The sequence below is a fragment of the Labrus bergylta genome, chromosome 18, assembly GCF_963930695.1.
Source record: "Labrus bergylta chromosome 18, fLabBer1.1, whole genome shotgun sequence".
NCBI lineage: Eukaryota > Metazoa > Chordata > Actinopteri > Labriformes > Labridae > Labrus > Labrus bergylta.
Genome location: NC_089212.1, coordinates 16,820,387 through 16,964,565, shown reverse-complemented (window position 1 = coordinate 16,964,565; position 144,179 = coordinate 16,820,387). Strand labels below are relative to the sequence as shown.

At 40.2% G+C, this 144,179-nt stretch overlaps 1 protein-coding gene and 1 long non-coding RNA gene across 3 annotated transcripts; both read right to left on the bottom strand.

Annotated features, from left to right (window-relative positions):
- Positions 1-43,923: 43,923 nt before the first annotated feature.
- Positions 43,924-104,149, bottom strand: LOC109977896 (protein jagged-2-like). 2 transcript variants are annotated; one of them, XM_020627535.3, is made up of 26 exons: positions 103,782-104,138; positions 102,523-102,846; positions 83,875-83,932; positions 74,865-75,119; positions 74,021-74,081; positions 67,294-67,424; positions 66,583-66,702; positions 66,312-66,425; positions 65,877-65,990; positions 64,148-64,261; positions 62,824-62,870; positions 62,166-62,339; positions 61,918-62,068; positions 61,625-61,789; positions 61,121-61,234; positions 60,109-60,222; positions 59,592-59,705; positions 59,288-59,404; positions 57,821-57,848; positions 55,175-55,260; positions 53,847-53,960; positions 53,289-53,404; positions 52,872-53,135; positions 51,551-51,682; positions 47,977-48,136; positions 43,924-47,234 (listed from the first exon to the last, which is right to left on the bottom strand). In XM_020627535.3, exons 1-26 carry the CDS (start codon positions 103,848-103,850, stop codon positions 46,720-46,722), a joined length of 3,771 nt encoding a protein of 1,256 aa, XP_020483191.2. In that variant the 5' UTR covers positions 103,851-104,138; the 3' UTR covers positions 43,924-46,719. The 2 variants fall into 2 exon arrangements, with proteins under 2 accessions (XP_020483191.2, XP_065822454.1); XM_065966382.1 differs by lacking the exon at positions 64,148-64,261 and having other exon boundaries at positions 103,782-104,149.
- A 362-nt stretch (positions 104,150-104,511) lies between these two features.
- On the bottom strand, positions 104,512-109,443 carry LOC109977384 (uncharacterized). Its single transcript, XR_002277398.3, has 5 exons — positions 109,074-109,443; positions 106,842-106,997; positions 106,251-106,394; positions 106,086-106,157; positions 104,512-105,826 (listed from the first exon to the last, which is right to left on the bottom strand). It is a non-coding gene; the product is annotated as an uncharacterized lncRNA (long non-coding RNA).
- Positions 109,444-144,179: the final 34,736 nt, after the last annotated feature.

The window sequence follows — 144,179 nt, the reverse complement described above, 5'->3', positions numbered from 1 at the left end:
GCACACAAACACACCGAGCGGAAGTTCTCACAATTTAGCCACAATGCTAATCATACAGTTTCTCACTGTATAGCTGTAAAACAAAGTGACAATTCTGCTTTGTGGTGATTTTAGATGTGTTTGCAGGCTTTACACCCACACATGGTTTCATAATAGATGCATGCTGTGTTATCATTGTTCACATGCTGAGAATAAAACCAAAAAAGCAAAACCCTATGAATCAAATGCACATACAAGGTTGATACACAAACCAAAAACACCCCCCGGTATGCAGAAACTTTTTTGTATGCACATACAACGGGAGCAAAGAACGCACATAAGATTTGTGTTTATGCTCCTAATCCTTCATTATAGACTTTATAAAACATGGACACATTCTAAGTTGCGTCACCCATTTGTAACTGAAGCAGACTTTTAAAGCTGTTCTCTTTATAACTCTTTCAACATGTTGCTATGTGTGAATACTTTCAGCAGCGTGCCTTGGAGCCTGTAGCAGTACATTTCAAATCAAGCTACTTAAATGTCATCATCAACACTTTTGGATTCTAATTCTGATTAAGAAATCAACAAACTCCATGAATTTGTGATGAGGTCACCCTTGTGAAAGAGAAAAAAGTGCCACTTGTTGGATCATTTTTGTTCCTTTAACATAATTTTTTAAAGCAAATATACACTCATGGATAACTATTTTAAAGCTGCAGCACTGCTTTCAATTCCTAGTTCTGCAGTGCAGCTAAAAGTCATCACAAACTGAACCCGAACCACGTGCAGCCCACAGCTGAGAGTGAACTCCAACACTTGATGATATCTAAGAGGATTAGTGGGAGGAATTTTCCTTTAAGCGAAGTTTCCACCCACGGCGGCGCTCTTGTCACATCCCACAGCCTCACACCGTTTTCTCTCCGAGCCACACAATCAGCTGTGAGAGCCCGGACACTTCACACAGCGTCGAGAGGGAGCTATTTTCAGCCGGCGTCAGAGGGGAGCTCTCTCGAAAATGTGTACAGTGTTTTAGACCTGTGTGTGTGTGTGTGTGTGTGTGTGTGTGTGTGTGTGTGTGTGTGCGCGTGTGTTAGGGGGAGCACATGTGTTTGTGTGCTTTTATGCTTGCTTGCACGTTTGTAAATGTGTACACTTTTGTGAATGCATGCATGAGTAGCGATTGTGCATGAGCCTGCAAGCATGCAGCTTGCTTTGATGCAAATAAATGTGTGAAGGTTTAAACAATAAAAACATTTGAAAAAAAAATAAAAAGATTTACAAAACAGAATTTGTTTTGCAACTTGTTGGGGCTGTAGCTGGTTAGTGGCTTCTTCCATCTGGCCTAACGCTGCACTATGACCAGGAAGTAAACAACAGGACAGTGGACGAATAGCATCTCGTAACATGGCCCAGTTTGGTAGTATTTAGCATTTCAGTGGAATGAAGATAAAGTTATATGTGGGCTGTGTCAGGTTGAACTGGCATATCGACCAGAGCAAGGCATGTGGACGTAGGACTAAATGCCTGCAAGGAGGACTAAAGGCAACACAATTAGCAACCCTCTGCAAACCCATTTGCCTGCCACGGCAAACAACTTCCACAAACCACATCTGTCCACTAGCCTTTCTTTTATGTCTTCTATGTTAGTTTGTTTGCTGTTTATTCTGAAATTTCCGGCCAAATTTGGCCCACAATGCACTGCTGCACTGCACAAACTCAACTCTGGTGCACTTGGAAGTGAACCAAGTCTCTTTGGTTTTCAAGCGGCACGGAGTTCGGTTCTTTGGTCTACACGAGAGGTTATTTTAGCGTTCACACCGCCCCAAACCAAAGAAACTTTTAGACCAGCCACACCACAGTTGGTTTCAAACGGACCAAACAGCTCAGGTGTGAATGCACCCTTATACATGTATATCCTGCTTGTGAGTGTGATTTTTCAACAATTTGTTGTCTGAATTTGGTTTTTGCCTTGAGAGTTCAACACATTTTTGGTGTTTCTTTTTTCCTTGGTGTGAAGCCTAAGCCAAAGCGGTACCTAAATTTTAAGGTAATTTTCTTAGGGCCCACAAATCAAGTTATTGTGTGTTTGGGATAAGACTTTAAGGCCAAAGAACTTCCAAAAAAAGTTTATACCACCAACAGGTTCATGGTTTGTGACTTTTCCTGCTTTATTGTTGTTCCATATCTCTGTTGTCATGAAGTAACATAGAAGGGGTGATTTGTATGGTCATTTATATCCCAACAAAGTTTTATGAACCTTGAGCACCAGTGAGAAAACTTTTTCAGGAAGGGAGGGAAGAAAGGAAAGTTATTGTGTCATGGAGTTTCTGCTTGAAATATGGAGTCGGCATAATCAGGATGAAAAGCTGACCTGTGAAGTCAGCTCAGCAAGTGGGAACATGCTCAGTGGAGGAACTACTCAGCAGAAAGGCCTGCAGAGTGCATTACTGATGTTAGTGCATCTAACTTACAAACAGCCCTGCTGTCATTAACAGCAACCTGGAGGCCTTACAACAGACAGGACTGCAACGGGACCCATGAATTGCAACCTGGAAAAACATGACGTTGCCAAAAGATTGTTTACACGCATTGATCTTCCAGTAAAGTTGTGTTTCCACATGTCTACATGGTGGTGCTGTTTGTCTATTCGAAGGACAATGCGTGCATGCATTTGTGTACCCCCTGAGTGTTGCATCCAAACAAGTGTTTAATTGTTCACTTCCTGCATTCAGTGAGCTGAAGAAACAAACATACACAAACAGCTGGTCCCACATGTCCTAATAAGAGAGTGGCTGACTGGCAGAACATCCTTTCCACCCCACCGCAGATTAGATTACACTCCTTCAAGGCTCCTTACTATGCCAGGCAAAGGCCTCCTCGTCTGATGACTCCATCTACTACAGCAACTGCTTCTAAGAACTGTCTGGTGGTTAAAGGGGAACTCTACTGAAAGTCTTTCTTTTGATATTTAACATTCATCACCTGTAGCTGGGAGGAGGATGTCTTATAGCCTGGGAGCCAGTCAATCCTGACGATTTATGTTTTCTTGCCCGTGGAAGATATATCTGGTCCACATTCCATTCGGACAGATTTCCATCCAACCTGGATCATGGCAGGGCAATACTCAATATATAATATGAGGTGGGATTAGAGCACCTTTGAGGTGTTAATGTAAAGAATGGCTTGCACTGATGCAAAAGCTATTGAAACTGCTGTGCTACTCGATATTAAAACACTAGTCAGTAGTTCGTGTAACATATATGATAAATGTTTGCTCCTAAATCAAAAAACGCCAAACATCTGTTGAACTAGAAGTCATATGTTACAGGTCTCAAACTGAGATCTCATGCAGACAAGATTTGCTGTATAAACAGAAGAAAAGAATGAGACGGGCAACTGTGCTTCTTTACAGTTTGATCTTGGAACTATCTAAGATTGGCTGTATTGTACAGAGGCATTTTGTATCCATTGCTAAGCCCCTTGAAGAACCAAGAGGTTTCAGACTCATTTGCATTTAATAAATTGGTGTGGCCATCGATGCCAGGCTAAATAACGTGTTTTAAAGTAAGAAAGATTCCACATAAAGATGACGAAACCAACAAGGGTGGTAAGAAACTGCAAAGAACTCTTCTCAAGGAACGTTTGCTTAGTTTATTTTACAAATCAAGTAAAATCCTTCTGAAAGAAATCCAAAAAGTCAATTTGAAAACATAATCAATATAGCAGAATTTTGGACCAAAAGAGGAAGATGGTAACAGTTATATTTCCATAGCCAAACTTCTAAGCAGCTTAAACGTAAAGTCAACCTTGGTATCCAGGTTTAGTGTCAATCTTGTAACGGTTTTACTCTCAATGGGCCTCATTCACTAATATATGCGTAGAAATGTTCTTTCTCTGTGCATAAAATAAGCGCATACGCAAAATCAGCGTCGGATTCAGGACACGTGCGTTCCCGCCAATTTTGTTCTCACCACCTGGTAGTGAATCAGAATCATTCTAAATCGACGTGAATCTGCAATCAGAGGCGCTGCTTGTCAATAGGCAAGGCAGGCAACTGCTTTTAATCAGCATAGTACCACGACCTCAATATAAGGACATCCGATTGGTGTATCAGAACAAGAGCGGTGAGGTGGAGACACAAGAGAGGGCCCCAAAAGACAAAAAAAGCGGTGTGTCTGAGGGCTTAGATGCCGTTACGGGGAATTACAAAAACATATATCATGGGATTGGTCATTTATCAATAAATTTAGATATTTTAATTTAAACATTGTCATAAAATTGTACATATTGCACGTTTAAATGGCCATCTCTAAGTCGAAGAAGACAACATTCTTGATTCGGTTTCTAATTAAACCTCAAACCACCACTCAGAACTCAGAACTCTACTTATATTGGGTTTCCTGTTCCACATGGATGGAAATATCTTGCTATAGCTGTTACAATCCCTGTTTACTTTTGATTGTATCGGATCTACTGATACACTTAACTTTCGATATGGCCACTTTGGCCATCTTGTGGTTGTGATGTTCTCGTCTGCTAATGTGTTTTATCCAAGTGTGCTGCTTTTTCTTGACTGTGTATTGATAACGATTTCTTCTTTTTTCTGCTGTTGTCTGTTTTGATGTCATGTTGTAAATGTGTCATTTAATAACAAGATGACACATCTCAAGGGGTTTATCAAAATGAAATGCTATGTCCAGGCTATTTGCTGCTCCTTAAATTTGGTCCTCATGACTTATTGAACCTGATAAATCACAGTTACAATAAACCCTTAATTTAACCCCCATGTGTAATTATTACCCACATCAAGTATTGTGACGAACACAAACCAAACAAATCCTTACGCAGTTCAAAAAGAAAAAAAAAAAAGATTATCTAAGCCAAGGTTTGACATGCTCACAGCTTTTTTATAATGATGACAAGTACAAGTAAAGCATGAACAGAAAGGACAGGGAAGCATGACGGGTATAAACAGATACAACTGATTCCCAAAGAAAGAAGAACAGGGTAATGTCTAAATAAAAGACTCCAGTGTTTGATGGTGTTAACTGATCAACAGAAACACAAGCATGAAATGGTGGGAATTGTTGTCTTAATGCTGGCAAAGAGATTGAAAAATCTCAAAGGCAAGTTTATCATGGCTCAGAAAAACGTAATTTTCATGAACTGGTTTCAGTGATCGAACTAATAATTCAAAATGTAAACAGAAATGGGAAGAAAGATTTAATATTTAACACAGTTTTGTTTTGTTTTTAAATATATATTTTGGGCTTTTCTGGCTAGTTTTATAATAGGACAGCGCATGAGAAACAAGAAATGTTGGAAGAATAAAGTCATGGGCGAGATGCAGCAAAGGTCTGTGGGCGGATTCAAACTCACGGCCAATTCGGCAAGGACCATAGCCTATAGAGCTTAGGCTATCGGGCGCCCCAAATGTTTAACACTGTTTCAGACCTAATTTAGGCGTATCTGTCTGAGCCATGACCTAATTGGTCATATCTGTAATCAGATTGAAATTGCAACACGTGTAGAGTTATTCAATCTCTATCAATCTCTTTCTTTCTGAAACTACCTCTTTAAAAGTCTGGCAGTCTCTCCTTGCCACTGTAACGTTGCTAAATGTTGCCAAGTGCTGTGCTCATGCTGGGTAAATGTTTAGCCTATTGTGTATATAATATAATAAAGAGTCTAGACCGGCTTATTTTGTTAGGTGTCTTGAGTTATCATGCGTTATGTATTGGGACTATACAGATATAGATGAATTGATTCATCAATTGATATGTTAGCTTGTAATCAAGTACTTATTGTACACTCAGCCCCTGAACATGAATATAGCAGCAAAAGAGTGTAGTGAGTATACACTCTGAACAATACTGGGGTGGACACCTGTTCATTCATATGGTGTCTGGTGGTGTGTAAGGGTCTAATGTTATGCATGTGATATACTGTAAATCTGTCACTCCCTGCTTTTGAATCTATTAATAAGCCACATGCTGTTATGTCAGAGACACGTTTCCATATGTTGTCAATGTAATGGACAATAAAGCTGTCAACTCTGCAACCATTGGTGGATGAATGATGGAGAAGAGACAGAAAACGTGGTTAGAAAACTAGATTTTTACTTTACTTGTGAGGGTTACTAAAGAACTGTACAAATGATGGACTTCTTCAAAGAGTTAAGGATTTTGATGCTTTGAAGTTAACTTTTGAAGGTTATAAAAAAAAAATGCACACCCCCCCCACCCCATAATCCTTTCTACGTTGCTTTCACACCATGTTTGCTCCCACATTTCTTTTGAATATCAGCACCTAATAGGTTACTGATCTTACATCTTTCTTTAATAAGATTTGACATTTAAACACTTGTACAATCTTCCAAATCCAACCCTGACTGACGTCGCAATGCATCATTACAGGATTAGTTCATGAAGAACTCCAAGATTGCAAACTTTACCCTCTTCAATGCTGAACAGCTCCCAAATCTGGCCCTCTTAATGAAAGTCTAATCATTTAATTTGTTTTAATGTATTTTGAATACCAAGTCAAAGATGTCAAGTATTCCCTTTGAATGCTATAGGAATGGCCTAAACATCTGCTGGATCAAAAAATCGCATATAAAGCCTTTAACTCAATAAAGGCTCAACAAATCACACGTTAAAAAAAAAAAAAAAGCTGGTGAAAGGCCCATTGTTTAGTCGATATGGGGAAGGTGTTTCACCCTTAAGTGACGAGGCAAACTTTTACATTCCTGCCAAAAATCCATCAAAACCTTTTGCTTCATTTAATCCTGACAGAATGAACTGACAAATTGTGCATTCAAGATGTCTGATTGCATGACATGAACAAAATTAGCCAACAGCTTTCATCACCAAGAGTTTGAATTGCCTGAAATAAACATCACCAAGGATACTATATGTCTTCATGATGGACAACCCCGATAAGATAAAGGACAAGAAGGTGCCTGCCAATGTTTATTCTGTGAGAGGATGTTTGAGTAATCCTCACAGTCCGTAAGATTTCTATTCAGAGCACCAATCTAGCTCACTTTTGCTTCTGCAGAGAACGAACATGCTGTCCCCACCACCATGCAGCTACCAAGGTCTGGAGGACAGTGGATGTGTGCCACCTCTCTGGAGGGTGATTTTGGAAAGGGCGGGGATCGGGGGGGGGGGGGGGGGGGGATCTGCTGATGTTCTGTTGACAGTGTGTTCAGGAAAAAGGCAGCTGGGAATGCAGAGCCAGCGCTCCTCTGTGTCTCCCTAATCAGGCCTGTCCTGTTGTTAGCTGCTACCAGTCAGAGCCGCTTTGATTCTCTCACGAAGCTTTGGTACAAGAAAGTCTAATGTCATGCACATACACTATCACAAAGGAATATGACCCTTTTTTGTGCAAGTGCTGTTTTAATATTACGCCCTTTGCTTATTTGCTCTCTTGCATATTTCCATGTCAAGATTTATTTTCTTAATAAGAGGAAGATTCAAAAGGATTTTCCACCAATACCTTTATACCTGAGACAACCACATCGTGGCCATTCTTTTACACAAAGCATTACAACTGATAAGAATCCAACCAGCAAAGGGTTGTGGGTGTCTTCGCCATGTTACGGTTTCTACCTTAACACACTTCAATGCAATCCGGAGTCATATAATTCAAACATGATGAGCATTGTACCCAAAAGTCTCAGTTTTAGGGAGTCTTATCGGCAAGCCACAGAAATGGCTGAGCCCCTGAAAGGCCCAGTTAGTGGGCCCTCCCCAGATGGGATTTAACATATTGGATCCGTAGCTTTGGTTCTTGCTCTCAGATCATCTTTTGGATTGGACAGAAAAAAGTTTGTTAACTTTTTATCATTGGGCTAAAATGCCCCAGCAAGCGCCTTCCTTTTCGTGTCATTTCTTTCCCCCAGTTTTTGTGCAGCTCCTTGCATTGCTCTGAATAGGCCGACATAACTAGCCCAACAGTCATGTTCAATCAGGAACGTGACTGTTCAAAAAGGGCTCATACCATTGTCAGAAGAGGGGTTTACATCTGAGGCCAAAACAAGCATGAATAAAAGTGTATTACAGTAGTAGTGCTTTGCTTTGCTTTGCTTAAACGGCAGATTAGTGAGCACACAAGGCATCAAACTAGCAAAGTGTTCCAGTTTAAGATGAAAAATGTAGAAGTGTGAATCTTGCCACTGGTAACAAAAAAAAAAAGCTTAGAAAAAAAAGGCCTCAAACAAAAAAAGGTTTGGAGACAACTGACTTACTTGATTTAATAATGTGACATCATCAACCTCAAAACAGTGGGAAGACCAGCGAAAGAAAGAAAAAACACCATCAATGATAGTAGAGCAGCATTAATACAGCAGTAATGCTGTATAAAGTGAGGGGGTATGAGGGCACTTACATTTCTGACCTACACATTTAAGTTACTAGTTTCAACTATTGCATATAAAATAACATCCTGTCATCTACATAACATCATTCCTCACATATGACAACTTCTTATTATTTTTCACTTCTATCTGTACCATATAATGTTGTTCATTACGAGATAATATTGCACCTACAGAAAGGCACAAGTAATGAGGCAGTCCCTCATAAAAAAAAAAAAAGAAGCTGAACATGTACCACTGCAGTGCAGCAGAACATCATCTTTCATTTTAATTAGTCTGGCTTACAAAAGATCTTTGCTAATGTTCCAGTCAGACACTGCAGTTATTGTTGTACCCAACAGGCACAACAAAACACAGGTGAACAAACAGGGCTCAACCTCTCCAAAGCAACTTGAGTGCAAAGATATTTTTTGTTTCTGTCTAAGCCGCTGTCAAACATGATCCTGGTGCCTGGAGACCAAACCAAACACTGCAGATTTAGAGAGGAACAGAGGGAGAGAGAGAGGAGCCCTCCATGTGTCTTCATTAATGCATAATACAGTTTAAAGGGTTATTTAAGTTGGCAGACAGAGAAAGAACATATTCTCACTTCCAGTTATGGCCGTAGGGGTAAGAGTAGAGGCAGGAGGTGAAACATGATTGGTCCCTGGAGAGAAAACAAGTCAATGCAGCAACCACATTAGACAAGCCTTGATACAGTGCAGCAATTAAGAACACATAAACAAGACAATAAATTAAAAGATGTAGGGGTTTATAAACACTAGAAATAATTTGCACGGATACTCAAACTATATTGTATACATTATTTTAAATAAAACAGGGTGCACACTACAAGATAATCAGGCTGATTTTGTGACCGATTCTCCACAATCAACAAAATTAATTCAAGATTTTATGAAGGTCCTCAAGATTATCTTGCCCGAATTCCTTGTGCTGTTAAGTGTGTTAAAGGGATAGGTAGGTCTTTTTTAAATTGGGTTGTTGGATCTTCTTGTCAATAGTAAAGGGTAAAAGTATGTATATTATACCAGAGATGTTGGTCAGCTCAGCTCCTCTATTATGGAAACGGGCACAGAAGCTAGGCTATATATTGTAGCAGACGTGTACGTTTGTTCCACGTAAATTGGCTAAATTTAAAAAACAACTTCTGGGTTAATGTGTGCTACATTGAACACACCACAAAGATGTATTTCTTTTTCCTGTCACTTTACACAGTTGCTACCCAAAAAAGGCAAACTGCCTGTAAAAAAGTGTTAAAAGAAAATTACCTAAAGGGTAACTGGCAGATCAAGTGACAATTTTGGTTAAGGGAGTTATTTGATCATCATTATTTACGGGTTTTAACAATTGTAAGTTTCATCAACTTACACTTTTCTGGCATTCATTCCTTTATTGCATTTTTTCATTCTCATTCTCTGTTCTTCGATCATTCTTTGTTCAGAATGACTTCATGAAAACTTCCAAAAGTATATACGTCCTTCATCATTGATTTATTGCCTAGAGAGAGTAGGACGTGTGGGAAACATTGAATATATGAAAGGAGATTTCCTTCCTTTATATTCATTATTACAGACTGAAATACTGTGTGTAACAATTGAAAGCTACATGCATCAAACCCACAACTGGTAGACAATCAAAGTCCGCCCACGTGTTGAAAAAGACTGGGATTGAAAAAGAAAATAGAACAAGTGGCACTGGGCGGAAACCTCCTTCTGAAGTGTATTTCCTGGTTTATATAAGGGTCCTCCATGTGTCATAAATCTATTAATACACCGCCACCAATTTGAATCCAACCGGGGCCTTCAAATGCACCATTCCCCCCGCAATGCAACTCAACACAGCCTGTGTTGCACGTACACACGCAAGAGCTTTGTGCTTGTGTTTGTTATCAGCAGGAACCCGGGTCTACATGAGGGAGGAAGTGTTACTGGTTCCCACCATAACTCAGCACAGGCCTAATCAGTAATGCTAGCTTGATGAATGGAAGGCTACAGTACAAACAGGCCTTTTGTCGCGAGCCATAAACAATGAGTCCGACTGGTATATCTAACAATTATAACCACTCTTCAAGGACTTCTTAACATATCTAAATGTGGTCTCTACCCCTCCCCCATCTCTACACCCCCCCCCCCCCCTCCTTTTAGCACCAGTCATGTGGTTTTGTGAAATGACAGGCTCCACGTTCTCACACACAGTAAATCAGATACACACACAACCATACATCACTGTTGGCGTTTACACTGTGTGACCTCCACCAAGTAGTTCACGAATGTCAGAATATGGAAAGAAGCAATGCGACAATCTACAGTAGTAAATGATAACCTCTAGGTTCTCACGCTTTGTAGTCACACACAAAGGACTTCAACGAGCCACTTTTGACTGACAGTGTTTTCAAACTCAAAAGGCAAAAAAAAAAAAAGGTTGTATATTGGTCTATATTTAGCTTCAAGTTCATTTAGCAGAATAGCTTACTGTCCAAGAAAGAATTTGAGAAAAAAGTCACTGACAGCCTAATAGTATACTAAGCGATTGGATTAATAGCAGCTAACACCATTGCTAATGTGCTTCATGTGTTCAATCATTTATTTCAGTTACTCCGTGTGTTGCAGTATCTGGAAGTAGTTTGCCGTACAATGGGTTCGATGCCTTCAGTGTAATCATGCACATAGCAGCTAACAGTTATTAGTAGTGTTTCTGCTACTTTATTTCAGTTGATGTGTGTGTTAACATGCTAACTTAGCAGCTAACGACTACCTGTATAGCTATATAATGTGTAAGATACTTTACTTCATGTGTGTGAAAATGCAGCTTTCTAGCAGCTATTAGTTGTGAGCCTGTTAAATGGTGTTAGCACAGAATTAATAAATAACTACATACTGACTGTACTTGGTACTTTGTGGAAAGCCTTACAATAACTAACAGTTAGATTTGTAAAGTCCTGGTTCATCATCTTTTGCAACCTGATAGAGTCACGTATGGGCCTGCTGAATTTACCTGAAGTGAAAACTAAATCAGGTGATGGTGCATTTGAGATCTGTAGAAATTTGAATTTATTTGTAAAAGTGGTCTTAAAACATTGCTTTTCTCTCGTGCCTCTATTTGTTCTTTTTTAATAATAATAGTTTGTATTGCGTTTTTTTTATTTCTATCTTCTGTAAAGCACCTTGAGTTTACATTTGTATAAAACAAGAAAAGAAAATTTGATTTGAATGGAACTTGTCTGAAAGCAGAAAGATATTCATTCAGAGATGTCATTGATATTTACATCAAGTTCATAAGTACACTATGTGCCTGAACATAATCGAGTTCAGTCAGAGTCTGCATGAGAATGAGCACTCCGGGGGAATTTTGGTGATTTGTCCAGGGGCTGGTAGGCCTGGTTGTTAAGAAAAAATAGTTTTTGCCGTATAGTTAATTCAATTTCAATAGAAAGCTCTTTGGAAATAATATTTCATAATTAGCTTCTGAGACACAATTATGTAAACGACAGCCCTTTGACCTCATAATGATGAGGGCAGGCATACTGTATTCATCTCTGACATTTTTATATAAAGTGTGACTCCAGAGAATAACATGTTTGGGTTTATGATTTTATATAAACAATTTTACCCCCTTACCCAATTGCCTTATTTAAAATAAAATCAGAAAATGCATTATTTGGTTTACAAGATCCATTAGATATATGGTGAAACAAGGACCAGCAAATAAAAACATTTAAAATCTTGGTAGAATTTTGAGGCACTGTAATCTCTTACCAAACCTCTGTTAAAAAACACACACAAAAAAACTATAATTTAACAGATTATATAATTGAAATCTCAATTTTTTCATTGAGAATCAGATTATCAGTTAGGATGTTAAAATCAAGCAATCATTCAAATATCAACTTTGAACCTAAGAAGTCTTAAAAAGGCAAATTAATGGAATTTTAAAATTCAACAACTCCATAATAACTCCAACACACTTCAAAGCTGTGCATGATCATGTGATTTAATCCGACTCTTTCGAAGAGTTTTCACATAGACCTTATGATGGGATTGCTTTGTCAACAACATCAAAGATGACGTAATCTATCGAGAAATACAGCTTTTTATTCATGCAAGACATTTTGATTAGGCCTTGTCTCATTTTTGGCCAAGGGGCACTGAAGCCTATGTCAGCAGTCACTGGCCTTTGAGAAGGTTAACAGCTTTTCTAAGAACTGAAGCAAATAGAATTAAGAAAATGAATACTCAACATGGACGCTCATTCATTTTATGTCTTTCTATAGTCTGTTATATTGATGCAGCCAGTAAAAAGCTAAAAGATAAAAATAGGAATAAAAACTACATCAAGATTACTATCAAGGGTGGAATCAGTATGTGGTAATTCTTTGCAGAGGTCAGGACAGAGACTTTAGGAGACAAAGGGGACATATGTGGTAGTTATTGTATTAGCCTCAGATAGTAATGAGTATGCTGTGCTTTGGTCTTTTCTCACCTAGCGTTTGGTGCCAGAGAGCATTGATAATGAGAGGGAGGAAAGGGTGTGTGAGTGTGAATAGGTGCTCTAATGAAAGAGAGTTGTGTTTTCATGTGTGTTTGTGTCTGCATGTGAGGCAGTGGTGCAGTTTGGTGCAGACTGGTGAGGTTGTTACATGTGTTAAGGTTCATGTGCATACCTGTGTATGCATATAGTGTCTATGTGTGAGTAAGGGATGGGCATGTCTAGCATTAGGAGCCAGTGTTCAGTCTGCTCTTCAGAGACAGTCTGGAGCTGTTAGGCGTAAGAGGAGTTTTGTTGGCACGCTTAAAAAATAAAAAATCAAAAGGTAATGATTTTATATGAGTTTTTACTGCCTACCGCAATTTGTCTACAGGGCATTGCAGGAATGTTGATCAAACATTAATTGGTTTGTTTTGGAATTCCAACACTTCACCAAACTCCCAACCTACCTGTTCATGACAGAGGTTGCAGCTTCTGATAAAAAAGTCTGCATCACAATACATTCCAAAATTGCTTATTGTTCATTATGTTCCTTGTCACATTGCCGCAGCTACTCTTCCTGGGGTCTGCAACATAATTGAAAATGTTTAGTTGGAGTGGTGATTGATTGGAAGTGATTCCTGTGTCATCTGTACGCTAATTTGCAGTCTGTTCTGTGGCGAAGGTACTGTGCCAGATGTTGAGAACAGTTTACTACATAATTGTAATTCCTTTGACATTTCAGATAGACAACATGGTCAGTCTTTTTTCCTCAACACTTGCAACCTATATTGGCCAATTGTATTGTTGTTATATATATATATATACACACACATATTAAAAAAAAAAAAAAAAAAAAAAGGTTAGCATGTGAAAGTATGTATTTAAATCGTAAGTTAGTTTGCATCATTTTGGTCATAAACTTGCATAACTTACATTACAGATTGGGAGAGACCACCCAAATTGAGTATTCGTTTTATCTCTTGCATGCAAATTCTACACTTCATGCTATCCCTGTTTAGTCTGAATATTTACACACCGAAGTGTTCTAACCTATTTGCTGGGATTATTTCCATATACTGTATATCCATGAAAAAATGCTTACAATGGCTATGCTGTTCATTTGTTTTTAAAAAGTCCTCACTGTCAAATAAAACAAACTTTCAAAATGCCTCTTAAATTCAAAAGGTCCTCATTCTGAAGCTGTTTAATTAGCATGTATCCCCACAAAGATGACTAAGCGAGTACAGTACGCGAGCACACACATGCATGCAACCCAAGTAATTTTGGGCTTTTCCAAGGAGAGCTACTGTATAATAATCTGGATGACATAAGAACAATTTACCACTTCCACACCTGTTGTCCACACTTGTGTGTCCCAACTTGTGTGTTCCTATAAAGATAAGAAGGTGAGTACAGTACATAAGCGCAATGCACACATGCACGCAAAGTGAGTCATTTTAGGCCTTTTAAAGGACAGCTACTGTAATCTGGATGAAATAGGACCAATTTACCACTTCCACACTTTTGCCAAAATGCACACATACACTAACATACACAGAGACACACAAAAACTTGTATCCCCTCCCTCTGGCTCTGTGCCAGCTACCCATCTTTACTAGAATTAAGACTCACAGAGAGTTTGAACAAATTATGCAGTAAGTGGTTATCAAACACGACGCTTAGCAAATCTTAAGAAACTGAGAGGTGATGATTACCAACCAAACCACTGGAAAATGCAGGCACAGCATGCTCAACACTTTATGTTGAAGGAAGTGCCTTTTCATTTTCTGAGCCAAACCAAAGAGAACATGTGAGAACAAGAGTGGAGGAGACCATTACAGAGCAGAGACAGCTCTGTGAATCCCGCCTGCACAAAGGTGGGAACTTTTCCACTGAACCACACGGCTGACTTACTTTATCCCCAGAAACAAATCCACTTCCTCTGGGAACTTCTAGTCTGGACTGAATGACAGAGACTGAGGAACAATAGTGGTAAAGAAGATGTGATATCTAACATTTTAGCTTCAGTAGTCCTATATCAATAACACATTTACCATGACTTTATAATTGATCTCACAAAAGACATCCTAGGAAATCTCCTCAATTACTACAAACTGAAGGGGGCACTGTTTTATCAGAATGACCATACACTGAAAGACATTTTTTTCTAATCTCTAATCTCATTGATGAAGATAAATGCCAGAAATCGATTCCACAATTCCACCTCTCTCTTTTGCCCACTCAATCAAAGAAAAGGGTTTGGAAGGAGTTCTTTCTTAATTCTGAGAAACATTATTACTGTTACCGCAGATATGAGATAAGGGCTTTTATCAGTACCAACAATTGTTTCTTTTGTTTAATGTAATTACATCAGGGTTGCGCAATTCATTTTTTTTAATTGAGATTTCAGATTGCATGTCTTTTCCCACCTGGGCGTCTCTGCAATGCATGTTTATCTTAGCTTGCCAATATTAATTTAACTCTTCAGATACAAAGATCTTCCAGTGGAAACAGGATAAATACATGGAAGACAAAAGATTTAAACCGTGATTGAATGACTGTTTCCAAAATTAAGAGAACATTGAAAGGTGAGCTTATCAGGCTAGAATTGGAGCCTAGATGATTATGTTGTGTTACAGAAAACAAAGACATGGTAGTCAAAAGATGTCCCTTGGGCATATGGGCAATTAATACTTCCTCACTATTTGCTTGTTTGACAGATTGGAAAGTTATCTGTTCGGCATCTGATATCAAAGAAGGTATGTGCAAATGCAACCAACAACTGTTACAAACAGGTTAAAATTCAATTACTCAAACAACCTCAAGAAGCAAACTTTATACCTCTTAATTAACATCACTTATTTGTTCATTTGGTGGAGTGATCTGTAAAAACCTCTAAAAGCTCTCCCCACAAGGACGATGTGACAGGAGCAAAGCAGATCAAGCTGAGAAAGTACTATATGCATCCAGAAAATAAACTTAACTTTACAAAGAAAAAGTCTCAAATAAAGCTATTATAGGTCATAAGTCTTTTCTACATCCTTAATATAACAATGGACATATTTGTTCATAGAAAGTCAACTTAATTGGTTTCTATTTGAAAATCTAGCAGTATCTAATATTTAATATAGCTCAAAATACATAAACAAAAAACTTCAGGGCACAGTGCTTAGGGTTGGTCCATTGAGGAGACATAGCTCTTTAAGCCTTCCTTTGTTGTCTTTGTCCAAATCTCAGCAGAGCTAAAACTCTAAGCTAAAATTCTTTTAAGAATCTACCAAACCAAAAGACTTTATCTGAACCATCAGATAATCTTGTGACTCTTCACAGATGATAACACCCTCGAAGAGGGAATATGCCGATCGTTTCATTTTAACATCTCTAAATGCCATGGGTATTTGAAGAATTTTTTTTTTTTCCACCAGTCATCATAAAGCAAGATAATATCTGAAGAATGAATAAAAGGATTATGTGACCTTTATGCAGCTTAGACTTATGTCAAGGCAAATGAAAGGTCAAACCATTTAAAAGCACTTTGCTTTTATTCTCTTCTTTGGCATCTCATTCCTTGTAGGATCTTTACAGGAAGTTGCCAGTGAAACTTTCAGAGGGGCGTGCCACCAGTAGCCTCTCCTTTCCTTCAAAGGCAGAGAGAAAAGCCAAAGCACCCACTCATGCAGGTTCTCTTGTTGAGTCACACCAAACAGTGCAAGGGCCCCTGTGGCTATGTATAAAAGATGTTTATTCTGTGCCAAGGTATTTCACCTATCACTGTAACACACTCGGTCTCAACGTGCTCGCCTGCTGTTTGCCCAGACAAGCACAGGTAGGCACGACGAAGGCGACGTGTTTAGGCAGGGAAGAGGGTTAAGCTCGCTGACAGTAATGTTCAAAAGAGGAACAAAGCAGCACACCTCAGATTATTAATCACTCTAAGTATCTGTCACACTGACTTGTCCTTCTCTTTCATTGGGGATCAGCTACCAAGAGAGCAAGTGGTTTTCATTTGAATCACTGCAGGAGTCCATTGGCTGCAGCGGTTTTGTGTTGGCAGGTATTCATGAGGGTAATCACCAGATTAATACTGACTCCATTGAAATATGAAAATATGCTCCACCTCCCACGCGCGCTTCAGTTGTTGACATCCTGCTCTATGGATGCTGACAGAAAATATGTAACTGGCGGATTTCCAACAATTCTTCATAGCCCCAGGACGTCTGCTTTTTCTCTAGGACTCTCCCTTCAAAACGCTCACTGTCCACTTTCTATGTTTAGATCCAAATGGAAAAGTTTGACTTAGTTGCATTTATGTGTTCAAAATTCATTAGCAATTAATGTCTATCCATGTCTGATAGAGAACACCGAGGATGGCCGAGCACGGACTCTGTGAATTGTCACGTGGAACGGAACAATAGCCAATAGGGAACCAAGCTGACTGAAGCAGGAAGCACAACAAACATTACCATGGCGACAACAGCAATCGCGAAGCATAAAGTTAAATGGATGTCATGAATTTAGGACCAACTTGTTAATTTGTGGCAACAACATGAGTTTTCTACGACATGTCCTGTAAAACAAACCACAATCCAACTGACAAGGACAGGAGTTTGACCAAAATGTTTACCATAATGGATGTACCAGCTAAGAGCTAGCCACATTTAGCTTGCCCGTCATGTTTGTTTACTCTTAAATCGCGTCTGACCGCGCGAGATTACACTTTGTGATAGTCGAGATTCTGGTTGTCGGCGAATGATTCGGTTAGTGTGTGGTGTGCCGAGTTGATCGTCTCGTTGCACACCACACACTATGCGATCTGAACTGTTAATCGGTCAGGATTGTTGTCATGTGTGGGGTCTCTCACATTATGAAAATCGTTTAAGATTTTAAAAATCGTGTAGTGTGTACCAGGCTTAAGGTGTAGGCAAGCCGCATGTTCCAGAATGTTTCTGTGAGTCTAATGGGAAGTAACAATCATTGCAGTCTTGTGGGTTGGAGGACTGGTTGAATTTTTGGATTGCCCTTTTCTTTTACATGGAGATTTCAAATGTACACACAAAAAGTGCACATTTATCTCCCCTGTTTTCATGTATTTAGTATGGCCTTTGGAATTGTTGGTTAGGAGGAGGCTAACTTCTAGACGTTCTTCTTGGATCTATACTTAGTAAATCATAAAAGTTGAATCAGATTGTTTCAATTTTTTGTACTCTCAATTGGTCAAAGAAATTGGAACAAGAAATGAGTCAATGTAGCATTCAAAGTTCACCATCACAAGTTTAATAACCAATAAGTTGGCCAACAGCTGATTAGTAATGCCTGATCATATTCAAATATTTGTAGGACAGCCTGACCAGAAAGTATTTATTCATTGCTGCCAACATCAACTGCTGCTCCAGCTCCCTCAACCATCTCAACATCCATCTTATGAAAACGTGTTCCAGAGCATGCTTTGACTAAAACAATTCAGCCAAAACTCATAAAAACATAGTTATGATCAACTGACAGAATGGCACACAGCACCTTCTCCTGCTTATAATCATAAATATGGCAAACACAAAACAAAAATCTCCTCTCTTTACCCTTATTTCAGTGATGATGGTTCAAACCAAATTCTCAAGTTTGTGTTGGAAGGCCACCAGCTTGGGAAAGGATAATCATTAGATAAAGAAAGAGAATACAAGTATCCTGCATTGAGTATCATCTCTACCAATCTGAAATGTTAGTGTTCTAGTCTAAGGCCATTTATGAAGAAGGAAAAATAAGTGGATGCAAAGAGCCATTTAGGAAACAACAAAATCATGTTCTCTCGTCTAAAGATGGTTAATGAGGTTTTACAAAACCAAGAAGGGTGATTATGGGGCTTTTGGTGAATTCCTTGGGAAAGTTTAATGTGGGAAATCTGGTGAAAAGAATACATAAATTAAAAAGCTGGTTCCCACATTGCAGATTGCCAAACTATGCTTATGTCACTTAGGTTAGATGTATCATGACGCAGATTTGTTTTGGCGAGCCTGAGCAGTAATTAGTAGATAAATAAATAAGGACTTAAAAGAGCAATTACTGGATTAATGTAATATAGTTCCCATGATAAATTATTACATCAAGACACAGATATTAAAATGAAGTGTTTGGGAACTGGGCAACATCTGTTTAAAAAACACAATATAAGCACAACATTAACTATCAAAGTCATTTTAAATGTAATATTTTTTTAACTTGTGATATTTAGCAAAATAATGTAAAAGACAAAAATGCATATTCATTTTTGGACTTCTTTGAACTAAAGACAAGACAATAATATACAAAAAGAGATTTAAAAGCAGCGTTTGCTAAATCCAAAGTTCATTAAAACATGACAATTGCATTAACATTATAGAATGTAAACAAATGCCATTAAAAACTCAAAGTAACCATTTACAACACATTCCTGGACAAGAGAGCTACACTGAAGGAGAGCTCAAGGTTATGAATTGTGTACATTGGAGAGGTGTTCAATAATTATATACAGTAAAGCATGAGGTAGCAGGCTGAAATAAAAGTGCCCTAACTGATCAAGATGTATAACTGTTGGGGTACTGGTGGTGCAGTGGTTGGTGCCCCCATTTATGAAGGCTATGGTCCTCCAAGAGAGTGGAACGGGTTCAGGTCTGGCCTGTTTCTCCTTTCCCGCATGTCATTTCCCATTCTCTCTCTCTTCCTGATTTACGACTGTATCCAGTGTCCACCTCCAACAGAGGCACAAAAAGCCCAAAAATAAAACTTGAAAAAAAAAAAAGATGTTTAATGGCAACTGGGGGAAAAAACTTCCCAGTGATCAATATTTTTCTCTTTGCACAAGGGACTCTGTACCTAACCGCAGCTAAACATGGTGACTTAATTGTTGGATGTGGTGATGGTTATATCAGAGTTTATGCATGCAAACCACATCAGGACTGTTTTAAAAAATAATCACTTTCAGGAATTCAGGAAGCGGTGCTATATGTAGAACAGAAGAAACGTTTACTGTCTGTTATTATTCTCTGACATATCAGTTTTTCAATTTTATAAAGCTGATTTGCAGAGACGGAGTCAATGGATATATTAGCCCTGTAATGTTTCCAAGAAACAGATCCAAACACAACCAACTAATCTGCTCTCTGGGAAGTGTGATGTGAGAAGGGATTAGTGGTGATACGGCCTCTCACACTCAGGTCTTGGTTTACTGTTTGGTGCACAGAGGTCACAAAACCAAGGAAACATCTCATGCTGCAATAGAGAGGATTTTCACTCGTACAACATTGGATACATATTGCATTTATATCCTGAAAATTAAGCACAACTAGGTTACTTTACATCAGCTTCTGTTCTTGCAAGAATAAGACACATTTAGACTTTCCTTTTATCTTTTTGTCCTGCCGTCCTTGAATGCACCATGCAACAATAGAGTTGGGTTGATGAAAATGTGTAGCAGTGTTCACTTTACTTCCCGCACAGGAGTTTTACACATCTGCACATTGGTTTTTTCTTTTTTAAACATCATAATCACAAGTCTGTGTTCTTTGCACTTGTCTTTTTTGGGCAGACGTGTGCAATGTTTAGATGAGTTGTGTCTAGTCAGTGTGTGTGAGTCAGGTCATATTCAGTACAGTAGGTTTTTAAACATCACCACAGACAAACTGGAATGATTACACACACACACACACACACACACACACACACACACACACACACACACACACACACACACACACACACACACACACACACACCAGAGAACAGCTGCTGCAGACCTCAAGTCTTAACAGCATGAATAATCAGGCATGGTATGCCCTGAACACACACACACACACACACACACTCCTTTTTAACTGGTATTGAGAGGTTTCTTTCTCTCAGCTTGGTATTTATGAGTTATCACACGACTAAATGGCCAAAATATTTGAATAAAGCAGTTTTGAAAATGAATTGTCAACTTTATATAATAAATATTTTTTGTACTGTTAAAGTGTTGGATTTTGGCATGTCCTCTATTCATTAGAATGTTCTTTATCACTTTAGTGGTCATTTTGAAATGGACCCTAGCCTTTGATGATGAATTCACCTTTTTTTGTTATCGTCTGTACATCTGATTTTTGTCCCTTTCTTAATATTTGTGCCTCCACTTAAGTCATCTTTTATTGTGTGGTTTGGTGGCCAATGTTGCCATTTACTTGCAACTTAGCAGGGACTGGAGAAAAGAGTGCAACTTCCCTCTCTTGCTGACCAATCAATGCCTCTTGGGCCTCTTTTTTTGTGGATTGTAGACTTGACACTCAGTTTTACCAAAGAATAGAGTGGCTCAGCTGCAATTTCTAATGTGAAAAATAATGTGTAAAAGAAGAAAATACCAGACATTCACCTGAGCCCTTTTCAACTTGACAGACACATAAGCGTGTACTGACAAAAGGAGTGTAACACTCCGAGTCTGCTGAAATCAGCTGCCGCGGCTCACCGCTGTAAGAAAACAGGGGTGTGTGTGTATGTGTGTGTAAGTGGAGCTGAAAAATAGCTCAGGGAACTCTGAGGTCAAAGTGCAGCACATTAAATGACCTAAAAAGAAAAGGACAAATGATGACACTTGACGCTAACGCTCGGGCCTCCAGCTGTTCCTGCTCTCAGCATCAGAGAAGGTATGCAGCCATCACGGCTTGTATTGTTTTCACTCCGCACCACATGGATCTGGTAGCTATTTCCTGTTTGACGGGATTCACACATGGAACAATAAAACGCTATGATGTTAAATCTGTGAGATCAGAAGCGTCTAGCATTAACAAGGAGGATGCTCAAAGTTTGAAGTTACATCCAAATTCAAGCAGTTTTACAGCCTGGTACAGAATGCAGTTTTGTTTTTTACAGCTTATTGTCAGGCAAATAATGTCTTGCTTTGCCTCTCATTTAAAAAACACGCTGTTGAAAAGATTTAGCATACCACACATAGACTAAATAAAACATCAACAAAGTCTCAGGTACATCAGCCAATGGTTATTAAAGCCCAACAAAAATAGTTGACAAATTGGAAAAACTGATTCTCCCTCAATTTCTTTCAATCTAGAAACAGACAAACAGGGGGAGTTTAGACAGGTGTCAGTCAAATCAGCCACACCCCTCTTTATGCATATATCTAAGTCTTTATAAGATCAAAATAGAATAGATAGCCTTTGTACAATTATTACCAATAAAGGAATGAGCTTTAAAGACCAAAACTGGTTTTTATACCGATCTATAAACCTGTTAATTTTTTTACTTAAGTGGACACTCAGGGAACTGCAGTTCAGTCCAATCTGAAATGAGATGGTTCGGTCGAGCAGGCTAGTTGTATACACAAAAATCTCAGTGAAAATAGATATTGGTAACTATTAGAAAACATAATCCAAAAACTGCCTACTTTGCAGCTCAGGTCATTTCACAGGACTGTGAGGGTGTGGCAGTTCACTTACGTTAATCAAATGTTTCCCCCATTCATTGTGTATTTGCAACTGCAAATCCAACGCAAGACAAGCTGTCATCCTCACCAATGGATGTGCAGCCAGGAACGGCACAAACTAGCAAGAGGACTGAGCGGTAGGAGGGCAGTAGTTTTGTTGCACTGGAATGGACGGGGCATGTGTTTATGTTTTTATTATTGGTTATTGGTACTGGTATTTATTGTGTAATAGATCTCTGAGCTAACACCGCCCACTTAACACCCAACTTCTGAAAATGTTCAAAAACTTAAATGACAAAATCTCAAAAACAGTTGGAAGGTAACTTCTAATACGTTTAGAAAGTTGATATTATGTACATCAGATCATAAATGCCACAGTTGGAATCTTGATGTGGATTCAGGTTTCCAGTTATGACTCCAATGGCTGTGTTCCTCTTCCAAACACTCTCATGGACTGGTCCTGCAGGAGTAAAGAGGATGTTGCATGTTGATGTGTTGGCACACAAGATGGATTATGCAGGGGTGTAAAGCCGATCACATCTGCCCATTACATTTACATAGAAAAGTAAACTGCTATTTGTAGGGAGAAGAAATGCTGAGCTAATGTTGTGCGAGTGTATTGTGTTCTTAAAAAAGACATTCAGTTTGCATGGTGGGAAACTTAGTTGTGAAAATGAATATCACACTCGTTCCAGGGCATAAAAGCCATGAGAGTTGCCATTTGCCAACCAAATCCTCAAACATTTCTGGAGCATTAGATCATCGGCATCTTTGAAGTTTTGACCAGGCAAATTCCTGAAAACAGATCAGGCTTTGAAATAAAAGCTTTCATTTTCTCTCATGAGTGGATCCAGCCTTCCTCTGTTGTGCACGTTTCTCTGAAGGATCACTGGTGCAGCATGTGTGTGTGAATCAGAAGCAGGCGTGTGTGTTCGCCTGGTGGAAACACTGCAGAGCTCGTGTCCGCCTCTATCTGAAAGGTGACTGGTGTGGACACCTGAGATGCTGCCGAACAATGTGCTCATATCGGATGGTGCTCCAGGTTTTCTTGGTTGCTAAAAGGTGTCATTGAAACTAGTGTAGGCAGCATTATTAAGGTGCTAATCACCCAGAGTATTGATGGCAATCCCTTGGACTGGAAAAACGGAGGCAGCTGTTTATACTAGCCATGAAACCCAAGAAGGCTGTCTTGTTAGAACAATGGTTTAAGTGGTTGTTCCTTTAAGCCCAGTTATTTAATCAGACAAACAAATTATAGAAACGAATCAGCAGAACCAACAATAGCTCATTAAAGTGCCATTAGGTGTTGCAGGATTTCTAGGTAAAGGATAAATTGCTTTTTCATGTCAAGACCATTGAAAAAGTCCTGTGAGTAACTTTTGGTTTGTGTTGATTATGGCGACCCCTTTGGACAATGCTGAACATCTTATCTTTCTGTTGATATTTTCCTGTACATTCTAAGAGTTTCACCAAAAAAAAAACCTCCTGCTCTCTTTGGGGACTAAGACATATCACTCACTGTGAATCTTTGCAGCAGAAAATTAAAGAAAATAAGGAAGTTTTTGCAGTGTGCTGTTAATTCAATTCAATTCAATTCAATTTATTTTGTATAGCGTCAACTCATAACAAGTGTTATCTCAAGACACTTTACAAAAAGCAGGTAAAATACCTTACTCTTTGTCTGTTAACATTACAAAAGAGCAGGTAAAAAGACCTTACTCATTGTTTTGTTCCAAAAAGCAGGTAAAAGATCTTACTTACTGCTATATTATTATATTATATTAAGACCCGGCCTATCCATCATGAGCATCATGTTAATCACTCCTCCTGACACTTACCCCGCAGCAGTAGTTTAAGGCAAAGGAAATTACTATACAGAAATAATGGATTTTGACAGTTGGAATGTTATTTGCTTTTCAATGTCAAAAAGAGGCACCAGTAATGATTTCAGTACAATTCATAACCAGCTATTAACATGCCACAGGAGCTTTAAAGGACACGCAGTCATTTAAATGCATCCTTTAGATCACATTTATGTACATTTTACCAAAGATCAAACACACTAAATAATGTAAGTACTGACGTGCAGTTTAATATTAAAGGGGCCATAATACGATTGTGTTATTTAAACCAAAATGAACCACCTGCGGTATGTGTTTTAGTTCTAAAATATACTGCATAAATAATACAATAGGCATAATGAAAACGGTTGTTTATTAGTCATGAAATACATTGAAGAAAGGCAGTTTGATAGATCAGATGGTAAAATGGCCAAAAATGGATGTTTGTCTTAAGGGAAGTCATCACAAAGACAATCATTTAACCTCTGTTACAATGATTCTCGAACCTCCACTACTTCATGGAGCGGGAAGAAAGAGAAATCTGATTGGCCACCCCAAAAATCCTAAACTGAGATTGGCTTTTTGCCCCCTCAGAGGCAGAACTTGAGTAAAAAAACAACTATTGGGTCTTTTTTTTGCAAAGGCTGCTAGTATTTTTCGTCTTATAACAATCTCTATTTCATAAGACAGGTGCATGGGAAAGTATTGCGCCCTGTCTAACTTGCAATTAACTAACTGGCAAAACATTGCAAGTTAGACTGTGAAGGAGTTTGCAATCTACTTAAATTGTGACTTTCATCATAAACCTTTTTGTGACTTAAAAAATTAAGCTAATGTTGCCACTATATTGTGTTATTAAGCAGACATGATTGGTGAAGCTAGAATTTGTTTGTATTTGTGTGCACATCACGCTTTAGGCCACTCCTCCATAAGTCAGTGCCCTGGTTGGGCCACCCCAATCAGAAAAGTCTGGACACACCCCTGATCTCTACCAAGAATGTGCACTTACAGTTCGACTGGCAATGATTGGTGGCCAACAGTCAAATGTGATGGACACAGAAAGATTTAAAAAACATGTATTTGGATTGTTTTTATAAGATTAATAAAGGTGTGTGTATTCCTGCTTATCAGCCGAATTTCCACTTCTACAAATTTGGCAGAACTACTCTACAGGTTTCATAGACTGACAACATAAAAGGTGAAAATATGTATAATCCCAACCCAAGTCCCTGCAGCCATAGCTACTGCCGCCCAAAACGTACCAATTATTGTATTATTTACAGAGGACTAATTGGTTACGCACATCTAAAGTTCACTTGTGTTCCAGCAAAGTGCATTAAAAGTGGTAAAGGCAATGAAAATGTATGCTTGGTTTGGAAAGCAACCAAAAATTAAATAATGAGGCAATATTTACCATCCGCATATACCTGCAGTGAGATTTTCATCTCTATGTTAAGAGCTTTACTATCCTGGTATTGCGATAAGAATTATGATTGACTGAGTTGAGAAGTATGTGAGCTGTCTGTCTCTCTGTGTTCTAGCTTGTCAGATATTCAGATCCACCTCCTGGCTCTCTGCTGGACTTCCACTAGAAGCATTTGGGACTCTAACTCTGTCTTTGTCAGATTTTGGTTAATATTAAAGTTGAGGTACTTTGAAGCATGAGCCAACGCACTAACCTGCCTGAGGTGTAGGATAGCTCGGGGGGGGGGGGGGGGGTTGGATCAGACAGGAAGTACAGAAATATGCTCTGATTTACATACTGCCTGTTTATGTTCTGTAACGCTCCACTGCTCTGTGAAAACTGGGATGTTCAGCCTCCACATGTTGAACGATTACGGTCTGATGATTTATGTCACATGGATCCCTTCACAGGAGGCATTAAAATACCATTGCAGTTGGAGGAGGAACGTTATTTATGTGCATAGCAGCAGTGAAACATGGTTAAAAACAGTATGGGGTTTTTTCACTCTGGAAACAAACGCTGTCTCCCAAGTGAAAGTCCTATCTCTGGTTTTACCCTTCCATCCAACCCAAACATTTGTTAACATTTCTTTCATGTAAGTACTGGATCATAAAGTAACATTTACTTACTGTAAAAGTAAACTCCCCCACACAGTCTAACTTGCAAGCAAACATTTATTGGCAACATGTCCGTACTAGACCTAAATCAGGGAAAAAGTTTGTTAAAATGGGCAGGCTATCTTAAATGAAACCTGATTATCAATGTGCATGCCTTATATGTATTAAAGACTGTCTGGAACTGGAAACAAAAAAACCTGTGATATAATATTTGTATGCCTGGTGTAGGTCTAGTGCCAGAATTGCCATTAAATGTTTTTTGCAAGTTAGACAGTGAGTGGGAGTTTATACCTTTACGTTTTGATTGACACATTGCTCTCCTACGCACCTGTCTTATAAAATGAATGTGTGAAGGTTTTTTTCTATTCTGAAGCAATAGGCAAAAACAAGACAACATGCAAATGACTCATAATAATTGCTCGTTATTCATATTCCATTTGGGGAGAACATGCTGAAACAATTGCTGGATAAAACTTTCTCCAATACTCTTCTGCTGATGAAATGCATCAAGAGGAAGATCATATGTTAGAAGGTTTGACATTCCTGCCTTCAACAGAAAGAGAAGGGTCTACCCCCCTTCTGTCTGTGCTGTGGTGGTCTGGAGAATGGTGGTATGCCTCTGTTACAGACCTGATGTGTATCTTGAGATCTGACCTGGGAACTCAGGGGTGAAGTGGCCCATTAACCTCCGTCTGGATGTCTGGAGGCCTCTTCACAGGAGCCACTTAGCATTGCTGCTGTCGTCTCAGCTCAGCTACCTCTGAGGAGCAGTGACTCTCTCTTTTCAAGAGAAGTCATCCATCCCACCCTTCATCCATCCATCCATCTATCTGTCCATGACCAGGAGTGGTGAAGAGGACAACAGGCCTGCTAAAAGGTGTTCAGTTCAAAGGCTTTTTGGAAGTGTAGGTCAGCAAAAAAACAAGTCCGCAATGACCTCCTGAAAATCCACTGAAGTCTTTGGTTTCACTTACAGGATGGAAAAACACAGATCTGTTCTGTTGTGGGACATCAAAGCCCAGGCCCTCAGAGGAGCAGATTAATATGCTGGTGGTGTTCCCCTGTCAGGTTAATCCATGTTTATACATGACTTTTTCTCTACTTTGACAGCTGCTGTGGTCAGAGTTATAGATTATACAAAAGCTTGGCAAATCTACAGTAAGAGTCCAGATGCCATGTTAGTAAAAAGAAACAGCAAAGAACGTATGAACCTCACCTTAAAAGCTACCAGTCAGAGTTGGTACCCAATGACTCATCGTTTTTATGTGATTCCTCATGAAAACAATCATGATGCTTGATCCCGTCCCCCTGAGAGGAGTCTGGCAAAGTCAAACTTCATGATTACGTGTTCATACCACAGTAAGAAAATCACAGAACATTCAAGGGCTTGCCAAACTGATCACCTATGACACCTCGTTCATACCCGAGTGAATCATCAAGTATGATACACGAAAGGTTGCATCATATGTATCTCTAGTATGCAGCCTGAAATATTTGAAACAATTTCAAGAGATTTGAGTTTGAAGGATAGTTTAAGTCCTTTAAATACATTTCTTATTAAACTGTGATATAGCAAAGGATCAGAATAACAGATGGCTTCAGAGGGTGTTGCATGAACTAACACGTGCTACATACTGTATGACAACTCCAGAGAGCAGTACCAAAAATGTCTTGGTGCCTGGGCTCTCCAAATTATTGACTGTTGCCAAAATGGAACAGCGGGTAGATTCACAAGAGTCTTAAAGAACATTTTTTTCCCCAGTATGTTCTCATTCCCAAGATGTCCTATACCTTCCATTTGTCACAACCTATGATGCATCATTAAGAGGTATAATGCACCCTTGAGCTTCTGTATTGTACACACCATGTATCCAGGTGGCCGGTGATTGAGTGAAACAGTTTGAAATGCTGTAAAATTATGGGGAAAAACCCTTGGAATTTCTAACCCTTCTAACCCTAAACCCCTAATAGTGTTTTTCGTTGTCTGGCTAAACCCATAGACTGTATTAAACATGGACAGCGTTTCAGTGATGTTGACCATTGGTTTCTGAAGAGGCGTTTTGAAGCTGAATGACGGGATCGCAATATTGGAGATGCTATCATCCATCCATCTACCAGTCATATATGTATACAGCTTGACCTGTTCGGGGTCACAGGGGGCTCGAGCCAATCCCAGATGTCTTTAGGCAAGAGACGAGGTCCACCCTGTACTGGTCGCCAGTCATTGACAGGGCTGAACATTGATGTTCACATCCAAACCTACAAGCAGTTTTGAGTGTCAACCTTGTGCATCTCAACCAAACTTTAAAAAGGGAATCTACCTTTTGACCACTTTTGAATGATCGATAAATGTGAGGGTAAGGTTGTCACAATTTAAGATACTTGGACACTTTTTGGTAAGTATAAAAAAAAACTTTGATAGCCAATATTAAAAATCTCAGTCATTTTAATGATCTATAGTATCGAAAAGGACCAAATATTTTAGAAAATGTCATGTGTGTGTGTGTGTGTAGGAGAGGAATGATTCCAAGGAAGCACCTGCACAGCCTCTAAATTACACAGCTACATTAGCAAAGTTATTTCAGAATTGGATTCTTTGGAGAAAAAAAAATTGATGCCATGGTATATAGACAGTTATCAATAAAGTCAGATTTTTATCAGTATTGTTTATAATTTTTTCATCTGAGTATCATGTCACCTCTACATGAGGAAAATGAAATGGAACAGGAACACAGTACTAAGGGCATTTAAGCACCATAAGTCTGAGTGTCACCAGCTTTTGATTCACTTCTTGTCTCACTAGCTCCTGATCTTGTACTGATCTGTACATGTTGTAGTACTTTACTTGTAGTACTTGTGTAGTACAGTTTGTTCTTTGGCAGAGCTGTCTGTGTGTTTGCAGCATGTCCCAGATGGGCACCAGAGGCATACATACAGTGTTTCACATGTTAATCATCAGAAACCTCCTGTTTATCATAACCCTGTGTGGTTGTGTATGTGTGCAGAAAAGTCACATCATGCATGAATATGGATTTGGCCAGTGTTACGACGCTCCGAGGACTGAGTCCAATAGGATCAGGGTATGAACGTAAATAGAAATAAACATGTGCTGGTGATCAGACAAGGCTTCTTACAGTAATCCGGGCAAGGTCCTCATGCCTGTTGTGTAACTTTGACCTGCTGGTGGGTGACAGTACGTACAATATCTGCAAATATATATCCTGCTGTTTCAAATCAGAACAACTTTCGTCCCTGCTGTTGGGCTATAGGCCTCTTTCTGTAGCTGCAAAATCAGGACTTTGTAAAAATTGGATTGACAGCCATGAATTTGTTCAATATCTTACAGAGCATTCAAACAAGTTGATCAGCCAGAGGGTCAACTACTTATTGAACCCAAAGACAAATTAATTCTTCATTTCAAGCACAAGCACGTACAAAAAACATCTCTAAAATTGCCCTTGTGGTGTTTCCCTCTGACAGCTGCTTTAAAGTAAGTTTCCTCACTTCTTGAATATTGCCTTTCATGTTTCTCTGTATTCTGAAGCAGGCAGATCTCAACGTGTTTTATTCCAAATGCCAATTCAGCTCCTCCAAAATCCTAAGGGCAGCAGAGGAGGACTTCTAATGAGTAGCTCAAGTTACAGAAAATAACTTAGTTTATCATTTAATAAATCTTTGATCATATCGCGTTGCACTGCAACTAGCGCTTGTGGTGTGGCCCCAAGATGCAGGTATGATTGAAATGTGCACAAGAGTCCAAGACAATGCTTTGGTTCACCAAGGATGGCATTAAACAAAAGAAAAAAGGAAGGCAGATTTATTGAGTGTGGCCTGGCACAAACCAAATCTAGCAGTGGGAGAAGGAAGGTTGGAGTCTGATGAAAGCATGATCAAGGCAAGAGTGAGCAGAGGAGAGAAAACTGGTGCTATGTCATGCAGAAATACAGAGGGATGTTTCAGGTAAGTTGGGATTTTTTGGAGAGGAAGTAAACACTTTTATGGAGAGGTGGCGACGAGGCGTTCCATCAAGGGAGTCACCACTCCAAAATTCCAAGCTCAGACCTTGTCCAAACACCACAAATCTTTTGAATATTCGACAAATAACCCAATGTTCTCCTAATTGAAAAAGAAAACGTAAAATCTGGTGTACAAGACAAACTTTGAATACCTATTTCTTCATCTAAAAAGTTTGCTGTGTCATACACAGCGATGCAACCAATATACCAGTTTAAAACACTGACACACATGCCATCATTACTGCGAGGGCAGCCGCCACCATCACACATCGCACGCCTACTGATTATGCAGACCAGGCTGGCAGCGGCGCTTTATGTGACACTATGAGTTACCCAAAGTGTGCTAACATAAGCCTGCTAACACAACCACGCAGGCCACAGGCAATTGCAGCTCAAGCAAAGGACACGTGTGTCCGCCGCTTGCGCTTAATGGTGCTCAACTATTGTGGGTTCTAATCGATAACTCCTTTGTGCGAAAGTGAGGGGAGAGGGGTTGGAGCAGAGCGGAGGTTTCAGAATGTTGGAGTTGTCGCCAAACAGCAGTTTCTTGTTTTGTTTTGTTTTGATGCTGGGGCTCAAGGACGACGTCTACTGGATCAAAAAGTTGCACGTTCTTCCTTTAACTACTTTTCTCCCTCATTAGGTCTTAACCATGCATTTGTAAGGAAATGGTGGTATGTTGGTAAGTGAATTCACCTTGTGGAGTGCTTGTTTGATTGAAAAAACTCAAAGACTAAAAGTAGTGGCAGATCAAAAGATTTACAACTTTTAAGAATACTGGGTTATAATTTGACTGACAATTGCTTGATATGGCCCTTCTACTAAATGAAATTATATTATTTGAATAATTATTCAATATTTACCGGCAATGAACTTTTCAATCGCTGTATGCAAATGATTACAAATCACATGGAACATGTTTAAACTCATAGATAGAGTATCAGACATGGCCTCTGGGCATAGACATTGAAAAAACCTACCACACATCCTCCAGCAGCCAGAGACCTACTTATAAAGAAATGCTTTTATTTCAAGTTGATTTGTGGATCATTACAGTCTTTTTGTGTCCCTGAGATTAATTGGCACTATTTGTGTGTCTATGTGTGTGTCTTTGTAGGAGTCTATTCGAAGAAGATTTTTGCATTATAGTTGTTAGCATCTTATAGTTGTAAACCTTTGTGCCAAAGGCCTTGTGCCTGGTTTTTACTCTAAATAATGAATCAATAGTCAAAGTCCATGTCCAAAGAAATGTTCTGTGAGCTGCTGCTACTGTCTATGTCATAAAACTTGGAACATGAAGATTGGTTGCTGTAAATTCAGCCTTTGATTTGTTAAAGTGATTCTAATGGGAGCAGAGGGAGGAGATCGCAGCAAAAAACCACAAACTGGAACAAATTGTGCCTAAAGACAGAGAAGGCTTTCACCTTCAAACTTACAGCCAAGGTTACTGAGATGATGTTATATGAATAAATATATAGAAGGCAAAACTTATCTTGATGTCAAAAATCATAAAAGGTCTTGACATGATGTTCACTACCAAAATAAAAGCGTATTTTACACCTACAGTGGAACCTCTGAACCAGACATTACATCAAACTGCCACACAATGGCAATACTACCCTTGTATTACATTATACACATAAAATACAAAGCTGAGTTTGAATCCAGCTGGTTTGACACTTCCTTTAAATATCATCCCAATTATGAAACTGACAGAAATGAGTCGTAATGACAGAGAACTTTACTCCCCATATAACAGCTGTTACCTAAAGGTTCAGACACATATTTTACTCATTTTTATCGGTACCGGTAATTCATCTAAAGCAGATGGCCTTATTGACAGATTTTTCCCAAGACTGAATAAACTACGCATCAATCTAAGCATTACAATTTGAATAAACAATATCAACATTATCTTCACTAACTACATAGTTACAAGCCTTCATACCAGTAATAAAACCTTAAAGCTCCTTTGCATTTGTAACCTTACAAGCTTTTAAACAAATGCACATGACTCAACAGACATGCTTAAAAAAAAAAAAGAAAAAAAATAGTAAAGGACAAACATGTCTGAGAACTATGCCATGAAATTGACCAAAAAGCTATAAAGTGTAAAAACACACAATTCCCCATGAACAGGCCTTCAGCGACTGAACTGGATACTGTAAAAGGTTACAACAGGTTACTGAACACCTTGGGTGCTGAATTATTTACTCTTACATGGATCAGTTGATCAGACGACTTTCTGCCCAATTTAACAACATGGCAGCAAACATAACCACAACTGTTCCCCGAGCAAAGTGGAATATTAAGAAATAAGACCAGCTTGTGGAAAAATGGCGACAATGAGCGTGCCTTTATACTGTCTTATGCAGCTGAAGATGCCCATCGTCCTACATGTCTGCTTTTCCTCTGAAGTCATGTTTGATCACAGTTTGGGATCTCGTGTCGGGCTATATTGTCTAATGCAACGGTTCTGGACTGGTGGGTCGGGACCCAAAAGTGGGTCACAGGGCTGTTTTCTGTGGGTCGTGATTATGTGTCTGGTAAAAAAATTTTGATTTAGCACTTTTTGAAAATGTTTTTTTTTTTGCTCCAAATATCAATATATCACGTTTTGTACCGTCTGAGGTCCAACCTGCACAATTTTTCATGAATCAGTTTTTGGTGGGTCCTGAGGCTAGACCAGTTGAGAACCACTGGACTAATGTATATGTTCAGAGAATTAAAAAGTTAAAAATCTATTAAAACTGTCCTTATGTCGGTGATCTCCAACGTTTACCACCACGAAAAAAGGTTCAGAACTTAAAATATTCAGCCTCTAATGAACAAGGCAGTGGTGCAATCCAAGGCATGCTTTCCTAAAGAAGGAACAGTCATTCAATTATCATCTCAAAAGTCATTTTTACTTTTCATAAACCATCCTCTGTGTATTCAACAAAGCAGATGTTAGAAGTTTCTTAACTTGTACAAATTGAAAAAGTCAGAGTCAAATTAGAGAAAAGCTGAAATAATAAACAAGCAGCAGATCCATTTCAAAATGTGACTGCAGGGTTGATTTTTAAAAAAAAGCATTTTGGCACTTTTACAATCTGAAGAGTATCTGAAGGATTGTGGGATGGTGGAAACCTCCCCCTCAGGCTCCGTTTTTTTTCGACAGTCAGTCAAGTTGAATGACAGCAAGTACTTGAAGGCAGCACCGACAGAATCTGCTGACTCACGTTGAATTGTCGCATGTTGCAGCGTCGAATAATTCAAAAATACAGAAGCTGGCTAATTACTGGAGAACCGCTGAAACTTGTGGATTCACAGTACGAGTTCAGAAGGGGGGAGGGTGGCTGTGAGGGCAGATTTGGATGCAGGCTTCAGTTTTCTGAAAGGGAGCCACGCTGCACTCACGGTTGACGTGCTCACTCATAATGAGAGCTGATTTGGGACTTAATCACGCATTAAGCCTTATTGTTGCACCTCCGGCCGACTGATGACACAGTATTCCGACCAGCACGCTGTCTCAACCGAGCCGCCCCGGGGCTCGACCTCACAGCGTGCAAATGGCATGATGTCAGGTCCGTGTCATGTCTGTGTGTGTTCGGGTGTGTGTGTGTAACAGTGAGTGAGGAAGTGTGAGTTATATGGACCAAATGAGAGAGGGGAAAGAGAGGTCAGAAAGTCAGTTAGTAGTCGGGTTCTCTCTTCTGTAGAGAAGACCCAACAGTATAAACAGTATATCTAATTAGAAATCACATATTATTAAGGGTGAGGCTTTATATTAGGGTTCTGACAATTAAGGCGTAACAAGTTATAAGATAACTTTAATGAAAGCTGTTTGTGGATCTAAGAAACACTCTAAGTCCAACTAACTTAAACCTTAGTCGTTCCCAAACTGCCGAGCAGGTAAAAATATTTTCAACACATGCACTACACACTGTCAGTCGGGCTCTTTGCTTACGAATTCCGATATTTTGGAGCTTATCTCAATCCTTGGCTGCAAGAAACAGAATAGCAACTTTGGTGTGACAGCTAACTGAAACTAACCAGGCACTTTTAAAGAAGAAGCAGTTCAAAGTGATACTGTAACATGAAATGTCCATTCATGACATCTGGTGTACTTTCATTTTTCAGCCTTACATTTACCTGGAGGTCCTCCCACTAAATGCTCCATGCTTTGCTAGCGGTGAAAGACAGTGTGCATTGTTGTCCTTGAAGGACACCCTGTCATACATCCAGGCCTCTATAATGCCCCAATTTGGGAATCATTGCATTAGAACATAGTTATATTTTAACTTTCACTTTTTCTAACTGACTTGTATAAATTATTACGATAAATACTTTTTTTTAGATACTTGTGCCCTAATAAGAAGGATGGGAGTTCCCATACACACACACACACACACTCTGACCTCCCACTTTCATCAGTGAAGAGAGGAGGGAAGAAAAGCTGTGAGAAACAGGGTAGAGAAGGAAGAGCTAGGGGGTGAGAAGCCAGAGTTCACCTCGGCCCACTCCCCCATTTTCATGAGGAAAGAGAGAGAAAAGAAAAGAGAATAGGAAATAACTGGATTTTTTTCTTATTTCAGGAGTTTTGTGCAAGTGTGAAAGCACTATTACATGCAAGCTTGAAATAATTACCTTCACTTAATAACTACATAACTTTGGCTGTCACAATACATCTCTGCACGTTGCCTCATTAAAAGAATGAGTAGGTTTTCAGTAACTATTTTCAGAAAGTAGAGTTTTACCTTGATAACAAATTTCTTAATTTTATGAAACCAGCCTGATCTAATGATTTAAGTTTGCAGTAAGAATAAGAAAACAAATCAGATCACCTAAGTATTTCAGTCAGGAAGTTTGAATCGCTTCAATGTCTTTTGAAATGTGAAGAGCGACACGCCTAGCTTACATGCACACCACCCAAGGCTACACATTTTAAAGACAAGCCTCGACTCAGAAAGGAACGCCGTAATTCCAAATTTCATCCACCTATTCATCACAACAAATGGACTGGATCTGTTTGAGTTTTACTGCTCACGCTTCAATGAAAGCCGAGGAGACGCTCAAACAGGAAGGGGGAAAGTGGATCCTATTGTGTTACTGTAAAACACATTATCTGGATATGCTGACATGGTTATCTGTAGTGCATACAGTTCATTTGTCAAATAATGTGATAAAGCAACAAAAACATCCCAGAGGTGAAAGGAAGAGTTCAGCTACAGTTGATTAGCTGATGCTCAAAAAAAAGTCAGCGTCTCACTTTCTGCCCTCACACACGCTGATGTTAAAAGCCTACTTTTAAAATGAATTAGATTTAAAGGGAGTAGTTTGAAACTACTAAAGTGAAAGTAAGAGTCATCAGATGTAACCACAGTTGGTTATAGAAAAGGTGAGAAAGATTGTTAAACATAGCTTTGACTTCCTCCCTTGTCTTTGTCTGTGCCACAGCATCCGAGCTGTCCAGTTCCAGCCTGATCAACTCCCTTCTGTCTGTCTGCCCTTCCTGTACAAGTGTTGAGAGCCTGTTATATATATATTTTTAAATGATTTGGACCAAAGTATGATTTACTAATCATTCAACCCATTTCATAAAAATGAGTTAGGGGCCGCGGTTGGCCTAGTGGTAAGCCAACGGCCCACGTATTAAGGATAAAGTCCTAGAAGCTGGGGGGCCCAGGTTGGACTCCAACCAAACATTTACTCCCCCACTCTCTCTCTCCCTGATTTTGTACTCTATCAACTGTCCTGTCTCTCAAATTTGATTGTCAATATCTAGTCGGGTATGTCATTGTGCGTGTTTTTCAAGCTGTCGCGGACATAAGGTTCTTTTAGAGGAGTGGAGTTGCTGAGGAGTGAGCCGTCTCACATCCTGTCCATCTCTGCTGAGAGTTTTAGATGCAAAACCGTCACCGGGAAATGACTGCTTCACAAAACATAGCTTAATGGCGGCGGTTTGATGCAATACCTTCCCATCCATAAAACGTCTCTCAAGTTTGGGAGGATTTCATCCTCAAAACTGCAACGTGAAGGATTGCTTGTGCAAGATTTGTGAAGCTGACTTTCATGCGTTTCATGTGAGTGTGTCAGTGATGCTTAAGCAGTTGAAGAGAAGGCTCGCTGGACGCACAACTTTCAAAAATCAGCTGTGACATTCAACTTAACTTCAGTTCTTCATCTTAAAACCTTCTCATCATACTTTCGTCTTTTACATTTTGCTATTTAATGCTGATTACCTTTGCCCTCTGTTGTAAGCTGCTGTAACAACCTAATTTCGATAAAGGTCATCTCATCTTATCATGTATTTCTTGACACCACTGGCATGCTGTGAAGCAAATTCTATAAAAATGAGTCAAACTGTCCCGTGCATGTACGTACAATCCAGAATGGATGAGATTATTGAGAAAAGGATGCGGGTTGGGCTGAGAGTATTTGTTGGACTTTTCTGTATTCATACCCACAGGACATCAGCTATTCTGATGAGGGGCCCAACCCACCCCTTACCTTCCTAAATCATCAATTCAATCTGCACACAAACACACACACGCACACACACAAACACAAACACAGAAGTTTGAGTCTTCCCTCTCTGTAAGGGCTGGTTGTTTTGAGTCCTCCTCCCCACTTTGATGTAAAGGGGTCAAGCGGAGGCTCCCTCCTCGTCCTCAGGGAGAGGCGAACAGCAGAATATTCAGTGTCAGGAACATCTGGGAGAGCGCTGCTAAGCAGGGCTTACTTGGCAGGCGGTTGGTATTGGCATCGACAACCTTCCTACCGGGGGCCTTTCATCTCCGTTTGAACATGTGGACATGGCCCTAACCCTGGGAGGAGTCGGAGGGCTCACCGCCAGCAGAGCGTCTAAGGCGTGGTTGCTCCGAGGAGGAATCCGGCTCTCCTGCTGTCCTCACGAGCTCCACTGAGCATTCCTGCTTCCCTCCCTGTCTCTCTATCCATGTGCAAGTTTCTCTTCCCCTCCTCCTCACATGCTGTCCAAGCGGGGCGCTATCTGAACACATCCGATTGGTATATTCGGTGTCAGATGTTGAGGGACAGTTACAAAAACTCATACGGCTGTCATGGTCACAAATCATCTTTCAACATCAGAAACCTGCACAAATTAAATTCTTTGAGGGTTAGCAGCTCCTTGAGGCTAGTTGACTTAAAATGAACGTAGAACACTTAGATGTGATGAGCTAGGGAGCCCAGCAGGTATGTTGTTCTGTAAAATGTCTCATTTTTTGAAGCCAAATACCAAAGTCAAAACATGTGAAAGTGGCAAAGTACTTAGTTCACCCACCAATAATTTGGTATTGTGTTTATGAAGATAATAGCAACCAAAGCTATCACAAAGTAAACAACATGGGAGTTATAGGATGTAATAAGTCGTACTTAAATTGTGCTTAAAGGCCAAACCCCAATGATTTTCACGGTCCTACAACTTTATTTTAAAGAGCCAATATTATGCCGTTTTTGGGGTTCGTATATATTTAATTTATGTACCTACTTTTGTTCACAATAACTAAAGTTCGAAAAAAAGTGTCTCTTTTCATGTACTGCTCCTCCTTGCTCCCTCTACGCTCTGAGTCCGTCAGCTGCACTCTGTTGAGCCCACACTGTTAGACCCCACGTGGGCCAATTCTGCTCTGATTGGTCTGCCGATCCGCTCTGTTGTTATTGGTCAGTTGCTCAGCACGCTTCTCGGAAATTTCAACATGAGCTGCAGGGCTTGCCACAACGAGCCAATGGGCTTAGATCAGTGATCTCACACTGACAATGACGCCGCACTGACACATTTTTTATCGAGGGGGGCTAGAACCGAGCGTTACATGCAGCTAATGCTACAGCTAACAGGAGGACGTAGGAGAAGCCGCGTTTCCGCGGACTTTGAATTTTTGCACATAGATGTGCCTAAACATGCACAGGACACTTGGAAAACACACTAAAGAGCATATAAAACCAGAAAAAGCATAATATGGGACCTTTAAATGATCCATACAGTACTTTTCATTTAAGAGTTGTGTGCACGGCTGCTCTCTGTCAGTGATGTAAACATGCGCCGTCAATCGTTAAGATCAGCGTTGATTTTTTAAACTACATTTTTAATGTGGAAAAGATTTGAAAAACGATTATCGAAATATAACTTGAGCACCAGTCTGTGTGTTTATTTATAGACGATGTGGTCTGGAGCAGTGTCTGGACGTGAGCAGGATACTGACACAGACACTCGCAGGGACCCGGTCCAGCTGCAGTGGTTGTCGCAGTATTTCATCATCACCCACGGGTGTGTGAGACTAAAGCACGCCGATGGCGATCTGCTGAAAACAGGTGTGTGTGTGTGTGTGTGTGTGTGTGTGTGTGTGTGTGTGTGTGTGTGTGTGTGAGGTCTGTGCGAGTGTCGAGACAGGGTGTGTGTGTGAGAAGCAGGAGGAGGCAGGGGAAAGTCATTGAGCCTCCCCGCCTTCATTATATCTGGCTCATTGTGTTTAGAAGCTGAGTGGCGCCAGAGCAGCAGGTCAGGGAATACCTCGGATTTTACTGCGATACCCCGACAAGGCTGGCACCGCACGGATACCCGTGTGAGGGTGACCTAACCTCACCCACTGCTGCTATTTCAGCGTACTGTTTGAGGTGTTATGATGAGGTGTTAGCATTTTATACAACTGAAAATGTTGGGGTGTGATAACCCATGGACAGACACAAGAAAGCATTATTAAACATATTTGAAGTATTAGTACTTGCATTCCCTTTTATCCCATAGTGACAGTACATGCTTTCTCTTGGTAATGCTTTGTACACGATTCTGGTGGGGTAGAATAATTTGTGTTTTATTTGACAACGGCAGTTTCCTTTTTTTTTGTTGAATCCCTGAAAATTCTGGTTTACACTTTGTTAATGAGAGACAAGCTTCTCACACATAGGCCTGAATCACACACATACACAAACAGAACCTGTGAATGTGCATTAGTGGAGAGATGTCAGAGTGGGGCTGCTACACACTGCTAAGCAGGGAGCACACCAGAGTGGTTAGGGGTTTGGTACCTTGCTCAAGGGCACCTTCGCTGTACTCTCCAGCTACCAGACAAACTTCCATTTTATGGTCTGCATCAGGAGTTGAACCAGCGACCTTCCAGTTCCCAACCAAAGTCCCTATGGACTGAGGTACTGCCGCCCCCAACAGACCTGTTTGTCTGTTAAGAGATCCAAGTTCTTGCATGCTACTGGTAAGTAAACTTTTTTCGATTTCAGTGTTGCGTTCTAACTTTGTCTCAAGTTGAGGAACAAAAATGATAAGATTGTCAGTTATAGCTGTTTGGAGGAATTTTCTTGATTTCTTTGGTCTTTTTGGACCTGTGAGAAGACGCTCCTGCTATATTCAGTGCCAGGATAAAGATAATGCAAAAGCATATCCACTGTTTCCAGCCTTGTAGTTTTGTTTAGCAGAAACTTTCATGGAGCAAAATTTACCCATGGTAATCAATTTATAATTCATTGAGATTTTTCTGTGAATTATTACTGAAAACAATTTGAGCTTTATAAATGCAGCAACCTGACTGTTTAAAGGTTCAAAGGTGTGTTACTCACAGTGAAGCTACTATTCTTTGCTCTGGTGGTGAACAAGTCTTACCTGAGACCAGGTGGCTCCACTGATCCATGCAGTCTTGGTGATTGAGGCATGGCATCCATCCATCTTCTGGGGAGATTATCCGCTGCAGTGAGTCGTCTGTCTGTCTGGATGCAGAAGAAGTGAGATTCTCAAGTTAATCATCAAGCTAAGCATGTATGTCACTGTGGAGACGGCTTTGTTTCAGTTGTTTAAATTTCCCAAGAGAACAAGCATCAATGGAGCGTGAAAACCATAATGAATCTTTACACTGCAGTTGGTGTTGTTCAGGCATGTAGGTGGATTTAAGGATGAAGGGGATGGGGTGCTGGTTGAGCTCAGTTGCCCCATATACAGAGGCTGCAGTCTTCCACACATCGGTTGCAGGTTTGACTCCCAGCCCATCCAATTGATACATGTCTACCACCAACACTCTGCTCACATTATGTCATGTCTATCTTCAGCTGTCGTGTCCAATTAAGGCAAAATGCTAAAAAAGTAATATTTGAAAAGAGGAAGGCGAACAGATATCAATTCTAAACTTCTGTCACGTGTTAACTGTTCCACTCCAGAGGTCTCCTACAAAATCTATATATGTAAATTTACAGAAATAGCTAATGTAACAATTATACAATTGGTGGATTAACCCATACAGAGCGATCTTGAAAGAGATAAAAAAATTACCCAAAAATAATACGGAAAATGATCTTAAAATACTGTTTACTTTTGAAGACTATTGATTCAAGAGCATATCCAGACTTCTTTTTAATGAGGTGGCCAAACTGGGAAACTGACTTGTGCAGTTTGTGCACACATAGACACACTTTTGCTTCTAACATTATATAATCATAAAGTTTTCTGTTCACATTAACAAGTTAAGCAAGAGCGCTGCATCATATTAATCTTTGAAGCTTAATTCTTCAAGGACACAAAATATGAATTTCCATAGTCACAATTTAAAGTACTGACAAGGGGAAATGAACCTCATTGAAATAAAATGAAAGTAACACCCTGGCAAAGCAATAACCAATCATATTAAAGGATTTTGGGGTAGCTCCTGGGTGGCCAACCAGATTTCAAGGATGGCCGAGGCCACTCTCTGCATCCACCCATGCATTAATTTCAGCATTTTATCACTTTACATCAGTAAAATCAATCATCATGTGTTTGGTAGTAAATACAAGCACCAGTAAATAGTAATATAGTTTGACACAATAACAAGATTGGTGATTCATAAATCCAGTAAAACCACTTTAAACACCCGGTATTAGCTTAATTGCTATACATGTGTTTATTTAGCCATGCACATCAGTAAAGTTTAGCCTGATTTTCTGTTTACACTTTTAGAGAATAAACAAAGAGATTTAGCCAACAGCACCAAACTTGGACATTTGGCAAAATCAGAAGAGGGCTAAATGTATCTTTCACCTGACAAGTACCTTCAGTGGATGAACACATGTTAAATGTTTGACCACTTCAATTGTTCATAGACACCGATGTTTCTAAATTTGGTAGCGATAAAACCAGAAGCAACAATGTTAATAGTGAAACTCGCCTAAGTGAGCAAATTGTTTCTCCACCTGTTACATCGCAGATTTTCAGTGAAATGCACAGCTCAGCTCCACGTACATTTTTTAAAACATTTTTGCTGAAATAACTCCAAAGAACATACTTCCTGATTTCTTTCATCTTTTTGTTTAGACTTTTGATGCTTATTGGCTGAACTGAAGCCACGTGATCCACAGACAACCAATGAATGACTGTCTGCCATTTCAAACATGAGCTGTGCTGCATTCAAATGTAACTGATGAGGTTGTATTTTTGAAAGGGGTCTTTGGCCTAATGCAAAAAAATGCTGTTAGTGAGAAACACAATAAAAAAGATACTTTCAATTTGTCTAAGCTTGGCCCTTCAACATAATGAATATTATACAAACTGAAATGACCAGAAAACCAAAGTTTGTCAGTTGTAGGCCATCAAACCAACAACCTTTATGGGTGAAACGCTTCGTATTTTTGGTATTCTTAGCATTGAGGATAGGTGAAAAATGTTAAAATCTGTCTTAATTCACCACTCCTTATCAAATGAATATAATTCGTTTGGTGTACTTTTTAAGACAGTCTTTTCCTTACAACAGGCAAACAGGAATACACACATGACTTGACATGCTTAGACAACTTTAGTTTCTGGTTAGCCTCGTCTGAACTTTAAAAATACTAACTTTTATACCAACAAAATAATTTTGTCAAAATTTCGATTTGAAAGATTTCCAAAGAACATGTATAAGTTCTGGACATCAGCTTAGTAATATCTTTTAATCTTTACAACAAATGTGGCTGTGCCGAGAGGTCATGAGATGTAATGCAATGTCCCAATATGAATGAGAACACCTTAAATTGTCCTACAATAACACATGTTTAGATATATAATCAGGCTCAACTTAGTAGCATCAAAAAAGGCTGCTTAATTTACCTTAATATGATATTTATTCCTGAATATGAGTTGTGTGCTCAAATGCTCAATGCTTTTTCCTGCTACTATTTCATTGTTTCATTGTAACACTCTGTGATGTCCAACATGCAGCAGGAAAAAGAACCTGTGTGGACAGCCTTCACTATAACCAGCTCCTGTAGGAATCTGGTATCAGCTTACACATTGCATTGTAGAATGACACGCGACCCCAACGCTACCACTGGCCCTTCCTCCTTCTACTACTCTACCATCTCCTTCTCCTTCATTGTTCCTCTCTCCAAGTAGGTCAGCCATCATGCACTGTACACGCATATGTGACCCGAGCGCCTCGCCATCCATGATTCCAGACACGTTTCCCATTCTTCCCCAAACAACTGCCGGGTTAATGAACACACAGCACGGCACATAACGTCCCACCAAGCATTATGGATATCCAACACAGCTGCTGGAAGGCTTTCATGCAGAGCGGGCTAATGTTAATCATTTCCAACAGTGTCATTAAAGGGGCAGATGGAGGCACGCCAAGGATTCACCTCATTGGACTGGCGCTAAATTAGGCGGGAGGCAGAGAGCAGGCTGATAGGCTACCTGCAGACTACACAAGATATTCAGAAATTATTTTCAAATTGAAGCATTATATTTAGTTAAATTAATGTATTTTTTCTCTATTTTATTTTTCTAATCAAACACAATACAAACAGAGTTGTTGACTGCTGAAGTGAAACAGCTAATAGCCTATATGTATGACCAACACTGTACCCCATGCACAGCCAACCTGTGTAATCTCAGGTGCCAGTTCGTTGCAGGAATATACAGCACAATTGGAAAACTATTAAATAATTTGTTGAAAATTACTTTACTGGGACTTATTTGCAAGTGAACTAAGCATTTTGCCCGTTGCTTCCTCAGGTTTGCCCAGTAAAGGGGCGACACACTAATGTACGAACCCATGAAATGTGCAAATATATTTGTTGCTAACCACATTAGCATTAACCAGGCGTTAGCATTTCTGCTAAGGCCAAGAGTTTGCATTGAAAGCTACACATTATCATTATCAGACATCGGGACAGTTGACTTTGAATAAAACACTGGTCAGAACTGACACTTTCTTACTTAAAATGCAGTAAAACCCAAGCCCAGGATGCTAATATCAGATTTAGGCTAGCTAGACGTTCTGTCCTTCTCTATACTAGATAATTTCCAATTAAGTTTCCTGTAAAGTTTACCTGTTATGATGTTTCCAAGTCAGTTATTTGTCCTCATTTTTAAATTGTTTCATAAACTAAAAATAACACATCGTTTGAAGCTACCACTAAGTAATCAAACTGGGCAGAGATGAAGTTTGGGTTCACCTTTTATCTGTTAGCTTGACCTGCTATATAACACTGTGGTGGATGTTGGTTCCTGTATGTAACACATCAGTATTTAGAACCGTTCTCATGTGTCTGATTGTCATTATGACAGCTGTAAACATCAAAAAGGAAGCTAGAATTGTCAACCAATTGAACACAAAGCCGACTAGAGATTAGCTAGCCAGCAGCAAGTAAAATAATATGTGGCAGCAACTATAAGTCACTGTCACTGTGTAAATGAGTTTGAGCCTCTGTCTGAAACCAAGCACCCATTATCTTCAAAGTATTAAAAAATTCTGTTGAAGAATTGACACGTTTTTATTGTCACTTTACATTTTCGAGGGTCTAATGAAAGCTTGACAGGCATAGCAACATTAGCCCCGCTAAGAGGGGCGGGGCTTATTTAAGGGGGCCTTACAGGGGTCAATGCTAACAGCCCCAAAATAACTTTTGTCTCATAATTATGAACATGAAAAGGACAAAACAAAATAAACTTTGGTATAAAATACTTTAATAAATAATAGGATTGTTCTAAGAACAAACAAAAAAAAATTCCACTAACAAACCAAGACTTTTACCAAAGTTTGTACAAAATAATTACAATGTTCTGCACATTCAGCCCCTCCTGTGGGACTAACACAACGTAAAAGATGAATTTTGGGCTTAACATGATTTGCATCAGTATTTTAAACAAAAGCATAACATATTGAAAACACAATGTCATCCACATATAGTGACAATATCTGACCTAATTTCCTCACTACCACTGTGCAGGTAATGCTGAACTTTTCTTTCTTCCTGTGTGTTCTTAGTGCAGAAACAGACTCTTAACAAACACTGAACAACAACCACAACAGTCAACAACATCAACAATAACACAACTTGTTCCCTTCATTAGACCAGAATAGAAACACAAGGAGAGGCGGGGCTAACAAGGAAACTTAGAATACACACTCATCCACTGCGGTTAGATTCTCATTCAAAACACACACTTTTGATTGTTTCTTTTATGACGGGGTCAGTGTCTTGCAATCAGGGGGGGGGGTGTCATGACAGGGTTTTCATACTCGCTAAACACTGTGCTGCCCTGTGAGGCACCTCCACTGTCAACAGACTGTAAAATTTTGAATTTATAACTGAAGTACAAGTAAGCTAAAGAGGGACAGTGCTTTTAGGTGGTTTGAACCCTGTGATGTGTTTATAAAATGGTTTTAAGACCTGACTCGCCAACGCAGTCCAGGGATACTTTATTGTGTGCCATTTGGAGTCCCTAATTAAGAGCAAGTAGTGGATAAGGCACATTAGCAAGAGCCCCACAGAACTTCTGATTTTAACAGTTAAGAGTCCCAACAAATGAGGAGGGACAGAAAATGGTAAAACAAACAAAAATAAGGACAGGCATCTATATTTAAGCAACACTGCGACTATCAGAAGTGGCAAATATGAATTAACCCCTCATAAATCTTAATATGTGGCTCACTGTAGCGTAGCTAACTGTGTGTTTAATGTTCAAAGTAAAAAAAGAAATAAATTCTCGAACAAAGCTAAAATAATCTCCCATAGAATTGTTGAACATAAAAGCCCACATAAATTGAATTTGTTGGTGTAGAGGAGCTCTTGAGACATTTTAACACACGGGAAACACAAATAAAGTGAAATGATTAACAATCAAGGTATTATAGAAGTGTTCTTTTTGCAAGCAGTACGACCCATGTTAGATATGGATTTGTAGGTGAAGGGGGAATTTTTGAGATAGTTGAACCCTTAGAGAACTTAAATTAATAATTATTAATTAAAGGGGAATTCTTAGAGGTGGGGCAGAATCCCCAAAAGCATCAAATTGTATTCCTAAGCCTACAATCAAATGAACAAGGCCATTGGACAGGAGGTTCCTAACAACCACCCACAGTGTTGAAATTCTTAATATCTCTGTGTTTGGATTCTTACAGCCTGAACAAATGGTCATAACACATAAAGACAAACAATCATTATCTGTTTGCTGTTGAAACCGATGTTCATGATTCAGTGAAACCTTAGAAACAGTCTGAAAATCTGTAAAAAACCTGTCAGAGTGTCAAACAGACACAAATAAACGGAATGACATCATTAAAAAAAAAAAGCAACAAGCTCAAAAACAGTCTTATTCTTTAGAATAACTATGATACAAAGCATCACTTAAGTTACTAAATTCAAATATAAACAGCCATTTTTTTCATATTTACAAATGTACATCGCAAAGAAAATAACCTTTCCAGGGGTATGAAGAGTTAGTACGAGGACATCTTTCCCTTTATATGTGATTTGAATCTGCATAAACTCTTAAGGAGGAGGAGAGAAAAGGAGAAAAATAAGGGCTGAAGGCACTTTCCTACCAAACAAAATAGTGAAAAATTATCCTGTAGACATGTAGGAAGAGTTCTCTGAAAAGGATTTACGTAACCTTTAAGCCTGAACACAAAATGGAAAAGATCTTTGTGAATGTAAACAAAAGATGCTCATGCCAGCTATCAAACAGTGGATTCTCTGTTCTAACTTTCAAGGACTTGAATGGATATACATTTTTTTTTTCTTTTTTATTAAGGTTTTTTGTTTATAAAAAGACAAAATGTGAAGACAGTGTAGAAAAGGCCCGCAGGTTCGGGCTAAGGCAGACAGGAACTGAATGCACCAAACAGTAGAAACAATGTTAACAGCTGCCAGCCAATGACGGTCAGTCAGATCTCCAAGGTCCAAAGAGAAACTAAAAAGGTTAGTGTTTGTTCTTTTAAAAGGGGAAAGCTGAAAATCAGTCCGTAAACAGAAAAATAATCAAGAGCGACGGGAGAGAAAAACAAAAGATCTTCTTGATTCCGAACGTGTGAAACTGAAATCCAGAAATCCAGCAGTGTTTATTGTTGTTGTTTTTTTCTGTAGTTTTCTTTGTTTTATAATGTTTTTTGGTAAAAGAAGCCTCCATGCTGAAGATGAAAAAATTAAATAAAAGTGTGACAAATTAAAATAGAAAATTAAAGCATCTGTAATCTTCACTTTTGGTGCTTTTAAGATTCAAAAGTCAGTGACGTTGAAGACATTGAAGTTTATTTTCTTTATCTCGGGTGCTCATACATATTGGTCTTTAACGTCCTCGCTGAGCTTGGCGGCGTTCAGATTTTTACACCGGTTGTCTTTGGGGCTGTACGCCGTCCGGTGCGGTGCCTTGACTGGTCCGCTGCGTGACGTGCAGATCACCCCTACCTTACCCATCATCCCCCTGTCCTGCACTGCCCCAGCTATGGAGCACCTTTGCGGCGGGCACTTCTCCCCCATGCCCAGCGCCCTCTCCTCGTCTTCCTCCTGCTCCCCCTCCTGCTCCCCATCCTCCTCGCCCTCTGCCCCGTCGCACGTCCTGTCCGAGGGGCCCATCAGTTTCTTGCATTCGTACTGAATGTCTTTGTCGCGGTTGTCCTTGAGGGCGTTGCTCCGCAGCGGCTCCAGCTGGTTGTTGACCGTGGTGTCCTCGGATCGGTTCGCTCTCTCGCGCTCTTTCTTTCTCTTACGGTTCCACCAGACGCAGACGACAATGCAGAAGATCCAGAGGATGCTGAAGACCACGCACAGGACGGGGACCAAGTAACCTTAAGGGGAAAGTCAAAGGACACGTTATGCCTGGCACAAACTTGAAGATTTTTTAAAACAAATACAGAAGTTCAAAACTTGAGAGACCCTACACCTGGCAAAAATAATAAAGGATATAACACTTTTGATCCTATAGTCTGTGAAGAGAAACAACATGACCCACAACTCTAAAATCTGGATATATCGATCTAGATAAAGTAAACAAACATGGACTACTTGGTGATATTTTTTGGACTACTTTTTACGGAGAATTCACAAGGAAAAAAAGTAAAACTATGGATGAAGACGTGGAGATTACTTGAACATGGGCTGTACATGTTACAGTGCACCTTTGAGGTGAGTAAAAAATAGATTTGCTGAAGTTGTTAGTTGTTAGTGCTTCCCTCTTTTGTCAGCTCGCTTCCCAATTGGCTATCGCTTTGTTCACATGACAATCCACTGAGTGGCTGCTTGGCTCTCTGTCAGGGTTCCTCCAACATAACTGGATACTGGATTTGAAATTGATTTGCCCGAGCAGATTGGAACAGTCTTAACACAGCTCACAATCAGCTCATTATGTTGAGGTGTGCACCCCACTTTAGAGAGGCATTCCTGTTTTTTGTTTTTTCTTGATATTATATATATGACATAGTTAAGAGATTTCCTACTGAATGTGAAAATTAGAAACCAAAAATGTGACTTAAACTGCTACTCCTTTTACCCACTTTTCCCCATTAAACAAACATGCAACATTCGACTTACCAACAGGCGGCGACTCCACCTGCGTCTCTACTTTGACCTCCACCACGGCCAGCATGACGGTGCTGTTGTGACGTTTGGACAATGCGCCAATGATGGTGCTGGCTGCTTTCTGGATCTGACCACGATCGCTGTCCTTGGACCGCCCATCCTGCTCAAAGGACTGCACAGATTAAGAGAAAAGAGGGGAAAGAAAGATGGAGGTCAGATGTCAGTTTGTTTTACCCAAACAATGCATTTAACATGTTACTAAAAATCAACTTTAGTGCATCCACTTTTGATATTTAAGAAAGCTGTGGGTCATAACGGTCTGGACCTGGTACGCTCACCCTCAGAAACAGGACTTACTTTCATTGACTCAACAATCACATATTATTAACATGCAGTAGAACTAATCAAGAAATGGAAAATGAGATGTTGACCCTGCTATCTCACCGGGCGGTTCATTTAAAGCTCCTGTGAGGTGTTTTTAGCGAAACAGACTGAGATTAATATTGATGCGTCTATCTTACCTACAAAAACAAACAAGACCACCAGAGGGACGATTGATAATTCATGCTCAGTATTTTTTTTATTCTCGAAACCACTGCTGCAGGGTAGGTGTGGGACACAGTGATTAACTATACGCTTCAGAAAAATACTTTTTGTTCCATTTTTCCACAGCACAGTTTCACAATGAATGATTCGTTCAATGGTTAAAAAACGAAGGATGACAATTATCAGCAGAAAACACCACTTAAAGAAATAAAAATCAAAAGAGATAAGAGGTATCGTTTTGACCACAGGGAGCGCCAAAGTTCACACAAACCAAAAGTCCCTCACAGGAGCTTTAACTATTATGAGGATATAAAATGATCCCTTCAAATCTGGAAAATCAGTTTATATTTGTTGCTGGGCTGTGATTGGTTGGGTTCAGAGACAACTTTGCACTTATTATCAGTTGACACCATCATCCAATGGGGACCTTTTTTGAGTAGTTCAAGGATAATCAGACAACCGCTGTTAGTTAAATGATTCAAGACTGAATTCCCAGCTACAGCTACAGAAAAAATGTGACATTCAAGTCAATGGTTCCATGAAAGCCAAGATTATTATTATTTTTTTTAATTAGGGGAATTTTACTTTAATTTGACTAAATTCTTTGACCATTTGAGAAATGGAAATGTAAAATGTAAAGAGCAGCTGATTTGTTTGAAATTGGTGCAACCTGTGGAGGCTTAAAGATCAGTGAAGAAAAAAGACAAACCGGATTTAACCAGTACAGTAGAGAAAGAAAATAAGTCCCCATTTGCCAAATGGTCAGAGCCGTGCTCGAGGCGATTCAGGATAACAAAAAGGGAGAGAGAGAAAAAAAACACACATTCATGAGTCTGAATAAAAGAGATTCTCATCCTAACATCTGGCAGGCTGCGGACCCTCCTGCTGAGACCACAGAGGGTGGAGTTAATTGCCTAATAAGGTGCTGAGGGTGAGAGCAGGGAGGTGATGGGGGGGAGCAGAGGGGGATTAGCAGTGTGCTGTGCAGTTCAATTAGGACAAACAATAGAGAACAGGCCAGCTGTGCTCCCTGCTCAGCCCGAGACAAACACTCCTCTTTTCTTCTCCTGAGGAAATCAGCAGCTCATTCACACACCTCTAACCCCGCCCCCGAGGTGATTGACAGACCGCATCACAGCAACACAAGGCTGAGTATCCACCTCTGAACTATAGCATTCAAACGTATTCCCACATGCTATGCATTTGCTTTGTTGTGTTCACTCATTCGTGTTTTTAGGAGTATTTCATATTTGCTTTGTTGTTGTTTTTTAATAGCTGATAATCTATGGATTTACAGGACACAAGCAGAGAGTGAACAAAGAATCCCATGATGACTCCCTAAGAGTTCAGTTTGCTTAAAACTCAGTGTTTGGCATCTGAAAACTTTTCCTCCCACACCTTTCTGACATCAGAATTTGGTGTCTCTCCAAACATTTTGTTTTGTTTTGTTAGTTTCATCTCTCTTTGACTTGGTCAGACTGGAAAGTATAAAGGATTGAACTCTCTAACTTTCACTTCTCATTCTTGATAGAATTTATTCCATAACTATTAAAAAAACAACTTACTAACAGTTCAAAATGGTGCACTATCATCCGCTTGTGATTGATGGTTCAGTTGAGCCCGTCCCTTCTTTAGGTGTGGCTATTCCACACGAGTCTACATTGACCGTCAAGTTCTGAATGAATTCTTTCATCACATGTTGAAACAGCTGAATTATATTAAGTAACTGAATCAAACTTTTAAGCAAGCTTTGGGAAAATATAGAAAAAACATCAGCATCAGCTGTTATTATTCTATTAAACCTGCATGCAAAGCTATTTTCTGTTATGCGTTTATTTTGTATTTTGTACCGTTTCAAGCATAGTTTGCTTTATTTACTGGTTGGAAAAAAAACATGCAATCCGCAGAATTAACTATACGGTGAGCAATAAGGGACAAAAGTGTCACGTGATTAATACAATTTAAAATAATGAATGCGTTTTGGACCATTGCGATTTACACGTTGATGCTTACATCCCTAATATAGACACAAGCTCATATTTAAGTTACATATTTATAGGACGCTCTTCAATCAGACGAACAAAACCCTCCTCTATCTCTCCCACACAGACACACACACACACACACACACACACACACACACACACACACACACACACACACACACACACACACACACACACACACACACACACACACACACACACACACACTGAGACATATTGAACCACTTGTTTCCCGCTCAGGTTGGCGACCTCGCAGCAGAGCAGCCCGATGATCAGCTTCAGGGATTTAAAAACACACCCCGAGCTTTTCAGTGAGAATAAACAGGCACGGCACAGCGGACTGGAAAGTGGCTACACTTAACGACATTACAAAGATTTTACCCACACTGGGAAACAAATACTGGCATTTTTCAGGAAAACGCGATGACAGCTAGTGGGAGTGTAGTTTATGTTTGAATTAAAATGTTGTTTGTAGGGTTTGGGTGGATGTCACGTTTGCCACTCCTTTTCCTGTATCTGTCGCTCAAAACAAGCCTGCAAACATCAGAGTAGCATGAAGTAATCCCCTTCTATTAAGAGCTTAGAGCCCTGAAGTGACTGATTCACCCCCCACCCCCACCCCGAGCCTGGGTGGCCGAGAGACACAGAAGGAGAGAGAAAGATGAAAAAAAAAAAGAGAGATGATTGAGATGGCTGAAAAAGACAAAGATAGATAAAAGAGTAAAGAGGAAGAGACTAGGCAGCAAATAAGAGCAGGAAACGTAAAGTGTATAGGGCAGGAGAAGAAAAAGAAAAGCGGAAAGAAGATGTCAGAGGAAGAAGAAGAAGAAGGAGGAGGGAGAGCATAGACAAACATCATCAAGGTGTCCCAGCAGAAAAAACAAAATCTCATCCAGATGTTGTTAAAAGCTTCAAACGCCCCTCCCTCTTCTTTTGCTCGCTCTTGTTTCTTTTTTTTTTTTTTACAAATAATACACGATAGTGTTTGTTTGTAGGTTAACAGGTATGAGTGTGTGTTTGGATGCAATAATCACCATGGCAACCTCCACAGCATCACCGTTGGTGTAGGACAAGTCACAGAGGATAAGCAGCCCTCGCTCCTCGGCCAGCGTCTGAGTCACGGGGAGGTACCTCAGCTCTGAGCAGATGTTCTCCACAGTGGTGCCCTGTGACACACACACACATGAAAACACACACATGAAAACACACACAGAAGCGTGGATGAAACAGATTAGTATCTGCACTGCTGGCGAGGAACAATCAGCTTCTAATTCCTCCTGAAGTCTGTTTCAGATTCAGACAATCGGAGAGCTTTGCCCAGCAGGAGAGGGTTCAGGCTCAGATCTCAGATCAGTATCTTGTCAGGGTAATAGATTCATTTCCATTCATAAAACTTGATCCAGATCCGCTGCAGGGGGGGGGGTTCAGGTTTCATTAGACAGTAGTAAATAAGGACAATTTGATGGGTCAAATCCAGGCTTGTTTTAGGACAGAGCATGTCTGTCAGGCTGAGTGAAAGTTTACTGACTTTGTCTCTCTTTGGAAGTCTGGAATTCTTTTCTTTTTTCTGTTTCCATATATGAAAAGATTCTGTTTAATGTCTCCTTAAGATTGACACTTTTTGCAGAGTAAAACTCCTTGTCCATTCTCATGGCATGCACCCTTACAGTCTATAATTGATATTCATTCTTTACGTACTCTAGGTACAAAGAGATTTTTAAGACATCCAAATTAGAGAATGTTTGAGTGTTTAATGGTCATCAAATCGCGGTTGGGGGGGGGGATATCAGTTCAAACGTATTGTTTCTGACTTCACTTCTCCACAAAGAGGGAAAAGTTGAGGATGACATAAAGACGGCTTGCTGGTGTTCTTAACGGTCTTCTCAGCAGCAGCTCCTTCAGGGCTGATAAAATGTCTGTCTGGAAATTCAAAACAGTCCCCCCACCCTGTGCATTAAAAGTCATGCTTTGATATGTGATATGAAGACCACAAAGAGTCACGTCTCCAGTGTCATACTTTAAATATAGCTGTAAGTGTTAAAGCAGAGTGTGCCACCCATCATTTCCTCTACAGCTAGGCTCATTTTTTCCTCTTCTAATTATCCAGCATTTCCTTTTTATTACCCGAGGAGGTGGAAGAATTAACACAGTCAGAAACTGTGACTGTGGCGCTCAATCAGAGTTTCCCTCTGTGCAAAACTCAGGTTGAAGTGCTCAAACATTTTTCTTCTTTTGTTTTGTTTTGTAAAATATTTTGTGTTAAGAAAATCCAAAATACCAAAAGATTAATTTTCAATTATACATCAAATACTCTTTAAACTCTTTAACATGATGTAACCATAGAAAGGCCCTCACCTGCGGCACTTTGTCTTTTTTGAAGATCAGCGTAATGCGAGCGCAGTTGTTGTCAAGGTAACCACTGTTGGGCTCACACTGAGTGTGCAGAGGTGTGGGGGGGTCCGGCGTCGAACACACACCCCACTGGTGGCAGGGCGGCGAGAAGCAGGTGAGGAACTGATGCTCCACGCACTCGTGACCTCCGGGGCAGGACGAAGGGTTTGCGTCCGCAGGAGGAGGCAGAGCTTTGGGGAGGAGGCAGGGTCGACGACCACAACGCACCTGGAGGGACACGGCTTTAGTGATTAGTGAAACATTGATGCCATCAGGAAAAAAACAGGAGATGCACAAACTCCTCCTGAGAGTTGCAGATTAGCAGGTGATGGGTCATCGTTGTGCATTCGGTCAAATTAAGGACTTTTATGTGAGTCTGACCTTGGAGCAGCGAACGTATCCGTTGACACACTGGCAGGCGTTGCAATCCTCCTCCCAATGACTGCCGTGAGGAAACTGCAACCCGGCATGACGACACGACTTTCCAAGACCGATGACTGGAAAGGATAAAAATTAGGTTTTCAGTTGTCAGTCTTTCCATCTAATACGCCTTAAAAACCACAACACTTCCTCCAATATGACTTCAATGTTTATTATAGATATTTAATAGTGCCTTTAAGTAGTTTTTCTGTGCTCACATTAACTGCGACCACACCACAAGTTCTGTTGTCACCTAATTTAAGGTGCTGAAAGGATCTTAAAACAAGCCGACATCTGCTTAAATGGCTAATCTGATCTCATAACTTATGACGGATATTCTGAAAATAAAAAATCACACCAGCCACTGGAAGGCTGCATCAAGTGCAGGTTTACAGAAATACAAGCAGCAAACCTTCTGCCATTAATTTACATCTTGCAAGGTAACATTGGTTTTACTCGAGTAAAGTGAATAACACAACAACGGCAGCCAAACCAAGCATTCGGTTTAATGGCACTCACACTCGTGGCAGCGAGCTCCAGCGTATCCTGGAGGACAAACACAGCGGTAGCCGTTGATTTCATCCATGCAGGTGGAACCCTCGGCACAAGGAGATGACTGGCACTCGTCTATGTCTGTAAAAGAACAGCGAGTTATTACGTGTCACACCTGCAAATGAGTTTCCAGAGAACTAGCAATGAGTTTCCAGGAAACTCGTTGCTAGGGTAACTGGGAAACTCATGGCCGACACCAACACACATTTAAAATAACTATTTAGTCGATTGCTGATCCTGATCTTTCTTTCATAACGTCTTTGTGTTTGGTTTTTCAAGTGAGCTGTGAGCTTGTATGTATGTAAATCGGTGTGAGTAGTCCCTCTTCTTGTAATGTCAATGGAACATGTCTCACAGACTGCATATCTCTGATAAATCCCAGAGACGGTGGAAGACTCCCACACTGCTGACCTTTTCTTTCACGTTTGAGTCATTTTTCACATATATATGTGCTCCTGAAAATTTCTAGAGAATTTCAAGAGGACTCTTCCTGAAATCCTGCTTAGCTGGCTGTTTATACATGCACCTCACAGCAGGAGACCATCCCTGTCAGACAAGAGAGGGGGAGGGGAGGGGGCATCTTCTTACAAATGAAAAAAACTTTTTCTGAATCAGCAGTTTGGTACATTAGCTTTCAGCTACTGACAACTGCTGATGTCAACAAGGCACATTATAGCCGATGGGCTGTGGTGGTCAACAGGACCCCTTTGTGTAAACTGATACCTCATTGAACCCCTACTTTACATTTTTTTTTTTTTCATATTTTAAGTGAACAAACTGACTTTCTGTACCATTCAAGAGACAGAACTATCTGGATTCCTCCTAATTTAAACATTTCACAGGTCTTACTTGAATTCTTTGTATCTTTGTATGTTTCTCTTTCTTAAGCTTCACTTAAGCTGAGAAAAAAAACTGAGCCTTGAGAGATTTGAGCGTTACATTCAAACATCTTCAACAAGTGATGGAACTCTGAGAATCGATTTCTGCACAATGGCGTTTTTAGCAGTTTGGTCCGAAACGCTTCAATCGGATAACACTCCGCTTCTGAAAAGGCCTTTCTGAAGAGATTTCTCCCAGAAGGCCACGGGAGAGCCCGCTGACCCGTCTGACGGACCCCAGCTCTGACCCGGGGCTCAGCGTGGAGGGGAGAGGTTAAGACCGTCTTCCTAAAAGGCTTCCTAATCTGTCGCCCTGAAACAATCGGCTCACGCTCCCCCTGCCACGGCCTTTCACCTCTGATCCCCCGCCCACCTGACCCCTCCACACGCCTCCCCCTCTGGTTCCCAGGGACTCACTGATGCGGCAGTCCGGTCCGGCGAATCCTGGAGCGCACTCGCAGCGAAACCAGTTCACACCGTCGACACAGAGGCCGCCGTTGTAGCTGCAGAAAGGAGAAAGAAAGAAAAAAACATGAATTCACTGCAGAGCTGAGAGAGGATCAGGGAGAGGCTGTAAACAAGAGTGCCTTTTGATGTTTCTTCAAATTTCTTTCCTGAGGGGAAAACATTCTGTGTCTGTATGCAGGTGGCCACGTGCAAAACGATAAATCAATGAAAGTATGAAAGGACTAGCGGTGAACTGTATCAACAATGTGAATCTGTGTATTGACTACGAGTGAAAACACGTCATCTCAATGTCATGAAAACAATCACGGAATGTCACAATGTATGGTCAACATGATCAGAATGATTGTGCAAGTAATGCAACAATAAAGTAGTTATTACAGCATCATTGCACCACCTCTGCTGGGAAGAAAAACTCAACAAACTCAAATGTAGTTGCAGCTACATCATTTCTTTTCTTCTGACTAAAACGCAGCTCATGGGAGTTTTGTTTAAAGCATAACTGTTGTCTTATATGCATATTGGTGGCTGCTAGATTCTTAGGTTACTTCCTTCAGCCCTGAATCTGTCTCAGTTTGAGTATATATTTCATTCTGATTTCATTTATTTGTCCCATAGGCTCCAATATAAAGGTTCAAAAAGGTTTCATTGTGTAAAAAAAGGCTGCCAAATGTTTGAATTGTCAACCCAAAATCCTGCAGAAATTCATTAAAAATTAAACCCTTAACCGCGTCTCATCTTCTCCACTAAGCTACATTAAACTTGAACATACAACCACATTTTTGTAATTTCTTTAATACAAGTGTATATGGTAATAAGAGTGTACGTGGTGACGTAAAATATCATGTGACAGTCTCTTCACACGTGGGCCAACAAACCACTACCCACTGGCGCCCCAGGATTTGTGCAATTCAGTGTGCAGGAGTTAGCTTTTAAATGTCCTAAAACTGGATGCCTAGGACTATTTTTGTTGCCCGGTATAAAAGCAGTTAGAGGTATCCTTTGATTTTTTTGTTAGTATTGTATATATGTTCAATATTCTGGTATTGTGTGGCCGTATCAGCTTGTTGTATTTTTATTGAAAAGTAAAGAAATCCCCTTTTTGGTGACTTTTGCAGGTTCTGTCTTAGTTTGTAACTTTACAGTATTTTTCTTCAACATGTCAACATGACTTTCAGGTTTTTCCGCAACCCTCCCAACTACAACTCACTACAGACATAATACTACACTGCTGTACAAATAGCTGTGAGGCCATTTCATTGACATCTTTGGTGTCGGCCTCAATTTCTTTCCTCTGAGGTACAAAATCTGAGACTTTTATTCCCGCAGAGTTTCCAGAGGCTGTGAGTGTCAGCAGGCTGAGGCTGATCCCAGATCAATGTCCAGACTTCATATGTAAATCCCTGCTGACCACATACTGAGCCGTCGCCCCCCCCAAACACCTCCACTTCTCACAACAACCCCCAGGTCGAGGCCGGTGAATAGTGAGAGGGGCGTCTCTTCACACTCTCCTGCCCCCCTCTCCTAAAACCTAAACCACCGCTAATCCACCTGTCAGTCATTGTAGAGGAGGGTGAGGAGGACAGAAGGGGGGGGGGACCCTTTTGTCCAGGGTAGCTTCTGTGATCTAGAGAAGCTGTCAGGACACCGTGGATTTATTCAACAGAGTTATTTGTGTCATGTTTTTTTCAATAAAATGTTAAAAAACTAAAAAAAAAAAAAGAAAAAAAGGTCACAATAACTCCAAATGATGCATTTAAATATCTTGTTCTGTCTGAACAACAGTTCAAAATCCCTAAATGTTCCAATACAAAACTTAACAATTAAAAGATCAGCACACACAATAACAAAGATTCACTCCTACCCATGTACATGTTGAAGTACACACACCTGCACTGACACTTCCACACACACAGTCTTCTAAAGGAAAATCCGAAGCATCAAATCAGATTCGCAGGACGACAGCAAAGTGTGGGAGTGGCTGGGAAACCCTGTAGCTTCTCTGACACTCAGATCGAAACAATGCAGCACAAGTTGCTGGAGTTTATCCCGAGTTACTCAGAAAATATGCAAATGTAAACCGAGCTAATGTTTCGAGTTCAAAAAGGAAGGTGAGGATCAAAGCTGCCACCCCCAGCAGCAAGAGGCTTTAGAATTGAAGGCTGTTCAGCTGAGTCAATTTTAAGCTCAAGTGAGGTCATGTTTAACTAACAATTACATAACAGAGAAAAAAGTCCATTTCAGCACCAAAACAGACAACGAACTTCATGAAAAATGTAGAGGGAAATGGTTTCATCTTGTGGAGATGCTTTACTGAAGGCCTCAACATCCAAAAGATCAATCAAAGATGGTCGATATGCAGGCTATAAATGGTGAATCCCAAACACTATCATTCAAAAGGTATGTTGAAAGTATCTACAGATTGTTTCAACCACTCCACAAAACAGCATCTTCAAACTTTAATAACTGTTGGGCTTCTTTTGAACATGCACTGGACTGTCCACAACCAATAGTGGCCATAAAAGAGGAAAAACGTTCCTTTTAAAAAAATTAAAAAAAGAATCTTTCAGTATGACAAGGACAATAAATCTTTCTTACCAGGGATGTGGGTTGCAGTCGTCCACATCTGCAAGAGAGAGAGAGATAATGCATATCAAAATATATCAAATTTCACTTCCTGCTTTACTGAAACCAGGTTGGCAGCCATCTTATTTTGCTGTTTACTAATAGGGCTCAGCAGTGTACAGTCATGGTAAATCTGCCCCATGTGTATAAATGGTTGTGATTGGTTGGACAAAGCCAACATTGATGAAAATCTGACTGAACTGGAGATGAGAGCCATCGCCTGGAGAATAAGAACACAAGCTTATAGGTTTGTCTTCTTCGCAGGCTACTGATATATCTCCCTCCAACACGAAAGAATAAGGTGCTGAAGTCACCATAAGTCCTCTGTTTTGGATTGGGGGCGACATAAAAATGTATTACAGGCAAAATCCTGCTAACACTTCAAACTAAAGATTTACTTTCCCCAAGAGACACAAATTAAAGCCATTTTAAAGCTCCTGTGGGGAACTTTCATTTCCACTGTAGATAAGGTGGTATGTCTTTTTTGTCTTTGTCTTTATTTCAACAAGTCTCACCCTGCTTTTTTAACACTCCAATGTATGACTCATGAAGAATATTTGCTGTGGAGAATGTTAAGACATGTCTGTTTCAGCAGCATGACACCTACCCCCTGCTAGCTGTTTCTGGCATTAAAAAAAATACATTAATTAAATGTAATCAATCTTGTGGCTATTTTTTTTCCTTTTGTGTGTCATATAAAGACAGTAGTTTCATAACCAGCTAAAATTTCTGCATAGTAGCTTTAACATTTAAAGAGATGGAAAGCAATGCTTGTATGCCCGAGCACTGAGTGTCTGTTTAGAAAGGAGAATAAAGGCCTTTGTCCACAGTCAGAGTTTTTTCCGTTTCAGAGGCCTTCTCACCAGCGCTCATTGGTGCTATGATCCAAAAGTTCACTTCTGCTTCCCTCGATATTGGACATGCGGTCTTACTAGGTAAGATTTGTCCCGCTGTTGATGTACTGTTTTCAATTAATTTTCACCGAATCATACAGACGGGCAGACATTTCAAAGGTTTCCTTCACATTAAGTCCACATGACTTGATTTCTGAGGTGGAGAACCTTCAATTGATCTGGAAGTTTCAGGCCTTGTTGCTAACTAGCGAGCCACTTACAGCTCATGTTATTCTCATGAAATGGTTAAAGGCAAACATCTTGTAAGAACGAAGACGCTGAGCAAAGTAAGCAGAAACAAGGTATACTAATAAAGCAGCAAGGCTTCAGTAAACCTGTTAATAGTGTTAAAATCAAGCCATTCATCGGTTTGTATTACTATTTTACTGATCAGAGGCCTCGCGTGTCAATGCACTCAAATCTTTATCAATAAGATCGTTTACTGATTCAGAATGGATACTCGTTACATCACTGTTTTTTGCTCAGATGTAAATATCAGATTTTTTTCCTATCTCTACCATCTCTTTTGATAAGAACAATTACATACTCTGTGCACAGGTGGGACCCTCCCAGCCGTCTTTGCAGATGCAGGTGAAGGCGTCACCTCCTCCAACACACGTCCCACTGTTCTCGCACGGGCCCAAGTCGCATGTGCTGTTTTTGGCTAAAAACAAACAAACAAAAGGAAGGTTCCCTTTTATGAAACTGTTTTTTTTCTCCAACCAGCCCTCAGTGGGATAGCTGCTCTTTGGCCTGTGGTCCCAGTGTGACAGGTCGTAACAATGTACTGCCACATTGTTTTATCACACTGTCATTATCAGAGCCGTAATAGCATAATTAGAGTGCCTGACCTGTGTTGCAGGTGCTGCCACCCCAGCCTGAGGGGCAGCTGCACAGGAAAGAGTCTCCGTGGTCGTAACATGTCCCTCCATTACTACAGGTAGTGGAGTCGCACTGGCTCTCACCTGCACAGAGGAAGCATGGGAAGAAAGATTTCAAACTTTTGACTCCGTGCCAGTGTTTTGTAGCGATTACTTAAGCTGCAAAAAGTGAGTTCAGAGAAGCCGTCAGAGGGTAAAACAAGCCAGCACAGCAGCCGGTGAGGGCACCATGCATCAAAAAGATTAAGAGGTAGTCAAAGAATATAAGACCTAACATGTTGGAGAATGAGGAAACTGAAGACAAATACGCCATTCATAAGGGTTCTGTAAGCCCTACTTGAATTTTTGTCCTCTCCATTATTTGGGACACCAAAACAATTTGAATCATCTTTTTTCAAACTGTTGAAGAATTGTTCGAATTAATCGTCATTAATCTAAGCCCAACTTAAAGTCACAGATGTCTTACACACAGAGACGTTTTACTTACGTGAGTGGCAGGTCTTCCCTTTCCAGTTGTCGACACAGTTGCAGTAGAAGTCGTTAAATAGATCGACACATTGGCCTCCATTCTGACAAGGGTTTCTGTTGCACTCATTCACATCTGGAACACAATCAAACGATTAGTCAGCGCTGTTACTGTAGATACTGATTTTTATTCATCGCTGATAACACGTATTGCTCAATTCTACAAATTCCAGGAAGCATAAAAATGACTAAAACTGTTTATTGATGATGCCCTGAAATATAAATCACCTCACATGTAATTGCTCATACAAATACATACTCATACATAAGTAAAAAAGTAAAAAAATAAATACATTTGAAGAGGCATGGGAGGGAGACAAACAAGTACAAACTTATTTCAAGAAGAACTCTACATTTTGACTTAAGTCAAAACAAAAGCAAAAATGTATTAACAAAAACAAACAGCTATAAGCTAAGAAAAGTTATAAGCTATAAAAAATATGAGCTGTTTTCTTTGTCAAAAAAACATTCTTTTCAACATTAGACTACCCCTCGTTGATAGTAAAAAAGTTTAGGGTTAAAAAATTATTCTAAATTAAGAATTAGAAAATAGTCCATTTGTTAATTTAAACTGAAAAGAATGGTTCATGTGTATTCTGTTCTTTCTCTTAATAGTAATATAAGTAAGAGTATCATCTGCAAATTTGCACACTGACCAATCTAAGTAACTTTAAGAATATGGTAGTTGAAGAACAGTTTTAGAATCAGTCAGCTGTTTAAGTTACCACATTTCCGCCTGCTTTCATCTCAAAAACAAACCCCCCATTGTTTTATCTTCCAAGAGATTTTCAGACTGATGACCGTTCCTCTGCTGCTGTTGGCTTTTCATGGATTCTCTCAACACTATATCTGACTCACAGACAGTATGACTTTGCACGGCTTTGACATAAATCTTGTATATCTTTTTTGTCGCTCACATTTATCCAGATTTCTCAGTTACAAGAACACACTAAGATGGTTAAACACATACTCACCAACATCACAAAGACTGCCCTCCCAGCCGTCTGGGCAGAAACACTGGAAGGAGTTGATACCATCGATGCATGTGCCTCCGTTCTTACAGGGGGATGACGCACAGTCATTAATATCTGGAGGCAGAGAGGGGAGAAAGAGAAATGTTTAGCTATTAACTCCCTTATTTTTTTACTTAAACATACAACTTTTAAAGAGGCTTCTGAGAATCAGAGAAAAAAAAAATCAAGTCATGTGGACATTCAAACCAAAACCACAGTGTACTTGGAAGTGAAAGAATTTCTCTGCACAAAAAACAATCTCTCTGAAGGATTTTTCCTGCTCATATCTTTCCCAGGATTTCCTTTTTGATATCTTTCCCTTTCTGCTTCGACTAGACTAAACTAAGACAGTGACGATTAGTGGAACTGGAGTCTGCCTTACCGTAAGAATCATGTGCTTCCCAGTGAGGGTAACTGATGATAAATATAGTCTATGTGTTGTTCGTAGAGCTAATAACAACTCACTCTCGTGGCAGTAGGTGCCAGTGAATCCCGGCTCGCAGGAGCAGCTGAAGTTCCCGGCAGGAAGGCTGATGCAACGTCCGTGGGGGCCACACACATTGGACGAGATGTGCCACACCCGTTTCTGGGTATCATTGGTTGCCACGGCAACAGTGCAACTGTCAATCACTATGGTAGAAAGAAGAGACAGCAACATCAGGAGGGCAGAAACTTTGGATTTAAAAGATATATATTATTTATTAACAGATTTCTTTTAAAATATATATTTATAGAAATAAAAAAAAGTGTTGTGTTACCTTGACACCTGTTGGTTTTGCAGTGGTCTTTGAGCTCTGAACAGGTTTTGCCCTCGTAATCATCTGGGCAGCTGCAGTAGAAATCCCCCATGAGGCTGTGGCACTGAGCCTTATTGTGACAGGGGTTCGGGCTGCATGGGTCATTCTGCACCTATAGATGGGAACAGGGATGTTAAGACATGTTATTCTTGCCAATATTAAAAAATAGCTGATGTGAATTTTGAATAGCTTTAATCATCTGGTCTCACCTCACAGGTTGTGCCAGCGAAGCCCTGCAGGCATTCACACACGAACCCATCCAGCAGGGCGTGGCAGCGGCCACCGTTCCTGCATGGACTGCTCGCACAGCGGTTTCTCTGAAGCTCACAGTGACGACCAACGAAGCCTGCCTGGCAAACACACTGGTAGCCTCTTGTCACCTCCTGGAACAAAATGGGAAGTTAATGAAAACTCTTCAAGATCTGAGTGGCAGGTTTTATTTTAGGAAACAACAATACATCCTCAATACAGTCGTATTTTCAAACGATCTCTTATGCACTTTGTGTTTATGATGATTTTCCAAATCAATTGAGGTGGTTTTATCCACATTTTGTTCAAAATGTTAAATAAAAGTCCTTAACATCTCAGATAAAGTATCTCAGTTTAATTTGTACTTGCTCACTTATATATATATATATTAAAAACACAATCAGACAACGCATGCTGGTAATGTTTCACAACCATAATACCCTTAAGCTTATTCTTTTATGTCCTGACAGATACTTGGAGGATCAGCACTAACTTTGTTCCATCTCTATTAAAGTGTCATGTAAGCAAAAAAAAAGGTAAACTTAACAAAGACCTTGGTGTTCTTGAAAAGCTTTAAAAAAAACCACACAGATTAATGTGATATTTTCTTAATCTTACCTTGCAGGTCCCTCCGTTCAGACACTGTCCGTGGCAGCTGTTCATATCTGAGAAAAAAGCAAATAAAAATCACTCAGGTTTGAGTTTGACAAATTGGGGATTGGAACATGCATTGGTGCCGGAATATGTAGCAGCTACAGGAAAGTGGTGGATACAACAAAAGATAAGAGATTCATGATAGATGAAATGTCAGATGTAGATTTAAAGGTGCAGTTAGAACATGCAATGAAAAAAAAACGGCAGAAGTCGGAACTAACCCTTAAGATATTCTCTTAAAGGTATACAACAGAAAGAAAGACAGTCGGTTTTAGTCTACTAGCTTAGAAGAGTGAGGCCAGGGTGTGGAAGCTTCTAACAGCCATCTCAGGAACAAGAGAAAGGAATGAAGCGCTAAAAGCCTGAATCTTTTCGCTAGCTAGCCTCTGTTCCACAAGTAAACTAATATAATAAATTTTCCTCTTCCAGTTGCAAACATCATTCTTGTTGGAAGCCAAAATGTTTCTGTGGTTTGTGATATATTTTCAGATACGCTGGTGAAAACCCTGCATGGGAAAAAACAAAAACCAAAAAGTCCAAAAACTTTGTTGATAGCTTTCAACAAAACTGAATTTTAATCGTTTCATAGGACTGTGGCTTACTTAGTCTCGGTGCATTTCATAGGATTAAAGAATGAAACTGTTGCTAAATGTTTTATTAGAATAAAACAACAAATTTGGTAGCATTTAACCATATATTGGCCTATAAATGGGTTTAAATCATTAGTATAATACCAGCAACCCATGGAAGCTGTAACATCAATGAATGTGTGACTGTACTGCAGAGCACATTTGAGCATATTAGCATTTTCAGCAAATAAAGCTTAAATGTTTTGCTAGTCCTGTGCACCACATGGATCTTAGCTATTAGCTATTTTAGCAAAGCTCCATAGGAGCTCCTGTAATAGCCTTTAAGCCCATAAAAAAGATCCCACGGTTCTAGAGAGTCTAAATTAAAATCTAAAACCTTTGAAGAAAGGATTCATCTGACAATGATGTCCTGAGAAAAATGTCCATACTGTCAAAGCCTCATGTCCTCATGTAGGAAAATGTGATTTTGGCAAGTAGCTTTCCAATGCTTACATTATAGGAACTTTTTCAGGTAAAATTTTAAAATGTTCAGGTCTACAGTCTAGTTCAATATTGAATTCATGTCAATATGATTGAGAAGTGAGGGTAAAAGAAGCTAGTGGAACAGAAGCTAGCTAGCAAAGATGACTTCGGCTCTACCAGATCTAAAGGCAGGTTGGAGAGGCTAAAGTCTACTGATTTGCTGCGTTGATACTAACTTATGTCACAGTTCTGGCCCACCCATCCACGAAAGCAGGCACAAAGATATCCACCAATCAAGTTTTTGCAAGTGTAAGCATTGAGGCAAGGCTTCCCCGAGCACTCATTAAAGTCTGCAAAATGGAGACGAGACACAAAGACAATGAATGAGAAAGCTGAGAGCCTTCTCAGAAACCCCATCACCAAGCATAGCTTCATATCAGAAAAAAAAAAAAACAGTTTGAAGATGATTTGTTGTTTATTTTCCCTTCACCTGTCACCATTATTGTTTGGGGTTTTTCAAACAATGGTCCCAATTACAGAAGTGTTCAATGGTGACTGTTACAGACTGAGAAGAGAACCATGACTTGATCCATGACTCAATTTATAATCATGATTAATCCTGGGGGGATATCTCATCTAACACAAGGAGAATATATTAAAATGATATTATAATAAAAACATTTCATGGGTTATTTGATTCATTTTCTCATAATTTTGAAATCATCATTAAATGAGGAATTTATTGTGCAGAACATTTGAAGTCTCCAATATCCCTGCAGTGAAGTGAAGCCTTTCTCAATTAATGTGGCTGGGTTTAATTACATTACTGGTTGGATTGCTTTTATGAATTTTATGGGTAAACGAATAGGGGTCCTCTCTATGTGAAACTGTGCCAGAACATTTACAGGCTAAAATCCACGTCAGACAGGGTTTAATTTCTTGCACTGCTTTCCATTGGCAAAATGTTTTATCCCCACCCTCCTCCATATGGGTTAATGTCTCTCTATTGCATTCCCTAAAGCCCAACCTGCAGAATTCCGAGTGGTCAGTTTCAGAGGCAGCTATCCCCGCCCTGTCATGCCGCCTCGCTCACTTTAAACCGACACAGTGCATTAGTACTACTCCCAGGAGGTAGGTGGCACCTGTTGGACTGCTGAAACTGAACACCCCCACCCCTTCCCCAAAAGCTCAACCTTCCCCGACAACCACCACCCAACCCCTTCATCTCACACTCTTCCAGGTACCACCCTACTCCATGAAAGGGGGGTGGGGGGGGCTCTCTGAGTATCTGTTACACAAACCAAAGCTTTTTGGTAGCATGTTTACAGGTTATAAAGAGTTTCCTGGCTGTAGTTGAAGGTGGCGAGGGCTCCGCTAAGCCGGGGCATCGCTTCAACGTAGTGTACATACTCCCTGGTTACGCCCAGTCTGGAGCCAAAGATAGCCCCCCAACAGAGTATATGTGCTCTCAAGGCTAGCAGTTGCCAGGCGGGAGGTTATTTTTAGCTTTACTCAAGTCACCTGGCTCGAGTTGCAGATGATACCCGAACGAGTGTCTCCGTTGGGCGTGCATATACACAAATACACACACACACACACACACACACTGAGTTGAAATTAGTGGCCCTCCTGCAGAAATACTACTAGTTAAACGACACGGCAGGATAAACAAACAGACAGGTATGCTGTTACGCTGCAAGCAAATGGGATTCCTGGAACGTATTCATACAAATGGCATACGCAGTAGACACATACAGCCACACCCAAAACACACCAGCTTTATCACTGCAAAGTATCATCCAGCATGCATCAATGTTTCGCATCAGGGCAAAAAAAATAAGAAAATAAAAAATAAATTAAACTTGATCAACACATTTAGAAGATTCCCTCAAAAATGTTCAAAAAACAAAAAACAAAGGACCTACAACCCTGCGATATCAGCGAGCATGCACAAGTGACCCTTACCTATCTGGCAGGTCTTGCCCGTCCACTGTGGAGGGCAGAGGCATTCAAAGCCGTTCTCCATGTCGATGCAAGTCCCGCCCTGAGCACAAGGGTTGGATGCACATTCATCTGTGTCTGAGATACAAGTAAGAGGATTATTTAGACCATTTTCACTTGGAAACTTGTGCAGTCAGATGTATATATCACACTGTATTATGTGGGCTATGACCTATATACTAACTAATATATTAAATGCTGTGACATGTGCTGTTATGAACGAAGTGCAGCCGCCACCCTCACACACTGCATACTACCTAATTGGTTGAAAATGTGCCCTTATTTATTGTGGATTCATGTGGTTGCTTCACTGTGCAAAATACGCCGGGACACTTTTTTTCCCCCTCATTACGTCATAACTAGCATCAGTTTACACCTCTTTTCCCGGTAAGTAGTCACCTTGAGCACAGGTCGGCCCAGACCAGCCAGCAGGACAGTGACACTCAAAGCCAGATGGGACTTCATGGCAGGTCCCCCCATTGGCACAGGGGTTGGACACGCAGGCATGCTCAGCTAGAGAGAGAAATAAAGAAGACAAAAGTAGGAGTAAGAAATCTGATCTATCCGGTAAATTTATCCCATTCCTTAGAACTTTGCCTGAGACCTGACCTGGCACACAAAGCCAGATGTTAAACCTGGTTTTTCCAGTGTTTTTGATTGAAAGACTCACCTATCTCACAGTTCTTGCCAGAGTACCCGTCTGGACAGGCACAGTTATACTCGTCTGGCTCTGGGTTCATACACGTTCCTCCGTTCTTACAGGGCCGGTTGGTCCCGCAATAGTTCAGATCTGCAGAGCAAAGAATACTGATATGACCTACTCTGTGTTTGTGGATGTATATCACACGGTTATTTAATGATGCACAACTTGAGCCAAGGACATCTCAGGGAAGGTGAGTTTGAAGGGTTATTTTTTGTACAAAAACATCCCTGAATACAAATGCTTCTCATTGCAGCTCAATACTGTTTGCCGTTAAAAATATAACAGCCGTACACAATAACATTTTCAAAAAGGCTCTGTTTCCTTTGATTTTCTTACAAAAGCTTTGATTGTGGGTTACAAAGAAAACAAAGTAAGAACATATTTACAGAAAGTTTAATTTTGACTCTGGTTCCCTGCATGTTGAACAATGACAGTGTGTCTTCATCCAGTGATTTCGTAAGCCCCCTATACTGGAATTCTGAAACACTTAACAATTACTCAACTGTTTTGCAAATCATACAGTAGTGTCCTTCGAGGCCAACCTTTTTTTCACTCTTTTCAAGTTGAGAGATGAATCACATTTCTAAATCAACATTGATATCTACAGTGTTTTTTTTTTTTTTTTTGGTTTTTGTGAAACATAATGAGAGATTCAAACATCACTTTAAGGCATCTGACCTTTGTCGCACAGGAGGCCTCCCCAGTTCTTCTCACAGGTGCAAAGCCAGGGCTCACTGCAGGTGCCGTGAACACAGCCGGGATACGGCAGACATTCGTCACAGAGCGGACCCTGCCAGCCATAGTTACACCTGTAACACACAGTGGACAAGACTGTCAGCTTCATGTATATTTGTCTTCTTCTTTCCTTTCCACGGTGTGCGTTTCCTTTTCTACCACCTCTGTACTTCATTTGCATTCTTCTTTCTAACCTTCATTAGCTTCCTTTCTTCTCTCCTGCTGTATTCCCGTTCTTTATGCCTAAATGTTTTCTCACTGGTTAAGGAAGTCTAGCACCTTGTACTACAGATAGATACAGGAGTTGCGCACAAACAAAAGCAAAAGTGATCTCATCCCTATGACAGTATTTTGCGTTTACTAAAACATGTTTAATACACTTCAATGGGATTGTTTGCTAGCATCTTCATTGCTTTCGTGGCAGTTAAATACCTCAAGAATTTGTGCCAGCTATGATAATCCAAAAACTGCACACAGAGAGCACAGTTCAGCGGGTGCATCCGGGGGCTGACGAGGTTTGATTGTAAAATAAATACCTCTTATTTCACAAGCACAAGTGATGTGTTCTTTATTTACAGCTTCAGCCTGAGGGACTGTCAGGGATACAGATGCACTTACCTTCTCACTCGGTGGGAGTCAGCAATGGAAAACGGTGATAGTTACATAGTGTTAACAAACAAGTGATTTAATACGTGTACGATTTGTGAACACACAGAGGAGCACGTGCCAATTAAATGCCCCCTGGTAAAGATGAAGAATGCCTTTAAGTGCAAAAAAAAAAGGAAATACTGTATCTACTATAACACCAGTTTAAAAAGATAATAGAGGACTTTTTAATGCAAATGTTCACAAACGAAGTCCAAAAACACAACAAAACGTTGCTAGAGTTGCAGTTCAACGTCTTCATTAAGATTATGTTAGGACGCAGAGCAAAAGTGACATTCCTGAGTGTGTGTTTTTGTTGTGTGTGCGTGCCTGTGTGCGTCTCATCATGCAGCTTACAACACATGCAAACATTTGTGTTCATTTGTCATGTACTGTACAAGTGTCACTGTCAGAGACTTTGAAAAGGGCTAGTTTTACACTCGTCAAGTAGGTGCAGGGCAATAACAAAAACAGCAGAGAGGGAGGAGATATTCCCGTACACTTTCTCAAATTACACAAAAAGGTTTGATTCATCCAAACGTTTTTGACCTTCTTAAAGGGATAAATTCTGGTCAAAACGTTGTGATTAATAACAAGTTTTTTGTAGCATTCGAGCAAGTGTGCAGGCATATCTTCTCCTCTCCATCGTCATTGACTATGCATAAAAAAAAAAACAACAACACATTAAGTCATTTTTATCTTAATTGACTCCAAAGAAATATCAACCCTGAAGAGTTTTTCTTTGCATTTAAAAAACACAAAGTCTACCATTCCCAAACAAATGCATCGACACATGTCTGGTAAAAATCATCTTGCTGCAATAATTTTCCAGCAGTGACTTTTTTTTTTAATCTTGCTACAACAAAGTCCGTGTTAGGATGAAGGGGAATTTGAGAAGTGCATGAAACTAGCTACTTAGGAATGGATACATGCTGCAGTGGCAAATCTACCGCAGCAGATGACAACTGTCATTAACAATTCACCCACACTGCAAAAACACAAATCTTAGCAAGTGTATTTGTCTAATTTCTAGTCAAACATATCTCTCTTAACATAAGATAGACCTATGTCTATCTTCATGTCCAAGATCTCAGGTTAACATTCTGAATATGTTTGCCATTTCTTTTCTTCTCATCATGTCATGTGTCATGTCCTCTCCCAGCCCTCTTCCCGTGCAGTGAGCTCTCTCTCGAGGTCACACTTGGAATGAGCGGCGAGTTTCTGGAACGAGGGTTAGTCGTCTCGAAGGGGAGGCCAGAGAAGGGTTAGCTAATCTGTTGGTTTATGGCAGCACTCTGTTATTCCAAGGCCAGCGGTAACCTTGCCCCACCTGTCCTGTCATTTCTCCGTCGCGCCGCTATTTTTAGGGAGAACACGCCCCTCCCCCCTCCTCCCCCTCCTCGCCACCACTAAGACCATCTTCCCCCTTCCTCTACGGCCCACAAACACTTCAAAATGGATGCCAACCAAACCCTTACCAGCGGTGATTTACTTCTGTGTAGTGAGCTGTAATGTGCTGTGGTAAAGTTACTCTGGTAGCTGAGGACAGTGACAGACTGATGATTTCAGGCTGGTGCAATTGTGCATTCAACCTCAGAGGTTTCTTGGAACCATGTGTGACTGTGGCACTAAGAACTATAAACTTTCAAACACAAACAGTTAAAATAGAGTGACTGATCAGACTTGCAGTCATACAAATCTATTATCTGACCAGTTCCTCATTCATAACAAGATTTTAGCAGTTTATCAAGGCAGATACTTTTCTCATAGTTCATTGTTAAATGTATTATTTTGGTGTATTTAAGTAGTCAGGTGTAATAAGTATACACTTAAAAGCTCCTGTGTGTAGATTTTGGCACCCCTGTGGACAAATTGGTACATAAGCTGATGTTGTCCTTTGCATGTGTTTCTGATGAAAAATCACATCAGTCAAACATATTAATTGTAATGGGAATTAAAAAAATATATATATTTCTTCAGGTTGCCTTAAATCCACTCGTGTGACACCAACACATTTAAAAAATAACCACACAAGAAAGTATCATTCCTCTTGCTGATGGTTGTATTTGCTTTTGTATGTCTTCAAGAGGCATCAGCGTTAATATCAGTCTGCTTTGTAACCAGCAACAACAAAAAAAAAAAACAAGGGATGAGGGATGAATATCATCTTGTAGAAGCAGCGTCGCTCGGCAGTATTTTGATCCAGGAAATTGAACCGAACAATGTTTGACCACGTTTAGCACAAATTATGTGGGTGTTAACCTACAGGGAGGACGGCTGGTGATGCTAGCACTGCTAACGTTAGCCACACTCGGCTGTTCAAACTGCATTGTTTACCTGCAGACAACTTTAAAAACATTGTGCTCAATTTTGACTTATTTTCTGAAAGTTTTCTTGCCTTTAGACTAGTCAGTTAGTCGGTAATTAATTTTCCGTTTAACCAAGTTGGAAATTAGTTGCCTGGAAACATCCCCACTAAAAACTCCTTGTAGCGTTAAAACCAAGACTCAGAGTCCACAGAACATGCTAGCTAGAAGCTCTGTGAGCTAACCACTAACATCTGCTGGCTAAATTTGTCAAAGTGCTGATGCTACAAGAAACTCTTTATCTTTCACTATGTTGTTCTAGCCTGTTGATATGCTAAAGTTTGAACTTTTGCTTTAAGGACAGGATGCAGCTGAAGATAACCAGAATGTCAGTTTTGCAACAAAGTACTGTACAAATTGAAACTCTGACCTCATGTTGGCACTGGATGTAATGTCAGGGGATCAAACAATCCAAAAAATTTAACCTCCGGGGTCCATGAATGTTTGTGGCTTAATTTGATTGCAAAACAGTGAAGTACTTGTCCCAGCACTCCACACTTTTTACTCATATTAGTGACGCAAAAGGTTTATTGATGCATTGCTTTTAAAGTTGATACAGATTAGAATCCTGATTAAATACTTTATCTTTAACTGACTCATTTTAAGGGGATGATCCATGTAAACTCGTCTTATTTTATAAATATGCCTCTGAACCTTTAAAACATTCATCCAGAGCTTTGAAATTCATTAAAGGGCAGATACTGACGAGAAGACTTGCATAAGAAAAATGCAGCCAGGCCCGAGTTCCAGTGGTGTTAGAACATGCACAACAATTTATAGTTTACGCACAATTTCTAAGCTAGGAAAGCTTTAACTGCAGGCACGGCCTCAATAACTTTAATCTGATTTCATTTGGTGAGTGAAGCCCGAGAAATGTGAGTGTGTGAGTGTGAGGGATTTTGTGTGTGTGCGACAGTGCTGTGTATTGTTTACTACAGTATGTGTTGTTGTCCAGCACTGCGGTTGCCAGCGGTGCCCTGCACACTGTCAGCCGTGCAGCCGTGGTGACAGCGTGGACAGTCTGTCTGGCTGCAGTGTGGGAGAGCGGGGAAAATGGTTTCAGGCAGCCACAGGCAAAGGGTGGCATTACCCACAAGCCCCGTCGCCGGGCCCGCTGCCGTCCCATCAATGGAAGGGGCCATACGGAGCTGAAAATATCCTGCCTGCCCACAACCCCCGCTCAGACAAACCACACCCTGGGGACGGAGCAGTGGGCAGGGGCAGAGGTAGAGGGGGCTCAGTTTGTGTGTGTGTGTGTGTGTGTGTGTGTGTGTGTGTGTGTGTGTGTGTGTGTGTGTGTGTGTGTGTGTGTGTGTGTGTGTGTGTGTGTGTGTGTGTGTGTTTTGTTTGAGTTGGACCACTGAATTATTTACAGGCAAGCCTCGCACCCAAATCCAGTGGACGGACTTAGCCCGCTGTTGCCTAGCTACATGTTTAGTAGTGTCACATGAGGGAGCGTAGGTTGTGAATGCGCTGTGTGTAAGAAACAAGATACCAAACACACATTTTTTTACTTTTCCTGTGCCAGCCTCAGATGATTTTTTCTCTCTCTCCCTCTCTTTTTCTCAGTGATTCCTTAAATCCTTCATTCTCGGTTTGTTTTTACCAAGTTTGCTTCTCTTGTGCACTTAAAAAAAAAAAAAAATTCCAACCCTTGCTATTAAGTTTAAGATATCACTTTGATTTGATTGTTTTTCATGTCCCAATTTTATATTTGAGGCCAAAATTTCTATCAGGTCTAAAAAACGTAATATTTGGTGTAGATAGAAATTGCTAAATATCTACTTTTTTTTTAGATCTGACTGCGACCTTATCCCCTTTGTACCTAAATCATTCAGACCCACTGCGACCTCTGTTGCTAAATTTTCATCACATTGGCTTGTGTTTTCGCTTGCTACACATGACCCCCCATGGACCCATATAATTTGCTACTTCTTCCTCTCCCCCATTGGATTATTAGGAAAAGGGATTGCAATACAGTTGCAATGTTTTCTCTTATTGATGGTGCAATTTGATTGTGTGAAATGATTTTAAAGTTGTTTTAGTAGGAGTTGACTTGTTGAAACGCTGACATTTTATGTTGCAGCTTTGATTTATGTGGACTGCCCCCTTTAAATCAACAACAAAAGGCTTTTATTCCCTCCTATTGAATAGATGTTATCCATCATCTTCCTCTTTCTCAACAGTGTGTGTACTGTATATATGTGCGAGAGAGTGTGTGTGCGTGTGCGTGTGCGCCCTTGATTGCGATGAAGCTTCAAATCACATGTTCAGGCACATTCCAGGGTGTTCCTCTTGCTTCCATTCCTCCGGCCATTACCAATGAAAAATGTTTCTCCTTTTTTACGAGATCTTTACTAAATCAAAGTATTAAACCTCAGTATTAAACCCTCCCCTCTGCCACCTCCTCTTTCCTAATACTTGTTACTCTGTGTATTTGTGTGTGTGTGTGTGAGTAGTTTCCTTTTTTTTAAAGCTTTCATGCTGCACTGTGTCTAAATGTACAGATGATTTCCACATATAATCTAATCAAAATTTCTCTCTGCTTCACATAACTGCTATACAACAAATGTCTGCTCAGCCTTTTTTTTAAATGCTCACAGCTCGCTGTGCAGAAATATTACAGATCTGTGTTGGCTGTCTTTTTTAGCAGCCTGTTTGTGGGGGAACAGGCTGCATTATTGGGGGCTTTAAATGGTTGGGACAGCTGAAGACTGACACTTAATGTGGAGAGAGAGTGGGGGATGACATGCATTGGGGCGGCTGTGGCTCAGTCTTCATCTCTCAAGCTGAAGGTTGAGAGTTCGAACCCCAGCTCCTGCTACATGTCCGATGTGTCACATAACCTCGATTTGCTCCCGCTGCTTGGTCGGCTGAGTATGAATGCGGATTTGTTTCTTCTGATGGTCTCACTACATAGCAACCACTGCCATCAGTTTGTGAATGGGTAGGTGTGACATGCAGTGTAAAAGCGCCTTGAGTAGTCAGAAGACCAGAAAAGCGCTAAGCAAGCTCAAGTCCATTTATTGAATAGTGTCAGTATCCTGAGTCGAACCTGCAGCCCGCGCGAAGACGTTCATGGGGCATGTTCTGCATCCCTTCCTGCCTGTTGTCTGCAGCTTGTTGGATGGAATCTACACAAGAGTTGCAGCCATAACAAGGCTCTGGATAGGAAGAGGTGATGTGGGCTGCAGACATGAGGGGCTGTTTGGAGGGGACGGGGGACAGGGGGGGGTACACAGTGCCTCTCTACTGCTGGTGGTGGAGGACGAGGAGGAAACATATAGCAACAAAAACAGGCCTCTCTATCTCTGTGTGTATGTTTTCGGTTTGTGTGTGCGGGCAAGAGCAGGCCAGCTTTAGAACAGGAAGCAGAACAATAGCTTCTGGATCAGAGTAGAGCTGAGGGATGGAGGAGGAGGGATGGGGGGGATGTAGGGGGTTAGCATGCTTGGTATGTTATCAACAATGCCCTCCGCCTCCCACAATGCCTCATCACTTGGTTGTGTCACCACTGTTACCCTTCTGAAACTCTTAAAGGGGGTCTCCATACAAAAAAGCGCATTTTACATCACATACATCACTCGACAGCCACATTGTACTGCGAACACAAAGAAAGAAACTTACAATAGTTAAAACACTGAAGGGAAGTGACTTACTTGCATTCTCCCGGCACGCTACACGTCCCATGCTGGAGGCTGCATCCTAGTTTGCAGATGGCTTTGTGGAAAGCAAACAAAAAAAAAGTAACAAGTTTGTGTTAGTTCCTGTCCAAAATTCATCATCATTTCATCAGCTTTTTCTAAACAATAACATCAAATCTTTTACAAGTTGCTGTCTGGCACGTTGTGTTGCAGGTGTTGATATCATTAAAGACTCATTTCCTGTTTTTTTTTCCTTGTTTGTTGAGCGGCAGAGAATCTCTGCAGTGGTAACAATGGATGGTAAAGTTATTGCTGAAAAATTAAAGGTGACGAGAGTTTCCAAACATTCTTTGAATTGTTGCGAGGTGACACTTGACATGCACGTCAATGAACTCTTCAACTTTTCCAGTAAATGGCATCAAGGAGGTAAAAACACAAAAGCTACATCAATGTGATCCCACACATAAGAAAAGTGTTGTGTTCATTTTGTCTGATTTATTTATGCTTTCCTTAATCTTATGGATAATAGTTTTCATATGAAGAAATTTCAAAGTACAAGTCTTGAAAGAACAAGGGAAGAATATGTTTTGGAAGTTAAGGTAGGCTTTTTTTATTTCACTCATATGAAGCTATTGTTTTTTGTTTTTTTTACTAATTTATAATTTTAACTTATCAGCATTTTTGTAAGTTTATTAGGATACATACATAGGAAGAATTTGTAGAATTGAAATATAATATTTCAAACATCTTCAGTTTGTCGCTTACAAACAGTTAATGTGTAAATGATGGATCCTTATTCACATTTTTGGTCTTTGCATTGCTGCACATGTTTACAGAGTGACTGAAGTCTTCCTAGTACCTGTTTTGCAGTCGGGCCCCGTCCAGCCCTCCATGCACTCTCTGTTCCCAGACTGGTCACACACATAGTGGCCGAAGTAGTCGTCTCGGGGACGGCAAACTTTGTTGCACTTGCTGCCGTAGTAGTGTTCGTTGCAGCGTACACGGATGGTGTACTCAAGTCTGGCTATCAAGCTTTTGTACTCCACCGGCTGCTTCTCCTCTCCGGGGTTGATCATCCCCTTGTGGATGCTTCGCTCAATTAGCAGCTCCTCATCTGGACATGAAAGGAAACAAATTGAAATGTGTTAAAAAACAAATGTCTGACTCAGGTAAGTTTTAAAATGGTTTGCTTAGTCACAAATGTTACACCTAATAGCTTTGTAGACTAGCATAGCACATATAATGTCATATGCTTGGAAGTGAAAATCGTTTTCAATGATACAATGGGTCTTTGTGTTCCATCAGAGGAAGATAGAAGAAGCAGTTTAATTCTAATTTACTCTTTGACCAAATTCACCTGCTAAAAATGACACTTGTTGACCCACGTTAGCTAATTCGCTAATTTTGCGATCATTTGCAGCATGATTTAAGAGAACTCTGTTGATGACTTATGAAGGGTTTTATCTGACTTTTTGTGCAACTGTTCCAAGCTTGATAGACATGCCGTGCTAATGCTAGTTACAGATGCTAATCTATAATTGGAAAATCTTTCAGGAGAGGGGTTAGTCAAACAGTCAACTGACTTAACTGCTACTTTTTCAGCACAAAAGAAATAATTTAAAGAAAGAACACAACACTCGACAGGTCAAGTATTTGGGTCAGCTTGATAGTAAATTGTAAAAAAACAAAACATCTCTGAATGACATTCCATGGAGCAGGGCTGAGTGTGATTACGGGATTTGACCCAACAACCCCGTGTTTAGCGAGATAAGACAGTCTATGCCTGTTGTTAACGCACATCAGAGGGAAGGTGTAACCTCCGGTCAAACATCCATCTGCTGCACACACCAAGAATGTGGAAGAAGAAAAAAAGAAGAGGAAAAAAGATGGGAAAGAATAGGAAAATTTAGCAAGACCAAACAGAGGGTGTAGATGTGAGGTCTGCGAGGGCTTGATAACCAAAATGCTTTTTCAGTTTTCCTGCTTGTTGAAATTCTTTTCTGTCCTTCACTCCCCCTCCTTCTTGCCACCCCCTTCTCAGGATATCCAGCCTCGACTCCATCGGAGCCAGGCCGGAAATAATAAGAGACGGGGAACAGACAAGGAAGGGCGACATAGGAAAGACCCTTTAGCTTGTTCTCAAGGAACAGAAGAACCGTGACCGAGCAGGCTTTGCTGCTGTGGCTTTAGAGAGCTAAAGTGTGACCTGGACATGACAGAGCTGGAAGGAAGTGCTCATCGTCATCGCTCAAAGCACCAACACAGCCAGAGTTCTAAGTTTAAATCCAATCAGGATAATGCAAGAGAAACACTGTGGCCAGTAAATTCTAAAATGCTATACTACAAATAATATGTTGCTTCTGCATAGCTGTATCTATCTAAAGTTGACTAAAGTTAGCTATGCTAAAACATCATTGCACTAGCACAGAAATGGTTTACATTAGCTGATATCCATCAAGAGTTTTTGTCAAAGTTAGCTGACATAAGCTCCGTAAGTTGGTTGAAAAAACTGTCTCAGGCAGACAATTGTTAATTGTAAAACTTAGCAATTAAGTAGCAACGGTAAAAAAAATTCAGCTAGCTTCAGAGTGACATCAGTTTGAAGTTTGCTAATGTTATCTTACAACAGCCAACAGTAAGCTACTGAACATAGCAAACAAAGTCGGGCTTGTATTGGTTTAACTTTTTATGTTTGACAGAGGATTTGTTTTTTGGTTTAGAAATGAAAAGTCTATATCTTGAGCTGAATATGCATAAGACTGTTTGCATTATAATTTAATTCTGGTTAAATGCTCAAGCCTTTTATCTTATCAGTTCGTACTTTTCTTTTCATATTAGGCTATTTGCAGCTCATATTTGTAGCATTTTTACATCCATTTCAACGTCTTTATTTCTTTGTTTTGAGTGAGTTTCTTTTTTTCCTTGATATCAAAAATGTTCAAAGTCTCTGTATCAATCAGTCAAGCTAACTACCTAAACCCTCTTGCATACTTTAATATTCTCATACAATAGTTACTAAACTTTTACACAGAATGCAGAATGAGAATCCATTTTCACTCTGTCCTGATTTACCAAGTCTCTCTGCGAGCTAACACACTGCCACAGATTTCAGTCCCACACCCACCACCTGAAACACCCAGGCACTCACTCACTGCTGTTCATCTCCAGCAATTAGATATAAAAATATAGACCAATCATGAGCTCTCTCTGTACTGGAAGAGAAATGCGGAGAGGCCGTTGTTACTAGGGAGAGCAGGAGCGAGTGGGCCATATAAAACTGGCTTATATAAACAACGAGGGGCTTCAGATCTGAGCAGCTGATCGTGTCAAGAGCTGCATGATTGTCCGTGTGAAAAGAAGATTTATTTTTTCAAACAAAGTGTGACCGTTTCTTAGTTTATAGTTCGAGGCTGGAGTGTTTTGTTAGAGGGCTCTGACACTTCTGCTCTGATCTTTGACCTTCTTACAGCTTGTTGCTTGTAACAGTGGTGATCTTTTAACTGAAGTCAAGGCCGAATTTGCACTACGGGTTAAAATATTCCAATTCAATTTGCTTTACATTATATGAGGGTTATCAAAAATATGCAGAGTCACATTTTAGATGCCATCTAGACGTAATGGGTGCTTTCTCAATCTGCAACAGGTCTGTTAGAAAAATTCAAGTTAAGCATCTTAATACTTGTAAATGGTAACTGGACTTGAGCTTGTATAGTGCAGATCAAACCTACCCATTAACACACCTAGAGCAGAGGCTGCTATGTAAAGAGTCCATCGGTATTAACTCATTCATACACATTCACACGCTGCAGACTAAGCATGTGGAGGTTGTTCTTGCCTTGTGTCTTACTTGTTGGACATGAGGCTGCAGGAGCTGGGGATCAAACCCCTTACCCTCTGGTTGAGAGACAACCAACTCTTCCACTGAGTCACAGCTGCCCCTTATTTTAAGAAATATATGCATCTAGTACAAAGGCCATTATTTAACTTTTCTTTAATTGGCAATTCAATTAAGTGTGGCTTGGAGCTTTGAGCTGTTCAACCAAAAAGGGATTTCTTTTAATTGACTGAATTGTTTTGGTTACATAATGGCTTGCTGTGTAAAATAACCAAGAAAAGCACACCTGGAATGGGCGGCACTCCCAGAAAATAGGGCTCACATAAACACGGATGATAACATGGTTGTCAAGGAGCTATCATGTTTTGGAACTCATCTTCCTTCAGGGGCTCAGCAATACATAACTACATACACTTAACGCATTGTCAAGCTTTTTTTTCCATAAAAGAAAGTCGGTGGAGTTAAGTGCATCAAACACTTAAAAAAGTGTCATGGAAATTGTAAGGAACAAAAATTGCACTTAATTAACATTCAAAGGCTATCTTGTGATTGCCAAAACTTTATAATAAGTAATTCTATTGCTTCATATAGTTTGGCACACAGTTGCCCTTCAGTAAAGCAAATTACTTAATTTCCTTGGCTCACGTCAACCTTCGTCATTATACAGTCAGGGTACCACTTTACATTTTTAATACCCTGCAGATTAGAGTTGTTAGTTTGTGGTAAAAAGATATTGGTCAATATTTGACATAGGGCTGCATGGTTATTTTCATTCCTATGATGCGGAAGTGATTAATGTAAAAATCGAGATTTTTATCTTCTGAGATTTTAAATAGATTAATAATTTCCAAAAATATTCTTTTTTTGGCTAATCAGTCACTCCCTACTAAGTGCTAAGTGCTAAATCGAATCTCCAAGATTCTACTACTCAATGTTGCTTAATCATTTCCTGAAGAACCCATTCACTTCAACGTCTTAACTCAAATCAGTTTAATCTGTGTATTTCTTGGGAAAGAATTTGATTAATTTGTTAAACAATTACATAATTTCTAGCACAAGTTCATTGTCTGTGAGATAAATAAACTACAGGGTGTATGGTCATTGTTTTCATTTTTTGGGGGATAAAATGGAGCTCAAAGACACAGTGATATAACACGTAGTATCAGGCCTTAAATAGAAATACAATACAGTACTTGTTGGTAAGATCAATAAAATCTTACATTTAATCTTTTCCTCAGGAATGCAGAAAGGATCGTTGTATAAAATCGCCTGACTTTTCCTTTTACCATTGTTGTCTGATTCCCTCAGGATTCTCACATACAGATGTTTCACTGCTATCACTGCTGCTTCACCTCACACTGTCTGGCACAAGACCAGTATCGGTAAATCTTTACCCTCCAGTGTATCTTCATACGAGCCAAAAATCCACCAACCCACAGAGTCAACAACAGCTCTGTCCTCTTTTCTTCTGCCATTTCTGTTTTGTTTTTTAAACAGGCGGGGGCTTCCTGAAGCATAAACAACCTTCACAAAGCCTTCTTTTTCCTGAGGCCTCTCCAACCTGCTGCCCAGACCTGTTCACACAAAGCTCCTGCAGCCCTGACTGTAACTCAGGGCAGGAAACTCCAATCACGGCGTCTCGAAACATTCAGAAGATACTCGGAGGGAAAAGAACAACTAGGTTCACTTTGAGCCATTTTGCTGTAATCCCATAATTACAGTAGTCGTTATTATGACGCCATGTTTTCACTTTTTTGGCACTGTAATACTTATAGGGCAGTCCTGTGCTACTGTCAGGGCTTCTTAAAAATGCATCAGTTTACAGTTTAAGAAAATGATTAATTGCAATACTGTGAAAAGACAGGAATCAGTAGGACACCATCGTTTAAAGTTGTACAGTCAGAGAGTTAAAGCACATAAAAGTTTTTGACCATTATCAATACCTTTCATCACAAAATTGTGCCAAGAACCCAAGGTGATGTCTTCCAATAGCTTATTTTTCTGTGGCAGTCTGCACCTTTGACATATTTCAGTTAAAGTGATAAAGCGTGCAGATATGAAACAGATGAGAGGAAGAAGAATTAAAAATACTTAATCGTCTACTCCAATCTGACATAGGTTGATCGTTCAGCAAAAATCTCTTTCAAACCTTTCGGCCACAGTTCATGCGCACAGCAGCCCTGCAGACCTGCTCCCCGTGGGCACCACATATAATACTTTAGGAAACAATTTTTCGGTATGCAGAGCTGGTAAACTTAAGAGTATCGTTGCATACTTGTATTTAATGTAGAGCTTAGGTGCATTAAATGTGTACTTTACAGCTGATGTATTATGCATGAAAACACAGTAAAGTTGACTGAGGACTTGGGTTGGCATACAATCAGATAACTGAAAATGGGCCAAGGGGAAAAACCAAGTTTGATTGGGACATCCCCAAAACTTATTTTCCTATGCACACCTGGTATTGAACAGAAGACAACTCTCTCTCTCTCTAATTACATAACAGTATCACTAATACTCTCTGATACTTGGAAATGTATGCATCATGCATAAATATACAGGTAAAAGTAGATATAAGGAGAATCAAACTAACATTTAACCCCAAATATCTACTGACCATGACAGCAGATAATCCACAGAGGGGTTTAGCTCATTATGAAACTACATTCATGTTTTTAAACTTATCCTGCATGTCTTACAATGAAGCAAGCAGGTAAGGTTTCACTTTGACAGGACACTTGGCTGCAGACAGACTCACTGACAGATTAAGGGATCATACTTGTAATCACGCAATGAGAGAAATACTCAGTCCAAGCCTACAAGACGGGACATGGCGGTCGAGTTGTCAGCACTTCCTCTCAGTACCACCCAGCCTCACCCCTTAGAGGCGTCATAAAAGCGTCCCCTCAAAGCCCTCACACTGACACATGTACAGGTGGTCAAGGAGGCAATGACTTAAGTGTCCCACCACCAGAGCTGTCATCCAGGCCGAGGCACGGCAGCCTGAATGCCAACCTGTCACAGTGTTTTAGGATAATGAAGTGGCGTGCGGTAGCCGGACAGCTGCCATGATGCTAATTAGGAGATGGACATCAGAGGAAAGAAGAGGGGGTACAAAAAGAGTGCCATGGCCCATAATTTAATGGCTTAAAGATGCAATGTTCTCACAGCCTTGATATAGAGAAGGGTGCAGCAGAGGGTGAAAGGAGGGGTAATGAGGAGGAGCACAAATAAGCTACCTGTCATTCATAAGTCAGCTCACTCTAATGTTCAGTCCGAACCTCAGCTCATAGTTTATTTTTCTGTGGTTGTTCAGGTCCTAAGACGTCAATGTGAGAGTGACACGGTAGCTCAGGGCAATGATCATAAAAAATCAAAAAAATGGTAGATGGCACACATCTACCATTCCTTTCATTTTAGTCAAAGCATTGCAGGTGTTCGGTATCATGAGTAAGGTTTACTGCCTGGCTTTCCGTTTCTTCTGGTTCCAAATCAGCTGCAGCTGTTAATCTGCAACCTTTTGCACAAAAAGTGAAGGCAAAGGTTTAGTTGTTCCCAACAGCCACACTTGAACGTGTCAAACCTTAGAATAGGGGTAGCACTGCAAACCTTCATACAAAGTATTATTGGGGTATCACCATGGATTGTATAAAGAGAGGGAAAAAAGCCAACATTGCGTTGAACATTTTTGCCATGGCCAACTTTTTCTGGAACAAGATATGAAAATATTTGGACAAGAGGGTTGATAAGCATTGCTATGCCTCTATCCTGGTTGAGATGTATCGGTGATAGCAACATGTCAATCACAGGTAGCCACGCCCTGCAGCGTTACCCTTACTTTGATCAGGGCCACATTCTACAAAACCTACATGTTGTATTGAATATGACTTGAAACTAGTGATTAGGAAAATGTTGACTTAAGTTATAGGTCAAATGAATATAAGGTTACTCAAATATGTATATTCAATTAAACTTCTTGTGGAAACCAGTCAACTCTTGCTGGCCTGCTTTGGCAGATGGCTGTTCACCAAGGAGGCCGGTTCTGTTCCAGGTTTCAGTCTGTTAAAATTAAATTTTCACTGCAATTTATGCCAAGAACTTGCGCATGGTGGATTATTGTTGGGTCTCTGTAACCAGTGAAGCAAAGAGTACAGTCTACACCTGCCCTGTCCTTGAAGTGTTGTTGGATAATATTTGTTTTTTAATAAAACTGACTGATGGATTTGAAAGAATAAAAATTAAGGGCTCTGTTGCATTGACTTCATATTTGAAACTGGAGGCGACATCCTTTTATAAACATGAGATAGAACACAAAAAGTGAAAAAATATGCTGTTATAACGTCTAACAAGCAATTCTCTTATGGTTGGTAAAACCTTAAGTTTATCCAACCCCATTCCCCGTATGCAGCTTCTACTAGTTAACTGATTAAATTTACACATCAAACCTATGCCACATGAGTTCAAAACACAAACTCTGACATTGATTTATTGCCACGCAGCTCTGACGCAAAGGGAGATCAGGTGAAAAGCATGACAGTATCATATCAGCCATCAGATGTGACTCAAGCCATTATCAATCTTTCTCGCTTTCAAGCCAGGCTGATCCTGAACGAATCTGGAGGTATTTTCGTAAAAGGGAAAGTTAGGTGCAAAAGGAGGCTTCAGGATTTGCCTTTATAGAGGCATATATTTCTTCGTTGGTGGTAAAAAGACAACAAAAGAGATGTCAACGGCGGGGAGGTGAGCCTTAACTCAGCTTGTATGAAAAGTGAGTCAACAACTAACAAAGCAAATGTGGCGTTGTCCTATCACATAGATTACATCCCTCAATTAACCTTTCTTCCTCCCAGCGGTATTGGGGGAAAGTGGCCAGCACAGCGTGTATAAACAGGATACAGCTGCAACAAAAGACGTCAGTGTGCAGGCAGGTTACAACCAAATTTGTTGGCACGGCTGGTTAATCTTACACCCTAATTCACTCATTTAACACGCGCTACGACACAAGATATGTTCTCAAATGTTATGACAGGTTTCCATGCCAAGCCAACCGAAATACCACCTGTGCAATAGCTTATATTGATCTCTCATTCTGATTTTATAATGGTCATGTATGCACACCTACAATCTACAAGGGCCACTGAGTTCCTCTTGAGCAAATTGGATGGATGGAGACTAGATTACAGGACAGCCAACTGTCTTGCTGAACTTCATAAGTATACAACTGCCTCTTTCATGATGGCTTCTAATTTAATGTTCAGTGGTTTTGGTTATAGCAATTCATAGCTTCCTAGTTCCCCAAAAATCCTGGAAGAAAAGTGATAAGCACTCCATTGCTTTACTGTTTGGTGGTTTATTGGTGGGAAGTTACTTAATTGTCTTTTTTGCTCACTTCAGCTCATCTGGCCTCATGATGATGTTACTTGTTTGGTCCATCCATCTATTACTTGCATACTTTCCACAACCTATCTGCCTATCTATTGGCCGTATTGACATTTTCTGGTAAAAAAATATAAATTTCCAAGGAAGCAGTATAATTTGAGTTACATTCTGATCTTTCCTTTGGCACAACTAGTTCTAGCTTTGGCATAACCAGTTGTTGTCATGGTTGCTGAAGACATTAATGCTCTTCAGAGATTCTTTCTTGATAAACTAACACAACCAACGTAGCCTCTATAGTTTAGTCCTTTACACCTGTTGACAATGTATATAACAGAATTAAGTGACGAACCAAAACTTGCAGTGTGAACCATAAATATCTTATGGTGAAACCTGAAACACTGATATTGCCAGCAATTACTCTGAACTTGGCACAGTGCACAAACTGATGGCAGCGTAACCTTCCTGACAAGCCAAAATGTAAGACAAAACCTAGACTTAAACATTGTCACATACAACTGTACTTTGATGTGTTAAGAGCAAGTTTAGCTTTTGAAAGCAGGAGGGGACTGAGTGCAAATCAGATAGAATGTGATAAAAAATAAAGTTTTTTATCTGTTACACTGTGTTTTATACATTACAGAGGGGTGATCCTTACCATTGCTGTGTGTTCCGTTGTCCCTGTCCCACGCCTCCACTATCACAGTGTAAGCTCTCTGAAACAGAGACACAGAAAGAGGGCAGAGGTTACCATGGTGCACACTTATAGAGTAGACAGCACTCAGAGAAACTCAGATGAGGCCACATCAAGGCATGGAAATGCACATTATTTGGCATTTACATAAGAGACTCAGATCTGACCTGCAATCACTCATAAACAGACACACGGCTGCTTTCACAACACACACACTCACATTTTGCATGAAAGGTGAGTAACGATGGGAAAATAAGTCTTGTTCCCACGCTGCTGTCACTGATTAGCTTCAATCTGCCCGAGGCTGGTTAACAAATGTTCTATCAAAGAACCAAACATTCACCTGAAAACCAACAGAACACATTTTTCATATTTCACCAGCCTGGCCTGATTCTTTATGATAACATGGTTCAGCGATACCAAATCCAGCTTTCCTCTGTCACCCCTAGATCAGGAAGAGAATTATTCCCTCAACCACCTTTTCTGTGACACTTTATTGATCCCAAAGGACGAAGAGGTTCATCCTTTCTTGACTCCACAGGGAGGTCAGAACCCTGTCAGGGCAGGGATTTGATGACTTGATGACTTGCTTAAGGGCACTTTTTGTGGGTAATGTATTGATTTCCAATGTGGGAATTCATTTTTCCTGCCTTTTCCACAAGGGATTTCTTAAGAGTGGCTTTTGAGTCAAATGGCAGGGGAGACATTTGCGAGGATGGAAGCGATACTGTTTCTTGAAGAGTATAATGGCCTAAATAAAGCCTGTATCAGGTAGCTACTAAAGGAATTATAAAAAAAATTAAAATCCTAATAAGTGTCTTGGAATACTTGCTTTTTGTATATACATATTAAGGGCCACTTTGTAGGAATGGGACTAAATATATATAGAGTAATAGATATTGTCATTTCTGACCTCTGTGGTACAATAATCGAATTGTTGACCTAAACTTGGCATTTTGACTCACCACATTACCACTTCACGAGTCATGTATACTAGGAATGAGGGAAACATTATACAAAATAAATTGAAGACATAGATAGGGGGATAAAAGAAGAAGAAGACAGCAGTGACAAGAAGTGTGAAAAACATGATAAGAATTACAGTGAATAAAGGGGCATTTGTATTCCTCAGTTCATCAGAAATCGTGATGCATTATTGTAATACTGTCTTGCAATACATCAATTATCCCAGAATCGCTATATTGTGATAGAATTGTTGTCTTATCGTGGGCCACATATCGCATATTGTATCTTAAAGTATCATGAATTACCCTGAGATTCCTACCCAGGCTGTTGTGCATATTTCTAGTCATCAGACAATCCCATCTGCTATCATCTGACAAGGATTAATCATTTTGAGTTACGGCCGAAATGTTGCGGTTTACCCGAATGCCCAGCAGTTGTCATAAAAATAAAGTGACATTAGGGTCCTTTCCAAATCTCTGAGCTGCTCATTGCATAGTCTAGATAGCAACCTGAGACTGACAAAATTGTGTTGGAGTTCAGAGATGAATCAACAACGTGATTGTTATCTTCACTCATATGCAGACACTTGTATTAATTAGGCATTGGAATTGGTGGGTAACTCACAATACGAGTTATAATTCATGGCACATGACAACAATAATACTACGCTACACCTGTTCTATGATAACAATCCATTGCATGACAATCACGTAATATCTGATTAACTGAAGAATACAAAATGCCCCTAAAAAGGTAAAGTGTATATGTTTACTGCAATTTGGCTCCAGTTTCACCTCTTATCACTGTGGATACTATCTCACTGACTGCTTCGTCTATCAACTCATTTTTTGGCCAATTAATTCCATTCATGTTACCCTCATTCATGTCATAAGCACCACCATGTGAAGTCATGAAGTGGTGAGTCAAAATAATAATGGCATTACACAACCAAAAACTACGATACACTCTCATATTAATCTGTTTTGTCCCAACTCCTTGTACATATGAATTCATAAAAAGCTAAACTGTTGTTTGGTGATTGCCAATTCAAAGAGCTCTGTCTCCTTCATGCTGCACACAGACTCTTTTCCTCCATAAAATCTTATCACATTCAAATTAGCCTGTTCAATATTACTCAGAATATGAACTAGCAACCAACAGAAACTAGAACACTGATGTCAAAATCTAATCTTGATAAGAATACAAACATTTTAATTATTATACAATATTCAGTGCTTTGAGTGTTAAGTGGTTATTGTGTGGAAAAGCCCAGCATGTCTGCACACTATGCCCTAGTTTCAAGAGGAGACAGACTCCGCCAACAAGCTCCAACTCTGAAATTGTTTCAGGTGCAAGGCATTTTTTCACGGGCATCAGCAAACAAACCAAAATGGTGCTCGCTGTCTGTCAACTGCATGGGGCCGGACGAGCAGCTGTGAGTTCCCATGACCCAAGTGTGACTCAGAGTGACTGAGGGCTGCAGGGAAGATTACAGGGGACGCTACAAAGTGGTGCTGGGAGAGATTAGAGGCAGAGGGAACACAGAAACACGAAACGAAAAGGTAGAGAGTTAAAGTCCTTTATGGCACTGCGCAGGTCATTTTATGGCGTTCAAATTTTGGGGTTGAGGAGTTCACAGTTTGGACGGACATGAAAAGTGATAAAGGAGAGAAAATCATGACACAGATATGAGACCATGTAGCCACAAGTATTTGGTGGTTGCTTCAGGGTGCGTTCACAACAAGCAGGTTTAGGGCTTTTGTATCCACATTTGGCAACATTTACTTCTTTAACTTTGTCTTTGATCAGTTAGGAAAAATGACAAACAAATAAAACTATCGGGACAGATGCATGAAAAATGCAGGACTTAATTGACATCATTGGAAGGCCTTTTGTTGTTAATTTTGTTTGCAAGTACATTTTAGATTATTGTTTAATTTGGGGGAAAAATCTCAACTTTGAGCTATTTTTCAGTTTCGCTCGTGTTACTTTTATTCCCAAACCATAGTTTCCTTGTAGTTTGGTACTGTGTGTGAACAAACATGAATCAAAGTGCACATAATCACATTTCTTTACTGAGATTTGAACCAATCAGATAAGCCGAAAAACCATTTCAAACATTTACAACTGAAATTTGGATGTTACAAATCTAATAAGCTCTTGGTAAAACCTTTCATTATAGAGTGTAGACTCCTCTCCAGCTTTACTTTTAAGGAGGTTTGAGTTATTCCCTGTGATATTTACTTGGCTGTTTTGGTTCTGAGGGAGATTATGCAGCTGATATGTTACAAAAGAGGGAACAAGCAGCAGGACAAGATCTCCCAATAAGACTTCATGATTCTGAAAACAAATTGGATCTTCATGAACTCGTGCAAGCTGAAGTGCCTGTTCTACATCCCCTGTTAGTTACAATGTGAGGAGACACTCTAATGGTCACACAGTCTGTTACAATGGCAACAAAATGTGGGACACTGTATCCAGTAAGATTCTTTTCAGATTGTTTTTTTTTTTTTAGCTGGAGTCTGCTTCCAGAAGGACAGAAATGCAATCTCATGTTTTAACCATCCTCTTCCCTCTGACAGTAAGAACATATTACACCATCAACAAGTGAGAGTCGGCCAAATCTGAGCAGTTACATCACCAAAAACAAGAACATAAGAACACTTTGGTCTGCAGTGACAGCTTCAAACTTTTCCTCTTCAAACTGAACTGCACTTAACTAAACCGTCTGTTGGCAGAGCTTCCTTCTTTTTACATCCTAAGACTATAAACTGAAGCAGTTCAATTCACGTAGTTCTGGCAACATCTGAGGAACAGAACTCCAGAGGTGGGCCATAATGCATTGCCTCTGTTTCTTCTTTCATGGCTTCTTTCAATGATTTCAATATTTTCAGCTGGAGCTCAGGAGCTGATACTGATGCTAGTTTGAGGCACCTCCAAACAATGCCAACATCGATCTTGATAAGTCAACCAACAATATGTGAACAATTATAAAGGAGTGACCTTTTTTCAACATCAATGCAGGTATAAAGAATTTGGCATCTTTACTGGATACAATAACATTGTGTAGTCATGAACACAGACTTGTGCTATGATCAGCCACAGCTATCTTACATTGGACATGTAGCACTGATTTGAATACAAATAAGTGGAAATGCAATCATATATTACTGCATACTATCCTGCAAATAAAGGCTCAAAGAGTCTTCCCGCAGCGCAGGTGTTTTAACTATTTTTCCACCTGACTCAGTTGTCTTTTTCTCACCCAGCACCCACGTTGTCTAAATAATCCGAATCAGAAATGGACATACAGAAATGAGTTCTCGACTGACTTCCACACTCTGCCATTAGACAAACGGGGGGAGGACAGCAGCCTAAATTCACAATTTTTAGGGGTAAAACCGATCTGTCAACCTAGAAATGAAAAAAAGCTGTTTTTAGATTTATCATGTCCCAGAATCAGAGTTTGAAGTCCTATACTGTATTCAGAGTACAGCATTACAGAAGTATATCAATTGGTTGGCACAGAAAGAAGGTGAGGGACCTATGATTAGTCAATTTATAAAGTGAGAGTCAGTGTTAAAAGTATGTTTAAGCCTTACTACCAAGGAACTTAAAGTCACCAGGCATAAAACCGCAATTGAAAAAAGTATTTGCTCCAAACATTCTTAAATCAGAAATCATGAAGACATCATGAGGAAGATCTTGTCTACAGCTTTGGCACAAACATCAACAGCAGCCGCTTGACCAGACTGAGGCTCTTTCTCCATCAGCTGGAGATGACACAGCAGTGATTTATGAGCTCAGCGAGCAGCCATAACTCTGTAATGAGTGAAAATAAGTGGACATTATCATAATCAATCTTTCCCTTTGTAATCCATTTTAAATGTCACAGCCACCGGCTCCCAGACAGATGGGTCTGTCCCACGGCCTCAGAGGAGCCTGACATGAGTGTGTGTGTTTGTTAGTGTGTGTGTTAAACATATCAGAGTGTGTGACTAAACTCAAGTGTGCAGTTTGTGTCCTTGAAGGAGAGGAGCTGGAGGATCAAAGTGTCACGTCCCTGCTGTCTGCCGTGAGACGACCTTATGAGTCGAATCTGTGTGTGTGTGAGGGGTATGGGCTGGTGAGTGGGGGTGGGGACGTGTTAGGAGACACTTGACACCTCCTAACCAATTTACAGGAGTCAGAGGGATTTGGGTTTTCATTAGGCGAGGAGAAACCAGCCCACTCCGCACCGCCTTCACCTGTTCAATGAATAAATTACTGCTTCAGCACGGCAGGAACAGCCGCCGGCTACACACAGCTCTACTGAGACTATACTGTACAGTCTGGAGCTGCTACACACGCAGAGAATTTTGTTTCATGCATACAAGGTTTATGTATTATGAATAAGATTCATTCTTTGTGCAAGCTTCTTTTGTCATTTACAAGTTTGTGGAGCCTTGATTCCAGCCTAGAACGTGCAGTATTTGTTGAATTTATAGTACCATTGGTGGATTCTACCATGACGATAAGGTTTATGATGTTTGTGCATGTGCTATGAAGATTTTAACTTAATTTCTTTAATGCCTGCAACATCAAGCTGATGCGGCAAATGAAACCACAAAAAGCTAGCTAAACATGCTAACACACAAATCAAACAGCCTCTAGAAGAAGAAAAAACAGCACAATCCTAATCCTATTCAGACTGTTTTTTTTGTTTTTTTTAATATCTTTTAGCTCTGTTGTTGGTCTCCACCAAGTCCTACAGGTCATATCTCACTCTTTAGCTGCTAAATGCTGCACTGTGCTCACCAGCTGCTTGCCAACTTTAGCAGTCTGCTGTTTGTTACTCTAGGCAGGTTAAGTAAAGATGTTTTTTAGAGCCCTTTTCTCCAACAACAGCCTCCTGATTGTCATTTGAATTAACAAAAAAATGTCGGCCTCGAGTGAAAAAATCTGATTGACCCTGTGTCGCAAAAGTCAGTCAACGATCAGATTGACCTGACTTCCTAGGCAGCATCGGAATGGATCGTTTCAACCTCCATTAAAAGAAACAAGCATTTTCTAAAGTTTTATTAAACTCCTGCAGATTTACCAAACAAAGCATGACTTTTTTTTCTGTCTGACAATTCTGCACAATGTTGTAATTTTGGCAAAGTTCTAAAAAAAGAAATGAATGAGCTTTCCTCATCTGAAAATGGAACACTGTATTTAGTTTCCATGAGAGAAACTTTTAATTCGCCAGCATGTCTCAAGGGTGAAATTAGCCAAAAAAAAAACAACAACATGCTAAACTTGTTAGCCTGGCTAGTCTGCTAATTCTCTGAACTTCTTCAGTGTTAGCTAAACACAATTCCCACTGTAGCAACACTCAGTAGCCACTGCACTAGACAACTCCCTCTATACGAACCACTTCTTATCAACATTCATAAACACAAACTCATACCAAGCATTAAAGTATGCATTTGTCAGGATGATTTAGCCAACTTATATTAGCAATATTTCTACAGCTTCTAGCCTCAGGTCTTGGTAGCCCTTTGATGTCAATGATATTAAACTAAAGGACTAAAGAAGTTTAATAGAAAGAAGTTCTACTTTTAAACAACCTTTCAATGAAAATATCTATGTTTAATACCTCAGTGTGTGCTTCGCCACATAAATATCTGTCACGTCATCACCTCAGATCAAAGTTTGACGTTTAAAGGTGGGCTAAAATCAAGAGAATTGTTCCTTTAATAGAAATTCACAGCAGCAGGGAATTGTTAATAGATAAAAGAAAAGCCTGAGACCCAATTAACAACTTTCCTCGAGTTGTGATCAGAGAAAGAAATTAAAAAAAAAAAAAAAAAAAAAAAAAGCAGCAGTAACACCTGTCACGTCACACCTGTTAGTCTACTGACATGAATAAAACATTTCGCTCCCGGCAGAGAGAAGCCGGGATGGTTAATTTAGCACATTATTAACAGAACGAGCCCCCCACCTCCACCAAACACCACCTCCTCCCTCTAAGAAGGCCTCAGCGTACCCCCCCCCCCCCCCCACACACACACACCCCCAGCCCCCTCCCAGGAGGCCTCGTACAGACAGCAAATCTAATCAAAGCTAATCTAATCAGGTCTTTATACTGAGCTAGAGAATGGAAAAATGACCCAATTCACTTTTCCCACACCAAACGCATGAGGAGCTATTTCTGTCGCTCCAGGTTATACAGGCTCCTCCAGAAGAATCCTGTGAACTCTCGTCTTTTATGGTAAATCGATGCTTTACATGCTCTGAGAAGGGAGCACGGGGAGAAAACACCACCTTAAATCCATCAATTAATCTTCAGATTCCGAGACGTGCTTAAAAAAAAAGGGACTGCATTAGCTTTGTATACAAATGGAAGTACTCAGGGGAGTATTTCCATTGCATAACATACTTTTTCCAACACTTTTGGTTTGTTCTTCGTCAACTTAAGGTGCCAAAGACTGGGAGCGATGATTTCAGTAAGTCACAGCATGTACAGAGATCAAAATCTGAGCACAACATTGTACTCTCTTTTTTATTACCTCCAAGTCAAACGGTCTGTAATCAGATGCTGCAACTGAGAAACTAGCTGCACAGACTCTACCTACACTCCCACTATTACACCCTCTAGGCCGCTGTGCATACACACTACTGTGTACTGTGCAATTCAGCCACAGGGTAGGTGCATATGCTGCCTTGTTTCAAAAGCACAATTGATACCCCTTATGTTATAATCTTTTTTAATGATGCACAAAAGGTTCTTACAGCGATTCAGATCCGGTACTTTCATGCACTTCATTCAGACATCTATGCTTTTCTAAGAGGTGTCAGCAAAGACAATATTTGCGAAGGAAGGCTGCAAAGAAAGATGACAGTAAAACAGAGGCATATTAATCTGAAAATTACATGTTACCACCTGAGCATTGATTTCACAATCAAAACCATTAGGAACTATTTAGTCAAATGTAATCAAAAAAGGGCTGCTCTTCTGCATGAAACCAAATCAAAATGTCACTTATTTGTCTTGATTGTTGCAAAAGACTGTTTACACAACCCACCCACCAACACACACCAAAATCCCCATAATCCCTAGCTGTGAGGAATGTCTATTAGAAATTCAAAGCTTTTATATCCAGCAGCATTTGTCAGAATGTGGACCGTCTGACAGATTTTCTGCTAACTCATATGCACGAGTAATACTGGGAGTGCGTCTGTGACCAGTTCAGATGCTTGTTGGCTGGAGCTGCTGATTGGATAACGGGCTGTAAACAGAGTGAAGTGGAAGACAAGACCAGAGAGAAGGAAAGAGAGACATTTATACCAAACATGTCCGCAGTGACTCACTGAAGAACTTTTGCAGCTTTTAACAACCTGGCTGAGACAGATTTTGAATCTGGGCTACTTCTCATTTTGCATTATTGAAATGTGATAAACATTTAAGTAGGAAGCATGGTCTTTCTTAAGTCAATGTTTATTCAAACAAGTTTCTTTTTAACAGATTCTTGTAGCATTGGCATCACTCATGTAAAGTTACTACAGTGGTGCATAGATTGGGAGTTCATTTTGGATTGAGTCACAGTTTGAGGTAACTGATTAACTGTTTTTGGCAATTTATGGAATTAAAAAATGTCGAACGTTTGTAGATTTCAGCCTCTAAGATGTGAGGATGTGAAGCTTTTCTGCAGCACATATCTTGTCAAATATCAAATTAACTAAATCCCTTTAGGATATTTCTCTGAAGGTCACACAAAGTGATTGGTAGATGACATATTAGCCCCAAAGAAGATGAATGAAACATCAACACTAAGAAAGTGGGACTGGTATTCAATCCCTGATGCCATACTTGATGTTTTATGACGCCTTCCTCTTTATTCTCTTGCTTTTGATAAATCTCACAAATCAGGTGGATAGGACCAACAAAGAGTTTCTCAAAACCTGAGAAAACCTAAATATGGCTTCTTATCATCATCTACCAACAACAGGACTCCGCTCTATATAAAGAGAGCGTCACCTGAGGCAGGCGTGAATACCAGATTCAGCATGTTACACTCCAGAGAGCAGCACAAGAGAGGCCTTATGTAAACGCTCTCAAATCCACTCCTGACATTTTGCCCAACACAGCTGCCCTCCTCTATCTCTGCTTCTTTATGTTTCCATCTCTCTCTTCCAGCTTTCGGTTTTCCCCTCCCTCCACTCGTCTTGATAAGTCCATATCAGCGCACAAAAGCTGAGGCACAAAGTCGTTGTTCCCTCTGGAAGGTGCAGTGACATAAAGGTTAAAGCATGCCTCCTTTGCACAGTATGGACATAAAAGTGGTAGATAGGCTGCTGGAAAATCCAAAAGGGGGGCTCCTTTATTATTGATCCACCTGAGCGCGGATGTGGCAAATAAACAGTGAAGGAAAAAAACAAACATTTGAAATGTCAGGATAGGATGATAAGAGAGAGACTAAATCTATGCAGCTCAAGCTCCAAATGTTGTTTTAACCTCAAGTCTTCAGCAGGAGGAAAAACTTCAAGTACCGCAAGGGCAGTTCGGGTGACGGATTGTACAGTTGTCAAGGACACGTAGTGAAAAACAAAAAAGAACAGAGATGGTTGAATAAATAACTGTTACAAACTTAGACTTTGATTGTGTTCTGATTTCTTCTGTCACTATTGCCATACTTTTTGACACCACAAGTTTTGAAACAATATTACTGGAAAAGAGCGTAAAAAAAAGTTCCTGGGGCCAAAGATTATAACTTCTTGTACTAAGACCTGAAATAGACCTGTAGATAAGAATAGCATTTTCATAATGCTATAGTTGTGATGAACAATAGGGTCTCCTGTAGACCAAAAGCAATTAAATTAGTGTCAGTGATTGGCACCTAAAACCTCTAGGCCACCAAATTACCCAAATTCATCATATCTATCTGTTTTGAAAAGGTGGAAACACAACAACATTTCTCCAAAGAAGTTGGTAATGCAAGAAACACAATCACCTGGACATTCACACAGCTTGTTACCGACTGCTTTCCAGGTTATTGAAATCTCTTTAATCGGAGGTTAAACTGCACTTGAACAGTGGCTTATAGAGATGAATAGTGAGATGGGTTAAAGATATTTTTTTTATATCCGAATAGTTTAATAATTGTCTAGCATTTAAAATAAGTAAATTTTTGTTATATACACATGCGACGCCTGAGTCCTGGTCCCCCAGTCATATTCTCCTCTCCGTTCATTCACTGAGTCTGTGGCTTCACTTCATTCAAACCTCCTTAACGTACTGTACATCAAAATAAAGCAAATAAAATGTCGTTTTAATGGGATGTGTTGATATCCTCCATTTCAAAAAGCCCCAGTCGAGATTGTTTCATTTAGACCACATTAGTTATTTGTTCGATAGTATAGATCTAGTCTCTCTACTTGAAGGCAGCGGGCTGCACCCTCGTCTCTCAACATCTCGTATTGGGGGAGGATTCATTAATGATTTAATAATGACATCTCTGCACACCCCTAGTGGCTTATTATCTCAGACTGCAGAGAAAAAGTGCCTGCACACAACAGCAGTACGTCTACGGGGGAAAATCAGTGCACGCCGATGTATTTATCAATTGGGTTTGCCTAACTTTCTCTGAATAAGCAGCGAAACATCTCTTTCTACACATTGTGGATTCAGAAGTGTGTGAGAGTGTTATATGGCTTTCTCCATTGAGTGGGAGGTTGGGTAAAAGAGTTTACGGACAGAGATTTTGGCCCCAGATGTGTTGAGAAACCCTGCTGAACCTTCACCCAATCTCTCTGGAAAGATAGCTTACAACAGGCTGCACCACATCCATGTTCGGAAACGTGCAGGAAAAACAAGGATTGTAGAAAACTGGCCAGGGAATGATTAACTTACTCTTACACACAGTCAAGGGATGTGTCAGGGTGTGTTCATACCAAGCAATTTACTTGAATGATTGGGGTTTGAGTGCTTTAATTCAGTTTATTGGTCCATAAAATTACGCAGAAAAGTTAGGGAGATGTTTGCCAGCAGCTTCTACTTCTGTTGCTTTTTACTCCAGAAGAAGTGAAGCAAAATTACAAAGAAATCTGTCATAAGATGCTGAAAGCACACTTCAAAAAAAGTTGTGCAAGTTGGAAAACATGAAAAAAAATCAAGCCATTTCTTACAGACCCTCATGCATGATGGGAATCAAAACCTTCCGACTCCATGAAACTTTGGTCCATGAGCTGCTTCACAATGTGAGCCCGAACGAGCAAAATACAATAAAGACAACACGAGCGTCTTTTCCCACTCTGTTTCAGACCAAAGAAAGCAAACTTTAGGTGTGATCACACCCTCAAAGCAAGCTAACAAAAGTGAAGCACAGGAGCCAAATGGTTTCTAACGCACAAAATATGTAGCTACGGGGTTTTCTCTTAGTTCACCAGAGACTGGGAGAGATGGACAAGATAAACAAAGGATATGGGAGAGATTTTTGGGGGATAAACAAATAAAGCAACAATGAAGGGTTTGGTCAATCTGAACCTCAACCTCTTTCATTCCAAATTTCCCATCCTTCCCTGCTTCTCATCTACAGTACAGGGAATCAAGTGGGAAATCAAGCAGTATGTGTGTGTGTGTGTGTGTGTGTGTGTGTGTGTGTGTGTGTGATGCTTTAATCAACGCTGCTCATTTCACTGCTTGCAACACATGCATTTCATTACCTCACCTAAAAATACATACAAAGTACATATATTATGTCTACACACACATCGACAACTATGACGTCTGGCAGAGGCATGTTGTCTGTAAAAAGATATTTTATCGAGATAGAGGAAACGTGTTAATACCAGGTGTAAATGCATGATGAATGCATTGCGGTAGGAATGCTATATGGGATCAGCGAAATCATATCTGGAGGTGGACTGAGTCGCGATCAGGTCTCAGCAGGTGGGAAAGACATTGGGAGAGGTCGGCCATCTTTAAGAACAGCACCGTCACTTCTTTACGGCCAAACCTGCCTGATTTACAGGTTGAAATTCAAAAAATAAATTTGGACTGAAATTGAAACTTAAGGTCTTAAAATGCTTGTTATTATAAAAGTAAATGAGGTCCTAAAAAGTTGTCTTCATGTGCAAAGATATACAACTGTATTGTACATACTGCACACACTTGTATGTAGTTCAATATCATATCATGTCTATGTCTTCTTTCTGATTGGCTGGCAGGTGTCCATTGTTACAAGATATCAGCACATGACTAACACAGTGTAAGTTAACCACAGTTCTGAATCAGAGCTCAGTGTAGAAGAAACTAAAGGTAACTATAGCAACAATGCAAATGTTTCACACTACATAATGAGTATAGAGGTTGTGATATATGTGTGATAAATGAGACTCAGGTTACACAACATATAAGAAAATGGTGTGTGAAGGAAAGACCTACTTTACTGATAAAGATGGGGGGAGGCAGGGACACACGAAAAATGCGAAAAAAAACGCACAAAAACATGTTTCAAATAAAATAATGAGAGTCGAAAGTGTCGAACATGATTGACACAACATTAGATCATATTTCTATTTAAACAAAAACAAAAAAAACAGACTCAGTGTGTATAGTCCTTAAGACTAATAGTGAAATAGTTGCTAAGTGTAACGCTGATACAGATTAAGAGTCAGATTTCCATTTTTACATAACTTGAGATCTCTTTCTTGCATGATAATCCAAACTTCCATTCATCTCCTAGACTTTAAACTTCAATTCAAACCTAGTTTAACACTCAAACTAGCTTACATATGTGGAGAACTCCGGTTTTCCCCCATTTTGCAACTGTGAGAACTGATTTGCTTCCCCACAGCATGATAAATACAAATACACAAAGCTGCCACTATATACACACACCGGTCACACCTCGAACACAATCCACCAGCAGCATCAACAATCGATCGGCGGGACAGACTGAGCAGCTAATCACACATTTCTACGCCTCGGGTCCAGGTCAGCTGACTTGGACCCAGCCAGCGGCACCGTGGGAAAGACGAGCAGCCTCGTCCTGACCGCAGTTAACCGAGCAGAGAGCGTTCAACCGCCTCGCCTGGCCGACACACAACACGTAACGGAGGCCATGCTGAGGGCGTCCTGCGGGCTTTCAGGCTTATTAAAGACACAGGACAGAGAGGGCACGCAGAGGGAGCCGAGTGTGGCCTCAGTTTGTTGTTCTACTCAGAGAAGCATGTGTCACTTTGAGAGTTTTGATGTTTCCAAAGTCTGACTCAATGGTAAAAAAGAAAACTATGCACTCCATCTCACAATCAATTTAGGGATTAAATCACACGTCAATTCAAACATTTCTCAGCAATAACATGCAGAATGTTGAGGATTCTATCAAAAATGATTAAAGGTTTAAAGGTTTCCTACCAAGAAGAGGAGGAAACACTTTGATGCAAAACAACGTGCAACAGTTCGTCTATGTTGAACAGGGTCATCTCGACGCCACAGCTGTCATGGCTCGTCCTCCTGATAATTACCTCAGCCTTCATCCTGCCATCTCATTGGCTATAATCGGCTGCTGCTGCCGAATCAAAACTCATTTCAACCTTTGGTTTCTGGACATCGAAAGAGGTTCTTATATTTAACCTGCTAAATGTTGCTAAATGTTGCTAAATGCTAAATATTCACTCCTTACATGAGCAGATCTCTGCACATCAATGCCTCCGCTGCAAAATTGTTATAGTAAATGATGCAATTAGGGCCAAAATTGTGTTAGTCAATGCTCTCTGTTGGTACTTCAAAGTCTGTGCAAAGCAAAATCAGAAATCGGTCTCTTAACACATTAGATATGTTGGGGGGGAAAAATAAGCTTTGTTTGATTGAATTGTTGATTTAAACCGTTGGAAAGCCTTTCAACACTTTAAGGTTCAGGTTTTTTTTAAGCGAGGGGCCAAATTGGGGGGCTCAATGACCCACTCGGGTGTCGGGTGCATAATCCTGCCACCCTCCTGCTACAATAATACAAAAAAGAAATTGAATCCCAGTTTTACAAAGTGTGTTTTTTACCGTAACCGGGCATCGTTTTGGCGCATTCAACGGACACACTCACAGCATCTGCAAGCTGAGATGACTGCGTAACTTTCCTCAATTTATAAGCTACGTTTTATACTTACTTTAAGACTTTGCATTCGACACGGACCTTAACAATTAAAGTCTTGCAAGTGGGTCCCATCTTTTGTTTTTGTTGCACAACTGTTAAGCACATGTGGGCCTCTTGCTAGAATTAACCAACATCATCCCTCTCTTACACGGAACCTGCTCCGTCAACCCTACACCTCCACTCACTATCACACCCTTGTCCTCCTATAACCAAACTAATCAAGCGTAAAGGCATCACCAAACTGAGCAGGGATCCTGATGGAAAAGCGGGCTACGGTGCCAGGGCCGCACTCGGCAAAATGAGCCGAACAACCGAAGAAGAAGGGCGACGACTCGCCGTCATCCAACATTGCACTTTGTGATTGCTCACTGATACTCCTCCGAGGAGCTGATCTGTAATCAAAGCCGCTTTTCCTAATGCTATTTCACTAAAACATTTATTCTGGGAGGAGGAGGAGGAGGAGGAGGAGTAAGTCTCGAAACAACAGCTGTTCCACCTCTGTCCTCTCAGATCTGCCAGGCTGAGGGGGAGGAGACGGAGGGGTAGGGGGGTTGTTCTGGCAAAAGAGGGGGGCAGAGGCGGGGGGAAAAAAAACGGGCCATGAAACTGAAGGAGTACGCACCCTTGATCCTTGATTTACTCACAGAGGGGTGAGGGGAGGACAGCAGTTCCAAAAATACCCCATAAGGAGAGAGAGAGAGAGAAAAGGAGACAGGAGGAGGATTTGGGGTTTTTTTTTTTTTGGGGGGGGGTGCAGAGGAGGAAGGGTAGAAGAAGAAAATGCTTGTTTTTGCTCTGCTCACTACTGTAAAAAAAAAAAAAGGGCAACATCTTAAGTTTCAGCATCCTAAAAATACACCTCCCTTGTGACTGAAACCTCACAAGAAAGCTGTGTAGATTTTTTTTTTTTAATATACAAATACTTGAAGGGGGGGGGGGGGGGCTGCCTCCTCCATCTTCCTCTCTCTTCCCCATCACCTCCCCTTCTCCTCCCCCCCTCAGCCTCTTTCATGAAAAAGATGTCACTAAAGACCCAAACAGCCGGAGGGGTTAGCATGAAGAGGAAATGATCAGTGAAGGAGGCGGCAGAACAATGTCCTTCTTTTTTTATGTTCCTCAGCAGTTAATTCATGTCAGGACCAGTGGCCCAGATACTGTTAGACCCACTGAAGGAGTCCACTATAGCAGCACCAGAGGCTACAGGCCACGGCCTCTCACACACAAACACACGCACGCACACACACACTCTGTAAGTGACTGTCAGAGCTGTCTGTCAGCGTGCCAGAGTGCAAACTACAGTCTGAGAAGGTCTTTGTAAAGAATGAGCAGAGTGAGACATCTGAGAAATCAAACCTGAGGCTTCAAAAATTGTGAAAAAGAGGGCATCTACATTAATCAGATTGAATAGTCGCCCACTAGACATGTTCGCTCACTTTCAATCTCAGGATGGAAAATGTATTTGATCCAACAGTAGCTTATGGAAGTTGATGAAGAAATGAAGAAATCACCACACTTTCCGACAAAAAAACCCGCAACTCTCCTGACATAGACCTGGAAAATCAGTCCAAAACAGACGATTTCGCAACAGTGGTGAGCGTCTATGAGTGTGTGTTTACGCACCGTGGCTCTTGTGCTGCTGCGACACTGTAATGAAATGTGAAATCACACACTGGGATGCCAATAGTACGCCATTGTGGATGCGATGTGTAAGAACACAGGCGTAATGAGAGCGGAGCTTTCTTAAGGCGCTGTTGGGGAATTGCAATTTGTGAAGGGGCTGTAGGTGGACGGTCGTCTGCTGCAACAGGATGGGCCAGAACTGATACACCCTGGTCCTTTGATCAAAGGGAAACAAGAGCACATACCTCTATATTGCCAAACATTCTGTCCAAGTTCTACATAAGGATCTTTACACATCGCACCAACAATTTTTTTTTTTCATGTATACACAGTGTACACGACAGAGGTGACTCGCTGATTAAACTGAATGCCTAAAAAGTTCCAGCTATTTAATTTTCAAATTGTGTTGCTCTTCAGTGCTTTTCAACTTTCTAACCTGAACATCTTTGGGTTTGTGATTGTTTGCCCTGCAATTCGGGATCTTTTTTTATTTATTTTTTTAACTAGTCACTATTTTAAGGACAAATGAAATGACCAAAACATTATCTTCTTCCATGCAGATGTGTTGTTCTCATACGCACTGCCGATTTATAATAAGAAAACTACATAAGATGTCAAACTGATTTGAAGAAATGTGTTGGCTGTAATGACATTTTAACTGCTTCAACCTTGACAGCCTCATCAGAAGAAGCTGCTGAACACTGATACCCTCCTTCTTTTGTGCCCCCGAACACACACACACACACACACACACACACACACATACACACACACACACACACACACACACACTCTTCCACCCCCTTCCGGATGGATAGTGGAAAATACTGACCCCACACACACACGGCGAGTGAGACAATGACCCAATAACGGAGAGAGCGTGAACCTGAGAGGCGGCGATGTAAAGGCATCCCCCGGCCCAGATTGAGCGGGGATCTTCACTTGTTTGAGTAGTTGGTGACACTGATACCCTCGGCCTGTGTCACACACAACTTAGTGGTAACCGTATCCACCCGCAGGGCCCCAACTTACTACTTCCATCTTCCACTCCGCTGACAGCTGACCATGGGGAGTGATGAATGGAGAGGTCACATAGCTGGTCGAGCACACAAAGCACCCGATATGTCCGATATGTATGTATCAGACGTGAACACACGGGCGGGTTTCTGCTTTTTACTGCCACTATGTCTGGAATGAGTTTTCAAGATGGATTATCTTCCATTATTTTAGGATGCTTGGAGAGTTTCATATCCATCATATCACTGATTATCAACTCTGGGGTTTCAAAATTTTAAAACATGAGGCTGCCAGCTAATGATTCTTTCATATATTTCTGTTTGTTTTTTTTGATTCATCAATTAACTTCTTAGTTTTAGAAAAAGTCCAATCTTGGTCCAAAGCCAAATTCAAGACTTCCCACTACTTATTTCACCTTGACACCCATAAAAAAATAAATCTTCAACATCAAAAGTAAGCAATAAGGAAAAAATGCAATAAATGTAAAAAGCCAAACAAGGACAACAAGACAGAAAAGGCTTAATTTCCTTACTGCACTCTAAAAGTATGATGAGGCTGTCTAAGCTAAGAATCTTGTTTTCAGAAAAGCATGTGAAAAAGCTGCCACTCTGAGGAGATCAGTCAACCTTTCTCCATAAAAACAAATAACATTTAAGATTTTTAGGTTAGGTGTTAAACAAAAACTGCAAAGCAAACAGCACTATGGTCAAGACAATTACACAAAATTGAAGACAGCAAGCTTAGTTTCAGTTTGAAATAGGTTTAGAGAAAATAGGACTTTACAACTGCTTAAAGGCAAAAAAAAAAAAAATTTGTAAGACAGAACTTCTATTGGTGTAATATATTTGTAACTAATTGATCATCTTAAAAGTTAAAAAGGTATCTTCTCATGATTGACACATTGTTTCATTAGATGTTTGAATGACTCAGAATGACTCAGAATGACTGAGGACTCTTCTTTTGACAGCTCACTCAGCTGTTGTGGGAATCAAACCTGTGACGTTCCCTCCACAGGACGTCACCCTAACCAGCAAACCTCCCTGATACAGAGCTCTGACTGGAACAGCAGCTCCTTAAACCTTAGCTTTCATAGAACATGGTTCCTGTTTCCCACGCTGTTTCTCCAAATAAGGAGCCTGGGCAAGTTTTGATTGGCTGCTGCTCTGTTTGGATTAGATAATAAGTTACCTGCCACTTCTTTATCAACACAAGCTTGGATATCTTTGCTTTTTTTTTTTTTGCTTTTTTTTTTTTTTACTTCAAACACTCATACTACACCCCGTCCCCCCCTCCTCCTCCCTCCTCTCACACTCTGTAACTGAAGCCACATAAACAGTAGCTTGTTTGGTAACTTATCAAACCGCACTGTACCGCTGCTGTGCGTAAAAGTCGTGCGTAATGCGCGCACAGGCCTGTCGCTTGGTTGGAAACACAAAAATATACACTCAAAAGCTCAAAGATAGGAATGTGATGTCCCTGGCGAGATGGTTGGTGACACAAAGAGGCCACCAATTGTTAAATGGGCACGCGAAGTGGAGAATGAATAGCAGGCAGACACTCAAGACAGCAAGGAGAGACAGAAAACTGTGCCAAAATGTGCCAAATTTCTCTTTGCACGAGAGGGGTTGAGCGACTTCAGGCTGTGCTATGATTCACCAACAAAACATAAAAACTTCCTCACATGATTTATATCTCTTTTTTGGACTCTACATCAATTATTAAAAGCATGAAATGATGATTATTTTGTGGTGAAACGATAAACTAGGATAACCACAATGGTTGCTGATGACGCATCAAGCGAAACTTTGGAAACTTCCGAGCAACTTTCCACAACAATAACCACCGACATTCTGGACTTCATTTCAAAGCAAAACTGGAGAATCAATGAGCCACTTACCGGCCACGCGAACTGGAAGGGGATGATGATCTTTCCGGCGTCGTTGTTCCGGTTCTGTCCGGTTTTCTGGCCGCCTTTGAACTGAAAAGTATTCCCACCGATAACCTTAGTAGTTTCCGAGCCATATGTGCACGGGCCATTGGTCGTGACCTCTGTTTGGTATTCCTTTAAACACACTCTGAAGTAGGTGTCGCACTCGTCCACGCCACATTGGCCCTCCGCGGCGCTCTTTTCCACGTCGCAGCAGTCGCCGTTGAGTAGCTGACCTTTGGGGTTTTCCACTGAAATCAACTGCAGCTCGAAGTAACCGGTGGACTGAGACACCTGAGGAGGACGGAAGAGGGTTTAAAAAAACTGAAAGGGATTTTTTTTAAATTTTATTTTAAAGGTGGTTTAATGCTATTTGTTGGTTAACTATTCGCATTTGTGTTGTATTTTCTATTTCAGGGTCAGGTGTAATGGTAAAAGCAATGCCACTTACATTTTAAGTCAAATTATAACACTTTATAATCGTATTTAAGAAGACAATTCCACAATAAGTTCCTTTTTTTTTTTGCAGTGTTCAGTCACCCTGCAGCCCACACTACTGTACATTTTGGCACAGTTACACTTCAGGGCTGGATAACGCGACATACTAGCACTCCAATTTAGCTCACTCTGCATATCAGGCTGCAGCCGAGCACTGCAGAAAAGCCCACCTTAACAAAACCCTGCAGAATTAATTTGATGAAAAAGACTCCGAAGAAGTGAAACTATCTGACAGACACGAAGACAAGTAACTCGTATTTTTGTCTTTATTTTTTGCAATTGAACTTACAAGACCTGTTAAAGACAGTAACACGACGTTTTTCCCACACAGGTGAAGCTGCGCTGCAAACATGTTAAGTTAAGAAACTGTTTTGCGTAATTAAGCTGGTAAGAGTCCGCATACAGGCTCATTAACGCACTCGATATTGGTATTAAACCTTTGATGTTGAAACTTTAAGGAGGAATGCACATCTTTGCCTTTTTAAAACGATTACTACTTGTCTTTTAACAAAAACAAAAAAAAAAAGCATCAACTGTCAATTATTTGCATGTAAACTTCAGACTTAATTTATCCCCCGGAGGAAGCACAAATTTAGAAATTCCTATATCACATGATTCGACTGTTGAACACGCAATTCAATTAAGGCAGGAATTTAACCCTTTCCAAAATAACTCCTGTCGATGTATAAGTTAAACTCACGTCTACAATATGAATAAAAATGAGTTCTCACCTGAGCCCACAGCGTCAGAAGGAGACACACTAGTAAGAAGCGGTGCAATTTCCCCGGAATATTCCACATGTCTCCGGCTGCACAGTGTTGGTTACCATGAGGGAAATGCAAAAATATGAAATGTCTCAATGAGTCAAAATGATCATGAACAAGAAGTAGAACTCGGTTATCCACCCCCTCCTCCTCCTCCTGGTGTCCGCTGAATGCACGGTGTGGCTGCTCTCCGGGATGCCTGCGGATCTGGAGGAGGAAAAAAAAAAGCGCACCGCTGCTGCTGCTGTTTGGTCCACGGACGCACAACAAGACGCGCGAACTCCACTTTCCTCCGCCGCTCGACGCACTAAACAGCAGAGTAGGAGAGCAGCGGTGCGTCTCTGTTTGACAGAGCTAGAGCCGGGCGCTCCCCCCCCCCCCCCCCCCACGCCCCCGGTGACGGACAGCTGCGTGAGCCAATCACAGGCTCACCTGGGTGGGACGTTTGTCAGCAGAGAGCAAATCAGGGAGAGGGGCAGGACAAGGGTCGATGATGGATTTCTAGTAGAAGTTTACTCACACAGGAGCTTGTATTTGTATAAAATTTGAGAATGTGTCACACACGAGTGGTCTCAAGAGTTTTCCATGATTAAAAATCAACATGTGTTTTTTCAAGTTTCTTGTATTTTTATGTTTAAAATGCTTAATATTTACACAATGATACAAAAAAAACAGAGTTTAGGCTATAAATCACATATATAAAACTTTAATTATAAACATACAATCATTACAAAAACATTAAGTACATGATGTTTTCTGAGAAGGACACCTGAGCTGCTCTTTACTGACCTGCAGACAGAGGAAACATGGCAGTTAGCGCCCTCTACTGGCCACTCAAAAACACCCACTTACAATGAAGTGGGGGAAGGAGTGCACATTCATCAAATAAGTAGTTTTCAACATATTTTCAATCCAGGTCAGAGGAGAAACTTTGAACTTCTTCACAATTTTATATCCCACAAATGTCCCCCTTTTTTTTGACTGAAGCCAGACCTTAATCTTTATATTTTGAGTTTGATTATACTTTGGATATTAGAGATTTGCTTTTAATGGAACATTTTGATTTTAAGTTGAAAAGATCAATAGACAAGATGGGGCATCTATATTGTTTCTTCTGTGTGAAAAGTGTCTTGGTCTCAATTGCAACATATTTCTAACCAACTTTCTTCATGAAGATCACACTTATTGCTCACTGGGAAGAGACAAGTGTGAAGACAGAAGACCTTTCAGAGTGTAAAAAGTGAGATCCTCTTAATAGTGGTTTTTACTGGAATTGGATCCAACTAAATAAATAGTCGGTTAAAAACAGGTTCAAACAGCCTCTGAGTGACTTTGACTTTTGAGCAAGATGAAATGTCGGCTCACCAAAGTAATTCTTGAAGGATGAGTGAATATATTCTGATTCATCCCATTTCTGTGGAAGCATTTCAACGAAACCTCAAATGTTTATCTCACGGTAGCACCAGAGGAAAGAGCCAGGCAATTAGAAGAGTCTGCAGGATTCATCCACTGGCCAGCATGCATGTACGTAAAATAATTGAGTGCTAATGTGACCTCTAGATGTCAAAATAGTTAAGTCAAGACTAAAGACGTTTATTTTATTTTTTTTTATCATATTGGCACAGTGTCAGAATTTGTTTAATCAAGCAAGTTGTCTTTACGTTTTTTTTTTGGCAAGTTTACACGTTTCTAAACCATTTTGATTACAATTTCAAACGTCCCAGCATCCAGGCAAACCCTGCAAATGTGTTACTTCCAGTGTGCAGGGATTATTTCCTATTGCTATGCTATTCAACACATATTTGGGTGAATGATGCAAGCTCACACAGTCTCAGATAGCGGGCCATGGGAGGATCTAATAAGACAGCTGTTTCTCCCCTTACAGATCTTCCTGCTGCAGATTTCGCTGGTTCAGACAGTGGATCAGTTCTGTAGTGGTCGTTCAGCGGCTGCTGTTTCCCTGCAGGACGGAGGTGGACAGGTGGCCTCTGACACCCTGCAGCAGATGTTTCCTTCCATGGAAGCAGGTGCAGACACACACATTTTGTCATTTGCACACACTTGTGTACATACGAGTCATTCACATGCCTGCACAGAGACACAAACGTCTTGTGTTCATCCCTTTATGACCGGGCTTATCAGCAGTGATAAGGAAGTATGGGAAACACTGCTACACAGACAAACTGGGGAAGTAATGGGGTTAATTAGCTACAAAAAACATACTGGAGTGTCAGTGGTCACAACACAATGTTATAGATCAGTTAGACAAACCTGTAAAAAAGGTCTGTGGGAGTCCTTTTCTTAAGTTTCATTTTCAGATGTGATTTCTCCATTCAAAGACTCCTAGTTTTACAAAACATTTCAAATTAAAACATTTCGTAATTAACCAAAGTTTCATATGAACACTTTGTGTGTTTGTACTTATTTGTCACTTACAGAAACTCATGGCCCAGAGGTAGAATCGGTCGGCTCTCATCCGGAAGGTGAACTGTGTTCATCACAATGGTCGACTTCCACGGCTTGAGAGCTTGCTTGTAAATGTTCTGGTGTGTTGATGATTGGTTACATTCTCCAAGACGGCTGGGAGATTAGGGGAGTAACAACAAAATAAAACACAGGGGAAAGTAGGAGGGACTAAGTACAAGCACACTCAAAAATATATTTATTTAAGAGGAGTGCACTTAAGTCGCACGACTTCAAGACCTCTGAACACACACAGCCAAATGGTCCCACTGACAACAGGCTGCCACCTCTCTCCAGCCTTGATACTCCAGACCCTGATTGCTACGTTGCTACAGGAGTGGATGGCTGCAGGGATGCTGAGAAGCAGCATCGGGAGAGCACACAGGAGGGAGAGAGAGAGAGAGAGAGAGAGAGAGAGAGAGAGAGAGAGAGAGAGAGAGAGAGAGAGAAAACAGAAAAACAGCCCTACAGTACATGACAGGTTAAAATGATCCTTTAGCATGTAGGAGTTGCTATCAAGCTAAATGCTTTGAAAACTGTTACAATCAAAAATGGTCAGAGCACCTTTGTGTTAGAAGGTTAAGTCTTTTCAGAGCTGTGCAGGCCTCCTCCTTCTTCTACACGGTGCCAATCTCTCTCTCCAGGACAAGATCTCATCTTGGCGTATCAAAGGACATCACGGCTCAACATCTCACTGGATCCTGGTGCTAACACGGAGGTCTGGTAACAGAAACATTTTATATGTTGGACACATCGAAAAAAATGTTGTATTACGAAAGGTTCAAGAATAAATGAATGAGCAGAACACTGATATGTGAACCAAAGTTTGTGGCAATCCATTTAATAGTTTCTGACATATTTCCACAGTTTCAACCTCCTTAAGGGACCCCTGGAAAACATTTCATATTGATAGTACAAGACATCCATAAGATGGTGACATACTTTACAGAAAACGTTCACCTGCTCGGTTGCTTTTGTAAAAGTTTTGGAAATACTCTAAAAAAAAAAAAAGTATCAGATGTTTCATTAGTGTCTTTAGAGCCATTTATTCTTCTTGTGTTTCCAATTGAGCCCACCATTATGGCGTTATTATTAAACCTACATTGTAAGTGAACAAACAGCCAGATACCCTCAAAATCATTCTGTAATCTTTAAGTAGCCACACTATCACACTGTGTAAAGTACACAGTCAGTGTCGGCCCGCTGTTGTCGTTTGGTTTGGAGATGTGTGTTTTTTGGTTTATTTGGATCCCCATTAGCTTCATCAAGCGAGAAGCTATTCTTCCTGGGGTCCACAGTTTGCACTGTGAGGAATACATTTTACACATTCAAATTATATATATTGTTTTCACACTATACGCAAACATTCCACATCACATATCATATCTACAATAACTAAAGAATAATGAAGACATTTTACATAAATGAACAAAAACACAAAAGAAACAGACAAACTCAAAGGCTCTGTCTGAGTTTACAACATCTAAAAGATAAACATGGCTACAAAAAGAAGGCCCACAGTCCTATCAGTACTGAGGTGGAAGAGTAAAACCAAAAAAAAACTTGTTTTCATATTCTGCAGCTGAATGTTTGAAGGATTACGATATTCAGCAGAAGATAAAGTACCACCTCACATTGCTGGGGCCTCTAATGCGGAACAAAGACTAAACATGAGGCCAGCTGAAGACTGCCCACACTGATCTGATATGCAGTTCAGAGCAGATATGAAGCTGCATGCTGTTTACCAGCATGAAGTCAAAAATAACTACAGACACCATCCACAGCACTTATAATATTAAGGTTCATTCTCATTTATATGGTAGATTCAAGACTTTAAAGCTCCTCTGAGGAGATTCTAACTGGTTGTGGAACAAACTGAAATTTGTATTGATGTCTCTATATGATCTACACAAAGCAAACAAGACCATTAAGAAGAAGAAAGATTGTTTCTATGTTATTTTTAGTGTCTGTAACTGCAGCCGCAGCGTAGATGTCCACACATTGGAGAAACGGTCTTCATTTGCATTTTTCACAGTAAATATTCACAGTGATACATTTGACTTTGTAGAAAGCAGAAGAAGACTTTCACATGTACAGTACAAGATCAGGAAAGACATAGAAGCGACCGCGTAGTCCACAGGGGGCGCCAAAATCAACGCAAAACTGAAAGTTGCTCACAGGAGCGTTAAATTTGATGCAGAAGAGATCCTGAAAAATGTTGGGTTTCTGAAGATTTGATAACACCAACAAAGCATTTAGTCTATATAAAGCTACGCATGATTTTTTTTTGCTGTGTGTTGACTTATGTAATAAAGAAAGGGCCGGTTAGTATACATTTTCTTCATCCTGCCCCTGTTTGTTTGTGGAAGGTATTATGAGAAAATCCTAAATTTTGTGTGTTGTGTCATTGTGTTGGAATCAAACACTGAAATGAGCAAAAAAAATCAAGTATGAATGAAAGAATATGAATGTTGTCAACAAGTCTATTGCGTGTATGACCTCTTCTTAACAAGCTCGGGTCTGTCTCTGCGATGGTACAAATTCCTGCACATTAATCACACCTGGTGATTAAAGTAATTGTCTCTCTGATTACTGTACTTTACTATCTGAGTGGATGTGAAATATTCCGACTTCTCCCTCGGTCACTGTTGGAAATCTGGAGTCAGCCCTGCAGGTGAGTTCTGCTCAGCATGTGCCTACCTGCACAGGAGGAGGCGGTGATTTTTGACTCCCTTTCACTTTTGATTGACCCGTTATGTTAATCCGATGGGTTATAATTTAAAGAGCAGCACTCACTCTGCTGTGACTCTGGATCCTTTTTTTTTTCTGGATTTACTGTTATGGTTCAGTGAGTAAAACACAGGAGGTGGACCCAAGAGCAGAACCAAAAGAAAGGATAAAGATCAAAATGCCAAAACACGAAAAAAACAAGGAGCCACAAGGAAGCACAAGAGACACTAGCAAACTGACGACTAACTGACATACCACAAACACATACAACATACAATGAACTGACACAGGCGGGAAGAAACACAGAGACTAAATAGACACAGGGGTCATCAAACAGGTGAGACTAACAAGACACAGGTGAGGACAATCAGGGCAATCACACTGGGAAACACACAGGCAGGAATACAAGAAACACTGAGGACAACTACAAACTAAATCATGAAACACTAAAAACACACAGAACAAGAAGAAGCACTAAACACTGAAAAACAAAACTAAAAAAAAGACCAAATCATAACATTTACATCCTCTATGCCCAGAGAAATTCATTTCTTAACTCTGAAATCCATACCCAAAGTACTGAACTTTAGGTTTTATTTAATGCTGTACTGTTTGGAGCCCTCTCAAGTTCTCCTTGGCAGCCTTTTTAAAAAGTCAAATATACTTTGTATTCTGCTATTTGTAGATGTATTTTCTTCTCACTGCATTGTTTGTTGGGACGTGAGAACACACATTCATAGGGACATATTTCCAAAAGCGAATGAATGTTTAAAAAAGCTGAGTTCACAAAAAATATCAGCTTCACAAATACCAGCAAACATATTTTGCTAAAGAGACAGATAATGGTTAAAACCTCTGACTGTTGTGTGGCTGTGCCCAGTTGTTCTCATCACCTGATCACATCTATACTGTAATAGCAGCCCGTTAAGCCTGATTAATACTTCTGCATTGAATCTACCAAAAGGTACATCTGTCAGCACCAGAACTAGCTTATCTAACGAATGTCAATTTATTTTAGTTGGAATTTGAAGTTTCAAGGCCCCTTTGGATTGCTTTGCTGCTTAGAGTCCACCAGCTCATTTGAATTGTTGTGCAATGCATCTTCTGATATGCTGGGCCACAGAGGATACACTGGATGGATCCTTCATTAGCTGGGAAGAGGAAGCATTCGTCAGCTGCATTTGAATGAGCCCTCAAAATGGAAGAGTCTGCCTTCCAAAGGATACAACCTCTGAAAAGAGACAGCGCTGATACATGACAAAATGTTAGATCTATCACTGACCTGGACTTCATTCCACCACCTGCTGGAAGGGCATACTTGTTGCAACGTTTAGATTTGTGTTAGAAAAGATGTTGTGGGCAGAATTTTGCTTAAAGCTGTGGTATCCATTTTTTTTTTTTAAATCTACATTTTCTAGTTTATTTTCAAATCTATTTAAACTTTACATTTGTGTAAAGTGATACCCCCTCATTTCCTTTTCTTCATCTCCTTCTCTTTCTCCTTCATGACTCATGAGCTTCTGTTTTCCAGGGATCTTGTTGAAATCAAACACTGATGTGTTTTCAGAGAGGGATAGGGCTAAAAACACAATCGCTTTCACCTTCACCCACAGCTTCTGCACACAAACAGGCTGAGGGCTGAGAGAGGTGCCATGGAAACGTTTACAGGTCCCGTCCTGAAGAATGCAAACAGAACTGGATCGAGCTCTTATCTGACAAAGGAGTAAACTTTAGACAGTCCTGTTGTGGCTTGCCTGTGTGGTCTTTCATGTGAATCATTTTCACAGAATGGATGATTGTCTTCGTCTTTCAATCCTTGTAAACCCCCAGCGACTGGAGTGAGAATGCATTCTTGTTTACAGGAACAGCATGTGAAAAAAAAAAAAAAGAAGAGGATTACATGAATTCACACAGTCAGAGCCAGCGATAGAGACAAATTGGTGACGATGCTGTTTAGGGAGTGGAGACAACTGATTCACACTCGAGTTCCCAGACAAGGATTCAAACCTGTGATTCTCAACTCTCAAAGCAGCGACCACCCCGTCTGACTGATCACTGTTGCTCATCAAAGGGGGCGGGGTCAATGTCTGGGTCAAACAGGAGCCGCGAGCTGCTCGGTCACGTCACACTCCAAGATGTTGGATGAGCTCCTGGAGGCAAGGTTCAAGTATACTGCGAGAATTTGGAAGGAAAATGAAAACAAAAACATAATGTGCTCTGCTTCCATGTGTTTCGTCCCGTGGTGCATTCATGTGCTCGTCTACGCCTCTGTAAAATTTCAGTCTCAAAGAAACTGCTATGAACTAAACAATCGGAAATTCTCAGGAGTAATAATGAGGGAGCAAACAGTCAGCTTAATTTATCAGCAGCTTGTTAATGGATGGAAGTTTCCCACAGAGCAGAAAAGAAAGCCAGGCAGGTTTAATGATATAGCACCTTTATAATGTAAAGTGCTTTACAGAAGCATCCAGATAGCAAGAGAGTTACAACAAACAGCTCAAAAAAATCTAATTGTGAGACAAAAATAATAATTTTGTGTCGGGATATTGATTCATGAGGGATGACTCTACTTTGTGCACAATGCAAAAAGTTACATAGCTACGGAGTTTAGACTGAGAACTGTCTTCACACATACTGAAATAGGCTGCGTTCCCTGTACTTTAGATCACCAGAAAATGGGCTGAATTGGGTTCTTTTAATGCAAGTTTTAGAAAGCTGATGATGCCATGACTAAGCCCCCGCTACACACCTCTTGACTCTCTGCTTTCTGAGTGGTTTGACCTCCTGAAGGTAGATGAGGTCAACAAAGCAGAAACCCTGTTTGACCTCAGTCTGCAGCTCCTCTCACCTCAGCTTAACAGGCTCACACCTTCACAGGAAACCCTGTTTGATCACCTGACAGCTCGCTGACAGGCTGGGGGCCCACTCTCCACCTCTGCACATACCGAGCAGGACACACACACACACACACACGCACACACACACACACACACACACACACACACACACACACACACACACACACACACACACACAGACTAATCTCAACTTTACGAGTGAAGTGTTGGAACAAGCATTCCAAATGAAGCATTATTCGTCACTCCTGCCCCCTGTGTGTTTAAACCACACACCCCACGCACACATATTTTCCCTCTTCATCTTCATTGAGAAGAAACATTCCTTTCTACGCAATAAACCTGCATTACTGTCATTTTATTGAAGACTGTGGGCCAATCCACAGGCTCCAGTTTCACATCAAGCCAGATTCAGACTATTGACTACAGAGGATGACATGACATGTTTTCCCCTCCACCCGAGAAGACAGCCGTTTTGATAACAGTGATGTTGCGAGAAACATGTCCAGAGCACCTCTGATCTCTTAAAATCTAGACTGTAGGCAGTAAAAGTAGGCAATAAATTCACTATTTGTTTCTCATGATAATGCTTCAATTAAAATGCTTTGCATACTCACAATAAAAACGCAGGGCATGGAGGGTTTTGCCACACAGTGCAACAGTCCCATTTTTATTAGAATGAGCACCAAATAAAAGCAACTCTTTTGTTTCTTTGATGCACCAGAAAAGTGGTCTACAAAGCAAGCTGCACTATTCTGCCACCATGGATATATCATGCAGCACGTAGTCAGAGGAAAGACGAAGCAGCACTTGAAAGTAACCAAACACAATCAAATATCAACGCTTTACTGCCCGTTGCTGTGTCAAAGTTGGTAAAATTTGAATATCATTCATTTTAAGAGACTGTAATGTCTTACTTTTGTAAAGCAGGTCTACATGGCACTACTGAAACGCTGACGTCTTTTCACTGAGACTTTGCACAGGGATTTGGCGGTAGTATTTATTATAAGAGACACCATGTTTCTAAATTGGGGGCCGATCCAAAGAAGAAAATGGTATCAGAATAATATTTCTTTCCATCAATCAATCAATCTTTAGTTGCATAGCGTCAACTCATAACAAGTGTTATCTCGAGACGCATCCCAGTTTAATAAATTAAAGACAAACACTAGTTGTCATTTTCCTTTGCCGAAACAAGACTGATCCACACTGCATTGAAGATATCAAATTTATAAATCTTGCAGGGGGCTGTTATCAAAAAAAAATTCTTATATCTATTTGACATGCATCAATATGCAGGATTCTGAAATCCAAAAACATTTAACCTTCAATCAATGTCAAATGTTCACTTTCTATCCATCATGTCTTCATACAAAAGATGCAAACTCACAAAAATCAGATTCAACCTGTTTATACTCACAAGCCTACACACAAAAGCACAGATTGCAAACAGACGCCTATACAGGGCAGGTGAGCAAGTGTTTGTCAACGGCTGGAATCAGTTTGTCTGAGCTGAGGTCAGTGCGTGAGAAGCAGCAGCAGCGGCAGGTGCAGTCGCTCTAATCCAAAGGTGTGTCTCTGATAACGGTGGAGTCGTGATGGTTTACAGCCTTTATCAGCAGCAGCAAGCAAGAGGTTTGATGGAGACTGAAACCAACACCTGTCTGTCCGTCCGTCCGTCCATCCTGTCCACATTGACAAACATCCACAGTGTGGTCCTAGCAAGGAGTTAAATGTCAAGCCAAGTCACCAAAATGTCATATGAGTTGAGTTGAGCCCCAACCACCAATTTCTTTATCTCTTGTCAACTCCAATTGTTGAATACACTTTACATTCTGCTGTGTGGAGGCAAGAAGCAAGACAAGTGTGAACTTTTCCCCCCCAAGCTTTTTCCCCCCTTTTTTTTAAAAAAGGCACAATCATTTCTCCAATTACCCTCCCAATTAGACTGTCTGAAAATGTGTACAGTCTGCGGTATTTAAATAACCGAAGAAGAAAAAAAACATATCCTTCCACTTTAAGACAATCTCCCTTTTGCTCTTCAGACAACTACAAAACATTGCTTTTGGGACAATATATACAAGCTCATATACAAGCTTATTCCTCTAAAGAATAACCATGCATTGCATAGCCGATCTATCTGTGAAAGGGAGCCCAGGAAGAGTGTAAGAATATGGACAGATATTGCAGGATAAGGGAACAACAGGCAAACATTTATATTCACCTGGCTACTCTTTTATGCATCTTACCAAAAATGAAAAAATAGGTTAAATGTTTGAAGAAAGACCTTTTCTTCCATTATCCTTTTGCACAGTGACTGACAGCAGATGTTATGCAGAGTGTCTCTGACCTAGCTGAAGAACCATGAAGGCTGCAGGCTCTGATTTCAACACTAAAACCTCTTAACAAGGCCAAACACAAAGCCGGTCCCTGTCATCTTACACAGCAGCATATGGGCCCCTGTTCCCACACCCAACTCCATGTAAACATCTCATTAAACCTTGCTGGGTGGGGAGCCCTCAGCTCTATAAAGGAAAGAACAAAACGACAGCAACAAGGCCCCACTCCCTCTCCACAGACAGTGTCAATTAGGCCCCCGTCTGAGATTGCTGGCTGGAGGTGCTGCGGGTCCTGTGAAGCTTCACATAATGACTCCAAATTATTACCTGCAAGAGCTCTGTGAACTCTGTGGAGCTTTTGAAAAACTTCCTCCTGCATCCCACACACCTCAGAAGTCAGCTCAACGAGCTCTTGTGGACCAATTTTTAATGAAAGATTGAAACAAAACATGTGAACATTCAACATGAACTCAGGGAAAGATAAATGCCCCCCCCAGGTTCAGGTAGTGTGTTGGCCCGTAGGGATCAGAGCTTGGGAAAGCAGGAACTTTCCCCAGGGACAAGGGACTTCACATTAATGTCACATATTGTTGATATCTCCCTCATAACTGAGACTTGGGTGCTTTATCTCTTCACAGCTTTTGTGTTGTTCATCTGATGGCCCGCTGCTCTTGCAGGAGATAGTGGTAGAAGAAATCACCACTTTCTCTGTGTGTTTTCTTTTACACATGGCATTCTTTGATGAAAAGATGCCGCTGTGGGTAACCTCACAGGTGAGTAAGAATTTCTTTGTGCACTTTATCAAAACTAGTGATCTGCAATTTAAATGGACTGTGACAGCTCTTCAGACACAATACCTTACAACATTATCTCTGGCCAGATCGACTTATTAACTTTTAATGCGGGGTTGAGGTGAAAGTCGCATGTTGGTGACCTGAGTATACTGCTAGTATCCAGTTTTCAGAAGAGAAGGTGAACTACAAGCAAAGGTCTGGCTGTTATACATTTAAGTTAAGGGGCAAACAAAACCATTTGATAAAAAAGTAATTACGGTCAACTATGACAGAAGGCTCTGCACGTGGACGCCACCGGGCGCAGGACAAAGAGGAAGACAAGGAAACAAACTTGTTGCTACTTCAAACAATATTACAATATTAGAAATACAGGTAACCACTAAACATACCGATACATTTGACCCTAACGTGTCTATCGTTGTGATGGGTTTGGAGAAGATTTGAGTAAAAAAAGTAAGAGAGCTACTAGAAATTGTCCTGGAATGTGATCCGGTGCCAGAAATAATTGGAGTGCTGAGAATGCGAGCGAAGAGGATATGGCCCAGGTGTGGTGAAAGTTTCCACTATAAAAAAGCCCCCAAAAAATCTAAAAAAACAACAACAACAAAAAGTGAGTAACTGCTTCATGTGACCTGACTTAGATATCTTAAGGTTTTATGGTTTAAGTGTTATTTTTTAAAAGTGACACTCCCCAGAATTCTTTTTTCTAGAAAATCGTACTATAATCAAGACGCTTTCTTTTCAGTGATGAACTATCTGTACTTAAAGTATACTTGTAAAAATACTGATGTTAAAGTATAACCTTTTGCAGAGTAATGATCGCTTACTTGTAGAGATGTTCTCAAAAGGAGCTTTCAAAACTCTCTACACTTTTTCCATATCTAAAAACTTCACTCACTTTGCACAAAAAAAATATCATTATAGCTTTAAAAGGAGTATTTCCAAGGAGCAAATTCAACTTTAATATTTTACTTGGAGAAAAAGGGATGTAGTATAACTCTACTCTTTATTTTAACTGCAGAAGCATCAACTTGTCAGGGCCTAATAAAGACTGACTTCCTGACCTAAAGAATGCCATTTGGTCTTAACATGTTAGTCTTTTAAATTGGACAATTAGCTCTGGCCACATTTTTGCTTTGATTTATTCTTTTTTGCACAACATCCTATGTGGGAGGTGAGGCGAGATGTGGGAGAGGCTTCACTTTCACCACCATCACCATCACCACCATCAGGAGAAACAAGTGTGTGCTTGACTGCATATTTGTGGAGGTGGGCATGGTATTAATGTTCTCTTTTCTCTGGAATTGACATGTCAACATTATCATTTTAGAAGATCTCCTCTCTTTTGCTTTTTTTCTGTCTTTTATCAACTCAAGTGGGTGAGGTTGAAAACTTGGCGTCCTGTTCTTGCTGGTGAAGACTGCGAAAGCCAGTTGCAGTTCGTAGTATTGTATTCAGACATTATAAAACAAATCAAGTGCTATGCTCATATCTAAATTATGATTCATTATGTCAACTTGGGATAACACAGGCTGCATTCAATTGACAGCACAGGGGGAAAAATACATATTGTCTCAGTGCAACAGTGCTGCATGAGTCTACATTTACAGCCTAGTGCTAAATGATTGAGGTGTCCTTTCAAGGCGAAACACACCATTGTTTGTCTAACAATCCACAATCTGACGCAGGAAGTGATACACAGGACACAAATACAATGACCAGCGCGGCTGCGGGTACGCGACAACAGAACAGCGGCTCCATGGAGCAGTGGGAAAATGTTCCTCTATGCTCTCTGGAGCACCAGAACGCACATAAATACACAAACGTGTACAATTCAAATGTGATACTTAATACATTTTGGATACCGAACAAAAATACACCACATAATCTAGAAGCCTTTATCACTTGAAATGAGGATTAAAGTGTAATGCATTCACAAAATGTCACTGATAAGTAATGGCTTTTTGTGCTGACGAGAGACATGTGGGCTTATTCAGCAAGTACTCAAAGAAGTCAACGCCAAGATGATTTAAGGCTGCAGTGATACACAGCAGAGGTACTGTAAAGGCCTGAAGCTATATATATGGAGCTGATCTAATCATTGGATTTCTTCTAAAAAAAAAAAAAACACCTGACATTTCCCTCCGTCCACTCTTCCTCCTAAACTTGGACGTGATCCCGCTCTTTTCAAAAAAGGAACACTTTTCCTTACAGCATTGTATTAATCTTCTAAGGCTTCTTCTAGTTTTTTTGGAAAGCACTTGGGGGAAAAATGACTTGATAGCCTAGGAGGTGCATTGTTTTGAAGAAGTAATCTGGAACTTTTTTTTATAAACTATGCATTTAATGTTGTACATTATCTGGAATAAAAAAACAAAAACAAAAATAAAACTTAAAAGTCTGTAAATGCTGGAGAAAAGGTTTGATGGTTCCTGGATTGAAGCTCGTTGCTTACATATTGCCAGTTAAAGGTGGGACTTCAACGCTTGCTCATTAACACTTTCTCACAGCACCTCCCTTTGGAGGAAACACATTTATGACATTTCAGCGTATAGAGTTTACTTCCTCTTATAAGTCACGTTTTTTTCAGGAGAATTATTTGGCCTTTACAAGAGGTAATGTTCATGTCAAAGTTTTTAGATCTTAAAGAAGATAATCCATGTTATTGAAATGGCAATAAATCCCTGCATTGGCCACATTGGAGTGAAAAAATGTGGTAGCAACATTAATTTTATTTCTAAAGCTATTTTATAAACACCAGCAATGATATAGTCTATAATCCTACAATTTGCTTTTTACTAACTACATTTATCATACTGGTTTGTTTTGGACAAAGTTCTGTATATTGTTGTTGAATCACAGAGTTTTTGTATTGGCTTGTGTTTTTTCTATAGGCAGTCCTAATTTGCCTGCGTTTTTTTATGTGATGCTAATACTTAAGGAAAAGTTCAAACACATAACACCTACTTAAATGGAATATTTTAACTGCTATACTATGGTTTAAGTGAGGGGTTCTGAGGTCTTTTCCTGCAGCTTTCTGTGACTGATAACGTGGAAAATGGACGGATGGCTAGAGGATAAGAAAGCAGTGACTGAAAGGTAGATTCAGCTTTGAGGCTTTCGAGTGAAACCAAGCAGCACCGGGGTAAATTCACCGACCCGCTCAGAGCTGCTCCATCATCAGACCAACAGCTCTCAGTTTGACCCCTGATCACTGTTATCCTTCTCCTGCAAACTCTTTGTTCTTTGTTTACTGCCAGCACAGATGAAAAGCCTCCTCAGACTCTGATTTCGTTTATTTGTGGGGTTTTTTTTTGCCCCTGATCTTCTTTGAAAAGTATTAACCCCCAACGGAGTAGCGATAGTTTAGGGCACTGTGTTGGATGATTCTTTGTCCACTCCCTCTGAAACTTAATTCGGCAGGTACTCTCATAGCTGCCTAGAAATACTTTAAGTGGGGAAAGTGTTTGAGTGTTGCAAAACACATTTAGTGTTTGGGATAGGAAAACCAAATATCATTGTTCTTATTCAAAGTCTTTAACTCTTAAATTGTCCCATACTCTGCCTGTAGGATCACTTTCAGAGCTCAAGTTTCAAATGAATTCTGGAAAATCTCCCACAAGGATGAGAAAATTGTCCTAACTTTTAAAACAATAAATGTATTTTAACTGCTGTTTAGTTCTTAAAGATATTTGCCATATTGTTAAAAAAGGTACGAAACACTAAAATGTATTTTTCTTCCTTCTTAATATTCTTTCTGACTTCTTCAACCTAATCTCTTTTTATGTGCTCATCAAGCTTTAAGTACTAGTTAATAATATATGTCAGGCACAGAGCTCTGACATGGCCTTGACACCACAGAGCTGCACTGATTATACTGAAAGAAAAAAGAAAAGAGGAAGGCAATCTGATAGGAATGCTGCTGGAATTCCCCGGAATCTCCCCCCCCCACCCTCCCTCCACTTTCCCCCATCACTGTTCACAAATCCATAAGGAGTTTTAACGTGCAGCACAATGGACAAGGGGAGCTATTCTGCGACTATAATGCAAGGAAATGTTACCTCAGTGCAAAAAACGTCAGGACCATAGAGGCCCACAGTCCTGGAAACAATCAGTGAGGAAGCCGAGGCAGGTGCCCACCTCCTGTGAAAATATCCTACTGCAACGTGCAGAGGGAAGGGCCAGGCGTGTCGCTTTCGACAGCAGCAGCAGCAGGGCAGAAGAGCAATTAAACCATAAAGTCATAACTGCTCCACACCACAAATCACTGTCCTAAACCCCATGCTGTGTAAAACAAAAGAAAGGATTTGCATGCAGAGACACATATGCTTTCTGAGGAATACTTCCTACGGCTTCCCTGTGCAATTAGCAATGAAAAGCAACCTTAGCAGTACATTCCCTTCTGCTTTTACCTGTAAATCCTATTATCTGACCACAGTTTCTACTCTGATTGTCTGACAACTCTCAATGTTTTTGGTCCTGTCTCCTGTGGATCCATTTTACCAAATTTTGAGGTCTCAGAATTGTGACGGCGAGTCATCATAAGGGACAGAAACAAAAGTTGTTGGAGGTCAATGTCATCCAAACGAATGTTGAAATTTCACAGATATCAAATTTTGAATTTAAGAACTGTCCACCAATAGTGGTAAATGATGTCAAGCTAACATTGTATTTTGACAATCCGACGTTGGTGACTGCAGACATTCAGGTTTTCTAAAACTAACATTCGAACTACTCTGAAATGATAGCCATGATAACAAATGCCGACAAACATGGGTACAGAAGGAAACATAAAACGTTCTCATGTTACCCACAACCGATTAAAAATCATTGCAAAAGCAGTCTTTGCTTTTAAAATTTAAAAACTGTAATTAAAGTCAAATATATATCCTAAATAAACCTGCATATCTGCGACTTCTGTCAGCGAACACTTGAGGAAATAACTATAAAGGCTGATTTCATCATCTTAAATTTCGTATGATAATGTCTGCCTGTGATAAACTCAGTAATGAAACCTAAAAACTTTAGTTACTATGCAGCCAGTCTGCATAAACATGTCATTTTCATGCTGGAATGCAGCACTGAAATCCATCACTGCTCTTAAAAACTGTATTGCCAGTAAAGGCAATTTTCTAAAATGTCACACAAGCAAAGACATGTGTTGTAACCTGATGTTGTCTGATTGGCTGTTTATGTCAGAGATGCTGTTTTTGACAGATTGGCAATACTAAGCCAGTCCATGGTCCCTCGGAGGAAAACTCTGGATGGATGAGTAGCTGCAAGGTGGAGTCAGCAGCATGTGGAGGCCTGCAGTCCTCCCTGATTTAGTCTTTTAGATCAGCTGAACGCAGGTGTTTGGAATCTTCATAGTTATTTTCATTTCAAAGCATTCAAAAGTGACCGCTTACCACCGAAGTCATATGATGAGAGGAAGAGATGTAACGTGAGACTTATGAGATGTTCAAATTGTTCCAAAATTCAATTCAGAATGTCCTCATTCACAGCCAAGTACTATCCCATCACAAAGTCTGCATATACTTAAACATTTTGTAACCATGTTGGTGTGCTTCGTTGTTTCTGTTTTCCTAAGGAAAATTACTGGCTCTATTTTATTAAATTTATTAGAAGGTTATAGTATGAAACAATTTAATTTGTCAGATTCACATCCGACTATGGAACAAGGCCTTAGCAAAGGTATCCTCTCTATAGAGGGGCCCCAAGTTTAACCATCTTATTGAAGATACTTTGGGGGCTCAAGCTAAAAAAGGTACCATCACTTTTCAAAGTTTTTTCTTTGAGGGTCATAATGTGCACAACCAGAAATCAAAAACAAAATGGCACACTCAAGCCACTGCATTTCCTGTCTGAGACATGATACTTGATGGCCATCTAGACTCCAAACGTTGTGCATTGTTGGATACATTACAGAGGCAATAAAAGAACAGCATACTGTAATTTCTTCTTTTTTTGTCCTGGTTTTTATCCGACATAATGAACAGCTTGGCGTCCCATGAGGGGCGGCAGGGATCAAAACTCTGAGGCCTCCCGTAGGACTTCCTTTAATGTCTTTGTGCACGTGTGGATTTGATACCCTCCCTCCTTTAAATTAGATCCCACTACATCCATTAGTCACAGAAGCCTGTTAATATGTCTGTGCAGAGGGAGGGGACACCCACATAAAGGCCTGTTCCAACCTATTGTGACTTTGAACCCCCATTAGATTGTGATACAGACAGAAGGCATGCATAGAAATAAGAGAGTGGCTTGAATTTGATTTAGGATGGATGCAGCATTTAATTACTTTTCTTAAAAGCGTCCTCTTGTGTGGTTCACTTGCTCCAAATGCAAAAGTATCGTTGAAGTTTTTAAGTTTTTTCAGAATGTGTTTTGTGTGTGGGCTTGGTACTGCTGGCTCATAGCATTGCATCAGTTCAAAACAGAGATCAGGGAAGAGATGCATCGACTGCCATCTTTAGTTTTACTTTCCAAATATCCTTCTTATGATGGTCCAGGACCATGCCTACAAAATGTCAACAAATGTAGGTCCAGTTCAGTTTTGTATTTCTTAACGTAAGATTAAAAAAATAAGAGAAGTATTGAAAAATGTAAAATGTTGGACAAAGAAGAAAGGGGGAAACCTTTAAAACAACCTAAATAGAGTTTTAAGAGTGAATTATGAGCACACAGATGCCCAATTCAATGAAAAGATTTAAGCACCAACTTCAACACATTTAACCTTTACTCAGTGTATGTTCATCAAAGGACATTTTACTAGCTCTGCAAATTTAAAAAAAAAAAAAATCAATGTAAAGGTAAGACAATGGTTGCTGAAATATTCAGCAAAGTGTTGATGGAAAAATATCAACCTCCGGTAGTGAAAAAAACCAAGCCAATGCGGAAGTGCAAAAACCTTCAGTTCGTCGAATGTCCATTTGAGGCTGGCTCCAGGAACACTGGAGGTCGCATACACATGACTGGCAAAAAAACCCGTTTCACAGCAAAAATAAACATGTTTACAGCCGGGTACAAAAACCAAATAGGCCTGATTAGTTATTGTCACCATTGACAAGCACTGTAAGGAGAGCTAATGGCAGAGTCATTTTTGCACCATTTGAGAAACTTTTTGGGAGTTAAGGTCAAAAGGCCAAATCTGTGTGACTTCATGTGTTCAAGGGTGTGTACAGTTTTAATCGCTGGTAAGGATCTCAGGAGGGTGCAGCGGTATTGTTAATACATGGTCATTTTGTGCAGCACTGACTGACAGACAGGCTGGAAATGTACGTTCCTGGCTTTCTTGGGAAGGTGGCAGCGGGCAGCACTCGGGTGGGTAAAGCTTAAGGAAATTACACCTTCTCCCACAAGATCTCAATCTGGTGGAGTCCGTTGCCAGGCACAACAATGCGGTGTTGAAAATGGGAGTGGACCGCGCTATGCTCCCCCGGCCAGCCCGGTTCTGAGCAGAAGGAGTGATCCAGCTGTAAGACCTGATAAGCACCTGCGATGATGCTTTGGCGAGAAGGGAGCGCTGCGGTGCAAACTGTTCTGATTAACACCCTGAATAACCCTGTCGCCTACCACCAAATCCTCCAGGGATGATATGTCAAAAAAAAAGACTTCAGAGAAGAGAAGTGATTCATTGAAGGTGGATAATGAGTGCAGCAAAGACTGTTCACCTCAAGATTAGTAACATCCAGGAAGAAAACAGGGAGGGACAGGAGACAGCAAATGTAGGGGAGATGATGAATCCCCTGTAATGCATGCTTTAAATGTAGGAATAAACAAGACAGCACAATAATCCAAAGAAGTGACCGAACCTTAAAATAAATGTGGATGATTAAGCAATTGAAAAAAACGGGAGCAGGTGTTTTAACCTTATGAAATACTTGTGCATTTTGTTTTTTCATTAATTGGAGAGATTGTGATAAATAATTAAGATTACTTTATCCTTTTAATTGTGAACTTACTACAGGAAGTTAAAGATAGAAACCTGTATACTCATTTATAACTGGACTTCGTCAGCATCTGGACGAACTTTATCCTCATGTAAGAGGAGGACAAAGTTACCTCCAGATGTATTGGTGGAAGTGCTGGACAGTAGAGGACAGGGCCTTTGCCCCTATGAGGTCCTAATTATAGAGGTAAAACGTGGACGAAAGAAAACTGGGGACATGCCCGGGCATGTGGAGCACCCTGACACACACACACACACACACACACACACACACACACACACACACACACACACACACACACACACACACACACACACACACACACACACACACACACACACACACACACGTAATGGGGCCTCACTAAAGTTATTCAACCATTTTGTAAGGCCCTCTGTCACTGACAAAGAAAAGAAAATGTTATGGGTTAAGTCTAAATTGCTAAATGGGTGTGGTTAACCACATTAGAGAATACAATGAGTAGTGAAGTGTTTAATCACAGAAAAATGTTGTTTCACAAACGCTCATTTTCACTTCCTGTGAGTGACAACTGTGAACGTCCACCCATTAGCAAACTTACTGTAGTTCTAATCTGTTCTTCTCGAGGGAGGGGCCGTGACAATAAAACTAGTCGAACAGAACTCCTTTTTATTATTAGAATTAAACTACATGATACCTGTAAAACCGCAAGACCACACTTACAAAGAACGATATGTCTCCACAAGGGCAATGTCTATAGAAAGAGTCTGCATACAAACACAAAATCAGTGCGCAACAGATACGTTTTTAGTGTTCTAGTATGTGGTTTATGCTTTGAATTGAGGTATTGCTCACTGGGGGCGTTGGCTGTTTGCTGCCTTTCACCTTTTGTTGCATTCTGGCTGTTCGTCCACGAGTCAAAAGTGCAAACTTTGAAAGCGGCACCGCCTCTGTGTTAAAAATGCAATTCCTGTAAAAAAAATTACTTTTCTCACATGCGCATCGCTGTATGGCGCACACCCCAGTGCCGCTCGCCATTGAATCTAACAACGCTTCTTCAGCATAGTGTAGATTCACTGCACCATCAAGCATAGATGTTTCAGTGCCAAGAAAATCATTAGAAGATGTATTGCTTAATGTTTATTGTTGGTGAAATACTCCACCATTAAGTATTTCCAGGCACTCATTATTGTTCGTCTGTTTAATTTTGGGCATGTATGAACGTGTTTATAAGTGAGTGTGTTCATGTCATCCAACTGCACGCATGCCTCACATGAGCTGTGCAGGATGGACACAGGCGAGTGGCTTCTGACAGGCATTTCAAACCCCTCCTGCCCTCTTTGCCGTGTGGCCTCGCCGATAATGGGAACCTGATCGGAGGGAGTGCAGAGCGGGCAGCGGAGGTGGGTGGGTTGGGTGCAGGGGGGGGGGTAGTGTGTGGTCCGTCTTTTGTGAGAAACTCTTCAAAGCACTGGACCTCCTATTTGTCCACTGAAGCTCTTTGTAACGGTATCCTCCACTGTCATTTTGCCCCTTTTATTTTTAGGCAGGGCTATTATTGCTCCCATACCCCTCACATACCCCTAGGGCTTTGTGTGCAGGAGAAGGGTCAGGTTTTAACTTTTTTTTTCACCCTGTTCAGAACTGTCTTTTCGACCCCTCCTCCATGTGTTGCGTACAGAGTAATGGATCACACCAGCAATGGTTGCTCTACTAATTCCAGGTCTCACTGGGGGCAGAGAGGGCGTCTGGTTGGTGTTCAACCCGATGTGGTCCATAGTCTTGACTCCAATGCTGAATAAGTTGATGCAAATGGAATAAATGTCTCGCTTTTTTAAGGTCTACTGTTGGAATTGTCACCCTATTTACAAATGAGAGAGACATCATGGCGTTGCATTTTGATGATCTGTTTTGGTTTAAAGGATGCCTGAGCAAACAAAACAGATGAAGCAAGCACAACTGTTAGTTCGCAAAATGTACGGTATGACAATTGGCTGCTGCCCTGCTAGTTGAATATTACGCCCATGCAAACACGTCATGTTGCTTTGGCCAGCAGCAGGAGCACAGAGGGCTCTGTCAATGGGAAAGAGGGGGAAACAAGTGAAAGACGGGGGACTCCTCTCTAATCAGGTAAAGGTCAGGAAACTTCTCAAGGATTACAGTCTCTCATTCATGGATCTCATCCACAAATGGAATAAATGCATTTAACAGGTCCCCTGATTTGATTTCATACCATCACCAAAAACTATTGAAACATGTTTAAGTGTAGCCTACTTTAAAACTCAACAATCACAAAACAAAGTGCATATGCGCAGCGGATTTAACAAATTAGCTTTCTCGCTTCATTCTAAGATAAATGCAAACATTGACTAATATGAAAAACAACATTTTCGTTAAATTCGCAACTATTTACTAGCTTGTGAATAAATTCAGCTCATTCAGTAAAACATCAAACAATCAAGAACAGACAATCAATTCAACATCACGTCTATTCCACATCAAATTACTTTTCGTTTTAGGCCTACTCCAAATATATTATTGTGCAGTTGTGCACATTTTTTATTTTTTATTTTAGGCACATTTTTAGTGTGACAGGTGAGCCTGCTTCTGTATTTTGTCTTCATTTTTTTGTACACAGAGAATCCCACTTCACATTTGTTTGTGGTTCTGAAAGGGATGAGAAGCAAAATACCAGACTTACTTAGGACAAGATATTCAGATGCAATGCTTATCCAGAATGAAGATAGCGGCATGCGTTCATGTCTCTTTTTCAGCATGACATCACTGCACAGCTGTAACAGCTCCGTTTCTGCAGCTGGCGCCAGTCCAAGATCCAGCAGTGACTCCGGACTTTCAAACTCAAAGGGGATTTGAAACCACCTTTCATCACTCAACATTTCAAATCTTTAAAAATATTTGAAATAGCTATCAAAGTTATTAATGAGTGCACCCAGCTGTGTCTGAATTAGTCCAGTCAGATGTTTCATTTGTGCGTCTGTGACATCGTTTTCCTCTGCGTACGGTCCTCTGCTGGTTGGTTGAGTCGGTGGCTAATGCTAGCGTGGCTGACGTTAATGCTGGACTCACACTGGTCTTCACTTGGCACCGTCTGGTTTACGAGCCGCAAAAGGGGTCACTTCACCGCCCCTACACAGATTTTCACAACATGCTTGGCCCTGTGGGCCTTCGGTAACTGTCTTGTCTGGAACAATGTATTTCTTTTTTATTAGCCAAGGATCCATGATGGTGACTTTAGCTCTTCCGCCATCCAGTGGCTAGTGGAAGAGCCTTATTTTGTGCTTCATAATGATGGAGAGGGCAAGTGTGACATAGCTTTGGATCATTGCGTGCTGCTACATCAATTAGAAACAACCTCTTCTAAAGGAGGCTTACCTTTTTATGAGAATGTCAACGTGAGTGAAACTTTTTAGTTCTGTTTTTTTGGGCAACTTTATAATTCTTACCGCTGATTAGGATTCCCAAAGGAGCAGACACATACAGGCATAGGGATAATTAAAAGAGGCGGGACAAGCTGCCGTGTGTATTTAGTAGAATTTCAAACATGCAATTAAAAATGCAATTGCTATTAACTATCCAAAATCAGCCCCCAATTCACAATTTTCAAAATGAATAATCTGACAGCCTTCTTTCAATAGAGGTGATACTGATCATGACACCGAGCTCACTCACATCAGTTAAGGTATTAGACCTACTGACACACAGACAGCTATGGTAACATAAGATAAACTGATCTGGTTTGTAATAGACTAAGAGAGACGTTGAGAAAGAAAGCAGGGTAACAGAAGAGGACGTTTGCAGAAAGGGGTGTTTCTGAGGACACAGTGACAGATGCATCATAACAGACAGAGCCCTACAGTCTCTGCCTTGCGGCCTGTTTGTGTGTTTGGTTGGCAGCCTGCTCACTTGCCGGTCTGTTTGTGTCCACTTCCTGACCCTGTGGTGCAGCAGTGCATACCACCTCCTCCCCACTTCAGCCTGTCCCCCTGTAATATCTGACATGAGTAAATGAATAATAGATCAGAGGCTTTAGCTGCCCTGTAACTCTACCCGCGTCCCCGGACAGGAGGCAGGCCAGTGGCTTCAGCCAACAGGGGGCACGTGACCACAGCAGAATAGCCATTCAGTGTGACCGTTGATGAGTAAACGTTGTATTATTACCGCCAGTCAAACACCATGTGGTTGATATAAACGCTTAACCAACAACTGTGGCCTCAGTGTGCGTCCAGTTGCTCTGTTGCACACAGCTGTGGAGGGAGAGCGATGTGGGAGATCTGCTGCTGGCTGTTCTGTTCTGTTCTTTTAGCTGTAAGCTCAGACCGCATGTGAGGTATCCGTTGCCATTTGACCTTTTGATTCAATAAATGTTTGTTACTTAAAGACACTGGATACATGAACCTAACATAGCTACATTGGCCTTACATCTATGCAATTAAGGGACTTGTTTATTTAGTAGGAAGGACCTAAAAATTATAAGAAGTTGGATTTAATTCATTAATTAATTTAATGAAGTCTTATTAATTATCACAATAATCAAACAAGTTTCTCCACAACCTGCCGAAGACACAACGACTGATGTCAACAGAATCGCATACATGTTTCCCATAACCTCAAGTTTGAAACTGAGGGGAAAAAAGGTTTTTAATACGACTCTGAAGGTATATCAGTGGATGTTAGGTTAGGCTAACTAGCAAGCTAACTGTTTACACCAGGGAGTCAGGGTCCAAAATTAGATCCCAACAATGCGGGTTGCAATTATGTTAGCAAATATAATTAATAACAATGTCAAGTCTACCCTACAGGAAATAGCTCGACTCTACTTTATATGCTAATTATCGTAACTACATCACATGTATGTGAACTTTACATATACTTTTAGTCCGCGCCCTTGCAGCACTATTATGTTTATTACGATTTTGCAGCAAATTCAGCTCAGGCACAAATGCGCACTTAAAGGCTTTATATGTGATTTTTTGATCCAGCAGATGTCGCCCTTGAGCACCATCATGAAACCAAAACAACTCACGCTGCATTGTTGTGTTAGCATGCTAATTTACCAGAAATGAGCGTGATCTAGAAACGCAGTTAAGCAGTGAGTACAGTATGTTATTTTTCTTTTCTCTAGTCCCTCAATTAAATAACTTTTATTCGCGAGGGGAGGAGTCAGCCTCCCCTCAGCCTTTATACAGCCAGGCAATATAAACAAACAGAAAATATGACATCACAGACAGTGGGACTCGGGTGTTACACCCATTGTAGACAGTCATTACTCACAGAGTTATTTTCAGAGGATATACTTGATTTCTATTATATTTAAGTATGAAAAATTGCATATAAAGCCTTTAAGAGCGTACTGTATTTTAATGATTTCTATCTGGCCCTTAAGATTATTTCAATTGTGGCTTTTTTTAAATTTTATTATTAACAACGCCATAGTTATCAGTGACAGATGCAAACATGCAGGGAACGGTGTGTGAGCAACCTGCAGGAAAAGAAACATTTCCTCTTCAGCCAGTATTCACATTACGTAAAAAAAGCCTGTCACTATTTATTCTGTAGCCAACTCCTACTGTACAGATTACATTAAAACGCTCGACCTTGCCCTTTTTTTTTGCAGGCAACATGCTGTATAGGAGGTGATTCTGCAATGTTGCTGGCTGCCGTGACCTTGCATCAGCACCAGCATATTGGCTACAACGCTATGAACTGTCATTACATTCTTGCACTTTATACCTGTAGTGAATAATCTGTATGAAGCCTTAATGACCATTGTTGTAGACTATTTACTCCAAACTTTATGCAACTTTGATCATAACTTCTGTAATTTACCATTATAAGTCTCATATAAGTAAGACTCATAAGAAGTCATATTTACGCTTGACCACATGTCAGTTGCGGCAGAGACGTTGTCCACATTAACGAGCTCACTTTGAATCGCTGCCGTAACTGTGTTGTACATTTTCGGGACAGCAGTTTCTGAGAAATAAGTTTTACCGGGTAACTCATATTGCTTGGCAAATTTTTGAACCTTTGACTTCATTGTCGGTTTCTCCACCGTGGAAAAAGGCACCATTTCCTGAACCGGATACTGTGTAATAGCACATGTAAGGCGCTTATACCTGTCACTTTCAATGTTGTATTTGGCAATTTTGGGCAAAGGCTTCACCTACCCCACTCTGTCGGCTGGCACCGGCATGAGCTGCTCCACTACTCCGTGCAGTAAAGGCGGGCAGATTTGCCTCGATAGCTGGATGGCTGTTGTCTAGGTGAGACCTCAAATTGGTTGTGTTTCCTCGTTTCACAGAGATTGTTTTGGCGCAGATCTTAGAAACTCCTTCTTCTAAATTAGCTGGTTCTCCTTTTTACATTTCACTGAAAGCTGAAATGTTCCCAAATGGGCAAAGTTACATTAGGTTTAGGTACCAGAGCATTTGCCATCGTTTGGTGTAAACATGAAGTGGGGTAAGGTAACGTCACGTGCCGTTGTGACGGTTACTCTCGTTCACTGCGGTTGGCTAGTTAATACCACAATATTTCATTTTGGCAGTTATCACGACAGCCCTAATCGGGACCAAAAGAATTGAAATCAAATTATACTGAGAAGCTGTGGACAATACCTAGCTCTGATGAGTAATGAAAAAAAAAACGTGTGTAAAGGACAGGATGGGCATCATTATGGGGGGGGGGGGGGGGGGGGTGTTTGATCAGAAAACAGGAGAAGGGAGTCATATCTCTTTCAACTGTACGTTTGTTCTCGGCGATGCAACAGTAAAAGATGTTGCAGTAAGATACAAATTAAAAGGTACAGCAGGGATGTGGTGAATGTGAAGACAACAAACACAGTGAGTCAACCTGCAGCTGCTGGAAAAGAACACCGATCTTCACATTTTCCTCAACAGGATGTCAGTTTGTTCTTAAAGAAAAAAGCAGCAAGGAGACCAACATGTGCCCCTGTATTCGTGTTATGAAGATCTAAGGAAAAGCATTAATTAAAGGGCCAGTACATGGGAAATTGGAATTATTGGTAATGTCAAGGACCCTGTGGCTACATGTCGAAATATTCTCTGGAAAAAAACGACTGTATACCTTCAGACTCAGTTACTAAGATTTCTAAAAATCTCAACAGGACTATTAACTCTTAACGCATGTCATAATTACTCCAGATGTGCTCCTCTCATTCTTCTTCTGCATAAATATTTAATTAACAGTTATTTTCTGAAATTAGGGTTAGTGTTATGTAGATAAGGTATCCAGTTATAGAATGCATATTAATAGAAAAGAAGAAACACACTACGACATGACATGCTTTCATACGATACAATACACTATACCATACGATACGACACGATTCAATGAATAGATGCAATTTCTAGTCCCAATATAAAGTAAAATCTGATTGGACTTCATTGCGTCACACAGCTCCAAATCATTTCTATTAAATTCACAACAATAAAAAGGAAGAACAATCCAAACAACCCATTTGTAAACAGAGGAGCACATTCCAATGGCAACTTCAAACAGCATTTAGTAGTTCTTTAATTGCACATGTTCAATCTACATTTTTAATTGAGGTAGGCACAAATGCGTTTTAGAATAGGATCTACAAAACTCCAATAGACAAGAAAGCTGAAAAGCTGCAGAGTTCATGATACTTGAAACAAGCTATTGTAGCTTTCACTTCATAATGATCATTTGACTAAATGTTAATGTCAATATTCATCGATTGGGCTTTACAAGGCAAAAAGTAGAAGGAGTCTTGTGTATGGTCAGAAGCTCTGAGGAGAAATACTAACCGGCCTTGAGTTGAGTAAAGAGTCGATTACAACAGAGCCCAATCAACACAGTGCATCTGATTCACACACTGACCAGAGAATAATGAGGCATGCTTGGATACTCTCAAAACAAATGCACAGAGAGGGCACGCACACAAGTACACAAACACAAAAACACACACACGCCACCCTCTCCGGAGAGGATCGGGTTTCCTTCCTTGTCCAGTGGCTTATTAAACATTCAGCTCAACAGCTTCCCTACAGGAGGGGGAAAAGGCCTCCCCCACCTCCCCCCTCTCTGCCTCCCCTCTCTCATTACAGCTGTTGAGGTATGAGACAACAGAAGCGCAGCCACGACAATGGAACCAGAGGACGACAGCCAATCAGTAAGTTCGCTGTTGCGTTAGCTCAGCGACAGCAGGTAGGCCTGATAGGGTGAGATTAACTCTTCTTTTTAAATAGTGACAGAAATTCGACTTTTCATGAACATCAAACAGAATACACTTATTGTTATTCATACCGTTAAAAAAAACATGCACCTGTGAGATTATAGCACAACAGAGATAAATAAGTCAATTATTTTAAATAGTCGATTAAAATTTAATGAATTGTGAAATGTTTTGACTTTCATTTAAATGTTAAAGTCACTTTTTTAAGCATTTATGTCAAATTTCTCTATTGGTAATACTTTCCTTAAATCTAAAGATTTCATATCAAGTTTCATATCAAATTTTAAGGTGTTACTTTTGGATATAAGTTAGTTAGTTAGTTTGTTAGTCAGCTTCTGTTTCTGGGTTAAACTGGGCATACACTGTACATACACTGTACAATTTTAGACTAATTTAGTCAAAAATGTTTGTGTCACACTACTGATTCAAGAGTCTGTCCAAAATTCAGCCCAATCGCTTGTCATTTGTTGTGCAGTATACAGGGGGGCAAGACGGCCAATCAGCAGCTCTGGTAGTTTAAAACTGTTGTCTTAATACTGCATATTCTCAAAAAACGAGAGCAGGGCTACTTTTTCTTGATAAAACATACTTAGACTGTCGTACAGTGTCTTAAAGCACCAAGGCAAAAGCAAGTGGTCTGTGTCTCCGGCAAGAAATAGCAGCGGACCTCCAGCTGCCAGGGTAGTTGGTGATGTTAAGTGTGTGTGTGAGAAAGCCAGAGGGTTTTTGAAAGCTTTTTTTTTTATTTGAGCGATGCATTTGAAACAATTGTAAATTGGAGTTTTTTTAAGGAATATAATGAAAATGTCAAAGCTCCTTCCGGTTTCACTTGAAGTGGTTGCGCCAGACGTGGGCTTGTTTTGTGTATCATCAAAATATTTAGTCTTACAGTGTGAACAGCACAGCATCCACAAAGAACAATACAACACATAAAATGGATGTAGAGCTTAACCAACAGAGATGTTGTTCAACTAATTCATAAGCTATAACTGCTTAACTTAATGTTAAGTAAACTTTTGAACAAATTAGTCTTCTGTGATATATGTTGGAATATTGGATTAGTTTGTAAAAAAAAAAAGAAACAAGCAGAAAATCTAAACTTGGGGTCAGAGCATTGTTAAGAATCCTAACCTCTTCAATCACACTGGAATGCCCATTGCTTTATCTGTGAAACTGGCTATTGCATTTCATATGAAGGTGCCCTATTATTTGTTTTCTCTTCTGATGAAAAGTCAAATTAATATTTCTGCATAACCATCTGCAGCAATAAATAAGTGACACAAAGTGAAAAAGTTAAATGTAAAGATGTCGACATCTCACTAAACTACAACTAAAATAAATGCAAGATCTAAGTTTGTTGCTTGAAATTCAAAAAAGGTTATATGTTGTTGTCTTTCATTCTACTCCCCTCTAAATATTAATTCAGCTGAGTCTGTCATGTTCTCTCCGAGCTCTGAGGGGGTTTCTCAGCTTCTCAGGTGTTGTGGCGACACTCCCTCAAGTGTGTGTGGATGGTAGTTTGACACCTGATACCTGACAACAAGCAAGCACTGTGTGTGTGTGTGTGTGTGTAACGGAGATTCAAACAACTCGAATGAAGTAAAAGTTCCATCAGCTTCACGTCTCTGGTGCCTTTGGCTTGACAATAGGGCCACCTGGTGGCAGCTGCAGTGGATTGCATGACAGTGAAACTGCTTTATGTAGTGTTTCATGATTTAAATTAGCTTTTTTATATATATATAAGAAGGTGACCGCTCTGTGGATTAATTCTGTTCCAGGTTCAAAATCTTGCAAAAACTGAAACCCAAAGACATATGAGCTGCAGCTAAACTTAAAGCCTTTCCTGATGTCTTGACCTCTTGTGTCTGCAAACAAAGGTTGTGTTCGAAATGTCCCTCCTATCTCCTTTCACTATCCACTTTACCTTAACCCTGGGGAAAACGTCATGAGGTTAAGGAAAGATGTTAGGAGAATTCATAAAGGATTTAGGGAAAGGTGATCTCGTTGGTCCGACAATCCGACGACATTTCCACTAGGCCACGTCATTAAATGCGACGGGCCAGCGGAGGTTAATGATGTGGGTCCGCCGTGTTGAAACTACCATGTTCTGAAAATGGACTACTAAAAGCGCATCTAAAAAACTTTCCCCTGTGCCTTCTTATGGTGAAATAATCCTAATCACCACAAGGTTGGGATTGAAATAAAAGCAATATAGATTACAAAGCTACAAGTAACAAAAGTGAAACCATCACCTTCCTGTCCACTCATAAACCAACATCAAAATAAGTATGATTGTATGAAATTAATTGTTACATTTATGCAAGATATAGCCTACAAATGTACAACTGCACAAAGCATTCTTAAGTGAATGAAACACGTTGAATAAAACATCATCTGAGCCCCTTTACAGTCATCTTTAATGTTCGTGAACAGTCGGATGTGCGACTCGCTTTCAATGTTGCGGCCGCAAGTAATTGTGGGGCAGCATTTCTCATCTCCTTTCGTAAAGGATGGTCCGGTGTAATCCTATGCTAAAGGAGGTTATAAAGGAAGCATTGACCCACCTTTCCTTAGCTTTTAGAGAATTCGAACGACTCTTATCGTGGCTACCACTTAAATGCTTCCGGGTCATTTCACTCAGTTAGGAACCTTCCTAAGCAAAAATGACAATTCGAACGCACCCAAGGACACTCGTTTCTAACCTGGAACAGCTCATTTGGATGTTTTCAAGAAGAGAAAAACGTCTGCTTATAATTTTCTTTGACTTAAAGAAATCCCATAACCTATACAACTCAGTTTAAGATAACGATGCTGCTGCGGAGCCACGGGTGTCTCAAAGTTTCCCCAAGAGCATAACCACTAAACTGAAAGCGATAGGTTGGAAAGGGGGAAACAACAATAAAACTGTATAGAGTCACAACAAGCTTCCTAAACTAAATAATGCACCGAAGATGATTAACTAAATAACTGCTGCCAAGTAGCTGACTCATAACCAAAATTGACCAGGAGACCCAGAAGACACGAAACAAAAGGCACCGTGAATACCAGAAGAACATTGCAGGGGATTTTGGCACATTTTTTTGGGTGCTACCCACACGTTTAGCTTTGTTGCTCATTCCACGAATGCACGATCCTTACAAGTTATATTTCATTGTAAAGGTGACTAATCAGGCTTTCAAACGATATATAACACAACACCAATTAGTGTTATTAAAGGGGCGAAATAAATGACCGAAATAACGTTTCCAAACTTACATACACACAAACCACTCGAGAAAATCTCTCACTACTTCTGAAGGTGAGATAATCAATGAGTCAGCACAGAGCACTGGAGACTCAGAGTATATAAAAGCTCCCCACACCTGAGCTAAATCAAAGCCAATCAGTGCCAAAAACACCTGACTGCAGTGAGTTGATTCTCTCGCCACTCTCACTGAGCAGAACGAGTGAGTGCCCTCCTATTTAGGATTAAAAATAAAAGTGTGTGTCAGGCCAGTAAAGCCACTAATCAGTCAATCAGCTCAACTAACGGAGGAGATACGTAGATGCGGTGAAATAAGTAATAACCAGGACCCACAACCTCACGATACGATACTTCTCACGATACTGCTATCATGCATTTTCAGCCATATTGATTCTTTAACACCTGCATCGGTGGAGGACATGACAGTATATTGCCATATCAAACTTTTGAACAGAGCACTAGTAATAACAGACAACAAAAGAGAATGCCAGATTATTAAATGTCATCTTGACACGAAGCATCTGATGCATGTGATGCACACAAAGCCTCAATTCACTCAAAAAATGTCCCACCATTGTGTGACTCTGATTTCCTTCTTCCCCAATATCTTATTCTAAGACGCTTATGTCTTCCGCCTTCTCTTGTTCAGATCCTAATGTGCTTCAAAGAAACCCTCAGTTCCTCTTCTTCCTGTCTTCTCACAAATGCAGTTCTTCATCCTAACTGTTAGTGTGGATATTGGTAATCCATTATCGGGCCTCAGACAGGGTGGCAGACACTCAAATGATCTAATTAGCTGTCATATTGGATTAGCCTGACTCAAAGAGGGGAAAAAGATGAGACAAGCCTCCTTCAGGGGCCCCTCAATGCCTCCTGGATCCCAGATTAGAGACGGGGGGGGCCTTCAAGATTAAGTGACCACTTGTGTCCTCTTTATTGAAATAAGATGAGTTAAAGGGAGACTTCACCCGTTGAAACATGAATCTGTATTGACATTGGGTCATGTATGATGTAAGATTCTTGACCGAGAAAAGGCAGAAAGTGTCTTTTTGGCTCATGTGGATGAAAGACACCAACTCCCAGAATGCACAGCTCCGCAGGCCACTCCCACTGTAGCTCGGCTTTATTTACAGACGTTTACTTCAACACATACGGCTGTTTCCTCAACTAATTCCGAGATTTCTTCCAAAAGGAATTGGCATGTTGGAAATTCCTGGCAGAAAACGGACTCTATGTCTGTGTCCACAGGCAAACAGTGAGAGCACCGACATCACCAGTCCTCCCCGGCTCCCTCACGGCAGCCGCATAACACCCGCCTGTCGGCAGCAGCTGCCTCGCCGCTATATTGCGGTTCGTAGAGATAGCCACGAACATCTGATTCGAGCACAAGACCTTCAAAATCCCCTTCATCCACATCAGTTTGAAGTTGAAACATAATTCTTTCGCCATTATCAGCTTTCTCCATATAGAGCCTGTTTGCATAGCTTCCAAGCAATATGGCAGACGTTAAGTTTCGTTTCTGGGAGTGAGGTCCCACCCACTGATCTGTGATAGGTCTGTAGCTTCAGTGGTCGAAAAATATGAGGAACTAGCGATGTAGTTTCACCCCACTAACCACAACAGCCGCCAATGACGCAAATTGATGATTTTTGTGTCATCAGAGGCTCATTTTCAGACTTAAAAATACAAGGATATACAGTCTCAGGGGAAAATGAGGGTGGGATGCACGACCATTCAAAAATACTACCAAGTTTCTAATGATACAAAGCTTAACGCGAATGGGTGCAGTATCCCTTTAAGTAAGACTGGAGAGGGGAAAAGGAGACTAACATTTTATTTAATCAGGGAAATGTTTATTCTAATTCAAACTGTGCAATTATTTGTGGATGATATTAGCATATGTGTTGTTCATCTCCCCCCTAAAAGAAATCTGCTTGGTATTAAGTTAAAAACTTATATAAACCTGACAAAACATTACTAAAACGCCATGACTTTAAGGCTTTGTAATGAACGCTTTGTTTCAGAAGCTCCAGGTTCTTGGGTTTTCTGCATCTTCCTGCACTTTATATAACATGTCTTTGTTAATTGTGTACTTTTTTATTTGTGCAAAAAGATTCAACTGAGAAACTAAACTGAGACCATTAATGTACATGATGAAAGATGTTCACTTCTGGAAAGAATATGTCCATTAAATAAACTTGACCTGAAACTCCTTGTCAGACCAGATAAGAAGCAGGTCTCGTTTAAAACTCTAGGACGACCTCTAGTGGTGTTTAAAGGACACAGCAGCTGGGTTCAGACTGAGCCAGAGGTGGTTTTAAAACTAAGAATGTATTTGTTCTTTTCCTTTAATTTTGTCATTTTGAAATAACCTGCCCCAACCCCCTCCTCTCAGTTTCAGAGCCAATAATGGCAGCTAGCTCACTCATTGCAAACTTTTTGTGAACAATCAATCTTTCTTTGTATTCGAAACAAATGTTATCTCAGGACACTTTACAAAAAAGCAGGTCTAGACCATACCATCGTTATATATTGTTATTATTATTAGTAGTAGAAATAGTATTTACAAAGACCCAACATTAATTCACAATGAGCACATCACAAAAAATAAAAAATAGAAAAGTCATACAATGTTGGATGCCTCATCACCACTAGCTTTAATTGTGTGCAAAAGTTTCTTTTGTTTAAAATGTCAGTCACATTTAAATAGCTAATGCTTTATGTAATGCACTGATTTAGTCTCTGTTGTGGTTAAGTCATTTTTATTTTAGTTATAAGAATTGGCTTTAATTAGATCTGAGTTTTGCTTTGGAATAATAATGTGTAATCTACCTTAATTTGATACCATTTGATACCCTTTTCGGTTATAGCCAATTTAAACCAGTTTAAACTATTGCAAGAGTAAAACATTGCAATGGAAGTCCTCATGTGTCCTCATTTATCCTAATCAACGAAACACTGAGTTGGTATGCTGAAATGCATGTACCATAATGTATGCACCATATAAGAGTAGTCCTTACATCTAAATAATCTTCACTCACGATACTGAAAGTACCACTCCAACATAACTGCCATTATTCTATTGAAAACAGTTAAATACTGTCAATATATTGCATTGACCTTAATGTTAAACTAGTGAAGTGATAGTGATTGTGATTTGATGTCATTTTCGGACTGTAACAGGCAATCAGGGGCCCATTTCAGTAAGCAGGTTTTGTGCAAACACTGAGTCAGTTAACCCTGAAATGAGGGAAACTCTGAGTTATCTGTTTCAGAAGGGGAGGTCACTCAAACTTGAGAAAGAGGGGTAACTCCAGCCCATTCCAGAGAGATAGGTAAATGAGGTTGAAATTTTTCATGAAGAATTTCGGCTTCAAAAATGTTGAAATTTTTCATGAAAAAAATTTGGCTTAATAAATGTTGAAACATTCTAATAAAAAATTCTGGCTTCAAAAAAGTTGAGCATTTTCATGCAAACCGGTTTGAAACGTTCATGAAAATACCACTACCCCTGCTATCTTCTTTTTCTTGTTTGTCCCCTTATTTAAATTATTTTTTTATTATTTCATGTTTTTTTGTAATGTCTTTAATTGTTGAAGTATATATGTCGCTTTTTGCAGTATGTTTCTTCTTTACTGACCTCTTACTCAATGTTTTGTATGAATTGCTATGTAAAGTCTTGCACTTTTTCACATTTGCACATTAAAAAAAGACAAAGTGCACCACAGAGATGACGCTTGACCAGGTTTGTGGTAAACTATCTTACTGTTAACCTGATGTTGCTTATATATTTCTTATTTAATGCATGCTGTAAAAGATGATTTTTTATTTATTTTGCTGTGGCAGATCATGATTAAATCAAATTTAACGTTACATCCAGCAGATGGAGCCAGCATTCAACAAACCAAACAGTATCTCCACCATTGAGTCCTACCTCTTAAGTAAGTAAAAGGTTATTTTCAAGGGCAGTTTTTCACACTGCATCTGCAGGAGCAACGTTGCTTTCCATGTTTAACATGCACAAAACAGCGTCTGCTTGCAACTTAAAAAAAAAAACCCAGACAGTTCCTTGTTTGAAGGTTTGTTGCGCAAAAAATATAGATGTTGTTTTTGTATACTCTTGTATACTAAGTGAAGAATGATAATGACATTATCAGTGTTAATAACTGAATTTGAATTAAAATTCATGAAACAAATTAGGCACTTTGTGACCGTTATAAACACTTAAGAGAGGCTCTCAAGACAAGAAACAAGATACCCGAACAAGAGACAAAACCAAAAGCATTCTACACTAAACAAGACTCTGACACTTTTGCTGATTAGCAGCCATATGGATAGTAACTCAAGTAAATAACCAAGTGACATTAAGTATACTAACTCAGTTATCTCTCTGAAGTACAGCACTACCCATCAAAAGATGGCTTACTGTAAATAAACTTGTGTTCCTCACACAAGCACGATTACCTCTTGTACATATCGTCGTAATACAACACATGCATGCTTTATGGTATTATGAAGCATGCTCAGTTTACAAACAGGGCACACTCCAAAAACATACAAAAAAGGGACACACAGTCGAGTCGGCATGCATCGGGAAACAACACAGAGAGCTACTTTACTGACTTTGCGGCTTATTTTAAGTCATTTTATTCAGATACAGCCATAATTAAATAAAAAATAAAAGAGTCGCGTGGCCGAGACAGCAGCCGAGTACGCGCAAAAAGATAAACTGAGGACACCGCTGTGACAAATGTCACAATGTAATGTGTGAGGGCTGCACCTGAGAGGTAGAGATTAGGCTACCTGTATTGACTGTGAGTGGACTGATCCATGCTTCAGTGAAAGTGATATGCGCGGTTTGACAACCCAATGCCCTAAGTGAGCTCATTAAGAGGATGACTTTCATTTTATTTTAACAGCGACATGCAAGCAATGGTCACTAAAAAAAAAAAAAAAAAAAAATGTGTAAAGAGTTTGTACTTTAAAATTCAATTGTTGAGTGAAGAAAGAATGAATACGTTCAATTTCAAGAAGAAAATCACAGAATATCTCACACGTTATCAGAACTACGACCCATTTCAGTCTCTCAGTATGCAGCTTTTAAAAGAAGACACACGAGTAAAAACAAGCAATACAAGAATACTGCCTCATTTTTTCGTCAGGTAAAAAAGTAATTTGAATTTTGGATTTGATTAGAATTATGTTTTTGAATACATTTATTCGTTTGGACTTTTTAACACTAGAACCGCCAAGAATCTATTACTGACTGTTTTTTTAATTTTTTAATGAGAATAACGTGCAAATAAATAGGTTGATGTGTTCTTGTGAGGGAAGCGCCATCTCCTGTTGAAATCCTGAAATTAAATACATGGCCGTGTTTGGGCACACTCCCAAGGAAGAGGGGGGGGCTCTCTCTTTGCCTGGGAACTGCCTGCTGACTGGCTACCGGCTTGGAGGGGCCATGCTTGATGGCTACCACTGTAAGTAAAAGTACAAGTCCATAAATACTTATACTTAATGATAATGGCTTTTTTGGGAAGCCCCTCATCTTACCATAGACTACTACTGTATTTGCTTTAACACTGTTAACTGGGAGGTCTTCTCTAACCAGCCTGTGGTCACTACTACACTGACCCATTTTCCTGTCAAAAGGCCATGTAATCAACAGAAAACAATTACTGCCTTTCTCGGGAGCTCAAAGCACTCAATACTCGTATCTGCTCACTTCCTAATTACCTACCAGGTAAGAAGCTTAATTTGAAGAGGAACTCACTGCAATCAATCCCTGTATTATACTTGGCCTGTTTGTCAGCAGCCTAATGTGTCAGACAAGTGTCTGGTCTGTTCAGGTCAGAGGAAAAAACACTATGATGCTGTCCATGAGGCCGACATGACAGAGATGTTACTGAGTGAAAATCTGAACTATAATAAACCTTACAATACAGTCGATAAAGTCTGGGGGTCAGAAAATATGTCAGAGATTTAGTTGCAAAGAAAAAGCCTGTAGACTTGCAACCCGCTCCAAAATCCTTATCGAGGTGCGTTACAAAAATGTAACACATCACAAATGTAAAAACTTTCTACAGCAGCTTTGTAAGGTGCAACGCAACCTTTCTTTTTTTTTTTTAACATTTCTGTAATAAAACAACCTTCACAGGCGGCTGAACAGCCAATAACACACGTTTGTTTTGTTGCAGAGTTAGCAGACAACAGAGCCTGTGGTGGGTTGTAGAGAGATTGATTTTCACATTGTATTTTTCCCCTACAAAAACATCGAATGAAAACACCGCACAACATACAAAAACAACCTAGTGTTTACTGTGTGTGTGAATGCTTGTTTCTGTCCTCAAGCAAGCCTGACAGGTAGGGGGGAAGGTATAGTGGGCTGTTGGAAATAGAACAGATGCATGTGCACATTCCCTTATCCATGTCATATAACGGCACTGTTGATGGCTGGCATCATTATGGGCCCTGTCTATGGCAGTCTAAAAATATAGTTCAGGACTCCAACAGTATGTGGCATTTATCTAACCGAGGAGAATAGGAGAGGGGTTCGGATCACAAGCTGTTTCTTTGACAGTCCAGAGCCAGAGACAGAGAGGGCGAGCGAGGAAAAAAGAACCAAACTGTGTTGGGTAAATGTGTTGGGTGTGGAGGTGGTTGAGGTATAGCTCAGCTCCATATCCCCTTTCTCATATCCCTTCAAGGCCCACCTGATAAGACATGTTCACACGTTTGCAGCATGTTTCTTCATACTGTGGTTTGTCTTCTGCAAATGCAATGGAATTTTACATTCATAAAACGTCTGCACTTTAGTTTTAGAACCCTTAGATGGTATTTTCCCAATAAAGTAAATTGTACATTGAAAGTATTCTCGACTGATGTTAAAGAGTTCATATTATGCCCTTTTCGGGGTTTGTATATTTAATCTATGTACCTATTAAAGCATGTTCACAATAGCTAAAGTTCCATGCACTGGCTCACTTCTGACTCTCTCTCTCTAAGGCTCTGAAGAGCCCACGTTCAGAGTCCCCACGTGTGCCAAGTCTGATCTGATTGGTCGGCCTGTCGGCTCTGCCGTAATTGGTCAGTCGCTCAGCACAGTTCTCGGAAATGTCATGTCCCTTTTACCATATTGTGAGTGCAGCCACTTTGGCTCCAAGGGGAGCAAAAACATTAGCACCTTAGCAATACTGTGCTACCGCAGGCTACGGCATATCGTGGGCGTGCTACAGAAGTTAATGGGCGTGCAACATGAGCTGCTGGGCTTGCCACAACGAATCAATAGGCTTAGATCAGTGATATCACACTGACAAGATGTCATAATAATGACCTCTTTAAAGTGTGACTGGATTCAATTTTAACATGTAATTAAAGTTTTAAAAAATAAAGAAAGGTTTTTTTCAACTAGCGAACATTAACATTTTATAGTTAGCATGTTGCCAAGAGACTAGCTTTTCTGCCTTTTGATATGCATATTTACATTGTGTGAATTTATGAGCGAAATAATGCATTAGCATGCCAACGCAAAAATGCAGCGCGAGTTGTTTTGGTTTCATGCTGGTGCTCAAGGGCGACATCTACTGGATCAAAAAGTTGCATGTTCTTCCTTTAAGTTGAATTCTTAAAACTTGTGCTTCAATTCCAATTATAAAGTCATTTAAAAACAAAAAATCCACATTTGAGAGATATAAGTACCATAATGTACCATTGTACCATTTTATGTCCCTGTTTATCACGTTTTTCAAGTATCTCAGGGGGAGAAGCCAATTGTCCTTTTTGATTACTACTCTGGAACAAAAAGAAAGGCAATCTCCACACAGTTTATGACATTGTTAACATTAAACACAACCCTTTACTCTCAGGTAGCTGCATGTGGAAGCTTTGAGGTAATGCCTTGTTTAGAGTGACGTATCCTCTGTTGCCTTTGCAGCACGCCTTGTTTACAGATCAGACTCTGGGGAGGGAATCTACTTGAGTGTGATTAGAGCGGCAATATTAGCTAAATGCTTCCCCTAATTAACATGTAGTAAAACAGGGAAGACCTCATTATCTTTTGCTGAATCTATACGCCCTGATGTTTTAGGGCCCACATTTCTAATATGCTTGAGGAGCAATTAATCACACTACAGTCAAAATTAGTATATTTCAAACAGATATCTTGCATGTTAAAAGCTTTAGGTACAAAAAAAGAGATAGTTGTGTTAGTTGATGAGGTACTGATTTATCTAATCCACCTCTTATTACGCCTATTGGATGAAGGACTTAATGCATAATGGATAATGGTGGATAATAATGGACTTTCTGCATTTTGAACCATTACATATGCCAATTGTAATTAATTGCCCCAACCAGTGCCTTCCATCAAAGGAAATTAAAGCAAACTGTGTGTCTGATTTGCCTGTCCCAGACAACCCCAGGAACGTACAGTACATGGTTTTTGACTGGATAAAAAAACACCTAATCAGCCTAAAGGAGTCTGTAGTTTGGGGTTACAGGACAGAATCTCAATCTAACTAACTTGTTCGATTCTCCCTGATTTTAAAATATGTACTGTGAAAGGGGCAACGATATAACAATGAGGACACAAGCATGCAAAAACTTTAAGCTATAATAATAATAATAATAATAATAATAATAATAATAAGATCTGATAATAAGATAAGATAATAAGCCATCTTATTTTTTTCGTTCACTAGCCATATCGCACCAAGATAGGTGAGGGTTGGAATGAAGACTGACTGGTAAATCGAAAGCTTTGCTTCCAGGCCCAGATCTCTCTTCAGCACAACGGTCCAGTACAATGCTGATACGAAACCAATCTGCTTGTGAATCTCATGGGCCATCTTACCCTCACTTGTAAACAAGACAAGGAGAAACTTCAAATCCTCCATTTGGGGCAAAGACTCACTCCCCACTCAGAGGGAGCAAGTTACTACCATTTTAAGACAAAAATGCCTACTTTTATAAAACTTTTCAAAGCACTCCATCTGTAAAATGTCTAACCCATGCTGATACCGTCCTCTCTGCCAGGACTCCATTCAGTTTTTCTCCTTAATTCAGAACCAAACCTTACAAACAAAGGCTGATAATGACAATTTCAAAGTTTATATTGACATTTAAGGATAAGGATTTGAATGTGAATTTGTCAATATCCCACACCTTTTTGTATAATCAGATTAAGTACTTTTAAGATATTCTGCTTCTGTGATATTAGTTATGTTAAAGAGATCTTGAATAGTTGTATCTCTGTCTTCAGTTGCATTGATTTAGTGATGGAACACTGAACACCATCCCCTAACAATTGCATATGAAGCAAAAGACCCTCCCTTGTGAGGAAAACACTAACCCATTCTTGACAAATTACACCTGGTAAGCAAATCTAAAACACGTTACCTCAGTGTTTGGAAGATTTATGAGCATGTCTGCATCCGCATCTAATCCACTCGGATCTGGCAGACATGGCAGAATGTCCGTGATGAGGAGGGGGAAAAAAAGGAGATTTCCTCGACAGTTTTTTGTGAAGATGTATGCACTTTCCCCATCATTCAAAAGAGGCTGTAAAAGTGAACAACCTCTGCATATAAAGGAGAGATGTAAACATACTCTGACATATGGCAGGTTATGCTGATCAAAGTCTGGAAATGGGGTTTAGTTGAGGGGCAAGAATGAAGGGGTTGAAATTTCCGCATTATGACATTTTCTTAAATAGCTTATAATGACACAAATAGCGGCTTTTGTACTCTGTAATATGTTGCATCACATCGAGA

What these genes read in the sequence shown, in the direction of transcription:
- LOC109977896 (XM_020627535.3), bottom strand. Translation starts at nt 103,850, where the DNA reads ATGTGGAATATTCCGGGGAAATTGCACCGCTTCTTACTAGTGTGTCTC. An exon ending in TTCTGACGCTGTGGGCTCAG is followed by an intron (nt 102,847 to 103,781) that starts GTGAGAACTCAT and finishes CGTCCTCCTCAG; the next exon opens with GTGTCTCAGTCCACCGGTTA. An exon ending in GGGCAGTCTTTGTGATGTTG is followed by an intron (nt 60,223 to 61,120) that starts GTGAGTATGTGT and finishes ATTGTGTTCCAG; the next exon opens with ATGTGAATGAGTGCAACAGA.